Source organism: Eublepharis macularius, chromosome 18 (assembly GCF_028583425.1).
Source record: "Eublepharis macularius isolate TG4126 chromosome 18, MPM_Emac_v1.0, whole genome shotgun sequence".
Taxonomy (NCBI): Eukaryota; Metazoa; Chordata; class Lepidosauria; order Squamata; family Eublepharidae; genus Eublepharis; species Eublepharis macularius.
The window spans coordinates 23,853,543-23,960,758 of record NC_072807.1 but is presented as its reverse complement, the minus strand read 5'-3'; the positions used below and the strand labels follow the sequence as shown (position 1 = coordinate 23,960,758).

The window sequence follows — 107,216 nt, the reverse complement described above, 5'->3', positions numbered from 1 at the left end:
TGCAGGCGACTTTTAGCCTCAGTCCAGTTTATATAAAAACAAGTGTAAGATCTGCCCTCCCTTATTAGTTTTTTTTTTTAAACTATACATTTAGGTGGATAGTTTCAGGTGGGTAGCAGTGTTGGTCTCCAGTAGAAGAGCAAGATTTGAATCCAGTAGCACCTTCAAGACCAACAAGATTTTCAATGTAGAAGCTTTCAAGAACTGACTCTCGAAAAATTATACTCTGGAAATCTTTAAGGTGCTACTGGTCTCAAATCTTACTTTAGATGGATAGAGAGCTTTTGAGTGGGACCCCAGGATTCACCAAAATTGCTGGCCATTCACAGCCATACCGCATTTGGCTTCTGTTCTCTGTTCCATCCCCTGTCCCAAAGTGATCTACAGCAGATTGAATACCAGTCTGAGCTGGACTCTAATCTGGAGAACCGAGTTTGATTCCTCAGTCCTCCACTTGAAGCCAGCTGGGTGACCTTGGGTCAGTTACAGCTTCTAGGAGCTCTCTCAACCCCACCCACCTCACAGGATGATTGTTGTGGGGATAATAATAACATATGGTTGTTGTGGATTTTCCAGGGTGTGGAATGCTAATGGAGGGAGGCTTCACTGTATCTTGAGGAAGTTCTTTTGCATATGGATTGGTGCTTGATACCCTCCATTAGCATTCCACACCCTGGGAAACTCTTACAGGATGACTCAGCCCAAACCCACCTTCCTGAGTAGATATAAATTACCTGCCAACATCTTCTCCACACTGTGACACTGAGAGATCTCTGTCTTTTGGTGCTACACCTCTGAAGATGCCAGTCACTGCTGCTGGCGAAACGTCAGGAACTACAATACCAAGACCACGGCTATACAGCCCGGAAAATCCACAACAACCATTGTTCTCCGGCTGTGAAAGCCTTCGACAATATAATAATAACATACTTTGTAAACTGCTCTGAGTGGGTGTTAAATCATCCTAAAGGGTGGTATATCACTTGTTGTTGTTGTTGTTGTTGTTGTTGTTGTTGTTGTTGTTATTAAAATTATTAAAATAATAGATTTCATGCTTAATATACAGACAGATCATTGGTCCATCTAATCCACTTCTGACTGCTTTACCTGGCAGCAGGTGGAGAAAGGTCATTTCTTTGCATCAGATTCTTGAATTGGCAATGGTTGGGGATCGAACCTGGGACCTTCTGCATGCAAGATTTTATCCTCAAAGCTGTTTCTTGCTAGAGGTGGTACTAAAAAGCTGGCCTTATAAGCTATAAATTTCTCTATCAGCAGCAAAGAGATGGCAGAAAGTGTAGCTTGCTCCCTGCATTTGGGTTCTAGCTAAATCGCTGCCCTTCCCTCAACCTCATAACACCTTCTTTCTGGCACCTAGTTAGAAAATTCTTTAATCCAAAATCAACAGAGCAGTGTAATAGATGAAAATTCTCCAATCTCCTTTTATGTTCTAGTATCCCTCCCCACCCTGATCAAATGTTAACGTCTATAAATGTTTTAGGGTCTTTCATACTCGTATCTTGCCAAGCCATTTTCATTACATCACTTAGGATCGTGTGAAAAAGGGGTGATGCTTGTATGAAATGATCTTGTATGCGTGATATATTTCATGGTGTCTCCATGCACCTAGAAGATTTATCCCAGGCCTGAAATGTATAGATCTGAAGCCTTTTGAAACATCTAAATAACCTTTCTGTTTTGAATGCTGGCTGGCACCCTCTGACTGAATGCTGACTGTTGAACTCAGAGAAGTTTTGCCTCCTATGTGACTTTAGCATATTTTTTTTTTACTGTGCTGCTTCTTCATTTCCTGGACCAAAGTAGACGAACACATAAACCTTCTCCATCCATCTATGATCGTTAAATTATTTTACAGCCAGTTTGGCAGCGGCTGATCTTTTCAATTGTCAGTGGATGGTATGTTTGGAGGTCCAGTTCTGCAGGATGGCTGGCTGGCTGGTTGGATGGATGGATGGGGAGGGGCTGTGGCTCAGTGGTAGAACATCTGCTTGGCCTGCAGAAGGTCGAAGGTTCAATCCCCAGCATCTACAGTTAAAAAGGACCAGGAAGTAGGTGACTAGTAAGACCTCTGCCTAAGACACTGGAGAGACGCTGTCAGTTTGAATAGACAATACTGACCTTGATGGACCAAGGGTCTGATTCAGTACAAGGCAGCCTCATGTGAATGGACAGATATGTGGATCTCTAGATTAATAGATAAATGTATCAATTGGTAGATGAATTAATAGATCTCTAGAACGAGAAAGGCAGAAGCCCAGGCTGGAGAAGTTGCGCCATCAGCTAAAGAGGAGACCACAAATGGCCAGAGATAGTCCAGCTGAACAGGATGGCATCGAGCCACCCCATTCCACCAGACAGATTCTCTCTGCCCCCTTCTGCACCAAACAGATCCGATCCAAATAACGCATGAACACAAATAGCAAGATTTAATGTCAGCATCGTAGGTTCTCTTTATGTACCTCATGCATTCTCCCTGCCCCATCCCATGATTCATAACCCATCCACGAAGCTCAAAGTTTCCCTTGATTTTATTGATTTATTTCATTTAGAGCATTTTTTAATCCTATCCTTTTCCAATGAGCTCAGGGCAGTGTGTGTCTTTCAACCATCACGAACATTCTTTGAGATTGGCTCAGGGGCAAGGAGAGCCCACTGACCCAAGATCACCTTCAAAGCAAAGGGGGGATTTATCCTATCTTATCCCATCTAGATAGGGGGTTTTAACCTAGTTTCCCCCCTTCCGACACTTTAATAATTGCATAGCTTTTATCATGTGATTACATCAGACTCAGTTTTGTCCTTGATCTTCTAGATAGGGCTGCTTTTTTGGGGTTATCATATAGTGACTTAAACGCAGCGATTTCTCACATTGTGTCTGCCATTCCTGTAACACAATATAACCAGCATAGAAGTTAATCCTATGAGTTTTGTAACTGCCTGGAGGAAACAGCCTTTGAGAGGTGGAGTAGTTCAAGCCTGCTGGTGCCTTTAATGCATATGGCTCATTTGGAAGCTTGCCACCTCTCTGCTTCTTAATGTACAGATTTGTAAATAAACATTACAAAAAAGCCATCCCTTCAAGAAAACTGATCCTCGAGCAGTTAGGACTTCCTCAAGGAAGCAGGGATTACAAAACATTGAGGTAGGGGAAAAAAAACAAAGCACAGAAGCTAGATTGATTTTAAAAGAGGCCAGACTTCAGCTGCTTAAATCCCAGTTTGGGACAACTTTCTTGTGTATGCAAAGGAAGGTTATGCCTGCCCCTTCTAGACAACATTTCCTTGTTCTTTACAGGGAGACAGACTGGTTGGCAGATAAGGCCTCTTGGTGATATGAGAAAGAACCACCTTGGTCCAGGGCTTATCAGAGATGCTGGTGCTACTGAGATCAAAGGGGGAGCAGTGAATGGGAGTGAAAGGGGGGGGGGGCTGAAGGCAGCTAGGCATACTTTCAGATTTTTCACTTCATGTTCTTTCAACCCCCCCCCCCTCAACTACTCATTTTGATTTCACTGTTCTTAAAAATAAAAAGAGATTAAAGCAGGAACGTTTACCCTAGGGTTGCCATGTGTATGCTGCGGGTGGGAGATGTCCTGCCCCCAGTGGACCTTGCCTGTCAGAACACCAGCGGCCAGTGAAAGAAAGAAAAAATCACAGACTGCGATAGCATGATATCACTTCCGGGAAAATCAGAAGTGATGTCATACCTCTCTAGGATTTTCCAGAAACTCTATGGTAAAATTGTGAAGTTTTCAGTGATTCTTAGAGATATCAATTCTGGGGAAATGGGCACCTCCCATATCCATGCCCCTCCTGGTCTTCCACTGTTGTCTGACAACCATAGCTGTTTCCTAATCAAGAGCAAGCAAATGGAACAAAAATAACATTAGAATAGTATTTCCCATGAAAGAACTAATGAGCCAAAATTAGTTTAAATATGGAAACCTCTGCTGAACCCCAAGTATCCACCTACAATGGAGGCTGCCCGTTATATCTCTGCTTGATGCAAGTTCTGGCTTTGCTTCCTTTTAATTAGTGTCTCCTGAGTCTGGTGCAATTGATCCAATCACATCAATGCAGCTGAATTGCTTCCCCTTGGAGGAGGCTGTCGACTGTGTCTTTGCGGGACTTCCTAGGGTTGCCAACTTCCAGGTGGGGCTTGGCAATCACCCAGAATCTCAATTGATCTTTTGATCTTCAGATCTATTCCCTTGGAGAAAATGGCTACTTTGAAGGGTGAACTATTTGGCATTATACCCTATGGAGATCCCTCCTTACACTCCACCCTCTCCAGGATCCCCCTCCCAAATTTCCAGAAATTTCTCGACTCAAAGTTAGCAGTCTTAGAACTTCCGCTTTCCAATCAGAAGGCACATCCGTCAGTGATTGAAGCAGTGACATTCTTAATATGGCACACACTAAAGTTTTGGTTGACAATGTACCAAAAATTTGTTCTGCTTGGAGAAATGTTGTAAATATCATATGTCTGATTATTGGATATAGACTTCCCACATTGCCGGAGGTAATTATCTCAGGGCTATTAAAAGATTATGTAAGCAGAGAAATCTATACTTAGTATGGAATTGTCTCGAGGCTGCTAAAATAACAATTGCGAGGAAATGAGGGACAACGAATCTCACAGGCCAATTACAGTGCAATCCTAAACAGAGTCACACCTTCCTTCTTCATTGACTTCAATGGCTTTACAGGGTGTAACTCTGTTTAGGATTGCACTGTTAGAATGGCTTGACTAAAAAGGGGGCATGGATGTATAGGAGTAAATTAATAATTATTCATGTACTTCAAGAAAGATCAACGACACACTTGCCACTGGGAATTTGACAACCTTTTCGTACCTCTGGGAACAACTTGAGAAATCTTCTACAGGATCTCAAAACGGCGATGAGTTTGCAGTTATCTCATGATGAGTTCTCGCCTCCCAGCCCTGGAGTGCACCTTCTATGGTTGCCAGCCTCCAGGTGGTGGCTGGAGATCTCCTGGAACTACAACTGATCTCCAAGCCATAGAGACCAGTTGCCCTGGAGAAAATGGCTGCTTTGGAAGGTGGACTCTATGGTATTACACTCCTCTGAGGTGCCTCCTGTCCAAAACTCAACTTCTCCAGGTTGCACCCCTCCAAAATCTCCAGGAATTTCCCAACCTGGGGCTGGCAACCCTATGCCTTTGGTCGGTAATGTATTGCCAAAATACATCTTTGAAGACAGGGCCTTCTTTGAATGGGCAGGTCTTATTGTTTTAAAGGGTTTTCCCCCCTTCCATTCTGAATGTCTCCTGCTTCCAGAGCATGGCTGGATCCAGACACCATTTCCTCATCCTAGTATAACAAAGCCTCAGTAGCAGCTTTTGGCCCAGAGGGCCCAGAGGCCAGGGGGTCACGGTGCACACAGCTTTCCAGTTCCTTTTCTTATTCCAACTCCACTTTGTAGTCACGCATCCAGCAATGAACATCTCCCCCCGCCACGGTGAGGAATTTTGGCACATGAGATAGGGTCCTGGTGCTGTTGTCTTGATCCAGAAGAAATTCCAGCACAGGAGAACACAGTAGAGTTGCCAGCCTCCAGGTGGGCCTCAAAGATCTCCTGGAATTACAATTGATCTCCAGACAAAAGAGATCAGTCCCCCTGGAGAAAATGGCTGCTTTGGTAGGAGACTGTTCCCCAAACCCTGTCTTCCTTAGGCTGCACCCCCAAAATCTCTTGGAATTTTTCTACCCAGAGCTGGCAACTCTAGTCCGACACAGCACTGCTTTCACTGCCATTTTCAGGAAGAAGGAGACACAGGGACAGTTTTGCTTGGTGGGATTTACTCTCAGTAAGTCACAGTATGACCTCCCCTCCCCTTTACAAGTTTCTTTTTGGATTTAGGGCGAAAGAAAACATTGTGAGTTCCAATTATGGAGCTTCCAGAATAGCGTGTGATTTGGCCCTAACATTTGCCCACTTTCAGAGGAATCCATTTATTGAGACAATCATCTAAGCATGCTTTGGAAGGGGAGAAGCCCTTAAAGAGACTCATGCAGAGATGCAACAGGTAGCCTCCTCAGAGGTTCCTGGTTCTGCTGCTTGTCTGCAGTGAATGAATGAACCAATCATATGAGACATAACAGAATCAGTGCAGAGGAGAGGATGGTTGGAAGGAGACCAGGCTAGACCACCAAATCAGGGGCAATCTCTAGAATAATGGTTGTTGTGGGTTTTCTGGGCTGTATTGCCGTGGTCTTGGCATTGTAGTTCCTGACGTTTCGCCAGCAGCTGTGGCTGGCATCTTCAGAGGTGTAGCACCAAAAGACAACCACCTCAACAACCATCGTTCTCCGGCCGTGAAAGCCTTCGACAATAAATCTCTAGAATACTTTGGGCTCATGGGAGCCACTGATTAATTGGCTGAGCTTCTTACAGTATATTCTCTTATAGGGCACCTCGTCCTAACCTGATTGTTGCCTGAATCATTAACATGAAGAAAGTGAGGGGAAATGGCATCATGATGTTGGAGGGGGGCACTCTAGGATTTGCTGAAAACTCTATGAGTTTAACCATAGTGTTTGCAAATCCTAGAGTGTCCCCCTGACATCATTGTCAGTTTTCATCAGAAGTGATGTCAGCACACCCGCTTGATGAGGGTGCACTTGTCCCTGACCCCATTGTCTCTGACCCCAAATACTCCTGGGGGGTTGCAGGCTGCAGCCTAGCAACTCTACCCCAATTTCTTCTTCTTCTTGTTGTGCCATAGAGTCTACCCTCCAAAATCTACCCTCCAGGGGAACAAGTTTCTCTGGTCTGGTGATCAGTTGTAATTCCAGGAGATCTCCAGGCCCTACCTGGAGGGGTCAACCCTGGGCTCTGCCTTCCCCATTGTGTCCTCACAACAACCCTGTGAGGTGGATATGGCTGAGAAAGGGTTACTGGCCCAAACTCACCTGTTGAGCTCCTTGGCCGAACAAGGATTTGAACTGAATCTCCCAGGTCAATCCCACTCCCCTTATGGTCTCTTCATGACATTTAATAAAGACTTTTTTGCATGACTTGTAAGACTGGAGGCATTTATTCTGGGTCTAGGTAGCCCCGGATCTCGGTGGTTTTCCAAAAGATTTGGCGCAAAGCTTCAAATTGCATTGTTGTTTCGGGCAGGGAAAAAGCCAGGGCAGCCCCCTGGCCAGATGCCCCCATCTTTCGTGCCCGCGCCCCTTCCGATCTGCATCCCTCTCTCCCAGCTCCAGGAGAAGCAATCTCGGAAAGACGGGCGTGCTGCTTTAAGAGGCCGGTCTTCGTGCGAAAGAGGCTGGTCCCAGGGCTGTTTCCTTTCAGCCCCCCCTCCCCATTTCACTAAACTTTCTGCTCTGCCTCATCACTCACTCAGGAGTGAGCGATAAAGCCAGGCGGCTCCTCTCCCCGCTGTTTCATCCAAAGGACACTGGTTGATTTGTAAGTAGAGGCTTCCTGGAAGCAGCGATGGCTGGGCGAGGGGATAGGGAGAGATGGGGACAGTTCTGTCCCCCCTCCCCAACTGGGATCTAGTTTGCAGCCCCTGAGAGGGGCAGCAGGGCAGAGACTGGGCGTGCACTGCTGGGCTCTGTGGGCAAACTGCTCCCGGTTGCCTGCAGAAATCCTGCGGAAACTTCTAAGCACAGGTGCAGGGGATCCGCCTTTCTGCAAAGGTGCCCTGGAGGCATTCGGCCTTTTGAGAAATGCAGGGAGAATTGTGGAAGCAGAAGCAGCCACAGGGCGAGGGGTAGCTGTTAAATCCAAGGTGCGCAGTCCAGCCTGGGTGTAGGGGGAGATGAAGCTGCTTTCATGAGATCTGCAAAAAGGGGGTAGGGTGGGGAATTTCAGACCCTTTCCTAGAGCTGGCAAGGCAGTTTTCATATGTGATCTTAGGAAAAAAAACACGTTTGAGCATGTTATGCACGCCACAGGTGAATGTTGGCTCGTGTGTGTAAGTGACCTTGAATACATCACTGTGCCCAATGCAGGGTTGCTTGCCTTTGGGACTGATTTGCCCCAAACAGCTGGATTTAAGGATCGTGTGTGCACAGTCATAAAGATCATTCACATGAGATCTAACACCCAAGCCATGTTAAGTTTCCCATTGGAAAGACATGGCCAAAGTTGTTCGTGTTGGCTAGTGTGCATGATTGTAGATTCTGGCCAGCTTTAGGTTTGTAACGGGGAACGGATTTGACCAAATCCAGTTTAACTTCTGTATGTCCCAATGCCCCTTGTGCGTAAGAATGGAAACCAATTTATCAGGAAAGGGGCAAAAGAGTGTGTGTGGAGACTGGCCTCAAACAACGTGGAAGGGGCCTGAGGCTCCACTGAGACTTCATTTCCAGGACGGTCCTGTTAAGATGATTTTTAACAAAATTCTTTTCTAAATGACAATAGAAAACAGTGGAGTGCAAAGTCTCTCCCCCTTCTCCCCCCCTACCCTGTTGTGAGAAGTGGATTCCAAGGGGAATCTTAATAGGTAACATGCAATTTTCTTCCATTGGCAATGTCATTACAAAAGAAAAAACAGTAATTTCATTCATGGTTTGGGGATTTAAAAGAACCAGTGAGTGACTTCTGTGCATGCTCTTCCAAAGGAAGATTTTGGGATAGAGGGCTGCTGGAAAGAAAAAAAAAAGCAAACGTCAGCAGATGTGGAACATGTTGTGATCTTGTGGACTTCGTCTCATTGAGGAGTCAGCTGTGCCTTTCAGACAGAGATGAGATTGTGGGGGGAGTTTACAGCCAATTTTGTGGGGGGATTGGGTCTGTGGAACTGCAGTCAACTTGGGGGATGCGTACATGGGAGGTTCCGGGGCAGAAATTCATATTTTTCTAGTCTATCACATTTTTGTCTCGCCATTCCTCCAAGGAGCTCATATGTGGGGCCCTCTTCCTCCATTTTCTCCTCACAACAGCCCTGTTAGGTAAGTTAGGCTAACTGACTGATGGCCCAAAGTCACTCTCAACAATGAAGAGTTTTCTAGCAGGCTGTTGGAGGGGAATGGGAACAGATGGGAAATGAAATCGAGAAAGGGTATGGTGGAAACTGGGGGGAATAGTTTGAGGGTTAGAAGGGACTCGGCTAACAGCATAAATATTCCCTTACTGGATGAAATTAAGGTCCATCTAATTTAGTATACATATAACAGCTAATTAAATGCCTCTGGAAACTCACAAACAGGGCATGGTAGTGTGGGCTGTCTCATTTGGTTTACTCCCTGCGTCTCAGGTATACTGCCTCTGAACATGGAGTTTCCACTTAGCTGCCGTATATAAATGGAAGATCTGGAGCAGGGTGTGCCTTCTTATTTCCCATGGAAGCCCCTAGTTGGATCTAGACTCACTCTTTCATGTCTTTGGCAGCTGCCACTTCAAAAATGAAAAGTGGGGGTAAAGGTGGGGGCAGTTTAAATGCCCTAGAATACAGCACGGGATTTATCAGGAAGTTCTTCACTGAAATGAAAGGGGATGGCGTGAGAGCTTTTGCGTGGCTTTTGATTCGTTTCAAGGGTGATTGCTCCCTAAAACTTTCCTGCCTAAGGGAATGAAAATGGGCCGTTTCTGGGTGTCTGTGGCCACTGTTGTAACTCTAACTCTGGGCTCTGGCTAGATGGGAATGCTTTTGGACTTTGAGAAGGAACCTGCCACATTATCTTGTTCTTTGCAGGAATAGTTAGTCTGATATAGCTGAACGATGAATGAAATGGAATGAAATGGAATGAATGAAATGGAATGAAATGAGAACTGCATGCTCTGATTTTATCAGATTGCTTGCAGACCTTAAGCTGAGTGGATTGAGTGAGTTGGATTTTAATCGGGAAGACTTGGGTTCAAATCCTTCCTCGGGTTGATCATTCTGGGGTGGGGGAGTCGGGGTCTTAGCCTGCTTAATAACAGTGCTGCTTAGCATTTATGTAGTAGCTTCCTGATTCGGATGGGAATAACAGCCCTGGAAGGTAGGCCAATAGTGGTGTAACGGGGGGCAGGGGCAGGGGAGAGCCTGTGGCTTGTGCTAAGGCCATTAATGATTTTATGGGTGAGGCAAGACTGAACTGGGATCATAACATGTTTTCTTAGCCGTTATATAACACCCTGCAGGATTGTTGTGAGGATAAAATCTCTCTCTAGAAAGGTCACATTTATCCATAGAATTAATGGATGCTTTATTAGGTCGGTTCAGAAACCACAGACTAGTTCCCTTAAGTTGCAATGTGGTGTTACAGTTGCTGGGAGGTTCATGAGATTTGTTCAATTCTGTATTTGTGTTCCTGTGGGCATTAAGATTTTGTCCATCTCATGCTAGTAATTTGCACACTGTGCGCTGGGGCACCCTCACATGCCATGAGAGAAGTGCCGCTGTGCATCAAGAAATAAATTAAAGCTCCCATGAGTTCAAAATATCCACAGAGGAGACTGCTTGGTGTATCTCTGAATGAATCACTGTTCAGACTTTGCCTCTTTGCCGGGAACAAATAATTCTGTTCTCATTTCTAGCTCAACAAGGGTGCAGCATTCATTCACCCCCCTATGTAGATGCAGCAGACAAAACTCCTTCCAAGGAGACTTCCCGTTATATCCCTGTATGAGTTCCTGCTCTGAGATCAGAAGCCCTCTCCAGAGCGCTGATTTAGTCAGAAATGTAAAGTGTGGGCTTTTCTGGGGATCACCAATCATTTCCTATTTTGAAATAAAATGTTTTTAGTTGTAAGCATGTATTCAATTTTTAAAAAATCGAACATATGAGTTGGTTGTTGTGGATTTTCCGGGCTGAATATATTTTCTGGGCTGAATATATGAGTGTCCCTCTGATCTCCTCTTGGGCATTTGGGTGACACCTCATTGTATGCTGTAACTGCACTGACCCTGTACTAAATGGAGGGTCATTTCTGCCCCCAAGTATTTACAATCCTGAGTTTTGTATCGGAGATGGGTGTAGATAACAAGAAGCAGAGCTTGTGAGTTTCTGGAATGTATGGCAAGGCAAGAACCGGATGCCTTTTGGAAGAAGAAAAGGTCTGTCGATCTCTACCCTCCCTCCCTCCTTTTTACACACATACCCACCCTGGGCAGTGACAGTTACCAAAGGGGGTTGTAAACGTTGTCTAACCAGAAGGCCAAGAAGTCAAATTCCTGAGCTAATTAGCAAACTCCATGGACACCACGCTCCCTCTTTTGGCTGGAGGGGAGTTTGCAGGACCTTTGGGGCTTCATTCTGATTTTAAAGTTACTGCGTATGTTTTTATTTAATGAGATCGACCCCTGCATTAGAAAAGGAAGCAAAGATGTGACCTGAAACTGGATCCAGTTAATTGTATAATTGCCTAAAGGCACAATCTAGCCACTTAAATCTCTTAGCAGTCTATTACATTTTTTAAAATCTCTCCCTTCTAAATTTTTGGACTTGTTGGAGGGTTTCCCTCATTTTAACCACCCAATAGTCCTGTGAAGTAGGTGAGGTGTGGAAAATTGCAAGTAGTCCAAGATCATTAGGTGAGCATCATAGCTGGTATAGATTTGACCTTGGCAGTGCCATCCTATGCAACGTTTCCCCTTCTAAGCCTATTGACTCCAATAGATTCTGAGTGGTATAACTCTGCTTAGAATGTCACTGTGGGTCTTTGAATTCTAGTCCACCAAGTGGAGAGATTCCAAAGGGAACTGACGATGCATCTGACGAAGAGAGCTGTGGTTCTCGAAAGCTGACAATGCATCTGACAAAGAGAGCTGTGGTTCTCGAAAGCTGACAATGCATCTGACAAAGAGAGCTGTGGTTCTCAAAAGCTTATGCTTCAAATAAGTTGGTTAGTCTTAAAGGTGCTACTGGACTCTTTACTATTTTGCAACTACAGACTAACATGGCTAACTCCTCTGGATCTATGACCAAAGGGAACGGACCATTGTTGTCTCTCCGGTTCTGTTTCACCCTGTTTATCCTCTGTGAGAGCAATGGGACAGGCAAGGCTTTTTTTCAGGGGGAATGAAGGGGAACGGAGTTCCGGCACCTCTTGAAAATACTCGTCAATAGTGCTTGAAAATAATATGATTCCAAAGAATCCCGTGTGTTCCTCATTTCCCTCTTGAGAGTTCCGCCACCTGTTTTCCCAGAAAAAAAACCCTGGGGACTGGTGTGTGTGTGTGAAGGTGACAGTTGAATGGGGCAGAACATCTTCCCCAAGGCCTTGAAATTTGGAGGCCATCCAGGCTGGTAACCAAAGAGAAAGAGTCACCCCTTCTTACAGGAGATTTTTAAAGTCTTAGTGCTATGATGCTTATCCATCCATCCAGAAGACTGCAGCAAAGAAAAGGGTAATTTATTTGCAGCTTTGTGGACTGCTTGATGGAGTTTTAATGAATACCTGGACTGTATTTGTGAGCTGAGTTGCTACTTCTGCAGCTGTGTTGGGTCTCGCTTCTCCCTCCTTAGGGGCTATGGCAGAGAAGGCCCTGCTCTGCTATGATTTTATGGTGCATACTGAACTTGCAACAGGACCCGATCAGGACATATTAATAAAAAGGCAAGCCTTTATGAGGGCAGGGGGAGATCACCTGTTGGAGAGGGTATGTCATTCCATCCCTGGGTGTTTACCCAGTGCTCTGCATCTCATGGGGCAGGATTGTGAAACAGGTCACAAATACCGTCCTGCCAAGTCATGGGCCCCCCTAAATCTACCATTTTTTGTCTGCTAATGCATGTGCGCACTGAGCCAGGGTGCCAGACCCTTGCTTCTTTTTGCATGCATGCTGATAGGAGCAGGAGGCTACTTACTACAGAGAGGCAGGTGTGTGAATGCTTTTTAGTATAGGCAGGCGTAAAGACGCCGTGTCCATCTCTTCCTGTCATGTGACTGTGATTTCATGGGACTTTCTGCCTCGTGCTTGTCGATTTGTGAGTTCCCTATTGCCTCCAGGCGTCAATATGGACCTCCGATCAGAAAAGGCCAAAGGCTCGTGTCCTAACCTGTCTGACTTTTGTTCCCTTCCCTTTGGCTGACAGCTGGTCCGTGGCTCCTGTTTCCAGAGTCTCCTGTGAGTGATGCTTCTTTTCTCTGTGGTTGTGATCCTGCTGCAAACGGACAGCACCTGCTGTGGCCTCCCTTTCTACAACGGCTTTTACTATGATCATGTCATGAATGACAAAGGAAATGGAAACGGGGAAAGTAAGTGCAGGCCAGCAAAAAAAGGACACCTGGGCTTGGGGAAGAAGAAGAAGAAGCTGTGCCAGGCAGGAGCTAGAGATATTCATTCCTGTGCCAAAAAAAGGGACTGATTGATGATATTTTCTGACCCAAGAGAGGTTTTGGGTTAAACTTGGCTGTTTGGTATTCTGTTTGGTCTGCTATTAGCAATGATGGTTGAAATGGAACCTCCAGATTCAGTGGAAGTATACCTGTAATGTGAGGGGCAAACAAGAGCTTGTGTCCTGGGTATGAGTATTGCAGAGGTATCTGGAAGTTGCTGTTGACCTGCTGAAGTTGGGGGGAAAAGAACTATGAATGACTCATTCTAACTTTTCCTGTGAATTTGGTCAAGAAATTTGTTCCTGTTTTTAACCCAAGCAGTCCCATTTTTATCCCGTCTCCCTTCTTCCAAGGATCTTATGGTGGTATGTTTAGATCTCCTCTCGTCTGTTTTCACAACGATCTTGTAAGGAAGGGACAGGCCCAAGGTGGCCGAGTAAGCTTTGTGGGTTGCCTCTGAAACATTTTTGTTCCCCGAAACACTTTATTTATTCAGTACGTTTTTATCCTTTCCTTCCTGAACCAATAAACTTCAGGATGTGTATTTTATTCCCTATTTTATCCTCCCAATGACCCTGTGAAGTGGGCTCAGAAAGGAATGTGGCCCAAGGTCACCCTAGAAAGTGAGGATTTGATCGGAGGTCACCCTGGTCCATCATTACACCATATTAGAATTTGAAAATAGTATTATTTATTACAGATGTAGACAATCTTTCTTCTTTCAAGGAACTCAAGGCAGTATAAGTAGGATTCTTGAGATGGAAATAGTAGAGTTTTAAAATAAAAACTTACAAGGATTCAAATCTATCCCAAATGCAGAAAACCCAGATTTTAAAATATCAAACTCTTGCAAATATTGATTTTAAATGTGATTTGAAAAACTGAAATGTTGTTACCAAGTTTGGATGCAATAAGGCCTGCTGATTTGTATGGCTGTTGTATCAGTTGTTTGTTTCTTCTGATATTCATTGTACAAATGAGAACAATTTTGCAATGACGTTTTCAGCAGATGCTAACTGCAAAATCTGGATTTTCTGGTGGCAGAATTTGGGAGATTAGGAGAGTTTACCATAATTTATGGTACTTTATAGTAATTTATGGTATGGTAAACTCCCCTAATCTCCCAAATTCTGCCACCAGAAAAACCAAAATTTACGGTTTGTGTGTATTGCACAAAATCCCCCCAGCCCCACTTCCCAATCAGTGAGTGGTGCTCTCTCTCCCTCTAATGGTGATTGTTAGGTACTACAGAGATTAATGTGTACACTTCCAGTCCTGAGTGTCAGGATATGAGTACAATGCACGGTTTACTTCTTGCTCCCAGATCCTCCCAACCCAGATGTACTCTGGGAGCTCCTAATTAAAACTTAGTTCCCAAGCATGCAGGGCTAGGTTGGAATTGGGGCTGTGGTATGTGGACAGAGGCAGTTAACCCCTTCCCCCTCATTTCCCCAGGGATCCACAATTTGCTCCCTTGGGGAAATTTGTGTGTCCTGAATGGACTACAGATAGAGATTGGGCAGCAGGTGTTGGAAAGACCCTTGTGTAGCCTGTAAGCTACTGCCAGTTAGAGGTAGCCGTGTTGGTCTGTAGTAGAACAGCAAGATTTGAGTCCAGTAGCACCTTAAAGACCAACAACAGTTCCAGAGTCTTTCCTCTCCACCCCTCTTTCTGGATTATTATTTGTTTGTTTGTTTGTTTATTATTCTGATTTATAAACCACCCATCCTCAAGGGCTCTGGGCAGTGAACAACAGTTAAAATCAATAAAAACAAGAAAACAATAATTCTAAAATCAACATTCAATAAGCAATAATAAAATAAATTAACCAAGTACATTAAAGTGCAATGGTGGGGAGAACCCCCCACCCCAAAGGTGGGAGGCTGACATGGCACCGCCCCCTTCAACCAGCGAACACCTGGCGGAACAGCTCTGTCTTACAGGCCTGGCGGAACGATAGTATGTCCTTCTGGGCCCGGGTCTCCATTGACAGAGCGTTCCACCAGGCTGGGGCCAGGACTGAAAAGGCCCTGGCCCTGGTTGAAGCGAGGTGGGCTTCTTTAGGGCCAGGGACCACCAGTAAACATTTATCCGCTGATTGAAGCGGCTTCCAGGAAACATACGGACTCCTTCCCTTTTCCATTCTTCATATCTGACAAAGCTCACACCCTGGAATTCTAGTTGGTCTTTAAGGTGCTACCGGACCTGAATCTTGCTAGAGATAAGACAATACTGTGTTAGATACACTTAGTGGAACAGGAGCGGCAGAGTCCCTGCCCAGCATTACAGAAATTCCTGGCATCTCCTGTTGAAGGGTCGTGGGTAGCAAACGTTGGAAAAGACCCTTGTCTGCCTGAGAGACGTTACCCATAGGAACAGAGAACGCTGACCTAGACAGCGCAATGGTCTGATTCAGAGCATAAGGCGGCTACACATGTGGTGATGTTAACCTCTCCCTTCTCTCCCCACCAGTTCACTTCAATGGCGTAAAGCTGGTGGTAGAAACTCCGGGTGACCCCATCTTCACCCACCGCGGTGCCAACATCACGCTGTCCTGCCACTACCACTATGACCCGCAACTAGACAAGCCCCGTAAGATCCGCATCAAGTGGTCCAAGCTGCGGGAAGACAGCACCAAAGACCAGGACGTACTGGTGGCTGTCGGCTTGAAGCACCGAAGCTTTGGCGAGTTCCGCGGGCGCGCACACCTGCAGCAAGACGGCCCTGGGGACGTGTCCCTGGTGATCCGCGACCTGCGCTTGCACGATCATGGCAGGTACCGCTGCGAGGTCATCGACGGGCTGGAAGACGAGAGTGGAATTGTAGATCTCGAAATGCGAGGTAAGGGAGGGGCAGAACTGTGAGCTGAGTGGTCTGTTGTGTCTGAGGAAGTGTCAAAGCTTCCTGGATTCTGCACTGAGAAAAGCTGAGCACTTCTGGCCCATGTGCAGGCTTAGGAAACCAATCAGCTCTGCCGTTTGACCAAGCAGAACAGGACAAATCATTCATGATGGCGAAGGGCTAAAGAGACAGAGAATCCAGAAGTCACACCCCTTAATAGGTGGAAAATCTACTCAGCTCCACCCTGGGTTCTGAGATAAATGCTAAGCGCTCGTGTTTTTTCAAGTAGGGCTAGTTCTGTACATGCGGCAGGATGAGGTGGCAGAATGAACTGTATTACTATAGACATTTCTTTCCATCAAACATAGACACCCTGCAAGTAGAAAGCTAGCACATCAAGGTCCAGGCTGGAAATATCCCTTTTTTGTGAGTTTCTAGGTTTTTTTAAAAAAACTTGCAATGGTTTTTTTTTTAATGTGGAGAGAATTCAACAATAGCATTCTCAACCTGCATTCGAAATGGCACAGTCTATACTACCAACCACCTCCTTCTGTTGCGTGTGCGGATCCAACATGCATCCTTAAGGACTAGTAACATGCCCCCCCCCCATTTAAAATGGAATCTGAAATTCTCAGGGATTTTATACCCACCACCAAATTCTATAATTCGACAGTGCGAGCGGTCTGGAATGCAGCTCTTTCCCTGCCATTCTAGTTGGCTAAGTTGTTTCGACGACTTCATAACTTCATAATTATTATTATAACCCTTTCTCAGATGCTGGCATGAAAGGGAGCCATGTCAGGAAGTCTGTCTTCCTCCTCTCATATTCCTGGGTCAGTTTTGCATTTTCTTTTGGGGGGGGGGCAGAAATAAGAATGAGGGGGCATCTAAATAGAAACTAATCTACCTTTCTCACTCGGAGTCCTGGCTGGTCGGCTTTTCAGAACCAAAATGGGGACCCTGACCAAGGGGAAAGTATTGGTCAGAGGGGTTGCCAGGACAGGGAGGGGCTGTGGCTGAGTAGTAGGGTGTCTGCTTTGACTGCAGAAGTCCCTGGTTAAATTCACAGCATCTTGAATTAAAAGGATCCGGTAGAAGATTATGTGAATGACTACCTGAGTCACTGGAGAGATGCTGCTAGTCACAGCAGACCAGACTGACCTTGATAAGTAACAACAACAACAACATTCGATTTATATACCTCCCTTCAGGACAACTTAATGCCCACTCAGAACGGTTTGCAAAGTGTGTTATTATTATCCTCAGGACAATCACCCTGTGAGGTGGGTGGGGATGAGAGAGCTCTGAGAGAGCTGTGACTGCCCCAAGATCACCCAGCTGGTTTCAAGCGGAGAAGTGGGGAATCAAACCTGGCTCTCCAGGTTCAAGTCCTGCTGCTCTTAACCACTACACCAAACTGGCTGTGACTCGATATAAGGCAGCTTCACACAAATTTAGTGGGTTCAGACATCGCATGTAGTTGTGGTTTAATTAAATCAATGATTAGTTACAGTTCATCAAACAAAGATCTTGAACCATGGTTTATTAACTGCTTAGTCTTAACTACGGGCATGTGTGAATGCATACATTCTGCATTGCTCCCTGGTACCCCGCTCTCCAGCTACAGAGCAACAATGCTGAAACTGGCATTTGTTGAGGTTAAACCAGGATTCAAGTGCTCATCTGCCAGCTTTGCCCTAGTTTTAAAACAAGCAATATTTAAACCATGGTTTCATGTTTTGTCTGAACCAAGCCTATTCTTTCTGTCCAGCAGGTGTCGCCACTAGCCTACATCTTTATTTACGTTCCCCTCAATATTCCTTCTGTCTGAAACAGATATTAAGAGCCAAACCACCCGAGACGAATTACACGCGATTTACACATGAATGTACTTACACGTGTCCCCCCCCCCCGCTTTCCTGTTCATTCTGTGTACTTCTGATGTGAAGAATCCAACATGTGATTGTTTTGAATGGCTTCAGATTGTGCATTTGCGTACCTTCTTCCACAAAATCCCAACTCTGCCTTGGAGATTTGCTTGGGTAGCCTTGGGCCAGTCACATGCTCTCAGCCTAGCCTACCTTACAGGGTTATTGTGAGGATAATATGGAGACAAGGAGAATGATGTAAGCCACTTTGTGTCTCCATTGGGGAGAAAGGCGGGGTATAAATGAAGCAAATACATAAATAAGTTATTGCCAAAGAATCACTGCACCGCATACTGGTGTTCTGGTGCAAACTATTGCCCTTGAACCTTATCAGTCATTTGTGTGCAAGAGGAAGCATTTCATCTGCAAGGCAAGCAGTGCAGCTTCTAGTTCTTCCCTTGCTGACTGATCAGCTCCTTTCCATCCCGCAGGGATAGTTTTCCCTTACCAGCCTCACCACGGTCGCTACAAGCTCAATTTCCACGAGGCCAAGAAAACATGCGAGGAGCAGGATGCCGTGATTGCCTCCTTTGAGCAGCTCTTCAAGTCATGGGAGGAAGGCCTGGACTGGTGTAATGCAGGCTGGCTGGCTGACGGCACGGTCCAGTACCCCATCACTCTCTCCCGGGAGCCCTGTGGTGGAAAGGCTATGGCCCCTGGCATCCGGAGCTACGGAGACCGCCACAAGAACCTGCATCGCTTCGACGTCTTCTGTTTCTCCTCCGCTCTGAAAGGTGAGTCTCGATGCTCTAATTAGCAGCAAAATTTGACTGGGAGGCTGTTTGGGAGACGGGAAGGAAGACCCTGAGATAAAGCCCTCCCTCTTTGTTGCCAAAAGCCACTCTTATCAGACACTTTGGATGGATGGGGCGGGGCGGAGTTCACCCTGTGGCTTTTGCTTGCTACTCTGTACAGACATCTCATGTTTCCCAACTAGGATCGGTTCCTCCAAAGTAGCCCAAAGGGTTGGGGCTCAGTGGCACAACAGTTGCTTTGCAAGCAGAAGGTCCCACGTATAATCCTTGGCATCTCCAGTCAACAGAATCTCAGGTAGAAGAGCTGGGGAGGATCTTGAGACTCTAGAAACGTGCTGCCAGTTCGAGTTGATGAACCCAAGCTTGATGGATCACCAGGCCATTCAGGTGTTTGCATCTTAAATGGACGGAGAACCTTGGGCTTGGCGATGGAGTTACACATAACTCCTTATTAAATTGCTGATTTCTTTGATGCCCAACTTGGCAATATGGCAGCACTGTATAGATAAGAAGGTTTGCTAGGGCCTTATTTATTTATTTATTTATTTATTTAATTTGTAGGCTTCCTTTCTCCCCAGTTGTGACCCAAAGTGGCTTACATTCTTCTCCTCTCCTCTGTTTTATCCTTGCCACAATCGTTTGAGGTAGATTAAGCTGAGCATGTGTGACAAGTCCAAAATTACCCACTGAGCTTCCATGGCAGAGTGGGGATTCAAACCCAGGCTGTTTCCACACGTCTTACCTGCCTGCGGAAAATCGCGCGAAAGACCCGGAAGACAGCGTCTTCTCGAGCAAAATTGCGGTTAACAGTGGCCGTTTCCACACTACTTACCTTCATCTGGAACGCCGCGGAACATCATGAAAAAAACATGGAAGATAGCAACTTCTCATGTGAGTTTTGCGCAACATTGCGCAAAAAGTGAGAAGACACTATCTTCCACGTTTTTTTCACGACGTTCCGCGGTGTTCCGGATGAAGGTAAGTAGTGTGGAAACGGCCAGTGTCTTCCTGGTGCGATTTCGCACGAGAAGACGCTGTCTTCTGGGTCTTTCACTCGATTTTCCGCAGGCAGGTAAGACGTATGGAAACGGCCCTGGAGTCTCCCAGACACTCTAATCACTACACTGGGGAGCCAGTGTTGTCTAGTGGTTAGAGGGCTGGTCTAGGATCTGAAAGTCCCAGGTTCGAATCCCCACTTTGCCATGGAAGCTCGCTGAGTGACCTTGGGCCAGTCACACACACTCAGCCTAACCCACCTCACAGGGTTGTTGTGAAGATAAAATGGAGGAAAAGAAAATGATGTAAGCTACTCTGGGTCCCCATTGAGGAGAAAGCTGGAGTATAAATGAAGTATAAATAAATAAATACTCCACCTGTGCCACATCAAGGAGAACTGGCACTACTGAGCTACAGTGCTACCAAATTCGAATCTTGCAGCTTGCCTGTACTTGTGACTGACAGCACAAGTATTTGACTTTCCAGTAACGTGTTCTCTCCCTCCCTCGACAGGGAAGGTTTACTACCTGGCTCACCCACAGAAGCTTACCCTGGAAGAAGCTAAGCAGGCGTGCCAAGACGACGAGGCCGAGATTGCAAAAGTGGGCCAGCTGTACTCGGAATGGCAGTTCCGTAAGCTGGACCGTTGCGATGCTGGCTGGCTGGCTGACGGCAGCGTGCGGTATCCCATTGCCTCTCCCCGGCCCAAATGCGGCCCACCGGAACCAGGGGTCAGAACCTTTGGCTTTCCCAAACATGGGAAGTTTGGAGTCTACTGTTACAAGAGGAGCTAAAGGAAGGGCAGCCATGGGCGAGGGGAGCTCCCTCGAAAAGAGGACTTGGGCCAAGTGGTGCCCCCTAGGGTTACTTATTTAAAGGGCCAGTCTCCAGGGGGCATTTTTAGTGGTGTGTTTGTTTTAAAACGTTGTCTTTTTTTTCTGTCTGTTTTTGCATTTTTGTAATGAAAGGGAAAAACGACACTCCTGCAGCAGGGCATTGCAGCTGTCTTAGTGTTGACCCCGAGGCTGTCCAGCTTTGATGACCATGGAATTCTGTGGAAGGGAGAAACCGGAGATAATTTTTTGGGGTCCGGTCATTGAGTTTATCTACTTCTGAAGGGTCAGGCTGATTTTTTTTTTAAAAAAGAAATGTAGGTATGGCTAGATAGATCCTGTAGCAGACAGGCCTTGGTAAAAGATTCCTGGTTCCAGTGGCCTCAGTCAGTGGATAAGATTTCCTCAGTCCACGAGCTCTTGGCCGGGTTCTCTGCAGTAGCTGAGTGGCAATAATATCTGATTTTAAATAATCAGGACGTAGCCTTCTTTGCCTCTAGGCTATTTCTTAAGAATCTCAGGGTGAAGATGGATACAACAATTTAAGGCCGTTGGAGGCTGTTTTGTTTTTAACAATGCTGCTGCTCTGGAAACCCTACGTATGTGACCCTCTCACAAAACTGCAGGTTTTCAGCATGAGCTGTGGAAAAGCTAATTCTCCCAGCTGTGTTATATCTGTGTGCCTATGGGCTAGTGCTTGTGACGTCACCAACCGTACTTCTTCTCCCAATCCCCATAGCAGTTTGAAAGATGTTTAGTTTTTGTCTGTGTGTAAAGTGAAGGATGAATACATATATACATCACTCTAAATATGGCCTCTCATGTTTGGTTGAGCAATTCAGATATCCTGCCCAATGCACAAGGAGTGAAGCAAGATTGAAAGGAGTGACTTTTTCATTTATCTGACATTGGTTTGCTGGTGGAAATGTTTGTGCTAGCAGGTGGGAACCCCCCTGTGTCTGCTGGCACAATACTGTGCCTTGTCTCTGTTCCCTGTTTGACAGCTAACCAGTGGATAGTATTTGCAATGACTGTAAGTAAATTAAAATCTAAGTACGTTTTTAATCGGAGAGAAGCAGATGTACATGATCATATCAGTAGTAAAGGGTGTGGGTCTGGGTTCGAGTCTTCCAGTTCTGTGGTGCTGTTTTCTTTTCATGGTGTGGAACAAAATTCCAGTCCCCTGCCAGGTTGCTGGCAATGGAGCCCAGTGGTGTGTTGAAAGGATCAATCAGGGGTTTTCATGAGCCCGTTCTGTGCCACTTCAGACGGCAGGTTGGGGACTGCATGTTTGTTTGTTTCCCAACAATAAAAAGAAAGTGCTTTCTTTTTCTTTTAAGAAATGCAAGTCAAGATTCTCAAATATACATGCACAGTGTTGTGTTCTGAGCATGCCATCTTCGTTGCACACAGAATTAATATAGGCCTGTTTGGAAGCAGCCACTTCCAAGCTGCTGTAAGGCGCTATTCTACTACTGTTAAAGAAAACTCTTCGGTTTTCATACTAGTGTGATATTCTGTGTGCTCCAAAACATGTGTTCCATGTGCATTCCAAAATTTGACACCCGTGTCTTGGTTTTTCTGTCAAAAGTGTGTGTGTGTGTGTGGGGGGGGGTGTTCTTGGATGTCTTCAAAATAAAAAACTTCCCAGATCCTATTGATTATATCATTTTTTTTCAATCTGTTCCTGCCCCTGCCCTCAACCAAAGAACGTGTTGCAACGTTGCTTGTGCCGTTTCGTTGGGAGCTCTCTTTTGACTGTCCTGGGAATCTTTAGGAATGTTGTGCCCTGAGGTTGATTCTGGACAGCTTGAAGCAGAAGGGAAGGAGGTGTTGAAAGACCAGATGCATCAAGGAGGTGACGGGAGAACAGGAAGGAAAGGGCAGGGGTTGGCGGGGCCAAGAGAGGCTGCAAGCTGCGGAGGAAGATGCCTTGAATGAACTGCATTCACAGAGGTGCCAAAGAGCAATCAGTGGGTAATGCTTGCTTCTGCATAACCGATCAAAGAACTTCAGTACTAAAATAAATGCTCTTCCTTGATGTACTGAATCAAAAGATTGTCCCGCTTGCACACTACCTTCTTCTGGTTATGAAGCAAGCATAAGGGGGAAGTGCATGGACTGCCGATGGTTCCAGATCTGTGGAAACTTGAGGCAGGGTTTCCAAACGGTTCTCCTGCTAGGTAACAAAGAGACCAGATTTTTTGGGGGGGGGGGGAAAGCTATTTCCAAATGGGTATTGCCTGCAAACCCAAAGGTGATGCCTCTGTTTTTTTCCTGAAGCACCTCCTGCAGTGAAGTGGTAAAGAGCCAGGATTGGCTCCTTGCTTTGAGAAAGGAACAAGCGGGTACCTTGGCACCCGTAAGTGCCACATTGGGGATCATTGATTGAAGATGTTAGTACTCAGCTGTGCTGTGAAGGAATGGCACCTAAGATGATGATGATGATAATATTTGATTTATATACTGCCCTTCAGGACAACTTAGCGCCCACTCAGAGTGGTTTATAAAGTGTGTTATTATTATCCTCACAACAATCACCCTGTGAGGTGTGTGGGGCTGAGAGAGCTCCGAGAAGCTGTGACTGACCCCAGGTTACCCAGCTGGCTTCAAGCAGAGGAGTAGAGGGAATCAAACCTGGTTCTCCAGATTGGAGTCCTGCCGCTCTTAAACACAACACCAAACGGGCTCTTTACATCTCTAAGGTGTCTCATGGTAGGCTACATCTAACAAGTAAAAGGGGCTCTGGCTTAGTGGAAGAACATCTGCTTTGTGTGCATAAGGTCCCAGGTTCAATCCTTAATATCTTTCTTAAACGGTTTATGGTGCTCATAGAGACCTCGCCGGAAAGAGCAGACAATGTCGAATTAGATCAAGAATCTGAGACTGTTTCGCAAGGAGCAAAGCTGCAGGAGAGAACTTTGATTTCAATAGCTAATGACTACCAATAACTGAATTATCAGTGCATGGGATGGGCAGGCAGCTGCCTTATGAGATTCCCTCCTTACCGGTGCCCCGTTTTTCTTTGTCCCCTCCTATAACACCCCCTCCCAACTTTCTTTGCATTCCTGATCACCAGTGTCACCCTAAGTGATTCTTCCATTACGGCACACCAAGCCTAGCTTCAGATCCACTGACATGCACGCTAGCGGTGGTTTTTGTACACACGCTCTTTCACACACTCACACATGCACACAACCAGTACCCCAGCATGGATAAAATACAACAAGTTTTATTTTACAGGGTTCACAACAGCGCTGACAGCAGCAGGCATTGGCTGTTTTCAGTCTTGCATTTAATGCACAAGAGTTACAAAAAAAAAAAGGAAAGAAAAAGACTCAGGCGGTAGGTTTCTCTGTTTGTCTTTTTTGCTTTTTATAGAGAAATCAGACAAGCGCTTCTTTGCTTCATTCTGCCTCCCCGACCCTCAGATGGTTTCCCTCACCCCACTTAGTACAGAACACGTGCAAAAAAGCCAGGCTCCTACCAGCATCCCAGAGATGTTGGCAAGTCCATTTAAATTACTTTAAAATGACTATTTTTTCCTCTCTGTTTTTTGTTATAATTATTATGTTTCAAAAATAATATATATAAATAGAGGCAGGGAACACACGGTGCTCTGCACGGTCCCCTTTGAGAGAGAGAGAGTGTGTGAGTGCCGTCTCCGGATGGGAGCTGCTTCTCTACGTGTGCTGGGTTAAGAAATGGCCATGAAAGGGAAACTCCGGCTGGAGAGGTGCCGCACCCCCACCTTACATTTTGCAGAGAAGTGGGGAGAAAATGGCTGAGGAGGCAAGCCTGAGAAGTCAAATGAGCCCCATGGACAGAGTAAAGGTCCTTGAATTTCTCAGCGAAAGGTTCAGAGGAAGGTCTAACCCAGAAAGGGGCGGAGAGAGGAGAACATGGAATATTCTTATGTATGCAACCTGACGCTCTTTGGAGGCATGGTGCACTACAGTTGGCAAGAGGAGTACTTTTCATTGCAATGTGCAAATAAAGGAATTGAGCAGGGCCACAATTTTGGGTGGCTTTGAAACGTAGACATATTTATAATAATATAACATTCAATTTATATACAACCCTTCAGGACAACTTAATGCCCACTCAGAGTAGTTTACTGAGTGTGTTATTGTTATCCTCATGAAGTCACCCTGTGAAGTGGGTCGGGCTGAGAGAGCTCCGAGAAGCTGTGACTGACCCAAGGTCACCCGGCTAGCTTCAAGCAGAAGAGTGGGGAATCAAACCCCATTCTCCAGACTAGTCCCGCCGCTCTTAGCCACTACACCAAACTGGCTCCCTTTGTGGACCTTACAGCTATCAATGGCTACTAATCATGAGAACTTAAAAGAAATCCTCCATGTTTGAAAGCAGTATACCCAGGGTTTTTTTCCCAGGAGGTATGCACCAGTACGGAGTACTGGCACCTCTTGGGCATTTCAGTACTTGGGCCGAGAAGGGAAGACATCAAGACTACTGTACCTCTTTCTTTAGAAAAGAAAAATCACTGAGTATACCTGCGGTTGCCACATGCTAGAAACAAACAGAACACATCTGTTGGGTTGTGTTTGTGATCTTCCCAAGGGCAGCAGTGACTCACTACTGTTGGAGACGGAGGGTGACTTGTGGCTGCAGTCCTCAATTCGGAGACCCTGGTTTAAGTGTAATTGTGCTTAGGAGTGAAATGTTGGTAATTTCCAGACAGGCATGTTACAAAATGATTACATCTGCACTGTGGTTATGTTTTAAAAGTCTGTGTTCACTTGGTGCCTTGGATTTGAGAGTCTTGAACCTACGGAGGTCAGTCCAGAGCCAAGCTACAAGTGACGCCTTACACAGGTTGGACACTTGTCAGCTTCCCTCAAGTTTTGATGGGAAATGTAGGTGTCCTGGTTTTACAGCTTGGCTCTCCGTTACAGCTGCAAGACCAGGATGCCTACATTTCCCATCAAAACTTGAGGGAAGCTGACAAGTGTCCAACCTGTGTCAGGCGTCACTTGTAGCTTGGCTCGTAACAAAGTTGGACATTTCTGGGGGCCTGCGTCAGACTTGAGTCTTGCTTCCCTGACTTCTGCCTTTCACCAGCCATTTTTTCTCCCATTTCCTTCGCACTGTGTGACAACACTGTGTGTGGTGGGGGTCAGGGGGGGGAAGTGATGTCAGAACCAGCCCTGAGTAGCTGGAAATTGACAAGGAAAGGGACAGAGCTAAAAGCAAGAGACACTGGGCTCCAGCATTTAACTCCACTCCTATCCTCCTATGATTACCACCCTTGCTATTTTTTCCCACCTGGTCTGATGGTTCTTGTTCATTTCAGCCTCCATACTTTGTTTTACGTTGGCATTTATTTAAAGGAATGAATATATCCAAATGAGCAACGGCTGTTTCCCCCCCTCACACCTCTTGAAGAGGTGTGAAATCCTCCCTTCCCTCCCCCTCTGGCCCAAATGCCTCGATTCCTCTCTGGTTCTGCAATATCCAGCAAACGCCCCTCTGAACCCCTAGATCTACACTGCACTGGAAAGAAGAAACAAAAATCGCTTTAAAAAAATAACAAAAGTCTTGTCCACCCTGCAGATTAAATAATTACATTGCCCGTGGCTAACATCAGGACTCTTACTCCCCCCTAATAATCTTTATTATTTAATTTACCCTCTTGTGCTCCCCCATCCCACCCCCCTAAAGGCACAAAGATCCAGGTGGTTAGTTAAAAAAATGCTGGAATCATAATTGCTTTTGCTTTGCTGCTTTGAAAAGGTTTCTTTTTTTTCTCTTTTTTTATATATACACAAGGTGGATTTTTTTCTTTAATATAATTTTTCCTTATATAACAACGACAAAAAAAAAGCAACGAGAAGAATTCGGTTCTGTTAATATAACTGTTCCATAAAATCTCTCTCTTATCTCTTGCTCTCCTTCCTTTAATGGGCGGTTCTCTGTGCCTTTCCTCGATTGGTCCTTGACCGAGACCGTGGGCTTCTCTTGTGTAGCCTGTGTTTGTAGGTGGAGGCTGTAGGAGTGGAGAGAGAAGAAAAGACATCTTGTTAGCCACGGATGAAGGTTACAGAGACCCTGCTTGTCCTGAACTAGCTTGACCAAGCTCCTCTCTCTCTTTCCCCTCTCTGGAAAAACACTGCGGAGGTTGTAGCATGTTATTCCTCTGGCTGGCCGTGCTGAACGTGCCACGGCGCCAGCCTGCTTCCCACTGCACAATCGGGCCTTCTCTCAGCTCTGGAGCTCTGGGACCCCATGAATCAGCTTGGCGTTCATTTTCAGTCGGTTTTGTAGCAACTCCTCTCTTGCCTCTCCTCCGACCCACCCCCTCCAACAAACACTGAGGGTAAAGAGAGCAGGGCGTCACTTAGGATTCTGCTGGGAGACAATTCTCCTACTGTCTGGTGGCTACTCATAATTGCTGATAAGCCAAGAAGTACAGCCCTTGGGGCCCAAGGTGTCATCTTTGCTGGTACACTCAGGGAGCACTGAACCAAGAGTCAGGACGGTATAGTAGGACCCTAGGAGCTGGAAGACCCAGGTTCAAATCCTTACGCTGCTATGGAAGCTTTCTGGGTGATCTTGCACCAGTCGGCTGTTGTCAGCTTAACCTACTTGACAGGATAGGGTTGCCAATTCTGGCTTGGGGAATTCTTGGAGATTTGTGTGTGCGCGCAGGCGTGTGAGTGGAGCCTGGGGAGGGCAGAGTTTGGGGAGGGAAGGGGCTTTAGCAGGGTATAATGCCATGGAGCTCACCCTCCAAAGCAGTTCTGAACTGGTCTCCCTTATCTGGAGATCATTTGTAATTCCTGGAGGTTGTAATTTAAGAGGAAGGTCAGAAAAGTGTAAGAAGCTTGCCGGGAATTTGTGAATGGCTTTGCCTTACATGCTGTCCTCCGCTCACGTAGACTGAACATGACCATTCATGATACAAAGTCCTTGTGTCCTCCCCAACTCATCCTCCCCATTTTCCGAGCCTCCCACCTGCTATTTATTTCCCCCCATTGAAAACACTTGCATGTGGCTCATTGGTATACATGCAGAGTTTTCTTTCTGGGAAAAGAGGTGGTGGAACTCAGTGGGTTGCCCGTGGAGAAAATGGTCACATGACTGGTGGCCCCGCCCCCTGATCTCCAGACATAGGGGAGTTTAGATTGCCCTCCGCGCCGCTTGGCGGTGCGGAGGGCAATCTGAACTCCCCTCTGTCTGGAGATCAGGGGGCGGGGCCACCAGCCATGTGACCATTTTCAAGAGGTTCTGGAACTCCATTCCCCCGTGTTCCCCCTGAAAAAAAGCCCTGTGTACATGTAACCCTTAGTGGGACAAATAGTAGCTGCCTCAGGGATATTTCAGGTTAGGAAGAGTTGGTAGTGGGAGGCTTAAGTCCCCTTTCCTCTCTTACCACTCTTCTGATCTGTCCTTTCCACCACATGCCTGGAAATTCACTTCCAAGCATGGAACAAGCAGCCCACCTCTGATTAAAAGGGGAACCCAGGGCAGATCTGTGAGGATACAAGTTTTTCTTGAGGCCCTTGGCCTATCATACAAGGAGGAGGGCAATACCTGGAAATAACCTTCATTGTCTACCTGAATGGTTCTCATCAGGCAGCCACCAGGATTGGAATAAAGCCTTAGGGGAAGGGGATGTATCTGTGTGAAGAAACACAGCATATTTCTGGAGCTGGCAAGTGAAAAAGAAAGGCTCTGACTTAGATTTAAGCAGGGCTCATCTCGCAGTTCTGGCAGTTCCCCAAAGAGGTCACATGTCAGGTGGCCCTGCCCGTCTGACTTTTGGCCATTTTGGGCCCGTTTCAGCCTGGATTGGGGCTGAAACAGCCCGGATCGGGCCTCTGACGGGTGGTGGATCACTCTCCCACTCAGCAGCAGCCCGATCCTGACCACTTTGGGCCCCTTTTCGGCCATTTTCAGCCCCTTTTTGCCATTTTGGGCCCAATTTTGGCCCTGAATGGCCAAGATTGGGTCCAAAACAGCCAGAATAGGTGAGGCCAGGGGGTGTGGCATATCCAAATCAGTTATGCTAATGACACACTTCTGGAGATGTCAAGGGGCATGGGATATGCAAATCAGTTATGCTAATGAGTTCCTCCAGCTCTTTTTCTATGAAATGACCCCTGGATTTAAGAAGTGGCAGAGGGGCATGAGGCAGCCACTGAGGGGGCAGCGGGCTGACTGCCTTGTGGGTACAGGATCTCTCTCTCTCTGAGAATCTTTTTGGGGAGCAGATCTAATGCCCAATAGGGGGTGCCTCTCTGCACCTGTTTTTGTAAGCCAAACCAAAACACCACAACAGCACTGCAAGACTCTAGTTACTCCTCCTCCTTCCAAAGCAACCAACCCAGGCCAATGCAAGCCCTTGGACCTTCTCTCCACTTCACGAAGTAGGGCACGCATAGCAACAGAATCAAGAACCCCTTTCTCTTTGCAGACGATAAATAAATCCAGATGCAGCCAGCCCGAGAGATTTCTGGTTGCCTGGCAGGCACTTGACACAGTGATGAAAAGATCACCATAAAATGAATGATTGACAAGTGGCTGCCCTTTAATGGTTCCCCAAAAAGCTGCAGGTCACCTCTATCTCTCTGCTTAATGCAGGGCAGGCCCTGATCTGGAGAAACAAGTGCATTCATGCCATGATGCAGGAGGCAGCCTAGGCAAGGCAGCCCTTTTGGCTACCACATTTCAAAGAGCCCTTGCCTGGCTAGAAGCACGTCCATCAGCGGTCAGAACTCTCCAAGGTGTTTCATTGATGTTTCATCCTAGCTTCAGTCAATGCTACATGCCAAGCAACCGAGGGTAGCATAAACTCTTGAGCTAACAAACTTTTCCAAGCCTGCTTACTGCAACGGGCTTAGAAGGGTGTAATTCACTTGCTTACGTGGTTATTTTTAACATTTATATGCCGCCTCTTCAGAATCCTGCTCAAGGTGGCTTATAATAAAAACCCGCAATGTTACAACACAAGTCATTGGACATAAGCAGTATAAAAGCTATTCATAAAGCACAAACAGATGATTAAAAAGCTGATACGATTTTTTAAAAAGGAATTAAAAGTGTGGGTAAAGAGATGCGCTTTGGCCTAGCACCTAAAAGAAAGTAAATGAGAGTCTCTCTACACAAGACATCTGGGCCGTTTCCAGACGGCTTACCTGCCTCCGGAACGTCGCGCCATGTTGCGGGGAAAACGTGAAATATCGCGTGTTCTCGCGCGAGTTTTGCGGGGAAAACGCGATATTTCGCGTTTTCCCCGCAACATGGCGCGACGTTCCGGAGGCAGGTAAGCCGTCTGGAAACGGCCCTGACATATGAAGAACCCGTGTTGGGACATGCAATGTTAGCCAGGAAGGGTAGTTTAAAAAGACAGAGCCGGCAGCAGGGCAAAGGCTTTGCTATACTCTGGAGCTGTGTGAAGGGGCTATGAAATGCCAGAAGAGAAACATCTGCCCCAGCGCTGGAAGGCAGCTCCAGCCCATTTCCACTGCAATCTCGTGTAGCTCCTTGCCTGGCTAGAAGCACGCCAACCAGCCCTCACAGACAGTTGAAGGTTTGTGATAAAGCATACCCCTTTTCATCAGCTCCGCCTTCAATTTGTTCTCCTATATGAACAACATGTGAGGTCAGGCAAACAGCACTTTAAGGATCCCACACCTTTAAAGCAATTGGTTCGCCCAGCTCTTGAAGGAAACCTAGAAGAGGCCTTTGGAGAATTCCTTCGGCTCTCACCGAACTACAGTTCCCAAGACCCTTTGGGGGAGGCCATGGCAGTTACAGTCCTATCAAGCCTATTTCGGTTTGTAATACACTTATTTGGGGTGGGGTACGTCATTTTTTTGGGTCAAATAGGATTGGCAGGGTTTTGTACAGCTGCAAAAAACCCCTGAAAACCCTGCTTGGCTTGAAAGCAGAAAGTACTAAAAGGACACCAAGGTCAACCATTAATATATCATACAACATTTAACTCTGAAAAATAGTATTATAAGACTGTACAGTCTGTGACCCAACCCAAACAAGATCATCGGGACATACGACCTGCTTAATAACTCCCCCCTTTCCTTTTTTTGCAATTCAGGCAAGCAGTAAATCAAGGAGGACTATTGAGCCAACAATGGGCCACCATATATGGCTGGTGAACTGTATTTGGTTCAGTGGGCCACCATTACTCAGGCCTGACCAACCATCTGCCTCCAGCCCTGTAACATCAAGAACTCAGGACGGAGCCTCAGCTGAGCCTCTGCTACCTAAAGCCATCAGATCTTGTGGGGTTACAGTACCAAAAGGAAGAATAACAAACCAATACGTACGATCTATACAGGCTATCCGTGGCTCTTCCCACTGTCCATTGGGTTGACACCGAATTGTGGGCACGTGGCGCTGTAGGAAGCCCTGGTTGCACTGGTACCGCACCATAGAGTTGATCTCGTAGCGGTCTTTCTTCTTGCCAAAGTGCCTAGCATTCTCTACCGCAGGTGGATTACCGCAAGCAACTGTTGGAGAAAGAGAAATCCTTCAAGTTAAAAGTTTTACATTCTCGTTGCTTGGGTTTTATCGGTGTCTTAATTCATCTGTTTGGGCCATTCTTTGTAATCTCTCGATAGTCCTGGTAAAACCAGTCTCATCAGATCTCAGAAGCTAAGCAGGGTCAGCCTTGGTAAGTAATTGGATGGGAGACCTCCAAAGAAGACCAAGGTCACTATGCAGAGGCAGGCAATGGCAATCCATCTCAGGGCCAAGCTACACATGACGAATGACACTTGAACGGCAAGTGGATTGAGTGGAGGGCAAATGAACAGGGAGAAATACACTTGCCATTCAAGTGTCATTCGTCATGTGTAGCTTGGCCCTCAGTTCGTTTCTTGCCTTGAAAACCCGGCTGCAACTTGATGGCACTTTATACCACCAGTCTTGCTTTGATGTAAAGCTGCCTCAAGAGCTGTATGTGGCTAGCAGAGCAGGTCACAAACGTTTTTAATAAAATAAATAAACATAAACAGGAATTAAAAAAAAATTATTTATCAAATGAAAGGTACTTGCGAGCCCAAAGCACTACACCTCCGCACGAACCGCTGCTTTGCCTAATCGGAATTCACTTGGAAGAAGTTAATTCTGCCGCGTTCTTTGCATTAGATGAAATGGGCACATTCACAACGCAAATCTAATCAGGGTTATGCCCTTTTAAAACTCATTGATTTCAATGGACTAAGAAGTGTGCAATTCTGCTTAGCACTGCGCTACTAGCAATCATGATAAAAGGAATACTGAAGAAAGCTGCTTATTGAGTCTCTGTTCCAAGCAGGAAGCATAGCCTGAACAGCAACTCACACAGAAACATAAGTAGTTTTTCATTGTGGGCAGGCGACGCTTGCTGTCTGTACACTCAAAAAGAGAACGCTTTTGGCTGTAGTAGCGAAGTGTCTGTCTTCAGTACGAAACTTAGCGAAAAAGAGTGCTTCAGGTTTCAGAAGTTTGGGAATGGCTGCATTAGAAATGGGTGCACTTGAGGCCATCTTTGGGAGATGCAAGTCTTTGAAAGCTGTTCTTTGAACTTGCCACTTAATGGACCTGGGAGCCAGCCCTCTGCAAAGTTATCCTTGCCCTTATTTCTTGGCTCCGTACAGGGTGTGTGGGGGGGGGGGGTCCATACTACAGCTTTTGTCTGGCGTGCTCTCCTTCAGAGCTTCTGACGCCAATGTTGCTAAGAGCTTCCCGTTGCCTAGTCCATCGGCTAGGCTCAGCGGCTTCAGAAACGGCAGAACTCATTTCCTTTGTTAAGTGTAGGAGCCAGGATGGGAGCTATAAATAACAAACAATTAAGTATAAACCAGTCTTCTCCTTTTGCCCCATTTTGAGGTTCAACTGTCGGCACCGTCGTCTTTGAAACTTAGCTGTACTGATCGTGGCGGCGTTGGAAGGCAAGCCAAGGTGCTTAGGCTAACGCTAGATGAGACGGCAGGAGGGCCGTCATGATCAGCTTTCCCCCCACCTCATCTTTAAATTAAAAGCAGCCAGGGAAGGAGGGAGACTCAAACTGAGGACGTGGCACGGCAGTCTCTTGCAGTCTCTTTCTCCTATCTCCCCCCCCCCCAAGCTGTTATTCATTTTGTGGGAGAAACTATACAAGTACCAATGCACTTGTAGCATGATGGGGGCTTTGGACCAGGGAGGGAACCCTTTGGGCCAGGAAAATGGAGGGGGGGGGAGAGTTAAACATCCTTCTCCCACTCCGAATACAGAGCACTGACTTCTGCAGAAACTCTGCAGATGACCTCCGTTGACAGCAGGCAATTTTGATGCATCTTTTTCCGAGAGGTGTGAAAGGTTCAGTCAATCACTTCCAGTGCTGAATGACCAGCTTTCAAACCCTCACTGGAGCCTTTAATTATGACATTTTCTTTCTTTCCGAAGGCACACAAACAGACTTCTCAAGTCACTCTTGTGTCCTCTATACGCAGTTTCAAAGGGATTGCTGCAAATGCTTCTAACCCCGTATTGCTCTCAACAGAAAGCAACTGGGTACTTCATTATCCTGCTGTGATCCTGCTCCAACTGATGAACAGAGCTTTGACTCTCATGCCCTGGAAATCTAGTTGCAAAATAGAAAAGAGTCCAGTAGCACCTTTATGACTAACCTACTTTACTGTAGCATACTGTACCATGCATCTGACAAAGACAGCTGTGGTTCTCGAAAGCTTATGCTACAGTAAAGTTGGTTAGTCTTAAAGGTGCTACTGGACTCTTCTCTATTTTGCTACTACACTAACACAGCTAACTCCTCTGAATCTATGACCATGGAAATCTAGTTGGTCTCTAAGATGTTACTGGACCTGAATTTAGCTCCAATTGAGAATCCCTGCCCCAAAGAACATTTGCAATTGTAATGTCTTTTGTCTTGGTTTTCTGTGCCAGGGAGCCACTTTTGTCTCCATTATGAGAGAGTTTTGGCTGAAAAGCAGGACAAAGATATAACCAATACAATTAAATCAATATCCTTAGAAGTAAATGGAGTCAACCTCACCTGTTCCTTTTTTGCAGGTGAACGGGAGGTGATAGTTGCAGGGCACGTCATTCCACTCGCCTTTCTCATGCCAAATCATTACCACACAATCTTCTCCCGTGGCAAAGAAATTATCAGGCTGGTTGGGTCGCCAGTTCTCATATTGCTGGGCACGGGGAGAAGAGAAGACAATTACATCCGGAGCGAGAGAGACTGCGACGCTACAAGTGACGCCTGACACAGGTTGGACACTTGTCAGCTTCCCTCAAGTTTTGATGGGAAATGTAGGCATCCTGGTCTTGCAGCTGTAATGGAGAGCCAAGCTGTAAAACCAGGATGCCTACATTTCCCATCAAAACTTGAGGTAAGCTGACAAGCGTCCAACCTGTGTAAGGCATCACTTGTAGCTTGGCTCTCGAGGTGCCTGCCTAAAAACTCTTGAAGTGCTTCACCAGTATTTCCTTCTTCCAATCAAGAGGAGAGGGGGTTTCAGAATGCAGGAGATGAGGCTAGATAATTTCCATCAGGAATGCTAGTTTCAATTTTCATTACAGAGCCATGCTAGACATGATATGGTATGGTTATATTCAGGATCTGTCCTTTTTAAAGAGCTAATAACAGCCAGACCCACATGAGCTGTTTTTGCCCTTCAGGGGAAGACATAAAGTCTCTCTACACAAGACATCATACATGGGGACGCTCAAGATCTTACACTTGTTCTCCTATTGTGGGTACACATGCACTGCTAGGGAGACAGAGTACACTTGAATATAAGGCCACACAGAAATAAGTCACTTGAGCATCCCCATATAAGATGTATTGTGTAGAGACTCAAATGTATATGCAAATGGTGTCTGCGTGTTTTCTCCCATGGAGCAAATAGCAGCTCTGTAGGGAAGCGGTTGGCTTAAATTGTCAAAAAGGTAGAGAGGGAAATATTAAGACCTCTCACCCTGTGTCACAGACTTGTGTGATCTGAGCTCCAATGTAACATTTTTTTAAAAACATTTGATTTATATACCACCCTTCAGGACAACTTAATGCCCACTCAGAGTGGTTTACAAAGTATGTTATTATTATCCCCACAACAATAATCACCCTGTGAGGTGGGTGGGGCTGAGAGAGCTCCAGAGAACTGTGACTAGCCCAAGGTCACCCAGCTGGCTTCAAGGGGAGGAGTGAAAAATCAAACCTGGCTCTCCAGATTAGAGTCATGTGCTCTTAACCACTACACCAAACTGTAGTTGTGATCATCTTTGTTCTGAATGGGGGATTCTAATCATGGTGGACATCCCATATTGTACATTTTAGAGCAAAAGCGGTACAATAGGGGAAGAATTTTACCATGAGATTTTGCTCATTGTGTGGGTTGGCTCTCACTCTCAACATTGCCCCCCTTGGTGGTTGCCTGACTCTCTTGGACATCACAGAACATAACTTACAAGGGAGTGTCCATCAGACCACCGGAAGTCATGTTCGACAGCCCTGTCACTGAGGCCAATCCATTGGTAGTCTTGTGCATTGTCTAGAAAGCAGAGAGAGAGAGATTAAACTTTAAGGCAGTCTGTTTTGTCATAGGAGATACATTCTCTGCAAGAAAGGAGTTCCCCCCTCAAGCTTATTTTAAATAAGATATTTTCTTGCTAGAACTTATTCAAGCCCAGCACAGAGTCAGAGCATCCCTTCAGAAATTAAAGGACAGAGTTCAAGGTTAAAAGACACAACCGTTTAAGGCTAGGATCATATATCATGTGTAGTTCTGTAATTATTTTCCCCCCATGGACTGCCCTTTATTATGTAAAGCACTTGTGAATGGCTTCAAATTGATTGGACAACAGGCTGGAGGAGGTTTAAGGGGCATTTTAATCCTTTCCTTCACAGATGTAGCCCACTCAACCCCCACTCTTGCCTTTCATCTCAGCAGCTGTAAGATACAGATTCCCCAAAGTGGAACCCACATAGTCAACGGCTAGGTCTGCAATTCAAATGGGGGAAGAAGATTGTTTAACCCTTTCCTCTCTTCTTGCTCTTCCCTCAAACTGCTTTGAGCCCTGGCCGGGAAGGAAAGAGTTAAAGAGACCCCTGCTCCTCTGATCAATCTGAAGCCATGGTAAATCCAATTGGAGAAGGTCAAGAATATAAACCAGGCTCATCCCATTTTGTGAGATCTCGGAAGCTAAGCAGGGTCGGCCTTGGTTAGTAACTGGATGGGAGACCTTCCAGGAAGACCAGAGTCACTATGCAGAGGCAGGCAATGGCAAACCACCTCTGTTAGTCTCTTGCCTTGAAAACCCCAGCAGGGGTTGCCAGAAGTCGGCTACAACTTTCTACCACCAAGAATATAAGAATAGTCCTGCTGCATCAGTAGCTGGTCTAGCACCCTATTTTCCGCAGAGACCAGCAAGATGCCCCAGGAAGGCCTGCAAGCAAGACACAGTGGACAATGCCTCCTTCTGTGGTTGCTTTCCAAGAGGCTCATTTGAGGAATCCTGGCTAATAGCCATCAATGGATCTATCCTCCATGAATTTGTAAGCAGCAGCCATTTCTTGAAAATGAACATTGGTACATCCCGCTTTCCAGTACCTACTCTGATTGGCAGAGACTTTACACGCAGAGAGGGATCTTTCCCAACATCTGGACATGTTACAGATTGAACCTTTGACCTTTTGCATAAAAAGCAGATGCTCCATCACAGAGCTCTGGATCCTCCACTTTCATTTGCAGCATTCCGAGCTACTTCTTTTCAGGGCAAAGAATCTGTGCTCTGACCAGGGGCCCCACTTTTAAACTCTCGTCTGCTGCTAGATTGCTAGTGAGTGTCCCCTAAAATCTGAGGAGTGCTTGTGTACATTGGTTTGAGAACCTAAGCATACACTGAGCATTTTTGCTTATCTTCAGGTCCTAATGGGTTCTTCGTTCTTTTCACCCCCTTGTTCTTAGACCAAAGTCTTGAACACTAAAACTGAGAGCTAAGCTACAAGAGACAAATTACACGAGGAGGAGCATGTGAAGGGAGTCGCAATATTAGCTGGGAAGCTGAGTTTTAAAAGTGGAAGGCTCTATCAATTTCCCTTCTCTGCAGAGCCAGCAAAGATGGCTCTTCAGAAGGTTTTTTAATTTCCTCTTTGCCTCCTAGAAGGGGAGGTGAAACTCTCCCTGGCTCTGTAGAGGGGAGAAATTGACAGAGTCTTCCAATCTCTTTTAAAACTCAGCTTCCCGGCTAACATTGTGACTCCCTTCATATGCACATCCCTGTGTAATTTGTCTCTTGTAGCTTAGCTCTGACAAACTTAAATAAGGTCCATATCTACGAACACCTTCCTTCGAGACTTCTTTGCAGCCTCAAAATCCACTAAGAGGTATTGAACCTTTTGCTCTAATGTTGCTAGAGGAAGCATAGTCCATTTATCAAAGCGTGACATATTTCATTTTAGCCTAGACTGAGACACATAAGGACATTGCAAGGGAATATGTACAAGAGAGTTGACTGACTGAAGGGGCAGGGGCATAACCGATCTGGAAAGGGGTTCTTCCAGCCGTCACACTCACTGTTCACAAATTCTTGTTCCTCTGGAGTGATGATGCTACTCAGGTGGGACTGGTGTTCACGGCACAGGTTTTCCGCATCCACCCACGTGTGTCTCTCTTCAAAATACTTGTAGCAGTTGCCTTGGAATTTGGTCCAGCCCACTTCACATTCTGCCAGATCTGGAAATATTTTTTTTAGAAAGAGCATGTACAATCACAGAAGCAAAGAATAGGGTACAAAGCAGGGATGACATTTGGCTTGGCCCTTTTTTTATGTTTAACAGATATCTGATATGCAGAAAATGGCAAGTGGAGCTTCTGTAGCATGGGTACTGTATCATACGCTCCAGCTCTCCCTATTTATGAGGTACAATCCTTATTTATTTTGGCGTTGGAACAGATTTCAGCAATAGCTTTAAAAATCGTAGGTGCATTAGGTCCCCTTTCATCCTCTCTGCTCCCCAATACCTACTCAGTTAATAATCATCTGTGAGGTACAGGTGATGAACTACTGCATTAACTGTTGTACACTTCTGAAAAAAACCTTGCAGTTTATTGTAATGGGCAGCAGCACTCAGTTTGTCTGCTAGGAAGCTGAAATTTTGGTGCAGTTAGGCAGTGGGATTTAATAAGGAGCAAGATTATTTCTTCAACATAAGTGGATCAGAAAAAAGAACATTAAAAAAAACAGAAAACCTAGACAAATAGTGTCCCTCTTTCTCTGTCCTTTTAGTTTCCATCATTCATCTGCAATTTAGCTTCCTTTCCTTTCCTTTCCATTCCTTTCCTTTCCTTTCCTTTCCTTTCTCTGTAATCTAGCTTCTCCTTTTCTTTCCCCCTGTAATTTAGCTTCCTTTTCCTTCCTTCCTGTTTTGTTATTTCCCCCTCCTTCATGTTCTCCATTATTTTTTCCTTTCTCTCTTCTTCTTGCCCGTCTTTCTTTGGTGTATGCTTGCTGGCTGCTTATGCTGGAGTGGGGAAGCACAACACAGAGTAAAGGAATAAATCTTACAGCAGGCCAAGCTCAGTACTAACGGAGAGAATAGGCCACATAGACAATATTTCTGTTTTTTAAAGACCTGAGATCATTTCCCATTTCAAGCCACGAAGCTCAGTGGATGACCTTGGATCAGCCGTTCTTTCTTGGCATAACCTCCCTCACAGGACTGTCATGAAGAAAACAATGGGCTCACCTCATCCATTTATACTACCTTGAACCCCTTGGAGGAAGGCTGGGATATAAACATAACGAATGGATATCTTTCTATATAAAAGGCAAACTGTATTGGCGATGAGGCACTTTTTTCCTGGTGTGCCTGTGCAGGAACACCAGGATAAAAAGTGTGTCATGGCCAATGTGGCCTCCAGAGGGAGCTGCTGCAGCGGGACAGACAAGTGAGCCATCCCATCCCTCAGGAGGGAGCTGCCACAGGGGGTCTCTCTGGAGGGTGCTGTTGTGGCGGGACAGCCGAGTAAGCTGTCCCGTCCCGCCTCTCCAGAGGGCGCCACCGTGGCAGGATGGCCAGGGGAGCTGTCCCATCCCTCCAGAGGGCACCGCCCCAGCAGGAAGCCCAGCATTCCTGGGTTTTCTAGGGCCCATTTATTTTAAAACGGGCTCCTTGCTAGCAATAAATAATGAAGAAAGAAAAACGAGGATATAACGGAGACTATCGGTGCAATACTAATCAATGGACTTAGACTGGAGTAACTCTGCTTAGGATTGCACTGAACATGAAGGGGACAGGGCACTGTTTGGCCATTTCCACGTGGCTTACCTCTCTTCGTAATGTCCCGGTAGATCGTGCAAAAAACACGGAAGATCGCGTTTCCTTGCGCGAGATTTGCATGATGTCACATGACATCGTGCAAATCTCGCACGAGGAAACACGATCTTCCGTGTTTTTTGCGCGATCTACCAGGACATTACAAAGAGAGGTAAGCCATGTGGAAACGGCCTTTATGTCCAGAAGGTGCTAGGGCTAACTCTGAGGGAGCTTTCTGAGGTAAATAGTTGGCAGTCAAAGAAATCACTGAGGCAATCTGTCAGGCCTTAAACGATTTGCCATGAGTTAGTGGGATATTATTCCATGCAAGTGAAAATAAAAAAAGGATTCTTGAATTTTCTTCTATGTGTCAGCGTGAGTTGTTAAGTGTATAGTGAATGATGCATTGTTATTCTTTTCTGCAGGTGTGTAGTAAAGACACTAAGAAACAACTTTTCCAAGAAATGTCAACCAGGGTTGTGGGGTGGGGAGAGAGGTTGCTTATATTTTATTTATTCATTTATTTTATCTTATTTTATTTTACTTCATTTATATCCTGCCTTTCTCCCCAATGGGAACCAAAAGTGGCTTATATCATTCTCCTCTGATCTGTTTTTTTCCTCACAACAACCCTGTGAGGTATGTTAGGCTAAGGATATATGACTGGCCCAAGGTCACCCAGCAAGCTTCCATGGCAGAGGGGGGATTTCAATATGCTAGTCTGACACTGTAACCATTAAACCACACTGGCTGTCATGTCTAGCATATGCTTATTAATATTTCATTGTTTAATATTTAATATAGATATTCATTTATTTGTCAATATAAGTCTTCTTGAGTTTTGCAGGAAGCTTAAAGATATTTTTACTGCATATTGTAGAACCTCAGGGAAGAAAGGTTTGATTGTCTTGCTTACAGGGAAAAGTCTGGGACATCTGGGGCTTTTTAGATTAGGGAAAAAAGACAATATAACGTGGACATGAGAGAACTATAAAACATGAAAGTCTTATAAAATTAGGAATGAAGTAGAGAAAATGGATAGAGAGAAAGTTTTCTTCCCCTCAGTGCTAGAACTTGGTTGGGAGTTACTCAGTGAAATGGACCAGTTATACGTTATGGATGAACAAAGGAAAGTGCTTTTGAACTATGAGATTCACAGCCAAAATACATGGTGATGGTCAGCCACTGGTTTTTAAGGTTTTCAAAGAAAGTTAGACAACTTTATGGAGGGAATGGGTTTAGCAACAGCTATTAGCCACGACAGTGTCATAGAACTTCATGTTCAGAGGCAGTTTATTTCTTAACACCACTTGCCAGGAAGGGTCAATGGCAATGTGATTGTCTTTGGAGGAGATGTTGCATTCATTAGTCCCCAAAGGCTAATGTTGGGCTAGTACTGGAAAGACGATGGTAGACTATATGGACCTTTGTTATAAGGCTCTTTCTCTGTTCATACATTTGTTTCAAGAAACATCTTCAATGGGAGTTCCTTGAGCTTCTTCTGAAAAATAGTTTTTGTTCGAAATACGATACCACTACTCAACATGGACATCCCAGCCTTCAGCTGGTATGCTGATACCCACACTATTAAGACTGCTTTTTTCTCCTCATAAGAGTTTCTTTTAAAGAAAAGGAGGAAGGCTGAGAGAGAGAGAGAGAGAGCAAGGGACAAAAAGAGCAATGGGGAAAGATAGCCAGGTACCACAGAGGATAAAGTTCCTTTCTCTTTAATGGTGTGGTGTTTTCTTTTATTACAAGCTGCAACATAGGACACTCTTCAGTCCAGGAATGAGTGGCTCACTATATCATATAATATTTACAAGTCTGCCCTGCTGGGAGTTCCCGATTGAAACAGAATTCTCCAGCACACGGTGATCTGATTTGGATCAGAACTGCAACACACAGGGGGAGGGACTCCCCCCTCCCATACCATTTCCCTGACCCCAAATTGAAGAAATTTTTGTGTACTGATGGGCCCTAAAGGCAGGGCTTTTTTTCTGCTGGAATGTTCAGGAACGGCGTTCTGGCACCTCTTTGTGTGTGGTGGCCCCGTCTCCTGATCTCCAGATAGAGATCAGTTCCCCTGGAACAAAGGTAAGCCTGCTCTGGGGCGGCGGGGGGGTGGGGGGGAAATGGCCAGGAACAGGCTACTGCCGAGTGGGGGAGCACTCCCGTGCTCGGCAGGGACCCGATTCAGGCTGAATGGGGCCTGATCCTGGCTGTTTTGGGCCCAAACTGGGCCAAAACAGGCCCCAAACGGCCAGGATCGGGCCCAAATATTCTGGTACGGGCTGCTGCCAGGCGGAGACCACTCCCCCGTCCAGCAGCAGCCCGATCCTGGCCATTTCAGACCTGTTTCAGCACAATTTGAGCCCTAAACGGCCAGAATCGGGCTCAAAATGGCCAGGATTAGGCTGCTGCTGGGCAGGGTAGTGCTCTCCCACCTGGCAGCAACCCGTTCCAGGCCATTTTGGGCCTGATCCTGGCCATTTCGGGCTAAACGGGGCCAAAGCAAGCTGCAAACGGCCAGGATCGGGCCGCTGCCAGGTGGGGGTGGTGCTCTCCTGTCTGGCAGCAGTGCACTTCAGGCTGTTTCGGGCCTGATCCTAGCCAGTTTGGGCCCAAATTGGGCCCAAAACAGCCAGGATCCGACCTGAAATGGCCTGGTACAGGCTTCTGCCAGGTGGGGGGAGCACCCCCCTGCCCAGCAGTGGCCTGATCCTGGCCGTCTCAAGCCTGTTTTGGCCCAATTTGGGCCCTAAATGGCCAGGAACAGCCTGAAACAGCCTTGATTGCACCGCTGCTGAGTGGGGGAGTGCTCTGCCATGCGATAGCAGCCTGGTCCAGGCTTATTTGGGCCCGATCTTGGCTGTTTAGGGAGCGTTTTGGCCCAATTTGAGCCCTAAATAGCCAGGATCGTGCCCAAAACAGCCAGGATTGGTCTGCTGCTGGGCAGAGGAGCGTTCTCCCATGTGGCAGTAGCTCATTCCAGGCTGATTCAGGCCAAATCTGGGCAGTTTTGGGCCCATTTCAGCCCAATTTGGGCCCTTAATGGCCAGGATCAGGCCCAAAACATACAGGATTGGGCCACTGCTGGGAGGAAGTGCTCCCCCACACGTGGCCCGTTCTGGGCTGAATTTAGCCAGATCTGGGCTGAATTGGGCCCCCCATGGAGCAGAGGAGTGCTCCCAGAGTCCCGGGGTGGCTACAGCCTGCATGATGATGTCACTTCCCGGAAGTGATGTCACACAGTCCTGGGAGTGTGTGTGTCATGCACACATGTGTGTATTCACAGGGGTGCCACTTCCTCCTGGGAGTTGCCCCAGGTGAGAGTTCTTTCCCAGAAAAAAAGCCGTCTAAAGGTGAATCCTGTATCTGAAAAGCTTATTTTTCAGAGGACTGCAATTTCTCTTCTTTTCCTTCCTACTTTCCCATCATTTTTGCTGCGATAACACCATCTGTAGATCTCTAAGCCTTCTTTGGAATGTCCTCACCCCATATTCTGTTTATTAGGCTGATGCTAAATCATAACAGGATCTTCGGCTTTGATGAGTGTGACACTGAGAGACAGAAAGTGTTGGGAACTGGCCTTTCCAAGAGGGACCATCTAGGAATCTCAAAGACACACATAGGGGAAAAAATTGCCAAGATAAACTTGGTTGGTTGCCATATAAAAGATAACTACGGGTTAGTAAGAAGAGGCACCTAGCATTTTTCTCTGGTACTACATATTATACTATTATTAAGAATTAGGTATGAAGACAGCAGGGTGGGCTAGATGGGAGCATTTAGGGTAGTTAGGTTGCTTTCACACTCCCCAGTGAAGGGAAAAGTAGTGTAGCTGTTAGTAAAATTAGCTGAAGCGCGGTCGGTAGGCCGTACCGATGTCACAGAGGTCCCCTCCGTAGCTGGGAAGGCATAAGCATTTGAAAGTGTGGATGCCATCGACGCAGGTAGCTCCATTCAGACAGGGGCTGGAGTGGCACTCATCAATGTCTGCAAGAAATCAAGGGCTGCCATTAGGGTGGGCAGGAACTCCATCAGCAGGAGAACTTGTTTCCTTGCTTGGTTGAGTGTGTGTGGGGGAAGATCAGTGGTTTGGGGATGCGATGGGAGTGACTTGGAAAGGATGCCAGCTTTCCTTTTAAAACTGCTGCTTCTATTGCTGAAGGAAAATAAGAACGGAGAGCAGGAAGGAAGGAACCGATCTGCAGGTGGGCCAAACAGGCAACTACCAGGGATGCATGCCTGAATTATGCCAAGTGTCTTGCAGAGAGATGGAGAGAAAGTCACTGCCTGTATTTTTTGGAAGACCACCAAGTCAGTTTAGCAATTCGAGAGCCTTCTGATGTTCATTGGCTGCTCAGAACATAGGAAGAGTTGTAAAGACAAAGAAACGAAGAAGGGACAGATATTAAAAATGAAAAGGAGACAACAGTATCCTGGTCAATCCTTGATCATTGAATGGGTTAGTATTATGATACTCAGCAGGCAATGAGATATGAGGGGATGTTTTTAAAATTAGTGTAGAAAAGCAATCAATCCATCTCTGGTGGCTGGTCAAGATGAGGAGGCATCAGTATGTTTCAGTGTGTCTTGAGAAATTCATTTCTCTTTTGAAATGATTGCCCATCTAAGCTGGCCATCTTGCTTTGAGTTTTCGTTGCAGCTAGTCATCATGAGAACGGTTTTGAAGACATGCCATGGTTTTTCTGCTAAAACTAAATAGGTCCTGACCTGGTATACTACCTAGATAGGAGAATCTCGAGGAACAAAATATAAGCTTTTTGGAGAAAGAGATGGGCTGTTGCATAATGTAATCTTGACATTATTGTTGATTTAAGTCTGATGCACAATTAAAAGATGGATAGTTAAAATCTTCTTGCTTGACTCATTGATTGGGTTTTGCTTTCTTTAGGTGGTTACCCAGGTAGAAAAGTCTTAAACGCAAGTGTCAAAATTGCTTAGTAGAGGCTGGGTCCAAACTGAAATATGAACCAAAATTTGTCATGAACCGGGCCAATTCATGGTTCGCGAACCAGCAGTTCATCACAGCCCGTTTCTGACAAACTACCACGAACTTTAGTCTGGTTCGTTTAGTTCATTTTTGGGTTCGTCACTGCAGACAGCCTGGCGCTGATCAATCAGTTTCCTAGGCAACAGGGTGGGATGGGCTTTCTGCAGCCAAATGAACTGGTTTGCGAACCAGGGCAAGTTTGTGGTTTGTGGTTTGTGAAAAGTGACGAACCATGAACCGCACAGTTCGTTTTTTTCCAGTTTGTGCCCATCTCTATTGCTTAGCAAGTGGAGGCTTCCAAATATACATCCCTGACTACACCCACCCAGAGGCAAGAAACCTCCCGTGGAAGAAGAATGGCTGTGGCAATACAATTTGATATGGTCTGATTTGGTAGTTAGGTAAGTTCATCCCCTCTTCAAAGTGCCCTCTTTGTAAAATTAGTTGATTAGGAGTATATCACAGCTGAGCCATGTATGCTGCTGTTACCTATTTATATTACAGTTGGATTGTTGTAAAGATAAAATGGAGGAGGGACGAGCCACAGACACAGTCCAGAGCTGCTTCGAGGAAGGGTGGGATAACAAAGCAACACAGAAACAAATGAGACAGTGTTAACAATCAACCAGCATTTCAGCATTTTGGAAGGCTGCCGAGAGCTTTTGTATTCCACGGTTTTAAATAAAGATGCCACAATGGAAGAAGTGGGGGTGTATATTGCATGCAAGAAAACAAAAGCCATGGTTTTTATATTTAGTGATTTGGGACTTATCCTGTCAATCTGATTGCAGAATAAACATTTTGTGGATTTTGGGCTGGTAATGATCACGGCATTCCTTTTGAGCTATTTTTGCAATATTCACATATTAAGTAGACACCATGGTTTGGGACAGAGAGCAGAGGAAGTTTATAAACTAGAATGTTACTACCACAGTAAGATTCTCTTCTTCCTCTCATGGTTTTGACAGCCTATACAGAAATGTCTTTCCTGTGACTGAAATTCCTTTCAATAAATTCTGCACAGTTTCATGGAAGAATAAACTACTGAAACATTTCCTCCTCACACAAATATCTTCGAAGTTGTTATAAACTCTGATGGGCTTGAGCAGGACAATTCCTCCCATCTCCCACTGCTTTCATTCCCCAGTCATTTCCCCCCACTGTTTGTGAATTGCTTATAGCATAGAGCATGCTCAGTCTATTATCGAAGAGTTTCCTTTTCCTTTTTGAATTTACAAGGTCTTATTTTTCTGCACACTGGGGGAATCCTCCCCAAATGCCTTGCCTTGTCTGTGGGTGGCCCCATTTAACTTGATCACGAAGCACTGTATGAGAGGGAATGGTTTGTTCTTGGATTTTACGGAAGCATTAATTTTCTGTATCCCCCATATCACTGGAAATTGATCTGGGCAATTTGGAGGTATTTTATGGTGGTGGGAAGGTGGTGGGAATTAACATTTTCTCCAAGACTGTGGTCATGTTGCTGTGCTTGTGTCCCACCCGCCCCCACCCCATCTTGGGCCAATAGAGAACTATTTCTGATAAGGATGAAGGGTTAGTGCTGTGACCCTCTATCTAGATTACTCTCTTCCCCGACAGCTGCTTTTTAGGGGGAAATTACACATCTGGAGTTCCATTCACGGAATCCTATGTTGTGTCATTTGGCTCTAAGATTGCCTGAGAAATGTTATTCCAAGAATCTGGGTCATGTAGCCACAGAATAATGTCCCATCAAAGCAAGTGAGTTTCGGACTTCATACTAGAAAATATCTAAGACAGCAGCAAATAGGTTCAGAGAAGTTAGCCGTGTTAGTCTGTGGTAGCAAAATCAAAAAGAGTCCAGTAGCACCTTTAAGACTAACCAATTTTATTTTAGCATAAGCTTTCGAGAATCAAGTTCTCTTCTTCAGATGGTTGGCCATTAAAGAACCCCGTTTATGGCTCCATTGGAAAGGTTTTAGCTGCAGTAGACCTCCTTTCAACCCCCCCCCCCCCTTGCATACGTTATAATCTAGTTTTATGAACCACCTGTATGATTTTAAAGGACTTTCTTACATAGATTAAAAGGTACTCTCAGGACTTTTCAGTCTCAAAATATATAAGCCCCATGAAGGCTGTTTTTGATAACAAATGTCAGCTGCAAATGCTTCATAGAGAATGGACCTGGGAATTGAATTGTTTCTTTAAGATCTAAGTCCCTTCATATATTAGTGACATGTCACCAAATGTCTGATTCAAAATATCCTGGCTTAAGAGATCTTTAAGGGCCAAACTACACTGTTGGGTTTTTAATGAATTGGGTCCAGGTTCCCCAAACCCAATTTTGGGTTCCCCACAACCACACAGCAGCTGTGGGAAATGGCTTTTAAAAAAATAAAAGAGTCCAATGGGCTTAGACTGCTGCTATAAAGGCGGGGGTGAGGGTTCCTGCGTTCTCCCCAGCCATTTCCCCAAGCCAAAACAGCTCCGGGGGAGTTATTTCCCCATTTTTGCTGTTCTCTGTGCATAGAATATGCCCCAACAACATTTGATTTATATACCTTCTATATAAAAACTGCCTTCTAGTTAGAACAGCTATCCCATATCCTGACTTGTTTCTATCCTAGATTTTATAAGCAAAGACATGAAGCTGCTTGATAGTTGATCATAGTCAGTATTGTCAACTCTGACTGGCAGCAACTCTGCACCATCTCAAGCAGAAGGTCCCAACTGCCCTATATCTAGTGGAACGCTGCTTGCAAAAGCGAATTCCTCCAGCTGTGGCCCGTTGTTCCACCAAAATCATGCAGCTGGGGGGGAGCAGGCATTCAGTGGACTCCTTAAAAAGCACGAGAACTGTCAGCCATTTGTATGTTTTTAAAAAAGTGTCAATTTAAACATCAGTCGTACTACTGACTTCTATTATTTGGGTTGGAGAAAACGGGGACGGCGATTTTGTCCCAAAGAATCACTTTAAAAATGCAACTTTTGAATTAGATTTTTGCTTATGAAATTCAGTAACATCCTTAAAGGTAAGAGGTACACCTTTCTCCTCGCCTCCCCACCACATGAAGGCTGGTATATCATCCAAAACAACCTCCCGAGTGGTTTCCGCAAGAACTCGTACCAATATGGACTTATGGAAATTCCCTTCCTGCTTTCTCTCCTCAATCTGAATCAATAAATGAACGGAAATAAGAAATAGCTTTGGATGCCCTGAGGATGATATGTGTTGCCTGTGTCTCTGGTTTCCAAAATCTTGTTTCTCTTCCTATTTCACCCATTGCAGAAACCATCAGAAAACCAATACTTACCTGTTTCACAATGTCAAACGTGAAACCTAATCACACAACAGCCCGCAAGTGTTATACTGTTGATCATGGAGTCTTGAAATAAGACATGTTAACAGTTCATAATCCTTTAATCTGGGTGCATGCATGTATGCTACTGGCCCTGTCCAGCCATCTTCTACCCCTTTCTTGCTAGCTCATGATAGCAGTAGTCTCTTTCTTTGGCTCCAAGCCCCACTTCCCAGTGGTTCAGGCACATTCACAAATGAATCTGCCTTATACTGAGGGCCAAGCTACAAGTGACGAATGACACTTGAACATTCACAAGTGAATTGAGTGGAGCGCAAGTGAACAGGGAGAAATACACTTGCCGTTCAAGTGTCATTCGTCACTTGTAGCTTCGCCCTGAGTCAGATGACCGGTCTGTTAAGGTCAATCTTGTCCACTCTGACTGGCAGCTGCTCTCCAGGGTCTCAGGCAGAAATCTTCCACATCATCTACTAAAATGGCTGAAAGCAAACGAATTGAAACTAAACCCAGACAAGATGGAAGTAATGGTAGTTGGGAAGGCGGAGATCTTGAAGGACATTGTTCTTCTCTTTTTTGAAGGGGTTCAGCTGACCTTTGCTGACTTGGTTAAGAGTCTAGGGGTCATAATGGATCCAGCATTCCTGCTGGGGAAGCAAGTTAATGCAGCTGCCAATAACATTTTTTTCCTAGCCCCAAGATGGCTCCCTACCTTGACATGGCCAATATGGCTACCTTTATCCACGCCACGGTAACATCGAGACTAGATTACTCCAATGCACTCTACATAGGTCTCCCATGGAAGTCAACTTGGAGACTTCCATTGGTGCATTATGCCACTGCTGGGTTATTATCAGAAGCTATGTGAAGCATGTCTATTATTCCCATTCTGCAATCACCCCACTGGCTGTCCATCAGTTACTAGACTCAATTCAAGGTATTGGCTATCACCTACAAAGCGCCTCATGGCCTCGTTCCCTCATATCTGCAGGGCCATCTCTTTCCCTCTGCTCTGCCATGGCAGCTTCACTGCCTTCTGCAGATGCCATCCTGCAAATAGGTGAAATCAACAGCTGCTTGTGCATGCACATTCGCTGTTGTGGCCTTCCCCCTTATGAAATGGCTTGCCTAACGAGGTCAAAAAAGCTCCCACTCTCCTGGCATTCCACAAACTATGATGGAAATGGAATGCTTCGTGAAACTTTGAAGTGGTTCGAGATAATACCCCGAGGAAGCAGCTACTGCGAAACCTTTGAAGCTCGCCTTTGGTCGGGCGGGTTTACTGCCACCGGGCGGATTTATTACCACTCCGTTTCAAGTTACTGCTTTGAAATATACTTCTGTGAATAAGAAGAAGCCCCTTTTCTGAACTGCTGTAAGAAACCTACTGGCACTTTGGTAACAACTATATTGTCATATAGACTGGTGTACTGGGACATTTGGTCTCATATTCATTTCCAGAATTACTGGTTATGTAACTGTTTATTTGAGAAGAATGTGGATTCTGGTTGCCTTGTATTTTTGACAAATTGGTACTTGAAACAATATCTGTGTGTTAACTCTAGAAAGTACAGACTGTGATATATGTAATTGGAATAATATTTTGTATATATATCATTGATTGCACCTTTGCACACTTACACTTGAGTAAATTGTTGGTATATTTTTGATATTTAAGAGGAGAGCTTTTTTGTCTGAGGCCTTACGTTTTCTCCTTTGAGGGCATCTATTTGTTTACCCATTCCACAAACTATGCCAAACTGAATTATTCAGGAGGGGTTTTAATCACAGGTAATATATATTGTAATGAGATGGTTCAGAATGATGCTTTTGTAAAGGGATACGGACTGTGAAGCGGGTCGTTTCGCAGAAAAAGAGCTGGAGGCACTCATTAGCATAACTCATTAGCATATGCCACAGCCTTTGCCAGCACCAGAAGTGTGTCATTAGCATAACTGATTTGCATATGCCACACCCTCTGACATCACCTATTCTGGCTGTTTTGGACCCAATCCTGGCCATTCAGGGCCAAATTTAGGCCCAAAATGGTCAGGATCGGGCTGCTGCTGACTGGGAGAGTGATCCACCACCCATCAGAGGCCCGATCCGGGCCATTTCAGCCCCAATCCAGGCTGAAACAGGCCCAAAATGGCCAAGGGTCAGGTGGGCGGGGCCACCTGACATGTGACTTCTTTGGGGAACTGCCGGAACTGTGTTCCTGCGCGTTCCCCCTTGAAATGAGCCCTGCTGTGAAGTATACTACTATGTGTAAAATGTATTGTCGTCGTTGTATGCTCCTACTATGTGATTTATGCATTGTTTAAGATGTTATGTTAATGCTCATGTTTTGTTTCAGCTCTGTTTCAACTTTGTTTCAGATTTCTGTGATCCAAACCCTATCACATTGTTTATTTGAATGTCCAGTCATGTTGCTTGTATTGACTTACACTGCGTAATCCACCTTGAGTCTCGGTGAGAAAGGCAGATTATAAATAACGTAAACAAGTTTGTAAATAACGAAAGGTTAGAATAAATGAATGGTATTTGGTTTTGTCTGCAACACTTTCACAGAAACCATTGTGCGTGAAACACATCATGCACACAAGATGCCTGGGTGCATATTTGTCAAGTGCCAGGAGACACAATGTTAGCCAAGAAGTGTAGTTTTAAAAGACAGAGCTGGTAGAGATTGTTCCGGAGGGGACAGATTCTCTCACAGCCCTCCATTGCCTTTGGCATGTTGGACTGTCTCCCCTTCTGGTGCCCTGCCACCCTCGCTGCTTAAAACATTGAATTAACCAAGCCTTGGCAGGGCAAAGACTCCGGAAAGGAAACACTCCGGCACACCAGAGGTGACAGAGGGCTGTGAGAGAATCCATCCCATCTGATCTCTGCCAGCTCTGTCGTTTAAAACGACACTTCCCAGCTAAAATTGCGTCTCCTAACATGTGAAGAACACATGTCAGAAGACTTGTGTAGAGAGACTCTTAGCCTCCACGGCATAGAAGCACACAGAAAATCAGGATACACTTGGGAGCGGGGAGGGAACCCATGAACAGATTAGAAGTGGGGATCTGTAGGAGTGCCAGCAATCATAAGGGCTCAAATGCTATTTTGCGCAAATGGAGTGGTATGCGTCAAAGCATACTTTCTGCCTTCTATGGCCTGCTGTGCCCTCCAAAATCATGCATCTGGGAGTCTGTAGACCTCTAGGAACGAGGGGAGGGGGATCTGCAGATGAAGAGGGGGAAACAGCCAAAGTTGGCTAATTGGTGAAAACTGCCAGCCGAAGTCATAGATAGCATCCTATTCAATGACAACACATTTCAACTAGCCAGTCTGTTCTTCCACAGTTTCTAGGTGCTCACTCTGTGTTCACTACCCATGTGGCCAGGAAGTGGAGTAGTTTTGTAAACAATACACTTTTGGGGAAGGATTTGTTAACCTCCATCTCCATATTAATAGCAGAAAAGAAGTCAGGGCTTACCGATATCACAACGATTGCCCATATACCCAGGTGGGCACAAGCAAATGATGTGCCCATCTTGTTCTTGGCAGGTGCCAGCCCCACATGGCTTTTCTTCACATGTCTTGGGCATGACTGCAGCCATGAAAAGAAGGCAGACAACAGATTAATTATCCTGGCAACTGTGTAGCTTATAAAACCACCAATGCTTAAGGCTAATTGAATAATTTTCCTATAATTCTGCCACCCTCAACTGGGGTTGGCTTTGGTTTTTTTGACACTGTGACACACGATCTGTTCAGGGTACTGTCACCACATGAGGTCTCTTTCCCTTTCCTCTGTCCCTTCAAGTATACCTGGGGAGATATTAATATAGAATGGCCCCTGGATGCAGGGACTGGATTTATTAAGATTTAAATAACAGAACAAATTTCATCTTAAAGTATAAAGAGCCAAGAAAAATAATTTAAGGGAAAGAATGTAACACTAACTCTTAACCTGGGCCAAGAGGAAAGGCAGGGTATAAATACTTTAGTAAAATAAATAAATCAAAATTAACTATGGTTCACGTGTGGGTGTGTGCACGTGCATACACACAATTTACCTACAACTACTTCATTCCTGTTACATTTGTGTCTGCTACAGACACTTTCTTTGGCTGCTCTGTTAACTAAGCTTGTCTATTTCCTTTACCGTTTTTCCTTTACTGTCCTCTCTTCATCTCCTTCTTTTGGCTCATTTCTTTCTGACTGACTCTAACAGACTCCTGACTCTTTGCAGCCTTCAAATTTTTAAATTTCCACGAATCAGCTGCACGGCTTTCCAACCAGACCAGTTACAGTCAAGCCAAGCAGTGACTAACTCTTAGTTCCAGTTTCCTCCTTCAAGACTTATTTACTCTTCCTCACCTGAATTTCCCCCTATTCCTTTTTAAAACTTTACTGTTTGTTGTTTAACTAAAAGTCCACACTTTGTCTCAGTGATCATTGGGGTTAGGGCCTCACCACAGTTAAGAAGCACATCTCCCCACCACCACAGCAAGAGAAATCCTGTGGAAGGAAATGGATAGACGGTCAGACTAGATTCCAGTCCTCCCTCCGCTGTGATGTTCGCTGGGTGACTTTGGGCCAGCACCAGCCAATGTCTCTCAGCTTAAGCAGAACCGTATTATTCATAAGGCTGACTAGGCCGAAGTCTAGGGGCCCCACAGGGACTAGGGAGTGGACCCATCAGTATTTTTTGCTGAGGCACACCCCCTCATAAATTACAATTAATTGATTCTCTTATATAACCTCTATTAATAAGATAATTAACTGCTTTCTTATTGAAGTGAAAGAAATTGTCTCTTATATTAAAACAATTATCCATAAATTATATATTTTAAAATAATATTTTTGTTCACTTCAAAATACTACAGTATTGAACAATTATACCCCCAAAATGTACTTTCCTGAAGATCTCTATTTGCGTAATAAAACTATTTTTAAAATTGTGAACAGAATTCTTCAAGAGACCCTCAAAATGGATATAGGGCTATGTACTGCGGTCTAGTCCCTACCGTACCAGGGTCAGGCTGTCAGCTGCAGTGGGGTGAAAGACTGAAGTACCAGAGGGGGCCTGAAATACCTGAAAGCCTGGTGGTCTGGCCATGGCTTAATATGGCCCTGAACTTAAGAAGGGTTTTTACAAATATAAAATGGGGAGGAGATGCATGTATGCTATTTGCTAAGGCCTTCTCAAAGGTACAGAGAGGCTTAGGATACTTCTAGCTCTTGAGCCATGACCGCCGCCCGATGACTATACACAAAAACAGGGCATCAGAAAAAAAAAGTGACTCAAATTACAAAACCTATCCAATGCAAAAAAATTAACCAAGCTCCTCAGGAAGGGTGGGATAACACTCTAATAATTAATAAATGGAAAACTTAATTTATGGTTGAATACAGATTAAATTCAAACCATGCATTTTGCTGGATCAATGTAGAGGTGACTTGGAGAACTGGACTCTGCAGTGATGAGTGTTAAGTAAAAGCCAAACCACGTGTCACTGCATGGCTTCCACTGAAACAAATGCTGTGTGCTTAACTCCCCTTTCCTCTTCCATAACTAGCAAAACTGACCTGGGTCCTAACTAGACATGGGCGCAAACCAAAAAAATTTAACGAACCAGCGGTTCGCAGTTCGGTGCTGACAACGATCCCGAGATTGCGAACCGCAACAAACATTTCCCGTTACCGAACCGGTTCGCGGGGCGCGGGATGGCCCCCGTGGCACTTAGAGAGCCCATATTCCCGGGGAGTCTTTTGCAGGCTCTCCTACAGCCATCACCCAAGTTTGGACAAGATTGCAAAAGGGATCTTGGGGTTATACCCTCTCCAATCCAAGGCCCCCAGGAAACTCCCACAAAAATCCAAGCTCACTTATACTCTCAGTCTCTCTCCCCAAAGGCTAGCAAGTGGCAAGCAAGAGCTCTGTCCCACTGCACTGCTCGCTGAAAGTGTAACCCAGCCTGGGAGCCCACAGCTACTTATTAGCACAGGTCCCATTGACCAACGCAGGAGGTCTGTGTTTGGTCATCAGAGCTGCCTATCAGGGTTTGCAGGGATGAGATTGGAGCGCCTGAGTGTCTACCTTCCCGAACCGCAGCCGAACGCACCGAACTGGGCCTCTTCCGAACGCTGGTTCATTGGCCATGGCCAATCACGAACTGCAGGATCGTGATCGCGCGATCACCATTTTCGTGAGTTTTTAAAGTTCGTAATGCGGTTCATGCCCATCTCTAGTCCTAACATCACAATACTATATTCTGTTTTGCTATGGCAGCATATGGTATAGAGCAAATGGGAAAGTCGAATATCATGACAATCAGGTCAGCTCAAAGAGGTTATGGAGTGGAATCCAAACTTGTGCCTGCCATTTTTAGTGGCAGTCATACATTTATGTATTGTCGAAGGCTTTCACGGCCAGAGAACGATGGTTGTTGGGGGTTTTCCGGGCTGTATTGCCGTGGTCTTGGCATTGTAGTTCCTGACGTTTCGCCAGCAGCTGTGGCTGGCATCTTCAGAGGTGTAGCACCAAAAGACAGAGATCTCTCAGTCTCTCACTGAGAGATCTCTGTCTTTTGGTGCTACACCTCTGAAGATGCCAGCCACAGCTGCTGGCGAAACGTCAGGAACTACAATGCCAAGACCACGGCAATACAGCCCGGAAAACCCCCAACAACCATCAGTCATACATTTAGCTTAATGTTCTTGCTTTGGCCTCAGATGTCCAAGTGGATCTGCCCAAAGCATTTATTAGTCATTTAGATGAACAAGGATGTTACCTGTTCTGCTAATGAAGGGAGTAGCATTCCAGAGGAAAGGGAAAGGACAGAGACTGTATCAGTGAAATCCTAAGCAGAGTTACTCCAGTCTAAACCCATTGATTTCAATGGCCCTCGACTGGCCTAACTCTGCTCAGGATTTCAGTGTACATTCAGTGTACACAGTGTTTCTGCGAACATTTGGGAGAGTCAAATAAAGCTATTAGAGGTTCTTCTAGTCTATGTTTTTAACTGTACCTTCTGCTGTAGGAGCTATCACCTCTGGTGATACTTCAGGCAGGGCATCCGTGGCTGCAGGAGGAGTGACTGGAAACTCTGGAACAACAGCTCCTTCAGTTTCAGACAGGACACGTGTATAAGCCTCTGTTTCCACTTGGGTGTCTTCTGGACTCTTGCCACGTTCAGAATCCGGATCACTGGTACTGAGCAGAACGTCCGTCAAAAAGGTTTCCTCTGGACCATCAGAGACAGGGTGAGGGGGTGGCCCTGAACTATCCCCATGAATTTCCCTTCTTTCTTCATATTGTTCAGAGGGCAAGCCACTGATGAAAGGTACCCCAGATGTTTCTGGCTGGCTTTCGGGTATTGCAGATGTCTCACTACTACCCGTTTCATAAAAGGTTGATGTTTCTGGGTGGCTTTCAGGCAATGCCAATGCTTCCCCACTAATTTCATGAACGGTAGAAGTTTCTACACTACCTTCATGAAATGTAGATGTCTCACCACTAGTCTCATGATATTCAGGGGGCTTTATGGTACTTTCAGGATACGCAGAAGTCTCTCCGCTAAACATGGAGGCTTCGCCACTTGTTTCAGGATATTCAGGGGGTTTTATGGTACTTTCAGGATACGCAGAAGTCTCTCCACTAAATGTGGAGGCTTCGCCACTTGTTTCAGGATATTCAGGGGGTTTTACGGTACTTTCAGGATACGCAGAAGTCTCTCCACTAAACGTAGAGGCTTCGCCACTTGTTTCAGGAAAATGTGGGTGCATTGCCTCTGTCCCTCCAGCCAGTTCCTGAGAAACTGTTGGCTCTGTCACAGCTTCCACTAAATCAGAAGTTACTAAGGTGACTTCTGGAATTCCAGAGGTTTCGTGACTAGTCCCATCTATAGCTGAGGTCTCTCCACTTAGGTCAGTGACACCAGCTATTTCTCCACTAAAATATGGAATTCCCGATGATGTCCCACTGATGTCTACTGCCCCTGAGGGCAGTCCACTAACAGTTGTTACATCATGTGCGTCACCAGATGTTTCCCCAGAAGGAAAACCGCTGAATTCTAGTATCCCAGATGTTCCTTCCCCTGCTTCCTGTGCAACAGATGGCTGTGTTGCAACTTCCACCAAAGTTGTATCCACAAGAGAGATAGTAGGAAACCCAGATGGAAGTCCACTATAATCATAAACTCCAGATGGCAAGCCACCAATGTGACCAATACCAGAACTTTCTCCACTGATGTCTGTTAGTCCACTTGGAAGTCCACTGACTTCATGAACACCTGAACTCCACCCACTGAAGTCTATTTGGCCAGAAGGCTGACCACTTAGGTCCAAAATTCCAGACACAGTGCCAGATGTATCGTCATCTCCTGAAGGCAAGCCACTTATTTCCACAAACCCTTTCCCTTCTTCTTCCTTGGGGGAAGGGGTTGTCACTTCAAACAAATCGGTACCGATGAAGGTAACCCCAGAAGGCTCACCACTTCCATCAACACCTGAACCCAGGCCACTTAAGTCCACAAAGCCGCTTATATCAGGTATCCCAAATGGGACTCCACTGAGGTCAGTTTCTGGGGATAGTCCACTGATATCTGGTAAACCAGATGGTTGTCCATCAGTATCAAGTCCCGATGGTAATCCACTTATATCTGGTATCCCAGACAGTTCTCCACTCATATCAAGTCCTGAAGAAAACCCACTGATATCAGGTATTCCACTGATGTCATCTCCAGAGGGTAACCCACTAGTTATCCCACTAATGTCCCACTCGGCAGAAGGAAAACCCGATAACTCTCCATCTTTGCCGAGCATAATTGTTCCTTTCCCTTCCATTTCTTTTTCTGTCTCTGTGGGTACAACTTCCACCAAAGTGGCATTCACAAGAGACACAGTTGGAAATCCAGATGTGAGACCACTGTAATCAAACTCTCCAGATGGTAAGCCACTGAAAACGTCCACACCGGAACCTTCTCCACTAAATCCAGAAGGCAACCCACTGATTTCTGGAATCCCTTTGCCTTCTTGAAGTCCAGGTATTATCTCCCTATGGTCTAGGATTCCAGAGCCAATCCCTGATAATTCTTCATCTCCCGAAGGTAAGATGCTGACTTCAATAATGCCAGAAGGCAGGCCACTTAGGTCTCCTGATGGAAGCCCACTCTCTCCAGAAGGGAGCCCACTAAAATCTGGGGCTCCAGAAGGAAATCCACTAAATATAGGGGGTTCCCCACTAGGTTCAAACATCCCACTGATATCTGGAGCTCCAGATGTCCACCCAGAAGCAGATGTCTCCGTGATGGGAACTTCTGCACTTATTTCATCTACGTCAATAGGAGAAACAGCTGATGGACTCACTAAAGAAAAAGAAGCAGGGAACAGAGAGAGAAAGAGAGAGATTAAACAAACCCTAGTTAAGAACCACTTTGTGAAAAATTTCAGTGTAATATATAGAGAAACATATTTAACCAAATCATTGGTCTACCTAATTCAGTATCGTCTGTTCTTGATGGGCAGAGGCTCTCCAGGGCCTCTTCCATGATTTCAAACTTTTCAATGATTTCAAAGCAGCCACCTTGGACAGCTAACCAGCACTTTAAAAATGTCTGTCAAATGCTGTCTCTTTAAGTAATGACCTGATCTGAGGGATCAAAACTGTGCCTGCCAACCTTACTTGCTCTGATGTGCTTGCTTGACATGCATAAATTGGTTGCCACTTTGGAATGAGGCTGATATGTGCAAGCCCTATTAAAAACTGGGGTAACCATTAGGGATGTGAAATTCGAGTTCAAGGTTCGGTAAAAAACACCGAATTTACCAAATTTTACCCAATTCTGTAAAATTCGGTATTACGGAATTGAAATTTACTGAATTTATTCTGTAAAATTTGGTAAACTCCAGGAAGCACGGCAGCATTGTTTTTTTGCTGTTCCTTTGCTAAGGAACAGCAAGAGAAAGTGCTTTCCACCTTTTTTAACCTGAGGGAGAGGGGAGGATGGAGTTGGAGTCGAAGGAGGAAGAGGGAGGGGGAACAGAGAAGGGAGGAGGAAGTGTGAGTGGTAACCATTATGGAAAATGGCCTGTGCATGCTGGCTTTGATGCCTCCTTATGCCCCTGTTTCAACAGACACCAGCCACACACAGTTTCTGAACCAACAGACCCAGACAGAGGGACTGTGGAATGGAATCCCAACTTACCGTATATCAACGATATGTTTGTTGGAAATACTTCTGTTCCCCACTCGGTCTGATTTTCCAAATCAGTGGCAAACTCCATTTCCACAGTTGTCTCTTCTCCAGAAGGGACTTCCTCAACCCCAGGAACTACTTGGGCTGCAATTAGATCCTCCTCAATGTCCTCGTACAGAGATGGTACAGCTGAAAGATAAAGGTTGTTGTGAATATCGTTTTCACCTGCTGCATACATTTTCTTGTAGAAAGGGAATTCTGCTCCTTCTCACGCACACTTTGAGCACACATGAAGCTGATTTATCATGAGTCAGACCATTGGGTCATTGTCTATGCTGACTGGCAGTGGCTCTCCAGGGTTTCGGGTACACGTCTTTCCCATCACCTGCTCCCTGATCTTTTTAGCAGGAGATGGCACGGCTTGAAGCACCTTCTGTAGGTGCAGTACCACTGAGCCTCTCCTCCCAAAGTCCAAAGAAGGAACAGGGGTGTGAGTTTTCATTTGGATCACTATGATCTGATGAGAGTGAAACACGCCAAATAAAATCCCTGTAAGTTCTTAGGAGGAATGATTTTAAGGTGGAAGCTGTGTTAGTCTATTATATATGGTAGTGGTAGAGAGTGCCCTCAAGTGATAGCTGGTGGGGTTTTCATGGTAAGAGACTAACAGAAGTGGTTTGCCATTGCCTGCCTCTGCAACCCTGGTCTTCGCTGGAGGTCTCTCATCCAATTACTAACCACGGCGGACCCATGCTTAGCTTCTGAGATCAGGCTCACCTGGGCTATCTAGATCAAGGAAGTCTATTGTATATAGATAACTATAAATAACAGAAATCAAATAAAACAGAAATTCAGTTGCACCTTAAAGACTATTAACGTTTTTTTCCTATATCAGCTTTCATGAATCAGAGCTCACTGATTTCAGTAATCCTAGTCCTATTACTTTGCTTACCAGATGTCTTATTTTAGGGACTGTACTGGTTTACAGTATGTAATCCACCTTGAGGCTCAATGAGGAATGCAGGCTATAAATAACGCAAATAAAATAAACAAATAAAACTATGTGAGCATCAAAGTGGGAACAGGAAGTAAAGTTATGCAAACAGTAAAGCCTATAAAACTGTCAGCAAGTCTGAAATGCTGAGCTAGGTCTGTTTAACTCAACTTTGTCTTCACACAATGACCATTCATATTCCTTAGGAAGCGGAAGCAGCAAAGCACAGTGGCTGATTTCAACCCTGGCCTGCATCCTACAAAGTGCCAACAGAACACTGATTTGTTCAGCATTCCTCCCTGCCTGCAATCCTCCGAAAGGCCCAGTGAAATAGGTTAGGCTGAAAGAGAATGACCGGACTGCAACCACCCCAGGGCTGAGAGGGAATGTGAATTGTAACCTTCCCAGTTCTATTCTCCTGTTTTAACTGGTATACTTCCCTGGCTTTCTGCTACGCGATGTTGTCAAAAAGAGGACATGGAAGAAGATATTACCTCTAAAGCAAAAGGCGTGGTGCTTTGATTGAACATCTGGGAATCCCGTCTGATTGGGGTACAAATAGGTGGTTCTCACACCAGGTTTGTCCCCACCACAAGCAGGCCGTGGGGTCACAATAGGATATCGGAGGCTACCATCGGACAGCCAGCCAGCACGGCAGTTGTCTAGACCCAGTTTCCAGGCAGCATAGAGTTGTCCGGTGGAAGCCAGGGTAGCATTCTGGCTCTCACAATATTCTTGTGCTTCCAAGAACGTGAATTGTTCTGGTCGGGTTGCAAAAAAGACCTCACCTAAAGATTTTTTTTAAAAAAGAAGATTGAGTTCTTGGCTCAGACCCTGGGATAAGTCTAACATCTAAATATTAATATACAGAGTTTCTCACAAGAACCGTAGGAAAACTTACCATTCAGTCTGTCAACATAGCAGTACACATCAAACATCTCTGATGCTGGGCGCATACCGTATGTCCGCACCCCTGGGACATCATCCTTGTCTCCTTCACATTTGCTCCGTGGAACCACAATGGGGTACCTGTGATAAGCACAATGAGGGTCACCCTCTACATTTTAGGAAAATAAGCCCCAGCAGCTGCAAGTTCCTATTCTGAATGATTATTAAAAGCAAAGCCTCTGCCTGCTACTTTGCACCTGATCTCTCTCTGGGGTTTTATTTTTTGCCCAAAGAAAAAAGAAACCCTCAAAACAACAAGACAATAATGATGGTATGCAGGGGTCATTTCGTAGAAAAAGAGCTAGAGGAACTCATTAGCATAACTCATTAGCATAACCCATTAGCATATGCCACACCCCCTTGACATCACCAGAAGTGTGTCATTAGCATGACTGATTTGTGTATGCCACACACCCTGACATCACCTATCCTGGCTGTTTTGGACCCAATCCTGGCCATTCAGGGCTAAGATTGGGCTCAAAATGGCAAAAAGGGGCTGAAAATGGCCAAAAAGGGGCCCAAAATGGTCAGGATTGGGCTGCTGCTGAGTGGGAGAGTGATCCACCACCGTCAGAGGCCCGATCCGGGCCATTTCAGCCCCAATCCAGGCTGAAACTGGCCCCAAATGGCTGAGAGTCAGGTGGGCGGGGCCACCTGACATGTGACCTCTTTGGGGAACTGCCGGGACTGTGTTAGGGCATGTTCCCCCTCGAAATGAGCCCTTGTGGTATGTCTACCAGTGCAATCCCCCTCAGGTTAAGATGATGCAATTCATTTGTGGGGCCTAATCTACCAGCTGAAGACCACTGGGGTAGACAAATATTGTTAGGACCTCTTCCTTGGATATCTTTGGAAGAGCCATCTTGTTTCCTTCAATTTCTCCCTTAGAACCCTCCCCACAACATGTCAGGAGTGTCTTCTCTTCCCCCCCACCCAAATTCTTAGATTTAACTCTAGGGAAAGTCAGTGTGGTACAGTAGGTAGAATGTAGGACTAGAATGTGGGAGAATCTGGTTTGAATCCCCGCTCTGCCATCGAAGCTTGCTGGGTGACCTTGGGCCTGTCACAACTACCTCACAGGGTTGTTGTGAGGATAAAAAGGAGGAAAGGAGAACAATGTAAGCTACTCTACGTCCCCATTGTGGAGAGAGGCAGGGAATCGATGAAATAAATAGGCATGTACAAATATGCCATTTTTGTTTCTTTTTACAGATGTTTGTTGTGAACATTTTGTCCCGCCTGTTTCTTTTGCTAGTTTCCCTGTTCTTCCATTTATTTGATGCCAGATATCAATTTTAACATTAGTTTGATTATCACATTTTGTAATTTTGGCCAGAGAAAAAATTGCCACAATTGTATCCTGAGTACCAAGAAACCGTGTCCTGAAGTTTGAAGGCACATGGTCATACCACCTTGCTCAGACTACACAGTGCTCAGATAGGAGACCTTGGAACTCCCTCGTAAGCTCTTCTGAGTTCCATAGTGGAAGAAAAGTGAAACACAAATGCACTAAACAAATACACATACATTTTCCTTCTGCCAAGTCAAGTACTTCTAGCTCAGTATTTCTGTCTGATAAGCAGCTGCTCTCTAGCGTTACAGGTAGAGAAAAGTCTTTTCTGACATCTTCTACCTGATTCTTCAGCTGGAGGGCTCTTTTTTTGTGGCTGGGAATATTGTTTGTTGTCATATGAAAGAGAACCCAACATGCACACGTGTATGTGTTGTAAATCTGACTGCATGCCTGGACAGTGCGGGGGGGGGGGCACTATTTCTCCCTTTATATTAGAAGCATTGTGTGAAGCCTCTCTTTGTCTGATCTGGAAGCTTCTATTTGATTCCTTCTCTTTTTGTGCCCTTTGTTCTCTCTCTCCTCATCGTCTTGCAAAGAAGCAAGACACTTCCGCAGAGCTCTCCTGTGCAAGCATGCAAGAGGCATACCCACACTCCCAGATGCTGATGTTTTCTTCTGCTACTCCAAAAATGCAAGTGAGTGTGAATCAGCTTCAATAAAAGCAAGTTTTATCTGTTGCAAGATACTGGCTCGGGCAGTTTTGCCACATTTGGTTCCAAGCTTTTCTAACTGTGCAACTTTGATACAACTGGCAAATATCCCCAATAGTGTGCATACAGGCTCTATGCCTGCATCCCAACACATGCTCAGGAGTGGAGTTTGTTGCTGTGATCCTATTCTCCTTATAGTCACAAGCATGATGTGTTTGCTATATGAGAAAAGGTCTTCTGCTGCATGCATTGATACAGCCTGATCGGCACTGCAGAAACGGCCTCCTTTAGATATTTCCTCCCCCACCCCAGCTGAGCCATTGTTTTACCTTACCTGACGCTCTGGTCCCTTAGCCAGCCAGCATCACACTGATCATAGCCAGCCTCATAGGCAGCCTGCAGTTGTTCAGGTGTGGCAATAACAGCATTGTTATCCAGGCAAGCTTGCTGGGCTTTGACAAAGGTTAGGGAATATCTATCAGTAGATGGTCGGTAGTGAAAGACAGTACCTGTCAAAGAAAGAGTTGCAAAGATATTTGAGCACCAATCCACCAATACTTAAGAGCGACCTTTCACTAGTGCTGTGCCAAATACTCTCTAATTTCAAGCACGTGGGACGCTGCAAAACAAATGACACTCTCAAATGCTTGTCTCATCAAACATTCACATGGGCTCTACTGGAACTGGCTACACTGCCACTTACTCCAGTTGGCTGGGGTGCCCTAACAGAGATCACTTCCCCGGGAAATGCCTTGCTTTGGGGAGGGGGGACTCTATGTCATTCTACCCCACTGAGGTCCATCCCCTTTCCAATTCCCACCCTCCCCAGCCTCTGCCCCAAATCTCCAGGAATTTCCCAATCCTAGTTCTCAAAAAGTACGGGAAAGTGGAAGGAACTTGTTGAGTCCCAATAAAACAAACATGAAACAAAACATTGTTGTAGCCCTAATTTCCATGGAACATTTAACATGAGTAGAACCGAATGTTATCATTGGAAATGCAAATTGAAGCTCGACTAGTTACCTGTGAACGACACGGGCTGCCGGGGGATGTGTCCAATATCAGGAGCAGCTGTCCCGGGCACAATCTGTTCCTCTACTGTAAACGGAGAGGCAGACTCTAGTTCTGGCGTGGCCGTAGCCCACAAGGTGTCTTCCACCGAGCTCACCTCTGGAGTGTCAGTGGTGAAAAGAGTGTCCAGAATTGAGACGGTGGCATTTTCTAGACTCTCCCAAATCCCCACCTCTGTCCTGTTCTCTGCCTCGTCAGTGAAGTCAGTAGCAAAGAGGTCCGGAGTTGCTGTCAAGGCTTCGTCTAGCTCTGAAGCAGTGGCTGTAAAGTCTATCGGCTCCAATGTTGCAACGCTGCCCCGGGCTTCTTCCTCCGTGACGTTGCGTGGGAAGTACAGCTCCACATCTGTCTGGGTGACTGTCTGGATGGTAAAGCCGCTGCCCAATTCACCAATTGTCTCATCGGTGAAGTTCTCGTGGATGATCGTGTCTATGTCGTCGCCTAGGACAAGGAGAAGGTGTTACCAAAGGGCAGCATCCAGGTGCCTCTCCCTCATGCCTTGACCCAGCTCCAGCAGAGAAACCTCACTCCTCCTAGCTACAATCAATGAATTCGGAGGCTGCCATCGCCAAGTCCAGAGGGGAAAAGAAGCACCATCCAGGCACCTTTTTATCATGCTAGGAGCAGGACTTCAGTGAGTGTCCCTTCTGCTGCAGAACACATTCCTTGGTGCTAGGAGCTTCTGTTCATACAGGACTGGCATCTTTCAATGATGCAAAAAGCACCTAGTGTCAGCAGCAAATGCTATGCAGTAGAGAACTGCCTCTGCTACAGATGAAGAGGGGTGCAAACGGAAGCAAGGATTGAGATCTAGACTTACATGCATACCCTGCCTCCTGTTGGAATAGAGGTGATTCAGCTTGCCTGGACACTAGGTGGGTGGAGGGCTATTTTTCCCTTTTCACTAGAACTAGACTGCATATATGTATGATGCCTTTCTTTGTCTGAGCTAGAAACTTTTCTCTGACTCCTTCTCTTTCTGTGTCTTTGTTCTCTCTCTCCTCATGGTCTTGCAAAGAAGCAAGACATTTCCGCAGAGCTCAAGAGGCCCTTCCATACTCATGTGCAGCTGGATTAGATGGCCACTTGCTGGTTGTTTAGATTAAGTTTTTTATTCTTCTACTACACAAATGCAAGTGAACGTGAATCAGCTATAATAAAAATAAGTTTTATCTGTTGCAAAATATTGGCTTGTAGGGTGTTTCACCATACATGATTCCATGCTTTCCAATGGTGCAACTTTTGCACCATATCCCCAGTACCTCTTTCCTACAAAATTCAATGTGATATCCAACTGTTGTTGGGTTTTTCCTGTCCCTGCAGGAAAATCTAGAAGGGAATTATTTCTATATCATAATGGTAGTTTGGGTGCTGGCATGGGGTTCCCAGCCAGGCACTGACCAGATTACATCGTTTCAGCAAGGTGGATGCATCATGTGCCTTTTGATTTTAGAAAAGACAAGACCACCAGTGATAGAGAAATCACCTTTTCCTAACAAGTGAAAATTTGTTCAGGAGGAAGATAAATAATTCCCAGCACATTTTCATCATTTGAATGTATTTCTTAAAGTGTGATTTTTCTTTAACATTCCCAGATATGGTTACTGCTGTATGTAATATGTTTTAGAAGATAGGTTGATTCTGCACACGTTGGATAATGCACTTCCAATCCTCTTTAGAGATCATTTGGAACTGAATTTTTCGAGTGTGAAACAAAAAATCCACTTCCAAACGATAGCTAAAGTGCATTGAAAGTGCATTATCCAACATGTGCAGAATCAGTTTGGCAAGTGGATTATCTAGTACCTTTTAATCCCACATTTCCACCTAAGAGCTCAGGACATCATATATTGTTTTCCTTTCTCTATTTTACCCTCTCAGCAACCCTGTGATGCAGGTAAGCCTGAGAGAAAGTGACTGACCCAAAGTCATCTAACAAACCCCATGTCAAATTATTTAATACTACTGACTTGTTTTTTTTTTAAATCCACAAGTCCATAAATAGTGTCATGCTATTCATATTTATTCAGAAGTATTCCAGGTAAGCATGCATAGGATTACAGCCCTAGTTATTTTTAAATAGATCATAACAATAACAACAGCAGTAATAAAATGTATGTTGTACTTTAGAGTGCTTAAAGTAAGTTACAATCATCAAGACTCAAAACAGTGCAATCCTAAGAAGAGTTATTCCAGTTTAAACTCATTGAAATCAATGTTCTTAGACTGGAGTAGCTCTCTTTAGGATTGTGCTAAAAATTCAGCAATATTTACACTTGCTTCAATCCAGTTATGGGGATTAGGTGCATATATGCTGGTTTTCACATACATATCCCCAACTGGATGGGAAACTGCATGTGTGAACAGGCCTCATCATGTATACATTTCTTTCTTCTATACTGTGGGGACCTTTAACATTTCTAGAATTTGAGCAAGCAGCTGTTTGGTAAGAAGGCTAGGTTCAGTTTTCTAACAACATCCTCCCCAACCCTGCCAACCAAGTGAACAGCAAGATTTTAGCATTTTGAAAAGGTTTCATGCAGTTTCATCTCTTTAGGTCAGAGAGGTACAGAGTTGTGCTTTTGGGTTTGGGGATTAGTAGAGCTAAAGATCTCCTTTGCTGTAACCTCCAATCTCTTTAGTAGCCCTATTAAAAATCATTGCACCCGCCCTGGGAAAAGTAGGGTTTCTGATATCTCAGCTGTCCAAATATACTGAAATGATAGATCCAGAGGAGTTAGCTGTGTTAGTCTGTAGTAGCAAAATCAAAAAAAGTCCAGTAGCACCTTTAAGACTAACCAATTTTATTGTGTCATTCTCAAAAGCTTATGCTACAATAAATTGGTTAGACTTAAAGGTGCTACTGGACTCTTTTTGAAATGATACGAGACCTCCTTTTAGCAAACTCACCAGTGTAGCAAATGGCATCGTAGCGGGTATGGGGGTGAGGATACCCTGTCTGGTTGTCATAGAGGTATACCGTTCGTACCCCCACCAGGTTGCCACCACAATTGGGACGAGCCTTGGAAATGGGGGTACCGAACACTGCGGTCTGCCAGCCAGCCAGCACTACAAACATCCATGCCATCTTTCCAGGCCAGGTACAGTTCTCCTGTAGTTGCCAAACGGGCACCAAGACTGTGGCATTTCTCCGCAGCTTCTGGGAAGGTGAACTTCTCTGGGGAGGTAGCATAGAAGACTTTGCCTGCAATCACACAACAATGATGACACAGTTTAGATGTAAAGTTGCGTTTCTTGCTCCTTTAGAAGCTTTTCTTAGAGCCAAACTATGGGTGAAACTGGGGTTCTATGAGTGGCACTTGCAGTGTGTAAAAATCAGCTTGGAAAGAGCCCTGACCGAGGCTGCAGAACAGAGAAAAATGGGGTTATCTCTTTCCCCCTACCTGCATATTTCCCCAGTCTCAAACCATCCTGCTGTTGTCTACTTTAAGCCTCAGTAAGGAAAAAGTCAGGCACAAATCTGGTACTTGTGTTTTCTCTTTAGTCAGGCATGAAGCTGCACAGGACAGCCCTTTTCAATCAGGGAGTTAACCTCGTCCAGATTACTTTCAAAGTGGTGGCTTTTTAGGGCCAAATTACAAGAAATGAATGAATGAATGAATGAATGAATGAATGAATGAATGAATGAATGGGATCCTTTGGACTGTGGCTTTCCCTTCTTTAGAATGCAGAGGTACAGAGACTTATTGTTACCTTCCATTTCCTCTGCGTAACAATACACATCGTACGTCTCATCCGTTTCACGAATGCCGTATGTTCTCACCCCAGGAAATTCATCCTTGTCCCCGTAACAACCTTCTCGAGGATGGTGCATTGGGTACCTGAGAGTACACATACAGGAAAGGCTCAGCAAGGAAACAATATATTAGCTGGAAGCAATTTTTTTCCCCTCTGGGGTTCTAGGATGCAGGCAGCATCTTGAAGAACAGGACAGAACTTCTGGATCTATGGAGAACTTTGAGTGACGAGTTGACTCTATTAGAATTTGGAGTAGACAGAGGCTGATTCCGCACACGTTGGATAATGCACTTTCAATGCACTTTATCAATCGTTTGAGGTGGATTATTTGTTCCGCACACAAAAAAATCCATTCCAAATGATCTATAAAGAGGATTGGAAGTGCATTATCCAACATGTGCAGAATCACTCAAAGCTTAACAAGCACTCTGTTGCCTGAATCTTTACCCCATCAGCACAAACAGCAGCTCTGCAGGGCCTTTGCGTGTTCAGAAAATGGCGCAGGGAAATGGTTAAACTTTCTCCACCCATGAAACCACATGAACCACATCAGGAGCTTGGGGAAAAGTGCTTAAGAGTTCAGATTAAGCCCCTACATTTCCAAAACAAGCAACGGTTGGCCATATTATTGATGGATCTGCATGAAAACTCCCAATGAGGCAGCTGGATGAATGAGCTGGTGTGCAATTAAGCCAATTGCCGATAACAATGGGCAAATAATTACACTGCCTAGAGAGATCGATGCTTTTGAATGGGGAGTTTGATGCACAATTAAGCCAGCTGCTAATAACACATGCGACTATAACCACTGCTTTTGACTGGGTATCTGGTGTGTAATTCAGATAGCTACAGAAACAATTCATATGCCCATTGCAAAAACTCCTCTCTGCATGTGCAGAATAATTATCTTCAATATGCCATGCTGGCATGAGAAGGAAATGTAAATAAATGCTACAGATTTTCATACATTCCAAGTTTTTGGCGCTTTGGTCCTTTTCTAGTTTGTTGCTTATTGCACAAGCCGACTGTCCTCCACAGCCAGTTTCACCCTGTAGTTTCTGCCCATCACCCTCATTTACCTGACAGTCTGATCTGCCAACCAACCAGCGTCACATTGGTCAAAACCGTCATCGTAGGCGGCCTGCAACTGCTCAGGGGTTGCAATGACAGCACTGTTCTGGATGCACGCCTGCTTGGCCTTCGCAAAGTCCAAAGTGTACCGGGTGGAGATGGCTCTGTAATGGAACACGATGCCTGGAAAACACACCCACCAACATACACATCCATCAGTGATTGTCGCCAGCAGATGTTAACTAAAAGCAAGCTGGAGAACGCAGAGAGCGCTTCCACGCTTGGGCCATTCTCCGCAGTCAAATGGCTGCTGACCTAGGATTTGCAGCCTGCAGAATGACAACAGAGGATCCACATACGGTTGGGAATTGGGCTTTGGAAACCATTTTCTTCCTGTGTTTGCTTCTGTGGTAGAGAATGCTGTCAAGCCATAGCTGACTTATGGTCACTGCTGGTGGGGTTTTCATGGCAAGAGACTAACAGAGGTGGTTTGCCATTGCCTGCCTCTGCAACCCTGGTCTTTGTTGGAGGTCTCCCATCCAATTACTAAGTAAGGCTGACCCTGATTAGCTTCTGAGATCTGATGAGATCAGGCTACCCTGGGCTATCCAGGTCAGGGCATGTTGCTTCTACATATCCTCAATTGCATCCTAACAAGAAGCCACCCAAGTAATTCTTTCCTAAGGAATGATCCCAAGAAAGGACACCGGGACATCCCATTGATTAGGAAAAGAAGAGCATGTCATGACACAACGTGTTTTGCAAAAGAACCAACTGTGTCAAAAGCTAAGATTTGGGGACATTTCTGCTGATGGAAGGGATGCTGCTCAGGCAGACAGGAGGCCTGCACCAGGAACAGCCTGAAGGGAGAATTGGATGTCTGCAGCAGGAGGAAGGAAAGCAGCAAAAATCACCCCCGTCCTTCTGTCCACGGCAAACCTTCATGTGAAAATGATTCCCCACTCTTTTGTGCTTGCTGGATATCTTGAAGATGGTCCTCAGAACTCAATTCAAATTAGCAGCTCGCCAGAAGAGGGAGACACAGCCTTACCTTTCACCTTCACCTCTACTGTATCTTGGCTGTCTTCAATGCCATGAATCACCTCGCAGCGATAGGTCCCGGTATCATTGGATCGAAGAGCCTTAATTTCCAAGGTGGCATCACCAGGTATGGCAGGGTAGTTGGGCAGAGAGACCACCTCTTGGTACGCAGTGTTGATTCTGACATGCCCGTCGATGGCCACCAGTAAGACAACTTGCTTGTCTTCTGAAAGCCTGCTCCATTTGATTCTCGGGGACAGAGGGGCAGTAGAAGGGGATGTCGTAACGTGCTCCAACGTGTCGATGTAGTAACAGGGGATGGTCAATGTGTGCCCCAGGGGGACGCGCAAGGGGGAACGTAAAGGTATGCTCACACTCAGTGTGGCACCGTGATCTGCAGGTTATGAAAGGGCGGAAAAAGAGAAAAAGAATTCAGAGTTAAACACAGTTAATATTTGCGAAGAATCACAATCTCAGACAGTATGCTTACGCAGGATTTTTTTTCAGCTGGAACGCAGCGGAACGGAGTTCCGGAACCTCTTGAAAATGGTCACATGGCTGGTGGACCTGCCCCCTGATCTCCACACAGAGGGGAGTTTAGGCGCGGAGGGCAATCTAAACTCCCCTCTGTCTGGAGATCAGGGGGCAGGGCCACCAGCCATGTGACCATTTTCTCCAAGGGCAACCCACTGAGTTCCACCTCTTTTCCCAGAAAAAAAAGCCCTGTGCTTACGATACACTAGTGTATGTCAGAAATGTTTGAAAACTTCCACAAGGCCAAAGTATCCACCCATAGTGGGGGCTGCCTGCTGCATCTCTGTGTGATTCATGGCTCTGACTTTTAATCAGCCTCCACAGAGAGTTGGTAGTTTCTGCTGTGTCATTGCAGGGGATATGATCAAAAGATTCCATCGCACCGGATGCAGAGACGTAACAGAACGAGTCTTCCCTATATCATATCTTAGCACGATCCATCACTTTGGTCTTGCTTCTTTCCAGTGAGCTCCAAGATACAATTCATGAAAAACATTTTCATGTTAAATAGTTTGAAATAAAGAGGGTGCCACTGTGAGTATCTCTGCGGAGGCTATTCTATAGTTGAAGTACCAGCATGAAGAAGGCCCAGTCCCTGCTAACTGTTGACCTTAAGGAGTTAGGTAAAGATAAAGGTAGTCCCCTGTGCAAGCACCGAGTCATTACTGACCCATGGGGGGACATTGCATCATGACATTTTCTTGGCAGATTTTTTGTTACAGGGTAGTTTGCCATTGCCTTCCCCAGTCATCTACTCTTTACCCCCAAGAAACTGGGTACTCATTTTAGCAACCTCGGAAGGATGGAAGGCTGAGTCAACCTTGAGCCAGCTACCTGAACCTGGCTTCCACCAGGATCGAACTCAGGTCATGAGCAGAGCTTGGGATGCAGTATTGCAGCTTACCACTCTGCGCCACAGGGCTCTTAAGGAGTTAATGAACTCTACTCTTATGGCAGTCTGTTTTATATTGGTTTATATATAGGAGTTACGTAAAAATAGTCCCCTGTGCAAGCACCGAGTCATTACTGACCCATGGGGGGGATGTCGCATCACGATGTTTTCTTGGCAGACTTTTGTTACGGGGTTGTTTGCCATTGCCTTCCCCAGTCATCTACACTTTACCCCTAGGAAACTGGGTACTCATTAACTCATATAGGAGTTAATGAACCAATATAAAACAGACTGCTGTAAGAGCAAATGCTCAGCTAAAATCTGCGGAATCATTGTGTGCTTAAATGCTACTCTCCTAGAATTCATTAGCATAAATGTGCAGTTTTAAAAAAAGACTCTTTTCTGCTTTTCATCATTGCATCAACAACATTCCGAAGCAGAGACAAAATGCCCATTTTAGCACCACTTGTGAAAACATCCTCAGGATATCTGTACAAAATCCATTACTCTGTACACATGAGAAATATTACAAGGCAAGTCACCAAGATTTTCAAACCAGAGCCCAAGAGCATTATTCTCTGTACCATTGGGTACAGAGAATACAGATAGGGAGTTGCTGGCATATTCTATGCTGCACTTTAGTACCACAGCTGTGGTAGATAAGGCAATGGGAGTGGCATAGCTAATAGCACAGCAAAAATGAAATGAAAATCCTGCCCTCAAGTCAAACCTGACTTACGGTGACTCCCCCCTAGTGGGGTTTTCATGGCAAGAGACTATCAGAGGTGGTTTGCCATTGCCTGCCCCTGTCTTCATTGGAGGTCTCTGATCCAATTACTAACCAAGGCCGACCCTGCTTAACTTCTGAGATCTGACGAGCTCAGGCTCTCTTGCACTATCCAAGTCAGGGAGGGTTTAGGAATCACTGAGAGATGATAGGGTTCCCGCTGATCATATGAAGCTACTGATTTGGTCCTGGGTCCTCACAGTGACAAAGACTGAGCTACCGAGTCAGTCCCTGCTTGACCACCGTCTGTCTTTCCAGTGTGCCAGGAAAACAGCATTCTGTTTAATTCAAAGGTGCACATCAAAAGAAGTATCACCTCACTCATTCTGTATCTGCTCAGACGTCTGCAGCTTTGTCTACACGCTTTGCAGAATGAGATGAGTTGAGGTGGTAAAATGGAATTTGCAGATGCAAGATTCCATCTATGATCGTTCTTTTTCATTAAAAAAACCTCCCTCCCTTCAAGTAGTGAAATAGCACAGCAAGGTGAAAGATCCTGTCCTCGTGTTCTATTTGTAAAATATGATCCTCCATGCTTCCCCCACCGACAGCAGTCTGAAGTCCATTTTACCACCTTGGTGACCTTTTGCTTCATTCTATTGTATGTGTGACTTAGGGTTCATACAGGCAGAGAAAGGGCAAAGGGGCTCTAGTCACAGACGATGCTCCCTCTTACCACCTTGAGTGCAATAGGACATGTATGTTACGTCAGAATGATAGACACCTGAAATGAAGCAAGCCTGCAAACATGGCAGTTGCTGCTACTTCATAAGAAGCGACCGGACTCTCCTTGTGTTGGCACTTGTGTTTATAAAGTTCTGCACACATTTAAAGAAGGCCCTGGAGATTACGTACCTAAAACTTCCACAGAGATGGCTGCGGTGATGACTCGCAAACTCACAAATATTAGTAGCAAAGTGGTCATAGTTTACCTGTGATAACACACAAAGACACAGGATTGTTAATGAGTCTTACTGTCCAGAAACAGACATTTCCCAATAATGAGAAACAAACATTTTTTTATTTGGTAGGACTCCTGTATCAGAGGCAGGGTTGCCAGCTCCAACTTGGGAAATTCCTGGAGATCTGGGGGGTGAAACCTGGAGAAACCTGGAGAAAGTGGGGTTTGGGGAGGGAAAGGACATTGGCATGGCATAATTCCATACAGTCCACCCCCCCCCCCCAAGCCATTTTCTCCAGGTGAACTGATCTCTGTGGCCTGGAGACCAGTTGTAATTCCAGGGGATCTCCACCCACTACCTGGAGGCTGACACAACCCTAAGAGGCAGAGGTTAATCTTGATTCCCCTCTGTAGTAGAACCCTGCCTCTGGATCTCACTATCCAGAGAAGTTCTCTGGCCCAGTTCCTGACCTTTTGAAGACTACCAGCAACCTTCTAGGTTATAAAGCTCCACGCAGCATTGATCATTTTCTGCTACCTTAAAGGCAATGACATCATCCAAAGGGAGGGTGTAAGAAGGTACTAAGAATTCAGAAGTTGTGCACAGGATGATTGTCCACTGTCGTGGGACACAACTGAGAAATTATACACATGCTCATGAAAACTTCTATCAACCAGGTATCAAATGTGGGCCGATTGGCAGAGCTCTTCAGTGTAGCCAAGAGCAGGGAGTTCCTTCTACCGATGATGCTTGAAAGATGCTGGCAAAAGTAATAGAAGGAGTTTTGTTTTGCTAGTGGCGACTGAAAGGGGGAAAAATAGACTCCATTCTTGTTCACAGCATGTTCTTGCCATTTGAACTTGTAGAGGCAGATGTTTTTGCTTGGTTGGTTACAAAGGGAAAGAGCACTCGTGTGCTACAAAAATCAACCAACTTAAATACAGCTTGATTTCTCACTTCACAAGCATTTTGTGTTGCTTCCAAACTAACTGTTTAGTCTGGAATTGGCATAATTATTTCATTCAGGTTCTTTTTTTAATGCAGAAGATATCATCACTGCCAACACACTGTGTTCCAGTGTTTTTCTTGTTGTCCTCTGTTTGTTGTACTTTGCACTTTATAAATTATAAACAGTTTACTATACAGATATTGTTTATACTTAATTGATTGGTAACCCGTGGGGGACTACTGTCCCAATTGTTCTTACCTCCTCTGTTTGTTATCAGACCGCGTGTGTAGTGATTCTTTTTAAAATGTAAAGCGTAATTGTACTCCCAGCCTACCGGACTGGCAAAGGATGGTTCCTTTTTGTTTCTTTTATTTATTATGGTTGTAGCTGTGCAATTACAAAATTACAATACTGGGAAAAAAAGAGTAGTCATTATGGAAAATGAGAAAAGCCGTTATTAAAATGCCATCTGAAACAAGAAGTGAATACTAAGGATCAGTTCAGGAATTCTGCAGTCATTGTGGAGTGATCAAGCAGTAACCAATTAAACACAGAACCAGAAATGGATGTCAAATTGAATGGGATATTTCCAAATAAACAAATAATAAGATCTAGGGATGCTTCAATGGACGTGTTTGACAGTCAGACCTGCCAGGTTCCGCTGTATTGATCAGATGTGAGCTGGGTCTGTTTGGCACCAAACGGCACTGCTTATTTGCAAAACTGCATGTGTGTGGAAGCACTGCCGATTCAAACAGATTGTCAAGCCATTAACATCACTAAGGACTACTTAGATGAAAACTGAACATTAGGATTTTTTGAAAAGACTGATTTAGATGATTTGTGACAATTTAACTGTCTGTTTAAACAACTGCTTGCCCAGCGCAGCAGCCAAACAACAAGGTGGAGTGAAGGAGAAGGGAGGGGAGGAGCCATGGTGCAGTGGAAGCACCTCTGCTTTGCATGCAGAAGGACCCAGTTTCCATCCCCAGCATCTCCAGTTAAGAAGAACCAGGTGGTAGGTAATGTCAAAGACCTTCATCTGAGGCCCTGGAGAGCAGCTGCCAGTCTGAGTAGACGATACTGATCTTGATAGACCAATGGCCTGATTCAGTACAGGCAGCTTTGTTTGTGTTCAAGGTGTGTGTGTGTGGGGGGGGGATAGAATTGCATTGGGCTGTGTGAGAATGCACATGTGTGACAAGCCCTGCTATACTGTGCTGTTAGGAAGGACTAGTTGAAGTGACCTACTGAACAGACCAATTGTCAAAACAAATCTGCTCCTCGTTTGTGACTGGTGAACAGAATGTGAGCTGAAGCAAGCAGGTGTTCAAGCATCCCTGCTAATATCTTGCCCGTGGGAACGAGCGCTGTCAGGTTTTATGGGGAATGTCGGGCTATGTTAAGGGCCATGTGGAGCACAGGTGATAGCAGAAAACAAATGACTGAGCAGAATGAATGTATCCTAGCAGGAAAGCAGCCTCGGGTAGCAGTGTTAAGACCTCCAGCTGAGAGCTACAGAACTGCTGCCAGTTGAAACACGCTAAGTGGACCAACAGTCTGGCTCCATAGAAGAGGAGTTTCAGATGTACACAGTTTGTTCTTTCATGTTACAGGGGAGGCTGTACTGAATAAATCACAGCAAGTTCTCTGTTCAGATGGCTGGGAAGCGGAGCAAAGCTATAAAGGTGGTCAGGAGGAAGGGACGGGAGACAACTTGGGGGAGAGAGACATCAGAAGAGCTCCTGTGGATCAGACCAAAGGTATATCTGGTTTGCTGTGCTTATATTGATTGGTCAGATGCATTTGGGAAGCCCAGGGAGCATGAATAGCCATCCCCAGTAGCTCATCTTCTCTATCTGATGCTGAGAAATATCCCCCATCCTCCACGAATGTCTGATTTTTGAAGCCATCCCAGCAAGTGCAAAGCCATTACAACCCCTTGTGGCAGTAAATCCTTTAACCATGCATTGTCTGTCACTTTCTCTCTACTAATAATCCTATCCTTTGCTCAAGGATCTTGGGGTAATGTGCATAGTTCTCTCCTCCCTACTTTTATTCTTACAACAACATCGTGAGGTAGGTCAGGCAGGCTAAGGGGAAAAAATTCTCTCTGAGACATCCAGTGAGCATCATGACCATGTGGTGATCCGAACCTGGTTCTCTCCAGTCTTTTTCTTACACTGTGGTCACTGTTTCTCCATAATGAATGTCTTCTGTCTGTCTTGAACAGCCTGCCAACAACTTTGAAGGGGCAACTGCTGTATGACAGATAGGCAATTCAGTGCACACAAGGTGGGGCCCTGAAACAGACTGTGTGTGGGGAAATTCGAGGAGCCCCAATTCGGCTGGGCTCTGCCGTCCACCTCTGCTTCAGTAAACAAAACCCTTATGGTCCTCCCCGGGTTACATGCCCTTTCCTAGAACTAAGAGCTTTTCTGTTCAAAATTCAGCCTGGATGAGGAAATGGGAGGAGATACCATTTCTAAAGAGGGGGAGGAACTCCATTTCTACCTCTCCCTTAAATAAGGAAAAAGTTGAACTCAACATTCACTCATAAACAGTGTTTTCTCAGCTGTAACAAAAATATGAAATTTATTCCATTCTGACTGGCTTCCAAACCATCCTAAGACTAAGTCCTTTGTATAGCTGGCTACTGGGATGCAGCTCCTTTTCCTTCCTTAAAAAAAATCCTTGAGACAACAAAATAACTTTTAAAATAAGGATACGTTTTCACCAGGTTGTTTCCTGGGTCATATCCTAGGGACAGCTGGTGCTGTTCACACCAAATCCCACAGCGCGTTGTTTCCAAGTTGCTTGCAAGGTAGGTAAAATATGCCGGGGACAATCATATATTTGTTTATTCATATACCAAGTGAGGATGGAGTGGGGCACTTAACTCTTGGAATTACAGGCCTTCATATCTCTTGGAATTACAACTGATCTCCAGGCTACAGAGATCAGTTCCCCTAGTGAAAATGGCTGCTTTGGAGGGTGGACTCTATGGCATTATAACCGGTTGAGGCCCCTCCCCTCACCAAACCCCACCCTCCCAAGGGTCTACTCCCAAATCTCCAGGAATTTCCCAACCCAAAGCCAGTAACCCTAAGCACACAGGTAAACATAGTTGAATCCTCTCGCCTTATCATCCCATGCTTTCTGACCCAAACTGCTGTAGCACAGTGGTTAAGTGGTTCGGCTGCGAATCAGCATTCTACTGGTTCGAATCCCACTACTGCCATGAGCTCAGTAGGTGGCCTTGGGTAAGCCACTCCTGTCAGCCTCATCTCCATCCCCAGCTGTATTGTGGGGATAATAATAACATTAACGTTCATCACTCTGGGTGAGGCACTAATCTGTCTAGAAGAGTGGCATATAAGTGCAGTTGTTGTTGTTGTTGTTGTTATTTACTGGACCCAGGCCTGGTGTCAAAAGTAGACACCAAGGTGGACTAACCATGACCAAAGGCGTAGGGATATCAATTTGCCAATGAAATAATTCAATATAACACTAATCAGTTAGGGAATATTTACATATAGAATTTTTTTGAAGTTTTTAAAATATGTAACCATTAAGTGTAAAGTGACTGTGTGCATATATCAATAATAACAATAAATATCCTTAAAATTCATACAAGAATCAATGCATTCCATAAATACATTTCAATCCTACCTACACAATTACCAAATTCCATGTACAAAAATCACCGGCCGTCGACCAAAGTAAAATGAAACTTATGTCCAATAAAGCATTGATAATTATTCTTTTGTCTCTTTCAGGTGCATCATGGAGGAACTAGCGAGTGTCTGTCCTCTATGCACAACTAAGCAGAGAAAAGACAGTCTCCGAAGAGTAAGTCTACGTTTATAAAGACCCCACTCTAGGGGCACAGAAGACAATCCACAAACACCCTGCCCAATGAGGGGGGGGGGCAGCTATCCAAATAGCACGTTTCATGCAATACTTTTTCAAGGGCATCAATCTACAGATCTAATCTTTCCCAACATCAAACAACAAGCATTGATTCTACACACTACAAACAAAGACTCACCAAAGAAGAGAAAAGTTAGAGGGGTACGTGATCACAAGAACATAAACTGTAAGCTTAATACAATTGTGCTCCCATAATACTAGAATTTGGGGGCACCTGATGAAGTTCATGGACAACAGATTCAGGACAGACAAAAAGAAAAACTTCTGTCTACATAGACACAAAATCATGGACATTTGACACCAAAGCTTTGCAACAATGACAGCTGGATTTGCTGATTCAAATATCTCCTTGACACTCTTAGGCAACCCCCTGCCTCAATTTCCCATCAGTAACAAGGACATAATACTGGCCTATCTTACAAGATTCTTGTAAGGATTACTCAGATAATGTCATGTGCTCAAACTGTCCCTGTTTTCTGCCTTTACTGTTTTTTTTTTTTTTTGCCTTTGAGGGATGCCTTGTTAAAATGCTATTAGCAAGTTGCTAGAGCTGTCATTGTGAAGAACATAGCTCCGTCCCTGGGGTCTCTAGAGGTTAAATGTCTGAGTGGAAAGGAAACATATTGTCACACTAGCGCGTATGCATGTAAATCTATGCACATGAACACTAAGGTGCCACAAGACGCACAGTCTAACATTTCACTTATTGGGGAGACTTATTTTGAATGGCTAACAGATTGCAGCTCAGTTACGTTTCTCTTGCATATCTTTTGCTAGAAAAACAAATGCTTTCTTGACTTTCAAAATAGTGCAGGAGAGGTCATTGCAGCCCAAATGGACATGGCATTTATGTGATGGAGTCAAGTCTTCGGCAGTGCAAAATTCAAGGGTGATGGTGTGCGTATAAGCCAGGTAGGGATCCTTGGTGTGAGAGTAGGAGTATTACAAACATATCTCTGTTTTCCTCTGCATTGATGTTAGAGGGTATGTAAGGTACATGAAGCATTTTGGATACGTAGGGAAAGTGTTGTTTGAGTTATTATTATTCATATAAACTGCTTCTTCCTACAGTGCTAGAAAAACCATGATCACCATTGGTTCCCCCTTCCTCCAAAACAAGACGGAAAGTTGGGAGGACAGATGGCTTTCTTTGTAAAACTAATGGAAATAGGGGGAATTTGGGGGTCTCACAAACAGGCTCTCTTCTGATGCATATCATACCTGCTATCATGGGATTAGGAGTTACTCCCTTCTTAATTTTATTTATTTATTCATTTGTTCGTTCGTTCGTTTGTTTGTCATTTATATTCCGCCTTTCTCACTGAGACTCGAGGTGGATTACATAGTGTGAGATTAGTACAATCAGTGGCAAGGACAAGGGCAGGCATTTCCATACAGTGTCAAGAACATTTCCATAAACAATGTCATAGGGTAAATGAATACAAGTTTACAAAGACATAGCATTAACAAGGATCCAATATGGGGTTGAAGAATTGCTGAAACAGAACATTATATATAAAAAGGTGTGTGTGTGTATTCCTTTAAAAGCAAACAAAAAACCCATATGCAAATACATTATATCATTACCTAACTCTTTCAAATAAGCTAGCAAAATCATTGCAGGATTTTATTAAGTCAGTGTTTTAGCTTGGACTATCTCTGAAATGCAGAATACAAGAATGTGAATTCAGCATGACCCTGCCCAATAGCTGTGGTGGGCAAACTCTTCAGACTTTTGCTTGGAGCAGATTTCCCTTTAGACATATGGAATATGGGGCAGGGGGGGGGGGAGATTCCTCTGGTGCTTAATGCTCACTGCACAAAAAGTCTGTTCTTTCCCACTAGAATAGAAAGTTGGCAAGAATATTCCCTCTGCTTTGTGCTACATCATGCCAGAATCACCATCCTTGTATATTCATTATTCAAAGCACTTCACAAACATAATCTTGTTGCAACAGCTCTGTAAAGCTGGCTAGTGTTATTGCTCCCAAATTTCTCAGAGGGCCAAGCTACAAGTGACGAATGACACTTGAACGGCAAGTGAACAGACTCACGTGTATTCTTCCCTGTTCACTTGCGCTCCACTTGCGCTCCACGTGATGATCAAACGGAGCGCAAGTGAACAGGGAGGAATACACGTGAGTCTGTTCACTTGCCTTTCAAGTGTCATTCGTCACTTGTAGCTTGGCTCTCAGAGACTGAGGCTGAGAGTGCCACCTAGTGAGTCCATGGCAGATGAAATCTGAACCTGCAGCTTCCCAAATCCCAGTTAATTCTCTTAACTGCTCAGTTCCATCACCTCCAATCGATTCTTCTTTTGATTGCTTCCATTAGGAATAACAACAGCAACCAAGTAGTTATGTAGCACTCGAGAGAGTTCCAAGGACTTAACACATTCTTGTTATAATTCTTACAATGACTCTGTAAGGTAGGACAGCATTATCGCTCCATCTGGCTGGACTGAGGCTGGAGTATCAGATTAGGACCTGAGGTTTTCATCCCTAAACAGCTGACAGCTGAATGTGGGCCAGGCATTCACTTTCAGTCTAGCCTACTTCACAGGGTTGTTGTGAGGTTCAAATGGGAGAGAGGGAGAACAAGGCAAACTGCCCTGAGATTAAAGAACGTGTAGGCAGAATGGCTTGTATGATGTTGCCTGGTGAGTTTGGCAGGGGCAAGATTTGAACAGGGGCATAGCCACCATGCTGAGGGTGGAGAATGTCTTCAAGTCATAGTTGACTTACGGCGACCCCTGGTGGGGTTTTCAAGGCAAGAGACTAACAGAGGTGGTTTGCCATTGCCTTCCTCTGCAACCCTGGTCTTCACTGGAGGTCTCCCATCCAATTACTAACCAAGTTTGACCCTGTTTAGCTTCTGAGATCTGATGAGATCAGGCTCATCTGGGCTATCCAGGTCAGCACTAGCTAGTATGTTAGCCTGACTTTTTCTTTAGAAGAAAAAAGATGCCCCCACCAGCCGTTAGAAGCAGGGCTCATTTTAAGGGGGAATGCGCAGGAACACAGTTCCAGCAGTTCCCCAAAGAGGTCACATGTCAGCTGGCCCCGCCCACCTGGCTCTTGGCCATTTTGGGCCTGTTTCGGCCTGGATTGGGGCCAAAACGACCTGAATCGGGCCTCTGACAGGTGGTGGATCACTCTCCCACTCATCAGTGGCCTGATCCTGACCATTTTGGGCCCCTTTTCAGCCATTTTCAGCTCCTTTTTGCCACTTTGGGCCCAATTTGGGCACTGAATGGCCAGGATTGGGTCCAAAACAGCCAGGATAGGTGATGTCAGGGGGTGTGGCATATGCAAATCAGTTATGGCAATGACACACTTCCAGTGATGTCAAGGGGCGTGGCATATGCTAATGAGTTTTACTAATGAGTTATGCTAATAAGTTCCTCCAGCTCTTTTTCTACAAAATGACCCCTGATTAGAAGCATTGCTTGTTTACACTGTTAAAGTATTCTGGAAAATCCTTCTTCCACTATAATTGATTCCAAGGAGACTATTTGGAATGTATTTTTGGAGGATTTCAGCTTTGGGGATGTCCCTGTCTAGAATTACTTGAAATATTAATGAAAACCATCACAGGTAACTGAAATATAAATTAGTTACATTTCACATATTCCAGATCCCAATAAACAACAGCTCCCAAACAACCGGTCATGTTTCCTTGTGCAAAATGATGTTGAATTTTGGCTGCAGTGACAAAGAAACCAAGCAATTTTTGCCCCCTAACAATCCGTACTTTTCATTTAAAAAGAAACCCCTTAGCAGTCTCATGCAGTATATCTCTCTAGGGGATATGATTTCAAACTGGCTCAAGAAAACCCTTTCTAACAATGCTAGGAGGGCTCATAATGTAGTGAATTAGAACAGCAGAGAGTTAATGCCGTGCCACTTGGCATGTTCCTAGCTCTCCCTTGCTTCTTCCCCAAAGCAAACAGCCAATCTTGGCCTTCAACCTCTTAATGGGGAGGGGCTTTAGAGTAGCCCAAGAGGCATCACTTTTGTGTCTCTCTGGAGAACCCTTTTGGAATCAGCTACCTCTGTCACAGGATGCCAGATTTGGAACCTCCTAACATTTTCCTGAACATACTGTTTTGTGATTGGACCCAGCTTTAGGGGCAGTCATTATTATGTAACTGGTCCCACACCTTTCAAGGTAGCTATTTTGTTACGGCACCCACTGCCCACTCAACATTCCCAAAGTACCACAAGTTCAACAAGGTTAGAGATGCCTAGGCATACAGAATTAGCAAAATCGGGGCGACGAGATTCAATTGCCACCTTTCACAGCTGGATGGAATTCCTAAAGGGGGGGGCACTTGTGATTCAAAGGAAAGCTGATTGATTACCTGGTACTAGGGCAGATCCTAATTTGCATGAAGTCCAAGGATGAGTTCCGTCTGCTTGTAGATAACCAGGTTCCCCCAAGAAAGGAGAGAGAAGGTAGACAGTAGAAGCCAGTGTAATTTGCATTGGAGAAGGCATGAAGTATCATCTGTTCTGCTCCTCTAAGGAACATATGCAGATCTCAAGACACAACACAACATCCCACGCTACTGAAGGGCACCGTGGTGTCCACAGATAAGAGCCAAGACCAAGCAGAGCTGACTGTGGTCTCATTCGCAACTGAACTATCCCACCCAACTCTGAAAATGTTTCTTGTTTCACCTGGTAAATGTTTTTGTTGTGGGTTGAGATGATCTTTCCCCATTTCAGAAAAGGACATCTTTAGGAAAACACAGAAGAAAATAATCTCAAAGTTGAAGCACTTTCCCTTCAGGGAAAGACATTTGGAACTTTTTATGTTAAAAGAAAACATGAGTAAGGAGATACAATGTTGGGTAGTGGTTAGAGTGTCTGACTAGGATCTGGGAGACCCCAGGTTTGACTCCCTACTCTGCCACGGAAGATTGCTGAGTAACTTTGGGCTAGTAATACACTCTCAGCCTAACCTACCTCGCAGGGCTGTTGTGAGGATAAAATAGGGGAGAGGAGAACAAAGTGAACTCCTTTGGGTCCCCATTGGGGAGAAAGATGGGGAATAAATGAAATAAATTAATTAAAATGACAAGGATTAATAAAAGGGATTGAGAAAGAAACTGGTTAGAGATGCCAGATTATCGGTGTGTAATTGAAGTTCAAAAAGCAGTAAGGAGACAGGGGTGGATATGGCAGTTCCTAAAGGAAAACACATACAAATCAAAGGAAATCCTGCACTGACTAGTTATATAGAATTAGAGGATGTCAGTCATTCCTGATTTTTTTTAATTCAGCCAATCTTAAATTATTCTTTTAATGAAACGGGTAGATGCATGGGATCGAACAGAGGACCTTCACACGAAGTGTATGCTCTACCATTGAAACGTCCCTCTCCTCCTTTCACTGTTTAGCAGAGCTATTAAAAAGGAAAAAAAATGTTTCTTGGTAGCCTTCTGCTGGGGAAAAAAAGAAGAAGAAAAGATCCTGCACAGACAAGACAGAACTGGGGGGGGGGGGGGGAAGAACCCGAATCCGGCTCACCAGCCGGGCATTTGCAACCAAGTTCAAACAAAAATGCCCAAGACAAGTACCCAAGTAAGTCAATTTAGAAAACAAATGCTTTGGCAGATGCCAGACCTGAAGACAGCAGCCTGAACAGAAAGCCAGAGGAGAGCCACAGAGAATTTTAAAGAGCTCAAATCACATTCTGCCTCCTTAAAAACACATCCAATTAGATGTCCAAGCCAGACACGATTAAGGAAATCTGTGATTAGGATCCCCAGAAGTGTTTTTATTTTAAAAAGCTGGTTTGGATCAGGGCCAGTATAGTGGAGAAGTAATTTAATCTGCCGATTATGTTGCTATCCAGTCTTTTTTTCAAGGAGCTCAAAGAAGCACATATAGTTCAATCTGCTTCCATTTTTTAACATCACAACATCCCCTCAAGGTAGGTTAAGTAGAGAAAGAGTGATGGTCCAGTTAGTGTTTTAGCCTTCCTTCTTAGGCTACTTCTAGCAGGAAAGCTGAAATTTGATATATGCCTAGCCTGAGAGAATGGTCCTGAGAAAGGGCTGAAAATGGGATTTTTTAAACACTGAATCTTGGGGCATAGATGCCAGCACTGCAGCAGATATCAAATTAAGTCACAAAATGCTGGGCTGTGGGAATTCCCTTGGCCTAGTCTCTGAGGCACACTTCATCCAGGCATGAACTACAGATGAAAAAGGACATTGTACCGCTTCAGGTTGCTGAGTAGTGGTGCCCGTTTCAAATGCTGACCATGTTTTTATAAAAAATCCCCTGCCTGTAAACAGCTAATGTACCAGACACAAAGCTTCCAGCCCTCTCCCTGAAATGCTAGTTTTCTATTTGCAGGGAAGTTTTATGTATGTGAAACTGAAAAATATCCGTGCTTACAGTCTCAAGTGGTCTGGCTCCTACCACCTTCTGGCTCAACCACCTCAACCTGTTGCATGAGAAAACCAAGGACTGCCAACAGCAGTCAGCGTGTGTGCACACGCACACCTGCTTCATTCATCTTTGCAGGGCTTGCTAGTCCCAAGGTGGCACGACTTTCTTCCACCAGGAAGAGGGCCTTTCCGATTGCGGCACCCGCCCTTTTGAATGTGCTGTCGGAAAGTACTCAGCAGGAAACTCGGTAAGGCAGAAGTATTCCAGTATGCTTTTGGTATCTAATATTCTGCTGTGAGGCAGAACAAATTGCTGTGCATTTTATCTACCTGTATTTTATGTTATCCATAGGGTTTTAATAGGCTGAGATTGGGACTAAAGAGGTTTTTAATTTGTATTAGGCTGTTATTTTACTGTGATTTTATTGAATGTATTATAGTTTTGTATTGCTTGTCAACTGTTGTAATGCTTGTGAGCCCTGACCGGGATAGCCTCAGGTGAGCCTGATCTTGTCAGATCTCAAAAACTAAGCAGGGTCAGCCTTGGTTAGTAATTGGTTGGGAGACCTCCAGTGAAGACCAGGGTTGCAGAGGCAGGCAACAGCAAATGGCCTCTCTTAGAGCCAAGCTACAAGCAGGGCTCCTTTTAAGGGGGAATGCACAGGAACGCAGTTCCAGCAGTTCGCCAAAGAGGGCACATGTCAGGTGGCCCCACCCACCTGACTCTTGGCCATTTTGGGCCCATTTTGGCCTGGATTGGGGCCGAAATGGTCCGGATTGGGCCTCTGGCGGGTGGTAAATCACTCTCCCACTCAGCAGTGGCCTGATCCTGACCATTTTGGGCCCCTTTTGACCATTTTCAGCCCCTTTTTGCCATTTTGGGCCCAATTTCAGCCCTGAATGGCCAGGATTGGGTCCAAAACAGCCAGGATAGATGATGTCAGGGGGTATGGCATATGCAAATCAGTTATGGTAATGACACACTTCTGGTGATGTCAAGGGGTGTGGCATATGCTAATGAGTTATGCTAATGAGTTCCTCCAGCTCTTTTTCTACGAAATGACACCTGGCTACAAGTGACGAATTACACTTGCCTGGCAAGTGAACAGACTCCCTGTTCACTTGCCATTCACTTGCGCTCTGGAGAGCACGTGAATGGCAAGTGAACGTGGAGGAATACGCGTGAGTCTGTTCACTTGCCAGGCAAATGTCACTCGTCACTTGTAGCTTGGCTCTTAGTCTCTTGCCATGGAAACACTGACGGGGTCACTTGCCAATATCAACCATGACTTGAGGCCACTTTTCACCACCAATGGTTGTGTGAACCGCTTCGAGATTTTAATGGAAGAAAAGTGGTATAAAAATCGAATAAATAAATAAATACATTTGCACAGAATGACATGACACAGCCTAGCTCTAGAGGCAGTCTAGAGGCAGTCTTTAGAACTACACTGCAACATCTGGAATTGATGTTACAGAGGTCTGCCTGTGAGATTGTTCTTGCTTCTCCTGCTTCGCACTGACCAAATGCATTTCTCCAGCCATGTGCTAGGTGTTTAACACCTATTTTCTACCCCCTGGTCCTGAATGAATAAAACAAAAAATGTTGTCGATTTTGTCCCCATTTTGACAGCTTTCGAAGATAAAATTTTGTTTTGTTAAAAGTAAACAGAGTACCTTTTAGACAGTCGGTTGCCCAAGAATAAGTATTTTTCTTTGGTTCAGTCTGTTCCTTTCTTTTTTGGGCAGAACTCCACTGGAAAATAAATCTTCCCTAATTTCCCACCCATTCGTTGCTGCGGTTTATTTGGATGGAGCCAAATTGCTCGACCGCAACAAAGAACGGCAAAAAATACAAAGAGAAAACAGGGATAGTTTACAACCAACCAAGTTTGTTCTTGGGCCACTTATGGTGAGAAGAACATCTATCAGGTGAGAGACTTCTGTTGTCAGCCTGCCTGTGATTTAATTGTGAAGAGAAGAAGCAGGGCAACCTTAGGAATTACTCTCTTCGGTTTTCCGCTCAATAAACATCCTGATCTTAAGTAAATTTAGCTGTCAAATTAGATGTAAAGGTGCCTGCTTGCCGTATAACCCACCATACATAGAACAAATAGATTTCTCGGGCGGCATAAATACTTAATTGGCTTAACAGCTTAATTAAGAAGCCTGCCTTACCGCATGCGCTCTGCAGCTTGGACAGGCCTCTTCCTTTAGTACTGTGAAGAACAGTGCGCATTTGACTTACCCAATGATAATTGCATTTACTCATCATTCTAATTTATCATAATTATATTTTTGCTCTTCCACCAAAACAGGAAAGCACAGGTGTATATTGCTGCATAAAATAGTATTAAATAAAAAGGATGGATGATTCGGAAAGCTTGGCTGGCCTTGTGAAGAACCCACCAGCCATCGAAAGCATAAATAATATATCAAGTGATTCAATTAATATAAAACTGTAACAAGTTGGTGCTGCCCAAGACAAACAAAAAACAACTCCCTGTTTAATATTTATGAACTAAAACATCAGCAATACAGTACATCGAGGAACTGTATGCTATTCAACTGCATAAGAAAGAGCCAAGCCCTTAAATGGTAATTTAAAAATAATTCTTTGTAATTGTGAATGAATGAATAGCAAAGAGTCCAGTAGCACCTTTATGACTAACCCACTTTATTGTAGCATAAGCTTTCGAGAGCCACAGCTCTCTTCATCAGATGCTACAATAAGGTTGGTTAGTCTTTAAGGTGCTACTGGACTCTTTGCTATTTTTCTACTGCAGACTAACACGGCTAACTCCTCTGGATGAATGAATGAATATATCTCTTTTACATCTGAAATATTTCAAAAAAAGTATAGGTACATATCATGGAAGCATTATGATCCATTTTTTGTGTGTTTTATCCCAAGTGAATATGGATAGAGTAGTAAATGTGTCACAGAGAAAACACTAAAGGAAAATGAGAAAAACAAATTAGCTATCCTCATTCACCTTGATCCTGAAATAATGCCAACATGCTACGGTGGGGTAGTGAAATACTTAGGTGCAAACATGGTCCTGAAAATGCAGATTTAAACATAGCTAGTCAGGGAGCACAGAAGGATCTCATGCAGTTTCATGCAGATGCTGAGTCATTCTTCTATGAAAGTAGAGCTGTAGATCAATTCCAGCAGCATGCAAAGGTTTTTTTTGTGTGTGTGCATTCAGTGTAATCCTGTGCAAGTTCCGATAAACTTAAGGATTAATAAGTATATTGGGTACCAAAAGGTATAACAAGTCATAGCTGAACAGAGTTTTTAAAAAGTTCACAAAATAGTTGAAGCAGGCATGCACATTTGCGCTGTCTTTTACAATTGCTACAAGAGCACAAATAGCAGAAAGTGCACAATTTGCAAAGAATTTTTAAAAAATAGACTTTACAGAAGGACAAATGGGAAGTTGTTTCTTGTTCTTATCCTGCCCATCACGGACAATGTTCAACAGGTGGCTGAGACACCCACGCAAACGGTGCCATGGAGAAAATCTCTGGAGAAGCAGGATAGAACTGGGTCAGGTGAATAAATAATACATCTGGTTTCCCCAGGCCACAAAAAGTTGCTTGGTGATTGCAGGAAAAATATAGGTAAACCCATCCATAGAAGCTCAGCCTTATAGAAATGTGCAGCATGAATGCATAAATCTGCTGATCTTTCAGTCTGTAAAAGTATATTCTAACGGCACCATGATATGCAAACCCATTTAAAATGAAATGCTTGATTTAAACTTGCTTGAGCCCCATTGCATTCAATTAGAAGGCGGGTGAGGTGGAGTGGGAGGATAAAGTTGTTTGCAGAACAAATAGCATCAGTTCTCTCTGCCTTGGTCATGCAAATAAGCTTCTTTTAACTCCTACATCTGAACTGTTACAGTCTCAAGAACAGACAATTAACTGTGAAACCTTTGCAAAGTTTTTTTTGTCAATAAAATAGCACAGATACGCTCTGATCTGGATACCAGCTGAAATATTGGCAAGATGAAAGAAATGCTTCAGCACTTTGAACCAGTTCCAATGATGGATAACAACAGGATCCTGGCATCTGTGAAGGCCACTACCTGTGCACTGGATCCTTGCCCATCTTGGCTGTTAAAATCATGTAAGAACCATATAAACAAGTCCATGAAATGAGATCTATCATAAATCAGTCACTAACTCAGGGCACCTTCTCTCAGCCACCTGAACAGGTGGTTATCCACCCGCTACTTTAAAAAACCCCTAGACAAAAATAATGTGGCCAGTTACTGCCCAGTCTCTAATCTGCCCTTTCTGGGCAAAGTGATTAAGAGAGCAGTAGCTACCACTTCCAGGTTTTCTTGGATAACTCTGGTGCTTTTGATCCTTTTCAGTCAAGCTACGCTATGGGATGGAGATGGCTCTGGTGGCTTTAGCTGATGATCTCTACCTGAATGTAGACAGAGGCCATTCTTTATTAATAATTTTATTAAGTGCTTTCTGGTCGTTTCTCTGGACTCCCTTTTTCTGAACGAGTTTGTGACTGTGGACAAGGAAAGTTAGAGACCTTGGATCATATAATAGTTTTTTGCCCTAAGTGGAGTAAGGAAAGAGAGAGATTTATTATTCCTATTATGTTAAAAGAAAAGCTTCCCTTCCTTCCTTGGGCAATCTCAGTGTTATTGTCTGATAACTTTCCTGACAATCAAACCTCTGCTATAGTGGCTTCCTTTTTAGCCACGGTGATAAAGAAACAAAATCTTCAGGAGTTTAGTTTAAAGTGATAATGACGAGTTATGTCTGTGTGAATTGGGTATGTTCAAGTGTACAGTTCATATTTTGTTGGTGTTTGTATGGCTTATGGTTTCGGCCGGAAAAGCAATAAACATATTATATTAAAAATAATTTTATTTGTGTATGTAATTATATCTGTATTCTTGCATTTTTTCTGCTTTTAATGGTTTTGGATTGTGAAGGCCTATGGCCATATACAATAAATTCATTCATTCATTCATTATTGTTGCTCTTCCTGCATCTATCTGCAGCCTTTGATACAGTAGACCATGCATCTTGTTGAGACATCTCGTGGCAAAAGTGGGTATTAAAGGATGTGCTGTGGTTTTAATTGTTTCTTATGGAATGGACTCAAAGCATTGCTGTCGGAGATCAGCGATCTCCAGAGTAGGAATTATCTTGCAGGTTCCACAGGGCAAAATCTTTTCCCCCATGTTATTCAATCGCTTTGTAAAATCTTTAGGAAAACTCATTCATAGCCAAAGAACCGGTTGCCACCAATATGCAGAAGACACCCAGCTCTATCCCTTGCTATCCAAATCGCTGCAGGATGGAGTACAGATCTTGGGAGTCGACACTGCCTGATTGCTGTGGTCAAATGGCTGAAAGACACCATCTTGAAACTGCACCCACACAAGATGGTCAGGGATTTTGAAGGATGTTGTACTCTCCACTTTCAGTGGAGTTCATCTGACCCTTGCAGACACAGTTAAGAGCTGAAGGGTTATACTAGATCCAGTGCTACTGCTAGAAAAGTAAGTTGAGGCAGCTTGCAAAAAATGATTTCCACAAACTGAGTCTAGCCTGGAAGATGGTCCTGTACTAGGGTTGCCAGCCTCCAGGTGATAGCTGGAGATCTCCCAGAATTACAATTGATCTCTAGGCCACAGAGATCAGTTCACCTGGAGAAAGTGGCTGCTGTGGATGGTGGACTCTATGGAATTATGCCATGCTGAGGTCCTTTCCCTCCTCAACCCCTGCTTTCTCCAGGTTTCACTCCCCAAATTTCCAGGAATTTCCCAACTTGGAGTTGATAACCCTATCCTGTACCTTGTCAACACAGCTGATCTGGCCACCTGGATCCATGCCATGGTAACATCAAGATTTGACTACTGTAATGCACTGTTCGTAGGTCTCGTCTCTAAGTTAACTTGAAGACTCCAGTTGATGCACAACGCTGCAGCTCAGCTATTATCGGGAGCTACAAGGATCCTAAATATTACTCCCATTCAGCAGTCTCTCCATTGGCTACTGATCAGTTACTGGGCTCAGTTCAACGTATTGGCTACCACATACAAAGCTGTTCGTGACCTTGGTCCATCATATCTACAGGACCGCCTCTCTCCCTATGTTCCACCAAGGCAGCTTTGAGCATCTAAACAGGCCCTTCGGCAGGTGCCTTGTTGCATATGGGCAAATTCAGCAGCTGCCCATACACTTACATTCTCTGGGGTGGCCCCCACTTTATTGAATGGCCTATGTGAAGAAGTGAGGAAAGCTCCCAGTCTCCTGGCTTTCCATGAACAATGCAAAATTGGATTATTCAAGAGGGCTTTTTTATACAGATAGGAGAGCTGTAATATAAGGAAGCTGTCTCAAAGAGATGCATCAGTAAAGGAATAGAGAGTGACTATAGACTTTACTATTATTGCTGTATGTATGATCAGACTGGGTAGTTCCTTGTTTAATATGTCAGTCTTAGAATTGCTTAGCAGAATTTAAGTCCAGTGGCACCTTAGAGGCCAACAGGATTTTCAGCGTGGAAGCTTTTGAGTTTCATGAGCATCTGAAGAAGGGAACTCTGACTCTTGAAAGCTTACACTCTGAAAATCTTGTTGGTCTCTAAGGTGCCAGTGGACCTAAATCCTGCTGTCTCCTGCAGACCAACATGGTCACCCACCTAAAATTTAGAACTGCTTATGCTCTGTTTCAGCATTTCTTCAGCTCTGTATTGGATTTCTGCTGGTTTTAAATCTTTGCAAATATGCACACACACACCCTATTACATGTTTATATACTGACTCACATCATCCTTGAGTCTCAGTGAGAAAGGTAGACTATAAATAAAAACATAAAATTTAAAGTCTCCCTTAATCTTAGCTAATGCAAACAAAGGGAAGGTTCACACATAGACTTCAGCACTGGGCAGAAAATTTCATTTGTGCATGGACTATCATAGGATGAATACCCTAGATCCTATCAACTTCCGTATCTTCTCTGGCATCTCAAGCCTCAAAGCACATAGCCCATAAATTAAATCATAAGATTAACTCATAAATGTCTGCTCACAAATATAACCATCGACTTGCTTTCCATTCAAGAACCATCCAGGGATTGGCTTTCTGTTCTTCAGCGGGTTCTGTTGCATGAAATGATCATTCCAGAAACCCAGGCCAAGAGAAAGCTAGGAACAGAATGTCTAGGAAAAGAGTCAAGGTGGGGACAAAAATCTTGAAGCTAGAGATTTAAAATAGCACTCCTTTTGGAGGACGTTATGACACCAGGATATCTTGAGTTTCACCTCACAGGATAGACCTCATCTCCCCTACCTCCTCCTAGTTTATGGAACTCTTCATAGTTCAGAGCAGACGGCAGACTCTGAATGTTTTGGCTGCTAAATTTCATCCTAATGAATGCGCATGTTCCACTGAATTATGGGCAACGGTATTATTCTCCAGACAGTCAGCAGCCCCCGGAAACAAATATTACAGTGCCTATTAATCATAACTGCAGATGACAGTGGGATTAAATGTACACACCTCAAGCAGTGATCCCTTTTTCAAACAGCTCATCTAGGGGGGGGGAAAGAGTGTCTGCCTCTGGCCTAATAGATCACAGTATTAAGGATTATTAAATCAGGATATTGAGCTAAACTCTATAACAACATCGATCACTTGAGTAATATCATCATACACAAGAAGTGCCGTAATGCCGCTACGCTAAATTAGCCGTGCATCTCCTGTACATCATGCCATTTAAACATGAAATAAACATTACCATGTCAAGTCTCTCTTTCTTATCAGAACTAGCTTATGAAAGGTTATTCTGATTCTGAATTTCCATGGACTTCAGAGAATTCAAGGTTGTCATGGGTTACAACAAGCGTCTAGTATTTCACACAGTAGTACGTTTCTTGATTTGGGTGTGTATATTTCTAAACACAGACCAGTTTTGTTCACAAATATTCCCTATTGTATGTATTCATATACGTACATATATTATTTAAGGTATTTGTATATCTTGCCTTTCTAATGACGCAGTCAGGACTAGGGAGACTAGGTCTCCCACCCGCCCTATTTGTTGCTAGCCAGTCTGCTTAAAAGTGGCACAGCGCTGTCGGTATATCACTTCTAGAGAAAACCTGGAAGTGACATCATGTCACTGACATGACACTGAGAGGCCACTCTTACCATAGGGTTTTGCTGAAATCCTAGAGCATCACAGAGATGGCACACTGGCGACGTGATGTCACTTTGGGTATTTACCAGAAGTAATGTCATACCAATGGCATGGCACCATTTCTACCCATCCCTTCCCCCCTCCTGCTGATTTCCAGCCATCAATTGGGAACTCTAGTCAGGACCAAGGATGGGCAACAAGGAACAACACAACACAAATATTCATCTATTAAGATCATTAAAATATATTATCAGTAGCGCAGTCCTAAGCAGAGTTAGACTCATGGGAGAGCTTGAAGCACTCTTCCTTCCCACACCATTGTTGGGCAATGTGTAAAGCCATGAGGGAGGAGCTCTCACTGTGATTAATTCCTCTCCTCTACCCCACCACTCATTTGGCTTCTAAAGTTGTTAGCCTGACACGGAGAAGAGCAGCAGTTGTTCGCCAGCACCATGACAGGAAGAAGTGGCAATGCAGTAGCTCCACCCCATGGGGTAACTGAGGAATCTCTGCATCCTCGCCAAACTACAATTCCCAGGATCCTTTGGGAAAAGTCATGATGCTTAAACACCACAAGACACTGTGGTGTAGTGGTTAGTGTCAGGCTAGGATGGATCAAATCCCGCACTGCCATAAAGAACACTGAGTGGCCTTGGGCTAGACACTTTAGCTCAGCCTCACCTATCTCATTAGATACACCAGCTCCAAGTTGGGAAATTCCTGGAGATCTAGGGGGTGAAACCTGGAAAAACCTGGAGAAAGTGGGGGTTGGGGAGCGAAAGGACCTTGGCATGGCATAATTCTATAAAGTCCACCCCCAAAAGTAGCCATTTTCTCCAGGTGAACTGATCTATGTGGCCTGGAGACCAGTTGTAATTCCGGGAGATCTCCAGCCGCTACCTGGAGGCTGGCAACTCTACATCTCATAGGTTTGTTGTGAGGAGAAAATGGAGGAGGGGGAAAGCCTCATATAACACCCTGACCTTGGAGGAAAGGCACAATAAAAATACACCAAATGAATAGAATCTGATATAAGTTCGCAGTGAAGACATAGCCAGTGATTTGCTATTTGAAAACCACACCGAAACAATCTCCACAGGCTTCGCCACATCAGAAAACAAGGCCAAGGTGATCATGTCAACCACGTCACTGTCCCAGATTGGCAACAGACTCACTTCAGTTTTTTTTAAAAAGTGTGCTTTATTTTCCAGCCAGCATTGAAACATGTTCCTAAGTAAAGAGCAAAATGAGTCACATTCACATTTATATGAGACCACATCCCAGATTTTAACGGAACAGGTTTTTTCAATGGCCAAGTTTAAAGGCAGTCTAACTTTCTCATGGGTTTCCTGCCACACAAACATCTTGTCCCTGAGATGCAGGCGGGTTTTTCCGCTTCACAAATAACTCTCTGTTTGCTTTTCCAGCCCTGGCCACTGGCTTGACTGGATACAAAATGCCCGGCTCCAAGGAGCTCTGTCTAAGCCTGCTTTGTCACAGAAATTCCACACCTCTTCATATCTCTCATCTCTCGGACACTTTTCCCACCACAGTCCTTTAATACGACTCTCGGTCTAGCTCGGGCATCTTGAAAGGCATCAAGTCTTGTAAGAGAGACTTATCTCACTCACAGCCCCGCTGGGCCACACAGTTTGCCAGCCACAGGCCATTATAAGTCACTCTCTAAGGCTGTTTTTCTACAGTCTTTTACTGAATCCAGGAGCTCCTCTGAGGTTTTTCAGGAGGGGCCAAAAGAATTTTGAAAAGGATCATGGAATGTCTCGGGTGGGTTTCACTCACCATTATTATTTGCCTAAACAGCCATTCGAAGCAGATGTAAAGGACTCAGCTCAGGATCTGAGGAACTTCAAGAATGGTCTAATGAGTTACAAAACTATCAGCATTTCTGCGTTGGGTTTCTCACATGCCCCATTTTTTTTCTTCCACAGGAATATTTTTGGATACATTCCAGTGGAGGGAAAGTCTTTACATCAAAATGAAAACCCTATGATCTAGAGGCTTACTAGCATCTCTTGTTCTTTTGTCTAAGATCCAGTTGATGCAACACAACATTTCCCCTCAGGGACTCATCCAGAGAGACAATCCAGAAATCCTGTGAAAGAAAACGTGGTTCCAAAATGACTTGTCTGTAGTAATCCTGGGAGGATGGCTGATAATTCAGAATCCTGTTCCTAAAAATCCTGGGTGACCATTCTGAAATACATCCAGTAAATATACCAGACATTTGATCTAAGAGGTGGACACTCCAGGTTCCACTCTGACTTCCTATGTGCAAGAATGAACACCCAGAACTCCCAGAGAAAGCCCATTCCACTCTACCAGCAGATCCTGGACTGGATTTCTCGATGGAATATGCCAGTTTGTGTGCAAAAAGATCATACTAATCTTGACCTAGTAATCTCACTACTTAGAAAAAAAACCTCTTCCAAAATGCACCATCACGATTCCTTAGATTAGCTCAGATCTCTTTCTTACTGGTTAACTTGTCTTAGAGTTTTACCCCGGGCTCACAACAGTTCCTTTATACCAAAATATCCTTTCATTTAGAAGACTAGCTAACATTCTAGCTTTGCTTTCTTGCCAACATACCAGCTTTCTAGGGGCAGGAGATATTATTGTATAAGGACCATTCACAATCATGTTAGCTCCCTCCTGCATACGGCCCAGACACAGGCTGACTATCACAGCGAGAAACAAGTTTGAAAGTACTGTCGAAGGCTTTCACGGCCGGAGAACGATGGTTGTTGGGGGTTTTCCGGGCTGTCTTGCCGTGGTCTTGGCATTGTAGTTCCTGACGTTTCGCCAGCAGCTGTGGCTGGCATCTTCAGAGGTGTAGCACCAAAAGACAGAGATCTCTCAGTGACTGAGAGATCTCTGTCTTTTGGTGCTACACCTCTGAAGATGCCAGCCACAGCTGCTGGCGAAACGTCAGGAACTACAATGCCAAGACCACGGCAAGACAGCCCGGAAAACCCCCAACAACCAAGTTTGAAAGTGTTCGTCCTGAGAACCCTTCCCCTGAAATGCTAAAAGATCTAGATATTCTTTTATATAATTTTGGTCAATGGATTCACTTCTCTGCTGGCTTGGGAGCTTTTTAATTTTGTACACACGTGGCATTATTTTTGTATGCAATTTCTCATGGCCTTGGTCTCTCATACCTATGGGAATGCCTCTCTGCCTACGCTCTGGCATGGTAGCTTTGCTCATCTGAACAGGGCCTTCTGCAGATGCCACCCTGGAAATGGGCAAAATCAACAGCTGCTTGTACATGCTCAGTTCTCTTCGTCAGATGCATGGAGGGCAAGAAGAAACTGGTCAGATATGTAGGTGGAGAGGGGAGGGAGGAGTAGATGCAAACAGTAGCTTCTGATATGGAGATCAGTTTACTTAGTCAGTTAAGGAGTCAGTTACTTCTGATAATGAGATAACCATTCATAGTCTCTATTCAATCCCAGCCTGACTGAGTCAAATTTACATATGAATTCCGATTCAGCAGCTTCCCCTTGGATTTTGTTTTTGAAAGGATTTTGTCAAAAACAAAATCCAAGGGGAAGCTGCTGAATTGGAATTCATATGTAAATTTGACTCAGTCAGGCTGGGATTGAATAGAGACTATGAATGGTTATCTCATTGTCAGAAGTAACTGGCTTCCTTAACAGAAGCAAACTGATCTCCATATCAGAAGCTACTGTTTGCATCTACTCCTCCCTCCCCTCTCCACCTACATATCTGACCAGTTTCTTCTTGCCCTCCATGCATCTGACGAAGAGAACTGTGATTCTCGAAAGCTTATGCTACAATAAAGTTGGTTAGTCTTAAAGGTGCTACTGGACTCTTTTTGATTTTGCTGCTACAGACTAACACGGCTAACTCCTCTGCATCTATGTACATGCTCATATTCTGTAGTGGCTCCCACCTTATAGAATGGCCTGTCTGCGGAGGTCAGGAAGAGTCCCACTCTCCTGGTTTATTGCTGACTAAGCTAAACTGAATTATTCAGGAGGGATTTCTTACACAGATAATAGGGTTATGCTGTAAAGAAATGGTACAGTAGCTCTACATGAGACATCTTACATGAGAATGCTCAAATGTAGAGACATGCAGTGTTAGCAGAGAAGTGTAGTTTAAAAAGACAGAGCCAAAGACTCTGTCAATTTCACCTCTCCACAGAGAGGCAAAGATCCCTCCTCAGAGGGTTTGTTGATTTCCTCTTTGCCTCCCCAAAGGGGAGGTGAAATTGACAGAAGCCTTCCAGGAGACCAAGAGGAAATTTACAAACCCTCTGAGGAGGGGTCTTCGCCAGCTTTGCAGAGAGGTGAAATTGACAGAGCCTTCTTTTAAAACTATGCTTCCTGGCTCACTGCGTCTCCCTATACTTGAATATTCTCCTGTAAGATGTCTCGTGTATCAAAGAGATGCTTTGATAAAGGGATGGTGACTGTAGACGATACTACTGTGCACTGGCTGCTATTGTAATTTATTATGTCATGTCAAATTGCTTATGTTTTGTTTCAGCTTTGTTTCAGCTCTAAGATTCCTGCTCATTTTCAAATTTCTGCAGTCTATACCCTATTGCATTGTTCATTGAATGTCTCAGCTGTTGATTGTATTGAATTACACTGTGTAATCTGCCTTCAGTCTCAGTGAGAAAAGCAGACTGTAATGTAACTAAACAAACGTGTATGTTATTTATACACACAATGTGAGCCATTTCTATAGGTAATATATGAGAAACGTGTAATGCTGATTTACTGATGTACTAATTATGTTGAAAACTTCACACGGTATGTAGGAGAAAACTCAGGAAATGGAAAATGATACAAAAATAGTCTTGCAGGTCCTTCTTATGAAAAATGGGAATTTTTGAGTTGAAACAACAGTGATAAGAAATTTGAAATCATTCTTAAGCTATACGATGGTATCAACAAGACCATCAAATATTCATAAGAGTATTTTCAGTTGTTTAGAGACTTGGCAAAGCCCATTGAATAGTTCTAGAAGCATTGCACAAGCTTTTCAGCAACAGCAGTTAAGGGGACTTTGTGGTTTAGGGCATTAATATGCATTTGATCAGCTTATCTGTTGATTGCTTTTTAATTGATCTGGTTGCAGTAGAAATTTTGATGTGAAGATCATTTGGAATCACAGCATTTTGTATTCTTTACAGACCAGCTCTTTATTTTGACAAATATTTAGAGCTGTCACTTTTTAAAAACTGATCCTTTAATGGGAACCTAACACAAATAAATTAAGCAGGTAAATGTTCTTTCATCTCTATGCCAGGGAATACTTCACCTGGTAAATTTCTATATGTCTGGAAAAGACCAAGGAGTGGGCTCTTTTCAAAGGCGGCAATACTCAAAGCACTTCTCCACAGCTCTGAAGAGCATTCCGCCTCAGTTTCCTCATCTGTAAAATGGGCGATAATAACGTCACAGGGTGCTTTTTATTGTAAAACCAATGGCTCTTTGTACTGGAAAAGACAAATAGATTTCTGGTTCAAAGTTTGCAAACTATCAGAGAAATGTGCCACGTGCCCTTTGATGTAGCTTGAATGGAACTTAACCAATAGCCGTGGCATTAAGGTTACTAATATTTGAAATTCAAAATTCTGGTTTGTACATGGATTCAGGGGGCGAAACCAAGGTTTTTTTAGTGTGAAGAGGCAGAGCTCAGCATAAAAAGCAGCATATACAATTACAATGTATAGATAAAACCAGGCCGAACTTTCTCCATTTAGGTGACAATTCCGTACTGCCTAAAGCGCCATGGCACCTTTGGGGTATGTTTGAGAAGTCACCCCAAATTGCCTACCTCTCTTCCTTTTCTAACACAACTTTTAAAAATAGCAGCTTGGACCTAAAGGAGATGGGATTGCTCATCTTATGATCAATACACACACACACACACTCACAGTCTCCATTTTTTAAATAGAAAGCTGGACGGTACCCATTATAAAATAAAATGCCCCATCTATTCCCGAGCCCAACAAAAAGCTACTATAGATTTACACTGTGAGGCTATTGAGAAGGGAAAGGAGAGGCGGCCACTTGCCCTCTCTCCCCTTGTACACACAGATGGATGGGGACTGGAGAACCTCTGGTTGCACACACAGGCCAAACTGTTCTGCTCCCTCAACAAGGAGGCAGTGAGCTTCTAAAAAGCAAACTGTAAGGTTTCCGTTGTTGCGTCGATGCTCAAGCTAATTTAATATATAACAACTCTCTCTCTTTCTTCCTTTCTCCCTCTGCCTTCTCGCGTTCTCTCCCCCTCTCTCTTTAAAGGGCCCAGAATGTTCTGAACTGCTCAGCAAGCGGCCGATAGCTGGCACTCTATGTGGTCCAGGTCTTGCTATGAACACTGCTTTTGTTGCTGCCATTAAGAAGTTGGCTGTGAATGGCACACAGTGACCGGTTTGTTTGGGGGCTTTTTTTGTGCATGAGAGTCTGGGAGTGGTGGTGGAGAGGTTCGGGTAGGAGATGACCAACTTCGGGGAGGTGTCACTGTGTGGTGGCAAAAACACCCTTCTTCAACAGAAAAAAAGGGAAAGAGAAGAGCCCAGGCAGGTTAGAGTGCAAGGAGGAAAAGATGCCCCATTATAACTTATGAAAGCTCCTGTTGATTTTCGAAACGAGATGGAGAAGCTTGACTGGGTGCTGAATACAAATGGGTCTCTTAAGAAATAAAGGTAGAGCCGTGCCAATATTTTCTTTGTTTATATTGCACCAAGGAAACCCAAACTGTGAAATGGGCAAATGATAGAAGTGGAAATCATTGACTTACTTTTTCAGTACAGGATTTTGGGATTCTTCAGTTTTTGGCTTATTATGTCCAACACAGGAGGTGCCATAAGGGAAGGAAAAGAGGGCAGGACTAGGATGTGTCTGTGAAGAAACCTGTACTGATAAAATTCTAGTTATCCTGTTGTTTCACCCACAATCAGTTCAGACTAGGGTTGCCAGCCTCCAGGTAGTGGCTGGAGATCTCCCGGAATTACAACTGGTCTCCAGGCCAGAGATCAGTTCACCTGGAGAAAATGACTACTTTTAGGGGTGGACTCTATGGAATTATGCCATGCCAAGGACCTTCCCCCCCCCAAACTCCACTTTCTCCAGGTTTCACCCCCCCAGATCTCCAGGAATTTCCCAACTTGGAGCTGGCAACCCTAGTTTAGACTGTAAGTTGCTTGGGGCAGCTCGTGGTGGTCTAAACATTTCTAAAACACAAGGAGCAAGAGACGGAAACCCTTAAACAATTCACCCCTTTTGGCCTGCCAGTCCTTCCCCCTAAGGCCTGCTTGCACTGAAGTGTAGCAGAGAGGGAAAAGCACTCTGCATGTAGTCAGAGGCACTCTTGTCATCACTGCTTACATTCTAGCATTTTTCACCTACCCTTGATAATGGCTTCCAGGGCTCAAATAAAGTCCAGCTTATGGCCACCTCTTTCAAATGGTTATATTCAAAGATGACAGCTAGAAGCTTAATTTTCTAAAAATAAGATACACTGCAATGATGGGACAAGACCAAAGCATATACATAAAGCTAACTTTATTTAGTTGTAGTATTCGAATAATGCTGATGGCAACGGCTGTTTTGTCCACCTAAAATAACACACGAGTCTCCTATGATCAAATCCTCAGTTTTCAACCCCACCTCCTTTCCTCATCTGCAGTCTACCACATGTGCTATCGATAAGCACCAACTACTATGGCTATCACAGATAGTAGAAACCTTGAAATAGCATGTCCGAGTGTCAGTTTGCTAGTCAGTTCTCAAGCCATGTTCTCGTGTTATAATCTGTAGTTGTTTTGTTCTCTCCCTCCAGGCCCAGGTGCTGCCCAGGCCGCCTATATCCATGGGAGTGAAGAATTCTTATCAGCCCGTTCCGGCTGACCTTGACGTCCTCTCCTTCAAGAAACTTTGTGCTTCTTGCAGAAGGGGGAGATGAACTCTAGATAATTGGGATTCCATAGTCTGACATAGCACCTGAAATTTTCAGGGCTGGCAGTGTTGAGGGGAAGCTAACAGCCTGTCACCTCAGAGAGCCTTGTCGTAATGTTGAGAGCAGACGAGATCAGCATCAGAAACTAGATAGGACCTGGCGGAATGCTAGCGGTCCTCTGGATCACATGACTTCTGCTAAACGGGAGTTTGCAATGCCACCCTTTGGCCATCTCTGGGGGTGGTGCTAAAGCACCGGAGAGAACAGGCCCGCAGCGCCCTCTTCTGAAAAGCCTCCAGAGGTCCAACGGTCAGCATCCTCAGCTCGAGAATTCCAGCATCTTACTAAAACTGAACAGATGGCTACTGCTCCTTGACAGGCTTTCCTGTTACAGTCACCCCCCTGGCAACAGCTTCGAACACCAGTTTAGCATGCGGATGACTCTTGTAACATTCAGACTTTAATGAAATTATGGAACTCTCGGCTGGCGTTATAAAAACAAGGAGCTTTTACAATTCTGTGCAGCTCTTGTGTACAACAAAATGGCCCAAGTTTGCTTGGTTGCTTTCTTTCTGACAGCACATCACCACCACAAACATAAACTTAGTTTCATAGCCATTCCCTTCTCCCTACAGTTTTGTGAGGGAGAAAATTCTCACCAAACCTTCTCAGGATATATTTTTTTTACAAGAAGCTAGGTGGTATGTAGAGAAACTGATACAAATCTATGAGCCAAGCGTCTTCTAAAACTGCTTCCCTCAGTACAAAGCTATAGGGAACATTTGCTTCCCACTAGGAGACACCACAGTCCCCGAGTCAGGGAAATACAATGGAGACTGATTGTGGCGCGTGTGACCTGAATGGTGGACTCTTCTACGCATTACAGCATGTGAAGCCTGCCCATCACTGCATGATGGCTGTTTCCACTGGCTTCTGCAACAGATACACAGATCCCTAGTCTATGCAATGCATTGGGCTAAGCTGCATCTAGTTTTAGGGCCAAACTTGGGAGATACATAGACAATCCTCAATCATCCCATTTATATCTTTCATCTCTCTCTTGCTTGCACCTTCTCTGATACCCGCTTGACATATGAAGCTGCCTTACAGCAAGTGAGATCATTTGTCCATCTCATTCAGTACTTTGGCAAGAGGTATCTATTCCAGGTCTGACGCACAGACATGCCTTTCTCAACTTTAATGAAGATGTTGGAGAAACTTGCTAATTTCCACTTATCTAAGCCTATTCCTGGGATGCAAGGAGCTCAGGCTAAAGTATAAACAATCAAACTCTCATTTCCAATTACAGTTCTAAATGTCTGAGTTAAAAAAAATATAAGACCACTAGGTGGAGCCAGTGAGTGCATTCAAGGAAGGCGGAGCCAAGACAAAATCTGGGTACAGCTTGGAGAAATTGGGCAGGTTGCGGAAGCAAGAAATAATTCGGGAAGCAAGGGAGGGGTCAGACAAAGGCAAAAGCTAGGGTTTATTGGTTGTTCACATAACATATGACAATATAGTTTTATGAGCTGGACCGCTGTGTCCTATCACCAGCAAGAGCAAAGTGAGGACCAATCAAACACTGCATTGAATATGCCTTATCAACAAGAAAAAAAACCCCATCGTGCAATTGCCTAACCCTTTTACAAAATAAAATTTAGGCCCCAGATGTAATCAGCAGAATTTCTCCCTGCATCAAACGGCACGGAAATATTTTCAGATGAACCGACCAGAAGACTTACAATGTTTAGGGCTGTCAACTCCAGGTGATGCCTGGAGATGTCCCAGAATTACAACTGATCAGGGGTCATTTTATAGAAAAAGAGCTGGAGGAACTCATTAGCATAACTCATTAGTATATGCCATGCCCCTTGACAGCACCAGAAGTGTGTCATTAGCATAACTGATTTGTGTGTGCCACACCCCCTGACATCACCTATCTCAGCTGTTTTGGACCTAATCCTCGCCATTCAGGGCCGAAATTGGGCCCAAAATGGCAAAAAGGGGCTGAAAATGGCTGAAAAGGGGCCCAAAATGGTCAGGATTAGGCCGCTGCTGAGTGGGAGAGTGATCCACCACCGTCAGAGGCCCGATCTGGGCCATTTCAGCCCCAATCCAGGCTGAAATGGGCCCAAAACGGCCGAGGGTCAGGTGGGCGGGGCCACCTGACATGTGACCTCTATGGAGAACTACCGGAACTGCGTTCCTGTGCGTTCTCCCTCAAAATGAGCCCTGCAACTGATCTCCAAACTACAGTGATCAGTTCCCCTGGAGAAAATGGCTGCTTTGGACGGTGGACTTTGGCATTATACCCTGCTGATGTCCCTCTGTAGGCTCCACCCCCAAATCTTCAGAAGTTCTCAGTCTAGGATTGGTAGCCCGAATCCTACTACGGATGCCCTTCCCTTTCCCCTGTGTAAGTGAATGGCAACCTTCCCTCTAAACCATTGGCAGGCAATGTTGCAACACTCCCCCTACCAGCACTAGCTGGCCAGGCCTCTCCTCAGAGACGTAAAGAGGAAGCAATACTTCAAGACACTGTACACAAGCATTCCCGCCATATTTTGGGCCTCACTATAGCTCCTCCCATGATATACATTTGCCTAGTAAGTGTCAATTCACATTCTTTATTAAACAAAGTCAAACACCATTTGTAATAGACCACTGTGGGTTTTGATTATCACAAGGAAAAACAAACACCTTTTAAAACTGCAAAGAACCAATGTCTTCTGCCACAGAGCGAAAATGTTCATGGATTCGTTTGGACTGATTTGTCCCAGTTCTAGAACTAAGTGATCAGCTTTAAGCCAGGGCCACGAGAGGGGAGGGACGGCTGCTTTGCATGCAGGAGATCCCAGGTTCAGACCCCATTATCTCCCGTTAAAAGGACCAGGAAGTAGGTGATGGGAACCGGGTTGCCAGCTCCAGGTTGGGAAATTCCTGGAGATTTGGGTGGTGGAGCCTGGAGATTTGGGGAGGGGAGGGACCTTGGCTGGGTAATGCAATTGAGTCCACCTTCCAAGGAAGTCATTTTCTCCTGTAGCCTGGAGATCAGTTGTAATTCCAGGAGATCAGCAGCCACCACCTGGAGATTGGCAGACAACCCTAGATGGGAAAGAGCTCTGCCTGAGAACCTGGAGACCAGCTGCCAGCCAGAGTGGACAAGACTGACCCAGATGGACGGATGGTCTGATTCAGTATAAGGTAGCTTCATGTGTTAAGGTGATATGAAAGACCTCTGCCTGAGACCCTGGAGAGCAGCTGCCAGTCAGAGTAGAGAATACTGACCTTGAAGGATGGATGGTCTGATTCAGTATAAGACAGCTTCATGTATATTCAAAAGGGGCTGGCGGGTTGAGTACCTATTGAGGCTCTCAGCTTCAGTGGGGCCATTCCCAACTGGAGATGCTGGGTCAGTGCTCCCGTTTTCCCAATGGGAAAAGCAGCTGGGGGGGGCAGGGGGAGGGAAGGATGCCAAACACAAAAGAACCCTGCTGTATGGTCTCCTAGAGGCACCCCTCCCAATCAGCCCAGAGACAATCTCCAGGCCTATTTTACACGTCAGCATGGATGCAGTTATCAGAAGAGTGAAAATGTAACTCTACTCCCTCCAGCATGGCTGCAGTTGAGGAGGAGAGAGAAAGGGACTTGACTGGGGGGGGGGGGCTGCAATAGTAGGAGGGCAGAAAAGAACTCAATAGCCATAAATGGGAGGGGAAGGGAACTCCAGTAGATACATGGACATCCTATACCCAGGGGCCCATAAAAGTCAGCAGTTGGTCATGCATTCACCAATAAAAAATTATGATGTCCCCTCTAGCTTGAGGCGCAGGGTGGAGCAGAATATTGGGCTGGAATCTGGAAGATGGGGTCTCAGTTCTTCATTTGTCACAGACTTGCTGGGTGACTCACTCTGAGTTTAGTCTACCTTGCAGGGATGTTATGAGTGTACAGCAGAAGAAAAGAGAGCCATATATTCTGCCCTGAGATCTTTGGCACAAAGGGAGGGTAAAAGTATGCTAGAGAGACATTAATCAGTCTAAGTCTATGAAATTATATGGAAGTTAATGTTTGCTTGCTATTTTCTGTTTTAGGAGGAAACTTTCCAATGCTATATGGTAGAAAGATTGGGGTTTTGGCACCAGGCTGCGACTCAAACTTTCTGAAGTAATGAAAGGGTTTAAAAAGTGGTCTTCTTGAAAGCTTAACACTTTCTCTCCAAGATGAAATCGCTGGCTGGAAAAAATACATTGGAAAAAATACATTGTGCATGTATTCATTCAAAGGAAGGCAGTTATTTAGACATTCTGGATGTTAACAGAAAGACAAGTTATCGTATACTAGTGAGTGTCCAAAGTTTCAAAGTGGCCCAGACTCAAGGCTTTTTTTCAGGAGGAACGCGGGGGAATGGAGTTCCGGCACCTCTTGAAAATACTCGGCAATAGTGCTTGAAAATAATACGATTTCAAAGAATCCCGTGTGTTTCTTCCTCATTTCCCTCTTGAGAGTTCCACCACCTCCTTTCCCAGAAAAAAAACCCTGCCCAAACTGATTGATTTTCCCTTCAATTACTGGGTTCCCATTGAAGCATGAGATTCTTCCCTCTTCTTTAAATGTATTCATTCATTCCTCCATCCATCTATCACAGCGTAAGAATCTGCCCCACCAACCACCCTTTCAACTAAAGGACCACAGTTTCAGGTAGTGCGATGGGCACCTTGTGGCAAAAAGCAACATCAAAGTAAACATGTAGGACATTTTCTGGATTTTTTTCTGGATTTGCAACAGTGATTAAAAAACAAAAAAAAAACAAAAAACCTCTCACTACAAACACGAGCCCTGTAATTTAAAACTTTGAGAAGCGGTTTCCAAAGACATAGTTAGTGAATCTGTAATTTTGCCATTTGGTATTAGCGCCTCCAATGAGTCACTCTTGGCAAAGAGAACCAAGGTTGTGGAAGAAAATTTCAGCAATCCCAAGTTTGCCTGAAAGGATGCGATTTAGAGAACTCTATTGTTTGCCAGTCAAGATGAACACCTGGATTTGACTTGCAGATGTTCAGGTGTCTCTACTTGTTTTAAGCATCTCTTATTCTGCCATTCATGTTTTAAGCCTCCTTATTCTGTCATTCATGTACCCTCTGAGCTCAACTGGCATGATTTACTGGGGAGCAGGGTGGGTGGGAGCTTAACCCCTAACCCCTCCCTCATTAATGGCTTCTGAGTCAGCTGTTCTTTCAGATAATGGTGGTGGGGAGGGGGTCAAAGGCAACTTCTCTTGACTACAAATCTATTTCCCAGAAATTTCAATGAAAGACATTAGTAACAAGGAGCACTCTTTGGCTCAAGTGCTTAGCAACCAACGACATCGCGTATCACAACCTGTTCTACCAGCAAAACTTTTCTGTTGCAGGAGCTGTATCGGTGAGGATGCGACCAAAAACCCCCGAAGGCATCCAATCACCTCTGCCTGCATCCTTTCATTCATAAGGAAAACCTTGCTGGATCATACTAAGTTCTGTCTACACCAGCATTCTGCAACCATCCAGATGCCCCTCAGAGGTTTACAAATAGATTATAACAGGCAATAGCCTTCCAATGTTGAACGTATTAAGCTCTATAATGGTTCTGGACACCAATCATTTTTCACCTGAGAAAGGCAATCTAATAAAATAATTACAAAGCAGAGAGGAAAAAAAGTATTCTGTCTTACCTTTAACAATTCAGTGCTTCAAGAATTTAAGTCCCATACACCTGGCAGAGCGGTAAGATTCTTGTGTGTGTGTGTGTGTGTGTTTAAGAAGAGGTTGCAACTTTTTGCAATCAGTGTGAGTCTTCTTGACAGCCTCCAGATGGGAGTTCTTGCTTTTGTTTTGTGAGTGTGATTTTGCTTTATTTCCCCCCAAGAAGAACTCAAAATTCCTGGAGTTGGTATATCAGGTTCCTTTCCAGCAGTGGCAGCAGAACAGCAGCAGCAGGGTTGATTTTGGAACAAAAAAGAGAGAGAGAGAGAGAGAGAGGGAGTGTGTTTCAATGAGCAACAGTCCACGTTTTGCTGCTACTGGCTGTAAAAAAGAGACATTCAAGCTCCTCCTGTCCCTCCTTAGATACCTCTTGCTATAGGTGGCAGATTACTAAGGGCATTGGATCCTCCTCTGAAAAACTTTGAGTCAAGGTAGGCAAGAATCCAGGAAAAATAAGACATGAGCATGGGGGAAAGGGGAGGGTGGGCGGCAGCAATAGGAGGGCTGAGAGAGAGAGAGAAAAGGGGGAAGCCAAACCTCTTGGAGAAAAAAAGGGGGGGGATGGCCAAGGCTCCTGAATCAGGAGAACAGGGAATGAAGGATCTTTAAAACACAGCCCTTTGGATGCAACCCAGCCAGACCATTCACGACAAGTGGTTGCAAGAGACTGAAGCTATAGAGAAAACTAGGTTTGTGCTAGACAAGAAAGAATAAATTTTAAGTAAGGTCTGTGAGCCAAAAGGGTGAGGGAGACAGAGAGAAGGTGTCTGCAATGCAGTCAATAATGCTGCAGGCTGGCTAAGAGCTGACAACTAAATATTCGGAGCATCTCGGAGAAGCATTGCCCAGCACACGCAAAGCAGAAAAGAAGAACTTCAGAGGATCCCAGATAGGGTGCAATTGTGCAATACCTGATGTGGATTTTGTGATTTCTGGAGATGCAGCGGCTCAGTGGCAGGGCATCTGCTTTGCACGCCAAGGTCCCAGGTTCAACCCCCGACACCTCCATCTAAAAGGCTCAGGTGGCAGGTGATGTGCAAGACCTGGAGATGCTGGAGAACCTTTTATCAGTCAGAATAGGCAACACTTGCCTTGATGGATGTTGGGCCTGACTCAGTAGAAGGCAATATCATACATATATGTTTATATCACTCCCATCCTACAGTCACTCCATTGGCTACCTATCAGTTACTGTGCTCAGTTCAAGGTATGGGCCATTACATACAAAGCTCTTCACGGCTTTGGTCTAGCATACCTATGGGACCGCCTCCCTTCCTATGTCGCTTCACTGCAGCTTTGCTCATCTGAACAGGGTCTCTTGCAGGTGCCAGCCTGCACGTGGGTGAAATCAAATGAGCCTGTATACGGGCTTTCTCTGTGGTGGCCCCTACCCTGTGGAACAGCCTGCCTGAGGAGGCCAGGAGAGCCCCCACGCTCCTGGCTTTCTGCAACCAATGCAAAACCGAATGATCCGAAAAGGCTTTTTTCTCAGCTAAGAGGTCAATATTGTAGGAAAGGGGTCCCAGATGTTTTGCTAATGAGTTAGGAACCATAGATTTCACCATCATGTTGCCTTACATATTATCTGTTGCTTTAAATATGTACTCATGTTGTTTAACATAAGTCCTAGAATCGATTATGTTCTGTTTCAGCAATTCCTCAACCCCATATTGGATCCTTGCTAATACTACGCCTTGTAACCTTGTATTCATTTACCCTATGACATTGTTTATGGAAATGTTCTTGACACTGTATGGAAATGCCTGCCCTTGTCCTTGCCACTAATTGTACTAATCTCACACTATGTAATCCGCCTTGAGTCTCAGTGAGAAAGGCAGAATATAAATGATATAAATAAATAAAAATAAATAAATAATAAATATTTTCAGGTTATAGTGACCACAGTTGCAAGGAATTAAAGCATGTCCCCATGTAGACTGCCATCTTATGCGGCTGTGTGGGTCTCTTGATTAACATGGTAACAGCTTGGGAAAATGTGTGGCCATTTTGGATAGCAAAAGGGAGAAAATAGAGGATCAGGTTAAAATACAACAGGACCAGGTGTGAGACTGGATTTAGACCCAATCTTTCCTACAAGAAGCTCAAGATATCCTACAGAAGAAGGCATACGTGGCTCAAAGTGGCGTACAGAGATCACATTTCATCCCCTCATGAGAACCCTGAATGTGGATTTGGCTGAAAAAGACCGATTGCACATCCCATAGACTTCATGGCCTGAATGGAAATTCAGATCTTCTCAGTCCAACCAATGGATAGGAACTGAAAAGACTACCAATGACTCCTGCAGTGAGTAAATGCTGGCTGCAGATACAGACTAACTACATGAAACGCCTGACGTGTCGGGTCAGGGGTGCCTGACTGGACTGACAGTCAGACGTACATCCGTGGAACTCATCTTGTGCTGCCCGGGGAAAGAAAGAATTTTTGGTTTCCCTCTCATCCCACTTTCGCCGGTAGAAAAGGTGGCAACTACAGGCTTTATGCCCCTTTTCTCTGGCTCCTTATGTCCTTCTTAGTGCTTGTGGCGCCAGAGAAAAGGAGTGAAATGTCTCCCTCACTCTTTCCACTGGTGAAAGAAGGATGGGAGGGAA

General features: G+C 44.8%; 2 protein-coding genes across 2 annotated transcripts; one reads left to right on the top strand and one right to left on the bottom strand.

The window, feature by feature from the left end:
- The first annotated feature begins 7,401 nt into the window (after window positions 1–7,401).
- Window positions 7,402–22,264, top strand: HAPLN3 (hyaluronan and proteoglycan link protein 3). Its single transcript, XM_055002694.1, has 5 exons — window positions 7,402–7,462; window positions 13,023–13,185; window positions 15,739–16,107; window positions 18,467–18,769; window positions 20,300–22,264. The coding sequence occupies exons 2-5, from the start codon at window positions 13,062–13,064 to the stop codon at window positions 20,578–20,580; spliced, it is 1,077 nt and encodes a 358-aa protein (XP_054858669.1). The 5' UTR covers window positions 7,402–7,462; window positions 13,023–13,061; the 3' UTR covers window positions 20,581–22,264.
- A 4,102-nt stretch (window positions 22,265–26,366) lies between these two features.
- Window positions 26,367–71,446, bottom strand: ACAN (aggrecan). The gene is given in 18 exon segments (XM_055002293.1): window positions 26,367–26,626; window positions 30,930–31,112; window positions 33,641–33,785; window positions 35,062–35,144; window positions 37,170–37,328; window positions 42,794–42,907; window positions 54,253–56,589; window positions 57,430–57,609; window positions 58,909–59,202; window positions 59,316–59,443; window positions 61,701–61,875; window positions 62,390–62,878; window positions 65,348–65,471; window positions 65,473–65,642; window positions 66,152–66,279; window positions 67,276–67,450; window positions 68,319–68,702; window positions 71,377–71,446. Coding segments are annotated over 18 exon segments (5,427 nt in total). The 3' UTR covers window positions 26,367–26,537.
- Window positions 71,447–107,216: the final 35,770 nt, after the last annotated feature.

Coding starts and splice junctions, on each gene's coding strand:
- HAPLN3 (XM_055002694.1), top strand. CDS start 13,062: ATGCTTCTTTTCTCTGTGGTTGTGATCCTGCTGCAAACGGACAGCACC. Junction 13,186..15,738: donor AGGAAATGGAAACGGGGAAA/GTAAGTGCAGGC, acceptor TCTCCCCACCAG/TTCACTTCAATGGCGTAAAG. Junction 16,108..18,466: donor TGTAGATCTCGAAATGCGAG/GTAAGGGAGGGG, acceptor TCCATCCCGCAG/GGATAGTTTTCCCTTACCAG.